Source organism: Oncorhynchus keta, chromosome 23 (genome assembly GCF_023373465.1).
Source record: "Oncorhynchus keta strain PuntledgeMale-10-30-2019 chromosome 23, Oket_V2, whole genome shotgun sequence".
Lineage (NCBI taxonomy): Eukaryota > Metazoa > Chordata > Actinopteri > Salmoniformes > Salmonidae > Oncorhynchus > Oncorhynchus keta.
The window spans coordinates 43,726,538-43,849,895 of NC_068443.1; the positions used below are offsets into that span (position 1 = coordinate 43,726,538).

Below are 123,358 nucleotides of genomic sequence, written 5' to 3' on the forward strand. Positions count from 1 at the left end.
GACCCCTTCTCCAGCTAGCCTGTTAGGACCCCTTCTCCAGCTAGCCTGTTAGGACCCCTTCTCCAGCTAGCCTGTTAGGACCCCTTCTCCAGCTACACCATAAGGACCCCTTCTCCAGCTAGCCTGTTCTCTCCGTTCCTGCACGGCAAGCGGTACCGATTCAACTTCAGAAACTTCACAGAAAATGATTTGGTTATTACTATGTAATTACCAATTACCATTTAATTTCTAAAGAAATATCAAGTATTGTGAGGTGTAGTAAAATAAATGTACTTGTTTAATATGATTAAAGACACATTTTCATTCAAGACCAGGGTCATGTTCCATTAGGCCACACAATGGAAAAGAAAGTCCAGGTAGTCCCTCTCAATCAGTCAGTTTTCTTTCGTTTGGTGACTACTGAACATGACCCAGAGAGGTTATTTGTCAGGATTACTGGACCCTTCCTGCAGACACAGAGGATTTGGGACGTTTGGGTGTCCTTGGTCCCAATACGTGGGATGGTTCAGAAGAGTGGTGCTTGCGCACATGGCGCAGCAGCAGCTGGCGGTCCGGTGTAGCGTACGGACAGAGGTGGCAGGGGAAAGACTCGCCTGTGTGGTGGCGTCGTGCGTGGAGATCTAAGCTCTTTTTCTGGATGCTACAGAAAGATTGAAAGAGAAAGAGGGACATAGTGAGAGCGAGACAGACAGGGAGGGAGAGAGAGAGCTAACTTACAATGTCGGCAGTGTGGGAGACTGGCGAGGCACACAGAGTAGGTCATTGAGGAGTAGAGATAGAGTTAGCAAACGATTAACATGAACTCTAAACAAACATTAGTGTGTGTGTGGTTACCTGCTGTAGGGACAGTACTGGCAGCAGTAGGGCCTCTCCTGTGTGTGCGTGCGGGAGTGTCGGCGCAGGGAGCTGCTGTCGATGGAGGCGTAGGGACACTGAAGGCATTTGAAGGGCTTCTCACCTACAGGTAGATAGTTGACAGCTCAGAGGTCACAAAGACAGTAAAGGCTTCAATCTGAACCTTTTATCACATATTATTGTCACACTAAAAACTCTGTACAAGATTATTGGTGGGCTCAGAACATTGTTTTTCAGTGTGAAAAGCTGTCTTTTCACTAGTCACTACAGTGGGTATTTAAAGGCAAGTACAACAATCTATTTGACTGTGGCCCTCAAGGACAGGTTGGGAACTCTGCACCCCTTGTATAGTAGAGAGACATTTTTAAACCCAAAGCCGCTGTAGATAACGGTTTTATTGGGCCAGAGTAGGTAGCTACTTAAAGGGCAATTTCACCACTTTTCAACCTCATTTTCATAATCTTCAGCAAAAAAACAGTTACTATTATGGGATTCAGTAGCTTTCCAACTATTGACAAAAAAAAAAAATGTTTTGCTCAGAATCAAACCGCAAATTATTACTCTGTTGCCCAGTGCACTCCAATTCCTAAACAAATGGCTGCATTATATAGTAAATATTGGCGTCGGCTTTCCTGCATGTTTCTCGGGGTGGCCCTATCTGGGAGAAACACTGAATTCCCCTAAACATTGTGTTTGTTATGTATATATCATGTCAGTGGAATGGAAAGTTGACCTTATATGGAATGAACATTTCAGTCTTCAACCTGACGGCATATTATGCAACTTCACTACCGTTACCATGGCCACACGGCTCTCAAAGTCATTGCTGGGAGAGAAGGTGCGGGAAAAAGTTCTAATAAAATTTGGGCTACGGCAACATCCCCCCACGCCCCTTGGTAAGAACCAATGCACAATGGGCAAATAATTGAGTTACTCCTACAGCAGTGTACTGAATTTTGCATGTCCAGCTATTCTGGACTTGTCTCTTTACAATACAAATGTAACACTCCAAAACGTACACATTTCCCACATGTACAAGTCACACACCCAGTAATATGTGCCTTTACTACCCAGGTAGAACATTGAGGTACAACAATGTAATGAATAACACAGTTATTGTGTGTGTCCTTGTGCGGACTACAGTACCAGCTAGGATGATTGAATATGGCCTAAAGACGTTACCTGTATGAACACGGAGGTGCTGTACCAGTGAGGCCTTGAGCCGGGTGCTGTAGTGGCAATGGGGACACTCAAAGGGCTTGTCCCCCTGGTGGATGCCCATGTGGCGACGCATGGTCAGCTTGGTGGAGAACTTCCTGTCATGGCAGGAAACGGGGCTCATTGAGATGCATTTACAACCTGGTCATACTTTAAATAAACAACACGCTATGAAGGCTTTATATGGCATTCAGAAAGTCTTTATAAGCACTACATCAATACTTCAGAAATTGTGTATACATTAGGCCTTAAAGGTTGCAGTTTAAAGTGGGCTTCCTCTATGCCTGTCTCTCAAACACACACTGTAGCATTTACTTGATATGTGCTGCAACTATACCACCATAAAGTGGCAATGATTCCATGAAAGTTTTTACACATAGAATTAGAACACTAGAACATGAACCTTCTTATAAAACCACGTTTCCATCCACAGCTTTTTACACAGAATTAGAACACTAGAACATGAACCTTCTTATAAACCACGTTTCCATCCACAGCTTTTTACACATAGAATTAGAACACTAGAACATGAACCAGTAATAAGTAGATGTAATAAGTTATGATGAACTGATGAACCAGTAATAAGTAGATGTAATAAGTTATGATGAACTGATGAACCAGTAATAAGTAGATGTAATAAGTTATGATGAACTGATGAACCAGTAATAAGTAGATGTAATAAGTTATGATGAACTGATGAACCAGTAATAAGTAGATGTAATAAGTTGTGATGAACTGATGAACCAGTAATAAGTAGATGTAATAAGTTATGATGAACTGATGAACCAGTAATAAGTAGATGTAATAAGTTATGATGAACTGATGAACCAGTAATAAGTAGATGTAATAAGTTATGATGAACTGATGAACCAGTAATAAGTAGATGTAATAAGTTATGATGAACTGATGAACCAGTAATAAGTAGATGTAATAAGTTATGATGAACTGATGAACCAGTAATAAGTAGATGTAATAAGTTATGATGAACTGATGAACCAGTAATAAGTAGATGTAATAAGTTATGATGAACAGATGAACCAGTAATAAGTAGATGTAATAAGTTATGATGAACTGATGAACCAGTAATAAGTAGATGTAATAAGTTATGATGAACTGATGAACCAGTAATAAGTAGATGTAATAAGTTATGATGAACTGATGAACCAGTAATAAGTAGATGTAATAAGTTATGATGAACTGATGAACCAGTAATAAGTAGATGTAATAAGTTATGATGAACTGATGAACCAGTAATAAGTAGATGTAATAAGTTATGATGAACTGATGAACCAGTAATAAGTAGATGTAATAAGTTATGATGAACTGATGAACCAGTAATAAGTAGATGTAATAAGTTATGATGAACTGATGAACCAGTAATAAGTAGATGTAATAAGTTATGATGAACTGATGAACCAGTAATAAGTAGATGTAATAAGTTATGATGAACTGATGAACCAGTAATAAGTAGATGTAATAAGTTATGATGAACTGATGAACCAGTAATAAGTAGATGTAATAAGTTATGATGAACTGATGAACCAGTAATAAGTAGATGTAATAAGTTATGATGAACTGATGAACCAGTAATAAGTAGATGTAATAAGTTATGATGAACTGATGAACCAGTAATAAGTAGATGTAATAAGTTATGATGAACTGATGAACCAGTAATAAGTAGATGTAATAAGTTATGATGAACTGATGAACCAGTAATAAGTAGATGTAATAAGTTATGATGAACTGATGAACCAGTAATAAGTAGATGTAATAAGTTATGATGAACTGATGAACCAGTAATAAGTAGATGTAATAAGTTATGATGAACTGATGAACCAGTAATAAGTAGATGTAATAAGTTATGATGAACTGATGAACCAGTAATAAGTAGATGTAATAAGTTATGATGAACTGATGAACCAGTAATAAGTAGATGTAATAAGTTATGATGAACTGATGAACCAGTAATAAGTAGATGTAATAAGTTATGATGAACTGATGAACCAGTAATAAGTAGATGTAATAAGTTACGATGAACTGATGAGCTTGATGCTCCTTTACAAAAAATATTGAGGGTCTTATTCTGGTGACATGATGATCGATGCTTGGCAAACTAAAATATTATCGCTCTTATCATAATAATCTCATCATTTAGACTAGCCTACCTGCACTGTATCCGTTATTGGCTAGGCACATTTGCTATTTAACCCAAAGGTTTTTGTGACAAAACTCAGAAAATGTGATACAAACACATTGAACTTTATATTTTTATTTTGAACATGAAAACTTAAGCGAAAAATTACTTTGTGTGCACTACGCCATCACGCACTAATTTCTATCCGCACAAAGTCCGTTTGGTGGAGACACCACTGGTGAAAAAAAAAAGTATTTTCTTAATGCAGATTTTTAAATATTCGCATTAAAATCTGTCGCCAATTGGATTGAAACCTAGATACTGATGCAGTAAGGTCAATGGAACTCGATCCAAACAATGGAAACGCACAGGGGAAAGATTTGACGAATATCCACTTTGTTAAAATCAGATTTGTTGAATGTGCACCAATCTGGCATCCTTCTTCTATCCGCCATGGTCACCGTTCAATTGACCTCTTTACCGCATCTATGATGGTATGAAAAGTCAGCCATTTTGGCAAGGGAGTTGTTCAACTTTGCCAGTGCTGTGCTAAGAATCTTAAAAAATGCATAGTGTAAAACTATCTGCACTGTATGTTTGTTAGCTAGTTAGCCATCCAGTTAGCTAGCTAGCCATCCATTTCCATAAATGTTTCTAAATAACTGCCAATATGGCAGCCACCCTAGGGTCACGTACTACTCAAAGAAAAATGTAGAACTTTTATTAATCAAAAACATAAAATACCGTCAAATAGTCATACCGTAAAATTAAAATACCATATATGATATGATATTTTGGCCATATCGCCCAGCCCTAATCACATGCCTTACTTTTATTTTCCTGCACAAGTAAAATCTGGAAAAGCATCACCTATGCCTCTACTGCCATTCATTAGACTGGTTTGGATTTCTCTCTGACCACAATGCCATTTTCAGACCATTCTGGAACTTTGAGGGGTTTAATTTAATAGGATCTCTATGGTTTTACAGCCCCGTTTTATATGGTACTGAAAACACACAGAAAAGGAAATAAACAAACAAAGCTTCTGCAATACTCTTTTCTTCCACAACAAACTCTACTGACCCATTGTGGTAAAATGTGTTACTGACACTTCTGAGTGACTGTACCTGTTGCAGAGGGCACAGCAGAACTCTTTCCTGCCTTTCTTCCTCACCGATTCCTCCGCTTTATGCCCTTGGTCTCTGCGCTCCTCTCTGCCCTCCTCTCTGCCCTCTTCTCTGCGCTCCTCTCTGCACTCCTCTCTGCCCTCTCTGCGCTCCTCTCCGTCCTTTCTTCCCCTCTGCTTCGGCATCCACTTATTCCACTTGTCTGGCTCCACTCCTTGCAGATCTTGTGGGTAATTACTTTCGTGGGTGAACTTCCTCAAAGCACACCTGTGAGTTGGAGATGGCAACGTTAAATGGACAATCTGCACTTCAAAACAACAACAAATCGGTCACGACGCCGTTGTCGTTTTGCTAAACAGCTGAGGGATGGATGGGTTGTCGAAATATAAACCAGTCTCAAATTCATAGACAGCCATTAATGCAAGGGCTGCCCATCCATGAGATCAAACTTATAGTTTGAACCATTTGAGGCTATAAAGTGTCTAAAAAAGCTTACAGTGCATTCGGGAAGTATTCAAACCCCTTTATTTTTTTCCACATGGTTACTTTACAGCCTTATTCAAAAATGGATTCAACTGTTTTTTTTCCTAAATCAATCTACACACAATACCCCATAATGACGAAGCAAAACATTTTGGACACACCTGATTCCAGGGTTTTTCTTAATTTAAAAAAAAAAATTCTACATTGTAGAATAATAGTGAAGACATCAGAACTATTAAATAAGACACACGGAATCATGTAGTAAGCATAAAAGTGTAAAATCAAAAAATATATATATATTTGAGATTCTTCAATGTATCCACCTTTTGCGTTGATGACAACTTTGCACACTCTTAGAATTCAACCAGCTTCATGAGGTAGTCACCTGGAATCCATTTCAATTAACAGGTGTGACTTGTTAAAAGTGAATTTCTCGATATTTTTTCCTTCTTAATGCATTTTAGACAATCAGTTGTGTTGTGTCAAGGTAGGGGTGGTATACACTGTGCTATCTAACCTCCAAACGAGCTTCAATGCCATACAACACTCCTTCCGTGGCCTCCAACTGCATCACCACCCTGGATGGTTCCGACCTTGAATATGTGGGCATCTATAAGAACCTAGTTGTCTGGCTAGACTGTAAACCCTCCTTCAAGACTCATATCAAACATCTCCAATCGAAAATCAAATCTAGAGTCGGCTTTCTATTCTGCAACAAAGCCTCCTTCACTCACGCTGCCAAGCTTACCCTAGTAAAACTGACTATCCTACCGATCCTCGACTTCGGCGATGTCATCTACAAAATTGCTTCCAACACTCTTCTCAGCAAACTGGATGCAGTTTATCACAGTGCCATCCGTTTTGTCACTAAAGCACCTTATACCACCCACCACTGCGACCTGTATGCTCTAGTCAGCTGGCCCTCGCTACATATTCGTCGCCAGACCCACTGGCTCCAGGTCATCTACAAGTCCATGCTAGGTAAAGCTCCGCCTTATCTCAGTTCACTGGTCACGATGGCAACACCCATCCGTAGCACGCGCTCCAGCTGGTGTATCTCACTGATCATCCCTAAAGCCAACACCTCATTTGGGCGCCTTTCGTTCCAGTTCTCTGGTGCCTGTGACTGGAACGAATGGCAAAAATCGCTGAAGTTGGAGACTTTTATCTCTCTCACCAACTTCAAACATCTGCTAAATCAAATCAAATTTTATTTGTCACATACACATGGTTAGCAGATGTTAATGCGAGTGTAGCGAAATGCTTGTGCTTCTAGTTCCGACAATGCAGTGATAACCAACAAGTAATCTAACTAACAATTCCAAAACTACTGTCTTATACACAGTGTAAGGGGATAAGGAATATGTACATAAGGATATATGAATGAGTGATGGTACAGAGCAGCATACAGTAGATCGTGGTCCTTCTGTAGCTCAGTTGGTAGAGCATGGCGCTTGTAACGCCACGGTAGTGGGTTCGATTCCCGGGACCACCCATACGTAGAATGTATGCACACATGACTGTAAGTCGCTTTGGATAAAAGCGTCTGCTAAATGGCATATATATATATGGTATCGAGTACAGTATATACATATGAGATGAGTATGTAGACAAAGTAAACAAAGTGGCATAGTTAAAGTGGCTAGTGATACATGTATTACATAAGGATGCAGTCGATGATGTAGAGTACAGTATATACGTATGCATATGAGATGAATAATGTAGGGTAAGTAACATTATATAAGGTAGCATTGTTTAAAGTGGCTAGTGATATATTTACATAATTTCCCATCAATTCCCATTATTAAAGTGGCTGGAGTTGGGTCAGTGTCAATGACAGTGTGTTGGCAGCAGCCACTCAATGTTAGTGGTGGCTGTTTAACAGTCTGATGGCCTTGAGATAGAAGCTGTTTTTCAGTCTCTCGGTCCCAGCTTTGATGCACCTGTACTGACCTCGCCTTCTGGATGATAGCGGCGTGAACAGGCAGTGGTTCGGGTGGTTGATGTCCTTGATGATCTTTATGGCCTTCCTGTAACATCGGGTGGTGTAGGTGTCCTGGAGGGCAGGTAGTTTGCCCCGGTGATGCGTTGTGCAGACCTCACTACCCTCTGGAGAGCCTTACGGTTGAGGGCAGAGCAGTTTCCGTACCAGGCGGTGATACAGCCCGCCAGGATGCTCTCGATTGTGCATCTGTAGAAGTTTGTGAGTGCTTTTGGTGACAAGCCGAATTTCTTCAGCCTCCTGAGGTTGAAGAGGCGCTGCTGCGCCTTCTTCACGACGCTGTCAGTGTGAGTGGACCAATTCAGTTTGTCTGTGATGTGTATGCCGAGGAACTTAAAACTTGCTACCCTCTCCACTACTGTTCCATCGATGTGGATAGGGGGTGTTCCCTCTGCTGTTTCCTGAAGTCCACAATCATCTCCTTAGTTTTGTTGACGTTGAGTGTGAGGTTATTTTCCTGACACCACACTCCGAGGGCCCTCACCTCCTCCCTGTAGGCCGTCTCGTCGTTGTTGGTAATCAAGCCTACCACTGTTGTGTCGTCCGCAAACTTGATGATTGAGTTGGAGGCGTGCGTGGCCACGCAGTCGTGGGTGAACAGGGAGTACAGGAGAGGGCTCAGAACGCACCCTTGTGGGGCCCCCGTGTTGAGGATCAGCGGGAGGAGATGTTGTTGCCTACCCTCACCACCTGGGGGCGGCCCGTCAGGAAGTCCAGTACCCAGTTGCACAGGGCGGGGTCGAGACCCAGGGTCTCGAGCTTGATGACGAGCTTGGAGGGTACTATGGTGTTGAATGCCGAGCTGTAGTCGATGAACAGCATTCTCACATAGGTATTCCTCTTGTCCAGGTGGGTTAGGGCAGTGTGCAGTGTGGTTGAGATTGCATCGTCTGTGGACCTATTTGGGCGGTAAGCAAATTGGAGTGGGTCTAGGGTGTCAGGTAGGGTGGAGGTGATATGGTCCTTGACTAGTCTCTCAAAGCACTTCATGATGACGGAAGTGAGTGCTACGGGGCGGTAGTCGTTTAGCTCAGTTACCTTAGCTTTCTTGGGAACAGGAACAATGGTGGCCCTCTTGAAGCATGTGGGAACAGCAGACTGGTATAGGGATTGATTGAATATGTCCGTAAACACACCGGCCAGCTGGTCTGCGCATGCTCTGAAGGCGCGGCTGGGGATGCCGTCTGGGCCTGCAGCCTTGCGAGGGTTAACACGTTTAAATGTCTTACTCACCTCGGCTGCAGTGAAGGAGAGGCCGCATGTTTTCGTTGCAGGCCGTGTCAGTGGCACTGTATTGTCCTCAAAGCGGGCAAAAAAGTTATTTAGTCTGCCTGGGAGCAAGACATCCTGGTCCGTGACTGGGCTGGGTTTCTTCTTGTAGTCCGTGATTGACTGTAGACCCTGCCACATGCCTCTTGTGTCTGAGCCATTGAATTGAGATTCCACTTTGTCTCTGTACTGATGCTTAGCTTGTTTAATAGCCTTGCAGAGGGAATAGCTGCATTGTTTATATTCGGACATGTTACCAGACACCTTGCCCTGATTAAAAGCAGTGGTTCGCGCTTTCAGTTTCACGCGAATGCTGCCATCAATCCACGGTTTCTGGTTAGGGAATGTTTTTATCGTTGCTATGGGAACGACATCTTCGACGCACGTTCTAATGAACTCGCACACCGAATCAGCTTATTCGTCAATATTTTTATCTGACGCAATACGAAACATGTCCCAGTCCACGTGATGGAAGCAGTCTTGGAGTGTGGACTCAGCTTGGTCTGACCAGCGTTGGACAGACCTCAGCGTGGGAGCCTCTTGTTTTAGTTTCTGCCTGTAGGCAGGGATCAGCAAAATGGAGTCGTGGTCAGCTTTTCCGAAAGGGGGGCGGGGCAGGGCCTTATATGCGTCGCAGAAGTTAGAATAACAATGATCCAAGGTTTTACCAGTCCTGGTTGCGCAATCGATATGCTGATAAAATTTAGGGAGTCTTGTTTTCAGATTAGCTTTGTTAAAATCCCCAGCTACAATGAATGCAGCCTCCGGATAAATGGTTTCCAGTTTGCAAAGAGTTAAATAAAGTTCGTTCAGAGCCATCGATGTGTCTGCTTTTGGGGGGGATATATACGGCTGTGATTATAATCGAAGAGAATTCTCTTGGAAGATAATGCGGTCTACATTTGATTGTGAGGAATTCTAAATCAGGTGAACAGAAGGATTTGAGTTCATGTATGTTTCCTTCATCACACCATGTCCCGTTAGTCATGAGGCATACGCCCCCGCCACTCTTCTTACCAGAAAGATGTTTGTTTCTGTCGGCGCGATACGTGGAGAAACCCCTTGGCTGCACCGCATCGGATAGCGTCTCTCCAGTGAGCCATGTTTCGGTGAAGCATAGGACGTTGCAGTCTCTGATGTCCCTCTGGAATGCCACCCTTGCTCGGATTTCGTCAACCTTGTTGTCAAGAGACTGGACATTGGCAAGAAGAATGCTAGGTAGTGGTGCGCAATGTGCCCCTGACCAGAAGACCGCCTCGTTTCCCTCTTTTTCGGAGTCATTTTCTTGGGTCGCTGCATGCGATCCATTCCGTTGTCCTGTTTGTAAGGCAGAACACAGGATCCGCGTCGCGGAAAACATATTCTTGGTCGTACTGATGGTGAGTTGACGCTGATCTTATATTCAGTAGTTCTTCTCGACTGTATGTAATGAAACCTAAGATGACCTGGGGTACTAATGTAAGAAATAACACGTAAAAAAAACAAAAAACTGCATAGTTTCCTAGGAACGCGAAGCGAGGCGGCCATCTCTGTCGGCGCCGGAAGTACAACTATCTGAGCAGCTAACCGATCGCTGCAGCTGTACATAGTCTATCGGTAAATAGCCCACCCATTTTTACCTACCTCATCCCCATACTGTTTTTATTTATTTACTTTTCTGCTCTTTTGTACACCAATCTCTACCTGTACATGACCATCTGATCATTTATCACTCCAGTGTTAATCTGCAAAATAGTAATTATTCGCCTACCTCCTCATGCCTTTTGCACACAATGTATATAGACTCCCCTTTTTTTCTACTGTGTTATTGACTTGTTAATTGTTTACTCCATGTGTAACTCTGTGTTGTCTGTTCACACTGCTATGCTTTATCTTGGCCAGGTCGCAGTTGCAAATGAGAACTTGTTCTCAACTAGCCTACCTGGTTAAATAAAGGTGAAATAAATAAAATATATATTTTTTAAATACAGAAGATAGCCCTATTTGGTAAAAGACAAAGCCCATATTATGGGAAGAAAAGCTCAAAAAACCAAAGAGAAACAGTCCATCACTACTTTAAGACAAAGGTCAGTAAATACGGAAAATTTGCAGTTGCAAAAACCATCAAACACTATGATGAAACTGGCTCTCATGAGGTCCGCCTCATGAGACATTGTGAATCAGGCCTTCATGGTCCAATTGCTGCAAAGAAACCACTACTAAAGGGACTCCCGAGTGGCGCAGCGGTCTAAGGCACTGCATCCTCAGTGCTAGAGGCGTCACTACAGACCCTGGTTCGATTCCAGGCTGTATCACAATAACGGCCATTATTGGGAGTCCCATAGGGCGGCGCACAATTGGCCCAGCGTCGTCCGGGTTACGGTTTGGCCAAGGTAGGCCGTCATTGTAAATAAGAATTTGTTCTTAACTGACTTGCCTAGCTAAATAAAGGTTAAAAAAATAAGAAGTAGAAGAGACTTGCTTGGTCCAAGAAACACGAGCAATGGACATCAGACCGGTGGAAATCTGTCCTTTGGTTTGATGAGTTCAAATTGGAGATTTCTGTTTCCAACCACTGTGTCTTTGAGAGACACAGAGCGAGGTGAACAGATGATCTCAGCATGTGTGTGTAACGTCGTTCTTCGTTTGTAGAAAGAGAGTCGGACCGAAATGCAGCGTGGTGGTTACTCATGACTTTAATGGAAAAAGTGACACATGAAATAACTATACAAAATACAAAAACAACAAACGGAACGTGAAACCTAATTACAGCCTATTTGGTGAAACTACACAGAGACAGGAACAATCACCCACGAAATACACAGTGAAACCCAGGCTACCTAAATACGGTTCCCCATCAGAGACAACAAGAATCACCTGACTCTGATTGAGAACCGCCTCAGGCAGCCAAGCCTATACTAGACACACCCCTAATCAACCACAATCCCAATGCCTACAAAAACCCCAATAAGACAATACAATAACCCCATGTCACACCCTGGCCTGAACAAATCATTAAAGAAAACACAAAATACTAAGACCAAGGCGTGACAGTGTGGTTCCCACCGTGAAGCATGGAGGAGGTATGCTGCTGCTTTGCTGGTGACACGGTCAGTGATTCTGCAGCAATACGCCATCCCATCTGTTTAGCACTTAGCGGGACTATCATTTGTTTTTCAACAGGACGTGCTGCATCAGATGACCTGGCCTCCACAATCACCCGACCTCAACCCAATTGAGATGGTTTGGGATGAGTTGGACCGCAGAGTGAAGGAAAAGCAACCAACAAGTGCTCAGCATATGTGGGAACTCCTTCAAGGCTGTTGGAAAAGCATTCCAGGTGAAGCTGGTTGAGAGAATGCCAAGAGTGTGCAAAGCTGTCATCAGCTAGTATGAAGAATTTAGATTTGTTTAACAAAAACTTGGTTACTATATGATTTGATGTCTTCACTACTATTCTACAATGTAGAAAACAGTAAAAATAAATAAAAACCATTGACTGAGTAGGTGTGTCCAAACTGACTAGTACTGTAACTATTCAGACGCTTTATTCAGTACTTTGTTGAAGGACCTTTGGCAGCGATAACAGCCTTGAGTCTTCTTGGGAATGATGCTACAAGCTTGGCACACTTGTATTTGGGGGTTTCTCCCATTCTTCTCTGCAGGTAATCCATCTCAAACTCTGTCAGGTTGGATGGGGAGCATCACTGCAGAGCTATTTTCAGGGATCTTCAGAGATGTTCGATCGTGTTCAAGTCCGGGCTCTGGCTGGGCCCCTCAAGGCTCAGGTTTCGTCAGACCAGAGAATCTTGTTTCTCATGGTCAGGGTCCTTTAGAGGCCATTTGGCAAACTCCAAGCGGGCTGTCGTGCCTTTTACTGAGGAGTGGATAGCCTCTCTACCATAAAGGCCTGACTGGTGGAGTGCTGCAGAGATGGGAGAACCTTCCAGAAGGACAACCATCTCCACAGAGGAACAGAGGAACTCTGGAGCTCTGTTATTAGTGACCATTGGCTTCTTGGGCACCTCCCTGACCAAGACCCTTCTCCCCCGATTGCTCAGTTTGGCCGGGTGCCCAGCTCTAGGAAGAGTCTTGGTGGTTCTAAACCTATTGGGGAACTTCAATGCTGCAGACATTTTTTGGTACCCTTCCCCAGGTCTGTGCCTCGACACAATCCTTTCTCGGAGCTCTATGGAAAATTCCTTCGACGTCATGGCTTGGTTTTTGCTCTGACATGCACTGTCAACTGTGGGACCTTATACAGACAGGTGTGTGCCTTTCCAAATCATGTCCAATCAATTGAATTTACCACAGGTAAATTTCTACCACCAATCAAGTGGTAGAAACATCAAGGATGATCAATGGAAACAGGATGCACCTGAGCTCAATGAGTCACAAGGGTCTGAATACTTATGTAAATAAGGTATTTATGAAATTTCATTTATAAAAAAATTTAAAAACTGTTTGAGACAAAAGTTATATTCTTCACTAATCAATGGGTATACAGTATATCTTTACCAAGTATATTATCAAGTCCAAAATGGTTGTACCAATACCAGATTGCCCCTTTAAATGGTCAAAGACGTATATGGTTGAGATAATCAACTCTCTCAACTGTGTTCAAAGACCAACTTGTGAAAATTCATCCAAATACATTTTATACAGTATTCCCATTAAAATTCTTTAAAAAGTCAATTTTTCCTGAAAGCCATTTGATTGAGCCATTTCTAATCATTGATTACTTCACAGAATAGAGGGAAGAAGGATGCATTTTTATGAAACTCAAATATGGCATATGTCCAGACCAAATGCTTTTAAAATATTTTGGGTGCACACAATGAGTAGGTTGGTTTGTTGCTCTCAGACTATGGCGCAGGAAGGGAACAGGCAAACTACTTACACAACATGGGTGCTCAGTCCATCCGGGTTTGTCAGTCTGTCCCCAAAGGCTTTGTGCTCTGAGAGAATGTGTTTGTGCAGCTTGTCCCACGACTTATCTGGAAGACAGACAGAGATGGTACAGCTGGGTAAAATTGGTATCATCTGTATTAATGTAAATGTGTTCATCGCTGAATAGAGTTGGAAAGCTGCTGGTAATTTACCAAAGTTAACAGAATCTTTGGTAACTTGGGGAATTAAAGACACACTCCTGATATTTTCCTTTTGAAAAACAATATCCCAAGAATAAATACTGTACACACATAGGGTAAAAAAAAATACATTGCGCAAATAGTGTACTTCTTAGATTGAATGTCCTTCTTGAAGCTTGCAGTTCTAGGAGTTGTTCTGATCGTGGTATTGTCGGCCCCCACCCTTTCTTGCGGGAACAATTAGCTTGAGTTATCAGGCTATGGTTTGGAGGGCTACTCCGATCCAGACGGAGAAGAAACTAATGTACGTGAGCGTGGCTTTTAGCCGGAGTAAGGAGTCGGGGTAGCCAGTCAACCCAAACCAAGCCCAACCCAATGGCCAGTATACAGTATCAGTTTGACAAGTTGTATGAAGCTGCAACACAGAGCATTGTTTATTCATACTATGTAATGTACTGCCACTGTTTTTTGTGATGTCTTTTTTCCCCTGATCAGAGAAATTAGCCATTGAAGTCGCTTGCGTTTACCCCCAAAATGAAGTGAAAGTACCAGCTACCGGGCTGTTCCTGCTTTCATCCATTTTGCTGGTCTCTTGTGTAATCAAATGTATCACAGCATTTTCTTTGCAGCTTTGGGTAGAAAACCAATAGCTTTTTGTGTGGTTATCCTCACAAGTTAAGCCAGTCCCCCATGAAAGCAATTCATTTTGTCCTTCTCTTAGCAACCCAACTCTCCTTGAATATGTCCAGAGTGTGTCAGCTCTCTGAGAGGGCTATGCCTATGGTGCAATTATCATCCCAATAATGTGATGGAGAAATGACTAAACACAACCCAATACCACTACAAAACACTATACAGTGGCAGCTCTCTGAGAGGGCTGTGCCTATGGTGCAATTATCAGCCCAATAATGTGATGGAGAAATGACTAAACACAACCCAATACCACTACAAAACACTATACAGTGGCAGCTCTCTGAGAGGGCTGTGCCTATGGTGCAATTATCAGCCCAATAATGTGATGGAGAAATGGGTTATTGACTAAACACAACCCAATACCATTACAAAACACTATACAGTGTATGTTTGGGACTTTTACCATTGAAAACCCTTAGAGACTATAACATAACTGCTGTAGCCTAACGGTTTGCTCTAGTCTAAGGGAATAAACCACACACAGGGGCAGTTTCCTGGACATAGATTAAGCCTAAAGGAAGGAAGTTGGCCGTTGGGGTGGGCGGCTTAAAAAAAAAAGTCTTACTCATTGTTAGGAGGAAGTTTTGTCCAAATCAGATGTTACGTACTATATTTATTGAATGTTATCTGAATCCTATAAATTAAAATTGCCAATTTGGGTGCAATCAATTAGATTAAATTATTCAGAGATCAAATTATATTTTAACAAAACAATATTGCAGAAATGCTTATCTTATTAGTTTCTAACTACAGAAACAATTTCAGAACAATCTTAGATGTTGGGTGTCAAAATCCTCTCACATTTTTTGAGGTGGAACTACCCCAGAGATAATTACAGACATCTGTGATAATATGTACCCAAAAAGTACCCAAAAAGGCAACCGCAAGTCACCTGACAAAATAAAAAAAAACTTGACAGATACCTAAATTTGAGTAGTTTACTGGTAAAGATTCCAGTGATAAACCCTCCCTTTGCAACTCTATCCCGGAATAAGTTCAATGTTAGGTGGAATAGTAGGGTAAAATCTGAATAAACACTGGAACAGATCCTCACCACTGTAGTCACAGTGTTGGCACGTGAAGCATTCACTCCGCCGTTGACTGTGGTGACGCCGCTCATGTGCATCCCGGGACTTAACACTCCGGAACTTCCGGAGACAAACCTGGCAACCATGGCGCCTTATCCCCCTCTCTTTCTCTTTTTTCCCTCGCCGCAACCTCTTCCCGTGGGCCCTCCAGTGGCGCTCCATCTCCCCCCACCCGGCCGACGTCCAGCCGCACTGAAGGCACTTGAAGCCCCTGTCCCCGTTGTGGCATTTAAGGTGGACCTCAAGCAAGTGTCTAGAGGTCAGGGTGGCGCGGCAGAGGACACAGAACAGTGACCTCCGCTGCTTGGAGCCATGAGGAGGAGGGGACTGCTTTCCCTGGGACTGGGGCATTTTGTCATCCATCTTGTCATCCAGGGAGGTGTCTGACTCCAAACCCTCTTGCCCGATGGGAGTTGAGGGAAGCTGGGTAACCGCTCGACCTGAGAGGCCCTTGTTGGCTGTGGAGATGCGACAGAGGCCCAGGGTCATGAGGTGAGCTGACTGGGCCATTTCATCATCCTTGGCCTCGTTTTTCACCACCGAGCCCATTGGACACGACAGGTTGACGGAGTCGGCAGCATCCAATCGGAACACGCTCTCCTCTTCGTCCTCCTCACCATGTCTCTCGTCCTCCTCAAACAAAGTGCTCACCTGTATAGGACCAGAGCAGGATAAACAAAACTGATTCTCAGCTACAAATCTGTGAATATATTGCCTACATAGAATTGGAAATTACTAGTCCACCTTTAGTGACGAATCCACTCGACTGGAATCTTCACTGCATTTGAAACACCATTTTTTCCCACTCCAGTTAAACTTCTCTCTTACCTCACAGGTCTGTGCAACGTGGAGGCTCCCGTCCGAGTTGGAACTCAGGGCCATGTCACATGACCGGGGACTGATATTGGGCAGCATGCCGTACATGGGCAGCAGGAAGGACATGCGCTCCAAGCCCATATGATCCATCTGGTCATCATCAGCATCCTTTGAGACAGAATGGAGGTCATCCTCCAGGTTGTAGCCTGGGGAGCCATTTTGGTCCAGTTCATCGTCATCATCGTCTTCTCTGTCAACTCCCACCCCTCCCTCAAGGCCATTGTCCTTCTCAAGACAGGGAAGACCAGGGCAGGAGGAGGCTCCTAAATCGTGCCTCTCCAGTACGTGTGTTTGGATACTGCCTTTTAGGCCACTGGTGAACTGACACACTCTGCAGCGGTAGACTTCAACCAGGAAGGCTTCGACTAAGGAAGCCACTTGGGCCTCCAGCCCCTTAGCAGTGACACAGTACAAGGAGGTGACCGTCTCTTCTGGAAGGTGTAGTGTAACTGGCCTGATGTCCTGGAAATCATAATTGACTGGACTCATCATCTGGGTTGAGCTAACATGGGGAGACAGAGGGATTGCATGAGATTAGCATAACTAAAATGTTGGGGATGCAACATTAGCTTCGTTTGAACTACACTTGTCCTAGCCATACTCCGATTAAGCAAGATATTCTGTATTCAAGAGACATAATGAATAGAGAAAGTCTTGCTTAGTGTCTAACCGTACACTTGTTGACCATGCATAATAGGAAGAATTTAGTCATAGCACTACAAGTCAAGCTGGCTAGCTGTGGAAAATGCATGCATGCGAAACTGAAATCTACAATAAATACAAACACATGCACGTAGGTAGATAATGAAGAACACACACTGAATTTGCTGAAATATGCAACGTTTCTATTTACCACGATAGCTAGTTAGCCGTCATTACGTTTGATAAACATGGAATCGCGCTGAATTAAACTCGCTCGTCACCACAGAGCCAAATTCCAGGTAGGTAGCTAACGTTACCTAAGATCTACAGTACACAGCAAGACGTATACGACAATAACGTCACATTTATATCAGCGATGAGTTCATGCTGTATGAAATGTAAACACGACCGAAACGAACTGGATCCCAGCTGCCAATGAGCCAACCTGCTGACTTTTTTTAGGGACCACTGACTGTTCATGGACTAGTTCGTTTCAGTGCAGTAAATTACATTTTGTCTTATGACTTATAATTATATAATAATTATATAATTATATAATATAATTATATAATAGCGTGTCACATCAAAATATAGGCCCAAGGAAGATTCATTATTTCGAAATCTCTTATATAGGGGATACAGACAAAACGCAAAATTGTCAGTATTTTACAGACAGTGCCTTGCCTTGTCTTCCTATCCATTGCGCATGTCCAAAGTTCACAATGAAAATGGCTGCTATGGGTTTCATCCCTGGCGACGGCGAGAGAAAACGAGCGTAAGGCATTTTTAAAATTGTGTTTTAGGCAAGATGTATAGTTGTCGCGATAGGGTATTCTGCGTGTGGTCGTAACTAAAGATAATGAGAAAAATAATAATATCGTATATAACAGAGAGCCTGTTTCAGTACTGTAGCTAACTAACGCGGCTAACTACAGTAGCTAACGTTAGAAGAAATTAGCCCTTTAATTGAAACTAGCTAACTTAGTTATATAGCTAGGTGTTTAACGTTATTTAGGTAGGTAGCTAACGTTATGTAGCTATCTTCCAAGTCAATGTCAGTTATACAACTCGGAGAAATACTGGACAAGTTAGGACTAATTGAATCAGGTGTGTTTGTTCAAGACTAGAACACAATTGTGAAACGACTGGGGGTCCCCAAGCAAAGGTCTGAGAAACACTTACGTTGCACCAGTAACGTTAGTAGTTGTGGAATAAACCAGCATTAGTTGTCAAATGAACCAATTACAATAGACCTTCCCAATTGACTAATCATTACCCTTTCCTATATATTTTTCGTTCGCAGGGGAGAGGATGCAGAGAGCTCAGAGAGGAGTGGCAATGAAGAGGAAAATGAGGACCTGTCATGTGAAGAGGAGGAAGAAGGAAGTGCCGGGAAGGTCGAAGCCGGTTCGTTGAAGCTCCGCGTTGTCGTGAGCTCGGCCCAGACCAAGAAGAAGAAACACAAGCACCGCAGCAAACACAAGCGACAGAAGTACGTCTCCCCAGAGGTCAAGGAGCGGCGCCACGGGCACCGGCACAAGCACAAGAGGCACAAGCGTAAAGACAACCCCTCAACCGATGTCTTCTCAAACTGTGGCGATGACGACGCTTCCCTGTACTCCTCCTCTGCCAAGCACCCAAGACTGGAAGATGATGAGATGGCACTTCTGGAGGAGCTGGAGAAACAGAGGGCCCTGATCCAAGCCGAGCTAGACGGTGAACTGACTGAGGGGGGCAGGGGGGTACAATTGGACATGGGGCTCATACTCCAGGGCTACCACTCTGAAGAGGAGGAGGATGGGGAGCTTCAGGTGGAGAGGGAGCACAATGGGCAGCACTGGTGTATAGCGGCAACAGGTCCCGGCTCAGGCTCACAGACCGCTAAGGACACCTGTAGAGGACGGCGAGAGTCGACAGATGCCGGAAAAGCTAAGCAGAGCAATCCCAATAAAAATGCCAGGAAGAGCAGGACAGACGGGAAGACCAAGGATCGGATGAGAGGACGGAGCACTTCCAGGGATAGAGACGGCAGAAGACATTACAGGAGTTCAGTGTGCTTTAGGTCTCCTCCTGGCACCAGCAAGCAGCCTTCCCCACCGGCTCAGAGCAGAGGAGCCCAAAACCAGGAGCCCAGCGACAGCAACCACAAGTCACCCGAGCACTACAAGGCCAGGTGGCCAGATAAGGAAGGGGACAAGGACAAGAAGGCGACCAAGCCCCCCGCCAAGGACGCTTCCTCTGGGAAGGAGAACCGCTCTCCAGGCCTGCGAGGGAGGCCGCCAGGCCCCGCCCTCCAGCTGCAGCACAGCACGTCCCCATCACAATGTCAGAACTCCCTGGACTCATCCTCAGGCCCCCAGGCAGCTGAGCGAAGGGCCATGTCACCGTCACCACCCAGAGGGGGTCACCCACGCTCCCCGGAGAGTCGAAGGAGAGTGATTGACCGACTGAGACTTCCATCTGGCAGGTCAGAATTTTGGGGGGCCAAATGTCAATTCCAAAACAGACACAGGTGTGTCATAAACATACACACATCCGTCATAAACGCACACATTTGTGTTAAATACAGATAAACACGTGCTATTGTTTTCGAGGAGGAGATGTGTCCCCTCGCAACCAGGTACAGAATCCACAAATGAATTTACCGGTAACATATTGTGACAACCATCAGCTCCTGGGTTATCACTCTCCTCCCGGGATAGACCATGAGCATTGGAATGGGAAGCCCTGGAGTGTATTAATTAGTGTACACTGTAACGCCTTTTTTTGCAACAGGAAAATGTTTTGAAACGAAAAGTAGCGTTTCTTATCAGGCAAGTTCAGGTGAGACCCCATTTTGTCCGGTTGCTTCCGTTTGGTTTCTAGTGAATACACCCCTAGTAATGTGAGGGGAGGAGGATACTTGCAATATCACTGTTATTGCAGGTAGACCCTTGACAGCTATCAGCGGAAACCGTGGCAATAAGAAAAAACAAGTGCAGATGTTAGTGCAAGAAAGACGAGTACTTAATTGTTATATGGGAGATGGCACTTTACATGTCGTCATGCCGCGATATCCCTAAACAAACACGGTCAATTGTACATCATCCCCACATTGAATCCTGTCCAAATAAAATCAGACCCACTTTAGGTAATGCATGGAGAATATTGAATGTTGAACACCTTATCCTTTTGTCACGTGATCTTCAGGATGTGGAGCCAGGAAGAGGCAGGGGTCCGTAGGGACACTAGCCCGGCCATGGATGCCCGGCGACGGTTCAGCCGCTCACCTTTCAGGCGGAGATCGCGCTCTCCCAGGAGATGCAGCAGGTCACCATTCAGGAGGAGGTGGGTGGAGGACGGGTTCAAAAGTGTTTTTTAGTATCCATATTGGTGCATGTCTCATTATCTGTGTAACCACTACCTGTGTTATGTATTTGAGTCTAAAACTACAGATGCAGTGCCTTTGGAAAGTATTCAGACCCCTTGAATTTTACCACATTTTGTTACGTTACAGCCTTATTCTAAAATGGATTAAATAAAGAAAAATCCTACACAATACCTCATAATGACAAAGTGAAAACAGCTTCTTAGAAATGTTTGCAAATGTATTAAAAATAAACAACAAATGCCTTATTTACACGTATTCAGACCTTCTGCTATGAGAGTTCGAAATTGAGCTCAGGTGCATCCTGTTTCCATTGATCATCCTTGATGTTTCTACAACTTGATTAGAGTCCATCTGTGGTAAATTCAATTGATTGGACATGATCACTTCTGTCTATATAAGGTCCCACAGTTGACTACATGTCAGAGCAAAGCCATGAGGTTGAAATAATTGTCCAAGACTCTTCCTAAAGCTGACCACCTGACCAAATTAAGAAATCGGAGAAGGTCCTTGGTCCGGAAGATTACCAAGAACCCGATGGTCACTCTTGACAGCGCTCCAGAGTTCCTTTGTGGGCATTGGAGAACCTTCCAGAAGGACAACCATCTGTGCAGCACTCCACCAATCAGCCCTGAATGGTAGAGTGGCTAGACAGAAGCCACTCATCAATTAAAGGCACATGGAAGCCCACTTGGAGTTTTCCAAAAGGCACCTAATGGACTCTCAGACCATGAGAAACGAGATTCTCTGGTTTGATGGAACCAAGATTGAACTCTTTGGCCTGAGTGACAAGCGTCACGTCTGGAAGAAACCTGGCACCATCCCTACGGTGAAGCATGGTGGTGGCAGCATCATACTGTGGGGATGTTTTCTGGTGCAGGGACTGGGAGACTAGTCAGGATCAAGGGAAAGGTCAACAGAGCGAAGTACAGAGATCCTTGATGAAAATATCAGACTGGGGCAAAGGTTCACCTTCAAACAGGACAACGACCATAAGCACACAGCCAAGAAAATGCAGGAGTGGCTTCGTGACAAGTCTCTGAATGTGCTAGAGTGGCCCAGCCAGAGCCCAGACTTGAACCCGATTGAACATCTCTGGAGAGACCTGAAAATGGCTGTACAGCTACGCTCCCCATCCAACCTGACAGAGCTTGAGAGGATCTGCAGAGAAGTTTGGGAGAAACTCCCCAAATACAGGTGTGCAAAGTAGAGGTCGACCGATTTTAAGATTTTTCAACGCCGATACCGATTAATCAACCAATTTTTTTATTTTTTTTTGTATTAATGACAATTACAACAATTCTTAATATAATACATCAATAAAATCAATTTAGCCTCAAATAAATAATGAAACATGTTCAATGTGGTTTAAATAATGCAAAAACAAAGTGTTGGAGAAGAAAGTAAAAGTGCAATATGTGCTATGTAACGTTTCAGTTCCTTGCTCAGAACATATGAAAGCTGGTGGTTACTTTTAACATGAATCTTCAATATTCCCAGGTAAGAAGCTTTAGGTTGTAGTTATTATAGGAATTATAGGACTATTTCTCTCTAACATTTGTATTTCATTAACCTTTGACTATTGGATTTTCTTATAGGCACTTTAGTATTGCCAGTGTAACAGTATAGCTTCCGTCCCTCTCCTCGCCCCTACCTGGGCTCGAATCAGGAACACAATGACAACAGCCACCCTCGAAGCAGTGTTACCCATGCAGAGCAAGGGAAACAACCACAGGCTCAGAGTGAGTGACGTTTGAAACGCTATTAGCCCGCTCTAACTAGCCAGCCATATCACTTCGGTTACACCAGCCTCATCTCGGGAGTTGATAGGCTTAAAGTCATAAACAGCGCAATGCTTGACCCACAACGAAGAGCTGCTGGCAAAACACACAAAAGTGCTGTTTGAATGAATGTTTACGCGCCTGCTTCTGCCTACCACCGCACAGTCAGATACTTAGATACTTGTATGCTCAGTCAGATTATATGCAATGCAGGACACGCTAGATAATATCTAGTAATATCATCAACCATGTGTAGTTGTCCTGTGATTATGATTGATTGTTTTTTTATAAGATTAGTTTAATGTTAGTTAGCAACTTACCTTAGCTTACAACATTCGCGTAACAGGCAGTCTCCTTGTGGAGTGCAACGAGAGAGCCAGGTCGTTATTGTGTTGGACTAGTACTGAGTAAAGCATCTGAATGCTTAGTGGCAAGAAAAGGTATGTAAACCCTTTGGCAATACCTGGATATCTGCATAAATTGGTCATAAAATGTGAACTGATCTTCATCTAGGTCACAACAATAGACATACAGTCTGCTTAAACTAATTACACGCAAACAATTATACGTGTTCATGTCTATTGAACTCGGCGTGTAAACATTCACAGTGCAGGTTGGAAAAAGTGTAACTGCTAGACCCTCCTTTGGCAGCAATATCCTCAACCAAATGTCTTCTGTAGTTGCGGCTCAGACCTGCACAATGGTCAGAAGGAATTTTGGACCATTTCACTTCACAAAACTGTTTCAGTTCAGTAATATTCTTGGGATGTCTGGTGTGAACTGCTCTCTTGAGGTCATGCCACAGCACCCCAATTGGGTTGAGGTCAGGACTGGGCCACTCCAGAAGGCGTTTGGGCCACTCCAGAAGCCCCAAACCACGATGCTCCCTCCACCATACTTTACAGGTGGGATGAGGTTTTGATGTTGGTGCGCTGTGCCTTTTTTTTCTCCACACATAGTGTTGTGTGTTCCTTCCAAACATCTCAACTTTAGTTTAATCTGTCCACATATTTTGCTAGTAGCGCTGTCCAGGTGCACTTTTGCAAACTTCAGGTGTGCAGCAATGTTTTTTTTGGATAGCAGTGGCTTCTTCGGTGGTGTCCTCCCATGAACACCATTCTTGTTTAGTGTTTTATGTATCGTAGACTCGTCAACAGAGATGTTTGCGTGTTCCAGAGATTTCTGTAAATCTTTAGCTGACCATCTAGGATTCTTTTTTACCTCATTGAGCATTCTGCGCTGTGCTCTTGCAGTCGTCTTTCCAGGATGGCCACTCCTAGGGAGAGTAGCAACAGTGCTGAACTTTCTACATTTAGAGACCATTTTGTCTTACCATGGACTGATGAACATCAAGGCTAGATACTTTTAGAGATACTTTTGTAACCCTTTCCAGCTTTATGCAAGTCAACAATTCTTAATCTTAGGTCTTCTGAGATCTCTTTTGTTCAAGGCGTGGCTCACATCAGAAAATGCTTCTTGTGAATAGCAAACATTTTGTGAGGTGTTTTATTTTATTGGGCAAGGCAGCTCTAACCAACATCTCCAATCTCATTGATTAGACTCCAAGTTAGCTGACTCCTGACTCCAATTAGCTTTTGAAGAAGTAATTAGCCTAGGGGTTCACATACTTTTTCTTTCCATAGTGGTTCGTCCTTTAAAAGTTGCAGTACAGCTTGCTTGATGCTGCAGAATTCTATGGCACGTTATTTAAGGGCCAACCACTGGTACCATTAATGCTAGTTAGTGCTAGTTTGACCACCAAGCATCTTTGAGAAGCATTTGATAGCCTTCAATAGTGGTTGTACTAGAAAATGTAAAACCTTTTTTTGTAAGAACACAGTATATGGGACTGATTTTAAGAAATTTAGCTTGTTTAATATTATTTAATATTATTGTTTAATATTATGGTGTTTCTCGTCCAAGAACAACTACAATTTATCTGGGTTTCCATTAGGATGGAACTGAAAATATGTCACTAGAGCGGGACGGTCGGGAGTAGGCTACAGTACTTGGCTATTTTGCTAAAGAATCCCTCTGTCTTGCGGGAGATAGGTTAAATTCTCTGACGGGGAGGAAGGAGTAGGCTGTCCTTGTAAATAAGAATTCGTTCTTAACTGACTTTCCTACCCAAATGGAGATTCAGTGAAAAATAAAAAATCTCATTGATTTATCAAGACCAGTCCCCATGCTTGTCTCAGAGCAGTGTGAAACAGTGCTAAAATAGTTGTAGGCTATTGCTTCTAACTTCAATATGCTCTTCAAATAAATAAGACCATTTTTAACAGCACATTACTCAACACTAGTGGCGGCCAGCACCGGGAGACCCATGAGGCCGCTTTTGGATTTAATTCTGAATCCTCTATATGTAATTATTGGCAAGTCACGTCATATTTTTCGATATACTGTAGGCCTACCATAGACTCAGTAGTGTTGAGTAATGTGCTGTTAAAAGTGTTGTGGGTCTTATTTGAAGAGCATATTGAAGTTGGAAGCAATAGAATTTGAAGCACAAAGTATCAAAATACAGAGTGGTGTTGGTAAAGGAATATTGTCCTGCTAATAGCCCATAATGGGCTATAATATTACTGTATGTGGTGTCCAGGTCAGGATAACCAAAGCATTTCTTCATTAAAGACTATCAGAAAGAATGTTGGTACTTATTTGTTTTGATCCAAAGCCATGAATGAGTGAGTCACTCAGATTTATGTAGGTGCCGGGCTATATTTCAAATTTTATTTATATATACATCAGCTGATATCTCAAAGTGCTGTACAGAAACCCAGCCTAAAACCCCAAACAGCAAGCAATGCAGGTGTAGAAGCACGGTGGCTAGGAAAAACTCCCTAGAAAGACCAAAACCTAGGAAGAAACCTAGAGAGGAACCAGGCTATGTGGTGTGGCCAGTCCTCTTCTGGCTGTGCCGGGTGGAGATTATAACAGAACATGGCCAAGATGTTCAAATGTTCATAAATGACCAGCATGGTCGAATAATAAGGCAGAACAGTTGAAACTGGAGCAGCAGCACAGTCAGGTGGACTGGGGACAGCAAGGAGTCATCATGTCATGACTTTGCCATCAACTTGAAAATATATAACAATATTTTGGAGGTTATTTTGTTTTGTTTTCAAACGAAAGTGAGCGATTGTAATCTGAATAAAGGCCAAAACATTTATTTCTGTTTTTAGAGGGAGAGAAATGCTGGGCCAATTGTGCGATGCCCTATGTGATTCCCACACTGGCTGTCCAGTCTGACTGTTACAGTATGTGATTCCCAATCAGGGGTCGGATGTGATCCATTATATTTTTTGTCTTTTTGTGGTGGGTTAAACTGAAATTGCAACCAATCAGGGCCAACCTAACTACCAGCTACCTGCTAATAGCCATGATGGTGCTGGACAACGTGACCATGTGTGTATTTTCCAGTGAACAACAATTTCTTTACCTTCATTAGACAACTTTGTTCCAATATTTCTGTAATTCAGTGATATTTATTCCCATAGTAATTTGTTATAGATCCATAACTAAGTAAACATCTGCATTTTGAAAGAGTATTTTTTTAACGAAAGCATAAAGACACGGATGAAGAAATACAGTACTGTAAAGATAATAAATAATTTAAAGAGTTTTGCATATAAAAGCCACCTGAATTTGTTTATTAGGCTATAGCAGAACAGCACAACGGTCCGGACCGCCCTTGCTGTGCCTGGGTAGCAGTTGATCAAGTTCTGTTGTCAGAAGAGGAATGGAAATGTCAGGATGAACTGATGAAACTGCCAGGTATGTTGACTCTGAATGTCAGAGGTGGAGTTCCAGAGCTCACTGGTGTGCCTGGCATTGTGACTCCCATCTCGTTCCTCGCCCTCTTCAACCCGTCATTCTCCGCCAATGCCACCTGGCTCTGGACCAACGCATCAGCTGTCGCCCGTATCTGCCCTCAGATGTTTATCTTTCTGCTGGTCTGCCTTCAATGGCTCGATCTCGGTCTTCAAAGTTTGAATCTGATCCATGTGCACCTTCATCAGATGAGCAGAATGGTACCGCCCTGAGCCCCCATCGATTAGTGGCCTATGAACAGGTACAGTAGGCGACAATACTGTAAAGTAGGCCTAATAATGCAAAAAAACTATGCTGAAATCGACTGCTGTTCTTTACTGTATGCTGCACATTTTTACATTGTATTCCATTTCCAGCGAGACTATTCAAGCCATCGACTCACTGATGAATGAAGATTATGAGCGATCGGCAAAGGCAATCTGTAATCTGATGGCATCACAGCACAACATCAACATTGCTCTAATCACTGTCAGAAGACAGTTGAAGAAACTGACTGATGGAAAGGCTCGGTAAGACATATAAATATATTTTTATATGTATATTTTTAAAAACATCCCTTTTTCTCCCCCTTGAACATTAACCGTGTTTGTTCGCTTGTTTTGTACTGTTCTGTAGGTTCAGCCCGATAACTTGTCTGACGAACAAAGAACTTTGCGTCCTGCGGGTCCAGGCATGGATCAAATCTGGCAAGACATTCAATGTCATCTTCACAGACGAATCAACCGTGGCCCTTGAGCAATTTGCTTAAAATTGCTACAGAAAAAAGAAAGAAGGTTAAGCAAGCAGAGTCCCAAGCATCTGCTCAAACTCGACGTGTGGGGCAATTTCTCGCCAGGGACCAGGCCCAAATTTGAATTTTGATGGTTAGCTTGGCTATTTACAAATCAAAAAGTACATCAAATATTGTAGCCTACAACGCACGGACTGCGATGTGTTCCACAATTCACTGTTGTCTCCTTTTTCAGGTGTCATGGCTCAAGATTTCTTTGAGGAAGAAATCAAGAGATATGCTGGACCATATGTCAGAGAGGTGTTTCTGGGACCACGTTGTTTCTTTCAAGGTCACTTGCTCTGAGACCTTGCAGAGCAAGGGGAACCACTACTTCAAGGGCCGCGGCTTTTGTGGAGCGATGGGTAATGATGCTTCGTGGGAGACTGTTGTTGATGTGTGCAAAGGGTCTCTGGTTCGCGCCCGGGTATGGGCGAGGGGACGGTCTAAAGTTATACTGTTACATTTAGGCCTATGTACATGTATATTTCTAGTGTTGTACCTAATGTTAGCTGTTAGGCTAAATGTTTTTTTTTTTCCAAATGCGGACAATGACCCAAAACACACTGCCGCCCGGGTTTGCATTGCAAATAAGGGCATAAACTGAGTCAAGATGCCAGCAGATTTTGTGTAGTAAAATAAATCAAATCCAATTTTATTTGTCACATACACATGGTTAGCAGATGTTAATGCGAGTTTAGCGAAATGCTTGTGCTTCTAGTTCCGACAATGCAGTAATAACCAACGAGTAATCTAGCTAACAATTCCCAAAACTACTACCTTATACACAAGTGTAAAAGGCTAAAGAATATGTACATAAAGATATATGAATGAGTGATGGTACAGAACGGCATAGGCAAGATGCAGTAGATGGTATTGAGTGCAGTATATACATATGAGTATGTAAACAAAGTGGCATAGTTTAAAGTGGCTAGTGATACATGTATTACATAAGGATGCAGTAGATGATATAGAGTACACTATATACGTATACATATGAGAAATAATGTAGGGTATGTAAATATTATATTAAGTAGCATTGTTTAAAGCGGCTAATGATATATTTTACACAAATTCCCATCAATTCCCATTATTAAAGTGGCTGGAGTTGAGTCAGTGTGTTGGCAGCAGCCACTCAATGTTAGTGGTGGCTGTTTAACAGTCTGATGGCCTTGAGATAGAAGCTGTTTTTCAGTCTCTCGGTCCCAGCTTTGATGCACCTGTACTGACCTCGCCTTCTGGACGATAGCGGGGTGAACAGGCAGTGGCTCGGGTGGTTGTTGTCCTTGATGATTTTTATGGCCTTCCTGTGACATCGGGTGGTGTAGGTGTCCTGGAGGGCAGGTAGTTTGCCCCCGGTGATGCGTTGTGCAGACCTCACTACCCTCTGGAGAGCCTTACGGTTGTGGGCGGAGCAGTTGCCGTACCAGGCGGTGATACAGCCCGACAGGATGCTCTCGATTGTGCATCTGTAGAAGTTTGTGAGTGCTTTTGGTGACAAGCCAAATTTCTTCAGCCTCCTGAGGTTGAAGAGGCGCTGCTGCGCCTTCTTCACGATGCTGTCTGTGTGGGTGGACCAATTCAGTTTGTCTGTGATGTGTATGCCGAGGAACTTAAAACTTACTACCCTCTCCACTACTGTTCCATCGATGTGGATAGGGGGGTGCTCCCTCTGCTGTTTCCTGAAGTCCACAATCATCTCCTTAGTTTTGTTGACGTTGAGTGTGAGGTTATTTTCCTGACACCACACTCCGAGGGCCCTCACCTCCTCCCTGTAGGCCGTCTCGTCGTTGTTGGTAATCAAGCCTACCACTGTGTCGTAAGCAAACTGATGATTGAGTTGGAGGCGTGCGTGGCCACGCAGTCGTGGGTGAACAGGGAGTACAGGAGAGGGCTTAGAATGCACCCTTGTGGGGCCCCAGTGTTGAGGGTCAGCGGGGTGGAGATGTTGTTACCTACCCTCACCACCTGGGGGCGGAGATACAGTCGTGGGTGAACAGGGAGTACAGGAGAGGAAAGGTTAAATAAGACAACACCTACGGTATGCCTACAGTATATCTAAAAATGTTTTTTATTAATCTCATCTTGTAGGTCTACTGATTTTAAACCCGATCGAACTTGTTTGGCATCAACTGAAAATATTAATCCATATCTCTGCCAAGCCTACAAGCAAAGATGAACTGGTGAAGGACATCAAGACGTTTTGGCAAGATAAATTGATGATACTACGATGCAGCAAATACATTGATCATCTCAGCGTGGTCGTGGAAGTGCAACTAAAATGTAGTTTCAATAACCATCTGCATTTTGAATGTCTTTTTTTTCTAGTTATTTTATTAACAAAAGCATGAAGATGTTGATGAAGAAATACTGTACTGCTGTTTTCAGTTATAAATGTAACACTTCAGAGTACTTAAGCGTTGAATACATTGCAGGTAGGGGGGTGTTCGCACTTCAGTAGCCGGTCTATATAGAGTCTATTGTCCTGCTAATCGGGCAACGAGGGTTTGAAAACCTGTTTTCATAATGCCACCGTCTGTCCATCACTACTGTAAATAAAAACACAGTATCTTGTTTACATTCTTTATTGTAACCATAATGTCACAAATCATTTGTATCTACCTTTCCAATTACTTCAATGGTCCTTCTGTAGCTCAGTTGGTAGAGCATGGCGCTTGTAACGCCAGGGTAGTGGGTTCGATTCCCAGGACCACCCATACGTAGAATGTATGCACACATGACTGTAAGTCGCTTTGGATAAAAGCGTCTGCTAAATGGCATATATTTTAGAGTTTGGGATTCATTTGATTAATAATATGGTGTTTCTAATTCCAAGAAAAACAAAAAACCCTCTAGGATGAGATGGAAAATATGGTGCTGTACAATGTGACTGTCGGGAGTAGACTACAGTATTTAGCTAAAGAATCCCGGGTACAGGGGTTCAATTTCCCGGATGGGGATGAAGGATTAGGCTGTCCTTGTAAATAATAATTTGTTCTTAACTAACTTGTCTAGTTTAAAGGTTACACTGAGAGTATAACATTTCTACACCCTTATTGTATAATTGTAGTCTAACCAATAGCCAAACGGAGATTCAGTGAAAATAAAAATGTTATTGGTTTATCAAGACCAATACTTGGCTCAGAGCAGCGTGAAACGGTGCTAAAATAGTTGTAGGCTATTGCTTCAAATCCTTTTGCTTCCAACTTCAATATGCTCTTTAAATAAGACCTACACCACTTTTAACAGAACATTACTCAACACTAGTGAGACTTATGTCACCTACAGTATTTCGGAAAATATGACCTGACTGCCAATAATCACATATAGAAGATTGGAGGATATTTCTGTAATTCAGTGATATTTATTCCCATAGTAATTTATGGATCCATAACTAAATAAACATGGCCATTTTGAAAAATTATTTTAATTGTATTAACGATAAGAAGCTATTATTAGTTACATTGTTTTAGTTTGAACGTGCAGACTAGCACTAAGAACAGCGGGAACGTTTCCCTAGTCAGCACCATTATTAGTGCGATACCCCTTAAAGTGTTCTGTACTACCCAGGGTGGGGATCCACCCCTACCCTCGTGCCTTGAACCTCGCACGCTTTCAGTGGTTACAGCTGGAGAACTGCAAGGCAATCCCATTGTGCGCCACTCGGGAGACATGATCAATATATTGTCCTGCTAATAACAGGGTTAATAATATATCTGTGAGAATATACAAGGGGATTTTATATAATTCAAAATTAATAATAATCGTTTTGTTTAAAAATATATATGATTTGGAGATTTCATTGTCAAATGAGCCAGAAAAAGGCCATTATGGAATTATGAGACAATGTTGCCAATTTGTAAATAAAGCCAGTTTGTTATTTAGAATGATTTTTTTTTCTGTTTTTAGAGGGAGAGAAACCAAAAACCTACTGTCATCTTATGGGTCTCCCAGTCGAGGTCAGCACGGGTATTGAACCAGCATCTGTAGCAGTGTCTTAGACCTGGTCTGAAGCAATGAAGTGGTGGTGCAGAGTACCGTACTAATCCACAAATTACCTCGAAGTACCACAGTATCAAACCTTTTAGTGGAGCAACCACTGTATGTAAGTGTGATATTTAGCAAACATGTATAAAAACCTGTTTTTGCTTTGTGATTATGGGGTATTGTGTGTAGATAGATTCCATTAGTTTTTTTCCTCATCGATCTTAGAATAAGGCTGTAACGTAACAATGTGGGATTGTCAAGGGGTCTGAATACTTACTGAAGGCACTGTAGGTCACTAGTCCTATTGTCTGTGCATTGAAGGTCTGCTTAGACTGAAACTTCATTCTTTATATTGATATTTAAATACAATAACGATTTTTATAATGGAGAGAATTGCAACTCACATAGGTTTTGGGTTATGAAATTTCGATTATAAGGTGTTTTGTTATTCCTGAAGATTCAATGGTAATAGCTATTAATATAAATGACCGTTGATCAGCAGGATGCCTTCCGTATTGCACCTGTAAGATGCTCAGGCTTTTTCTTCGCTCTTCTCCATAGGTCGTTGGATCGGTTGGGACGGAGGCTGCGGTGGCGTTCCAGATCCCAGGAGAGGAGATGGAGCCGGGACAGAGAGGACAAGTTCAAAGGCAGCCTCTCGGAGGGAATGAGGGTCGACAAGGAGGACTCTGAAGATGAAGTGTAGGCAGTGCACTAAGGAATTTTAGTTGCTTATACCCTATGAAAGTCATACTTCGGCATCAAATCAAATTTATTTATATAGCCCTTCGTACATCAGCTGATATCTCAAAGTGCTGTACAGAAACCCAGCCTAAAACCCCAAACAGCAAGCAATGCAGGTGTAGAAGCACGGTGGCTAGGAAAAACTCCCTAGAAAGGCCAAAACCTAGGAAGAAACCTAGAGAGGAACCAGGCTATGTGGGGTGGCCAGTCCTCTTCTGGCTGTGCCGGGTGGAGATTATAACAGAACATGGCCAAGATGTTCAAACGTTCATAAATGACCAGCATGGTCGAATAATAACAAGGCAGAACAGTTGAAACTGGAGCAGCAGCACAGTCAGGTGGACTGGGGACAGCAAGGAGTCATCATGTCAGGTCGTCCTGGGGCACGGTCCTTGGGCTCAGGTCCTCCGAGAGAGAGAAAGAAAGAGAGAATTAGAGAAAGCATATGTGGGGTGGCCAGTCCTCCCCTGGCTGCGCCAGGCGGAGATCATAACAGAACATGGCCAAGATGTTCAAATGTTCATAAATGACCAGCATGGTCAAACAATAATAAGGCAGAACAGTTGAAACTGGAGCAGCAGCACGGCCAGGCGGACTGGGGACAGCAAGGAGTCATCATGTCAGGTAGTCCTGGGGCATGGTCCCAGGGCTCAGGTCCTCTGAGAGAGAGAAAGAAAGAAGGAGAGAATTAGAGAACGCACACTTAGGTTCACACAGGATACCGAATAGGACAGGAGAAGTACTCCAGATATAACAAACTGCCCCCCTACACAAACTACTGCAGCATAAATACTGGAGGCTGAGACAGGAGGGGTCAGGAGACACTGTGGCCCCATCCGAGGACAAGTCCCCTAATCTTTTGAATGGGCATAACGATTATATCATAACATTTGTGGAAACGTAGTAATTTAAGGTGTGTATATATACAATTATATTTGTGTTTGTGGATACATTTACTTCTGCCAGATGCCTTTTATAAGTTTTGCCTTGAAAACGCTTAAAAAACCTACAAATGTTAAAAAACTGGAAAATGACAGATCACTTTAATAGGGTATTGCTTACCTCAGATGTTGTCTTAAGTGTTGACTGTATGGTTCATACACATGATTCAACATTAATCAATTTCAGTCTCATTAAACCACACCATTTTTGTTTTAGGGCAGAGGCTTTTTGTAACATAAGCTTTTGTTCATGAGTGTGGGGAGGACGACCACATTGTATGTGTTCGTCGAGAGTTGACGTGGTGTTTCCTGTCCAGGCTGGAAGATTACGATGTGGACGAGGAGGACGAGGAGGCTCTCATTGAACAGAGGAGGCTACAGCGCCTGGCCATCGTCCAGGTGGGTGATAAGACCTCGATAATATCATCCTCGATGCACTGACGTTACTTTAAACAGAGCCATAAACAGTCGTTTAATGTCATGATATGCCATTTACCCTGGATAAAGTAATCCTTCTCACCCCCCCTTAAAAGATTTAGATGCACTATTGTAAAGTGGCTGTTCCACTGGATGTCATAAGGTGAATGCACCAATTTGTAAGTCGCTCTGGATAAGAGCGTCTGCTAAATTACTTAAATGTTAAATGTTATTGGTTATTGTCATCCACTGCATGCACACATGGCACACACAGGTGTTTGATTCTTAGTTCATCATGTGTGTACATGTTGGCGTGCCTGTGCTTGGTATTCATGCTTACATTGTGTGTCTATCTGTGTTCCCATGAACAGAAGTACAAGGGAGGGAACGAGGGTAGTAGTAACATGTCGGCACCATCGGAGCCCGGCAGCCCCCAGAGCAGCCCACGCAGCCGCTCGCCGTCGCCGGACGACATCTTGGAGCGCGTGGCGGCCGATGTCAAAGAGTATGAGCGGGAAAACGTGGACACCTTCGAGGAAAACATCAAGGCAAAGCACAACCTCATCGAACAGGAAAAAGACGGTACACTGGTGTGTGTGTGTGTTCACCAAACCTGTGGAAAACTAAGACATATGAAAAACTTTCAGATACTTGAGCCACCAGGAAGTATGTATTGAAAGTATTTGACATGCATTTGACCCAGGTGCGTGTGCGTGTTTTTGTCATGCTGATAGAAGCTCATGCTGGTACATGAATCAGTAGTGGGGATAGAGACTAGAGGTCAACCGATTAATCGGAATGTCCGATTAATTAGGGGCCGAAGTTTTCATAACAATTGGTAATCAGCATTTTTGGACACCGATTATGGCCTATTACATGTTATGTGAGTGCAGCGAGGAGCCAAGGTAAGGTGCTAGCTAGCATTAAACTTATCTTATAAAGAACAATCAATCTTAACATAATCACTAGTTAACTACACATGGTTGATGATATTACTAGCTTATCTAGCTTGTCCTGCGTTGCATATAATCGATGCGGTGCCTCTATCATTGAATCACAGCCTACTTCGCCAAACGGGTGATTTAACAAGCGCATTCGCTAAAAAAGCACTGTCGTTGCACCAATGTGTACTTAACCATGAACATCAACGCCTTAATTAAAATCAATACCCAAGTGTACATTTTTAAACCTGCATATTTAGTTAAAAGAAATTCATGTTAGCAGGCAATATTAAACTAGGGAAATTGTGTCACCTCTCTTGTGTTCGTTGCATGCAGAGTCAGGGTATATGCAACAGTATGGGCCGCCTGTTTCGTTGCGAACTAATTTGCCAGAATTTTACGTAATTGTGACATAACATTGAAGGTTGTGTAATGTAACAGGAATATTTAGACTGATAGGTGCCACCCGTTAGATAAAATACAGAACGGTTCCGTATTTCACTGAAAGAATAAACGTTTTGTTTTCGAAATGATAGTTTCCGGATTTGACCATATTAATGACCTAAGGCTCGTATTTCTGTGTGTTATTATATTATAATTAAGTTTATGATTTACTAGAGCAGTCTGACTTAGCAGTGGTAGGCAGCAGCAGGCTCGTAAGCATTCATTCAAACAGCACTTTACTGTGTTTGCCAGCAGCTCTTCGCAATTCTTCAAGCATTGCGCTGTTTATGACTTCAAGCCTATAAACTCCCGAGATTAGGCTGGCAATACTAAAGTACCTATTAGAACATTCAATAGTCAAAGGTATATGAAATACAAATGGTATAGAGAGAAATAGTCCTATAATAACTACAACCTAAAACTTCTTACCTGGGAATATTGAAGACTCATGTTAAAAGGTACCACCAGCTTTCATATGTTCTGAGCAAGGAACTTAAACGTTAGCTTTTTTACATAGCACATATTGCACTTTTACTTTAATCTCCAACACTTTGTTTTTGCATGATTTAAACCAAATTGAACATGTTTCATTATTTAATTGATTTTATTGATGTATTATATTAAGTTAAAATAAGTGTTCATTGTTCATTCAATTGTCATTATATATAAAAATCGGCCGATTAATCGGTATCGGATTTTTTGGTCCTCCAATAATCGGCATTTAAAAAATCATAATAGGTCAACCTTTAATAGAAACATAATTTGTCTTATTTTGCATGGCTTCAGACTAATGATCGAGTTAATATAAATAATAATAATATATGCCATTTTATCCAAAGCGACTTACAGTCATGTGTGCATACATTCTACGTATGGGTGGTCCCGGGAATCGAACCCACTACCCTGGCGTTACAAGCGCCATGCTCTACCAACTGAGCTACAGAAGGACCACAAATGTAGTTCCAAAGTCCATTATTCATCATGTCATATCCTATTTTTACACAATGAATTCTTATTTATAAATCAAATGTATGGCCTTTTGACATCAACAGTATTCACAAAATGCTTTTACAGTTTAACAGTGCTTATAACTGTACTCCCTTTCCTTTTTAGAAGGAACCAACCAGAAAAAAACATCCGCCCCTGATATGTTCACTGAATCGGATGACATGTTCGCCGCCTACGATGTGAGTACTCCTCCTGTTGCTATGATTCCATTCCGATTCTATGATTCCATTCCTATTCTATGATTCCATTCCGATTCTATGATTCCATTCCGATTCTGACCACACAGTGTACGAGTCTTCAACTTTTAATTGAAGTTGTCTATGGAATAGGATTCTGGCAGATAGTTGCACCGTGTGGTGTCCGGGTCACCTTTGTATTACTGTCAAAACAAGCTTCTGTCAGTGGTAACTGTAAACTGGGCCACAGCATTTTCTCTGGTGACATTTCTGTGAGAACTGCTAGTTCGATTCAGAGTCTGGGTTTCACGTAAATCATTAACTGAGGTCAGTGGGGAACTTGCACATTGATCCCAAGTCAGAATACCACCTCAACTGTGTCTGAATAGGTTTTGTATTGCAGCTTGACAGTCAGACCTGGGTTCAACAAGTATTACACTGAACAAAAATATAAACGCAAGTGTTAATCCCATGTTTCATGAGCTGAAATAAAAATCAAAAAGTTGATTGCTCTCAATTTCTGTGCACAAATTCATTTACATCCCTGTGAGTGAGCATTTCTCGTTTGCCAAGATAATCCATCCACCTGGCAGGTGAGGCATATCAAGAATCTGATTAAACGGCATGATCATTACAGAGGTGCACCTCGTGCTCGGGACAATAAAAGGCCACTCTAAAATGTGCAGTTTTGTCACACAACATAATGTCACAGATGTCTCAAGTTTTGAGTGAACATGCAATTGGGATGCTGACTACAGGAATGTCCACCAGAGCTGTTGCCAGAGAATTGAATGTTAATTTCCCTAATATATAAGCTGCCTCCAACGCCGTTTTAGAGCATTTACGGTATGTCCAACCGCAGTACGTCCAACCGGCCTCAACCACAGACCATGTGTAACCACGCCAGCCCAGGACCTCCACATCCGGTTTCTTCACCTGCGGGATCGTCTGAGGCGGGGTGGTGCTGAGGACTATTTGTGTCTGTAATAAAGCCCTTTTTGTGGGGAAAAACTCATTCTGATTGGCTGGACCTAGCTCTCCAGTGGGTGGACCTGGCTCTCCAGTGGGTGGGCCTGGCTCTCCAGTGGGTGGACCTGGCTCTCCAGTGGGTGGACCTGGCTCTCCAGTGGGTGGACCTGGCTCTCCAGTGGGTGGGCCTGGCTCTCCAGTGGGTGGGCCTGGCTCTCCAGTGGGTGGGCCTGGCTGCCAAGTGGGTGGACCTGGCTCTCCAGTGTGTGGGCCTGGCTGCCAAGTGGGTGGGCCTGGCTCTCCAATGGGTGGGCCTGGCTCTCCAGTGGGTGGACCTGGCTCTCCAGTGGGTGGACCTGGCTCTCCAGTGGGTGGGCCTGGCTCTCCAGTGGGTGGGCCTCGCTCTCCAGTGGGTGGACCTGGCTCTCCAGTGGGTGGGCCTGGCTCTCCAGTGGGTGGGCCTGGCTGCCAAGTGGATGGACCTGGTTCTCCAGTGGGTGGGCCTGGCTCTCCAGTGGGTGGGCCTGGCTCTCCAGTGGGTGGGCCTATTTAACTCCAGTGGGTGGGCCTGGCTCTCCAGCCCAGTCATGTGAAATCCGTATATTTCCATGAATTAATTCATTTCAATTGACTGATATCCTTTTATGAACTGTGACTCAATAAAAATGTTGAAATTGTTGCATGTTGCGTTTATATTTTTGTTCAGTATAGATTATTTTTATTCTATGAGTGTTTGATTAAGCCTGCTTATGGCGCCAGATGGACGTGATTTACGCTTCTGGGACTATTAATTTGGTTCCATTGCGCCAGGCAAGCTCAATCAAGCTTAATAATAACTTATTACTTGAAAGGATATATTTATTTTTTGTTGTTGTTGAAAAAACATTGTTTTTTTTTACTAAGTAATTTGTGGTCACTGCAGAGTGCAAGGCTTCGAGCAGCAGGCATTGGGAAGGACTTCAAGGAGAACCCCAACCTCCGAGACAACTGGACAGACGCAGAGGGATACTACCGTAAGTCTATGTGGCACAAAGTTCCTTCCTTCCTTTGTTCCTACCTTCATTTGTTTGTTAGATTGTTAGTTCATTCATCACTCAGAGTGAAGGGTTTTGGTTAGATCTATTCTGTTGTATGTTGATATGTTTGTGCACAATTGTGTATTTTTAATCTACATTATCCGTCAGAATTGTTAGAAGCGAAAGTTCCCTATCCATAACCAGCTAATATATTCTGTGTTTTGATGTTTGACAGGACTAAATATCGGGGAGATACTGGACAAGCGGTACAGCGTGTACGGCTACACGGGCCAGGGGGTGTTCAGCAACGTCATCCGCGCCCGAGACGTGGCTCGCGCCAGCCATGAGGTGGCCATCAAGATCATTCGGAACAACGAGCTCATGTGAGTGTCAGTCTACCAATAGTTAGTCCTGGGCCCTGTTCAGCAGCTAAATGGAGGGAAACAGGGGAGATATTACTTGAACTTGCCTGTTGCAAAAAAGTTTTGCTCGGTGTGCACCACTGAACACAACTCATCAAACTCATAATGTGAACTTTCCCTCATCACTATGCCTTTGTTACATGGAAGAAGCTTGTATTTAATATTTTTACAAGGGTAGCCACCTTCCTCCTGGAGGGATGGGTGTGTAGGCTTTTGTTCTAACCAGGCTCTAACACCGGATTCCACTAACCTCTACTTCCTTAGCTGAATCTGGTCTGTCAGAGCAGGGCTGGAACAAAATACTGTGTATTCATTAGTCTGATTCCGTTGCAAAACATTTTGCAACAGAAACCGTTTACTCCAAATGGGAAATGTTTTCCAACGAAAATTAGAGTTTCTATTGGACAAATTAATATATGACCCTCCCAGTTTGGTTCCGTTTGCTTCTGTTTGGTTCTTAGAGTAAATGGTAAACGGTTTCCGTTGCTAAATGTTTTGCAACAGACGAATGAATACTCCCCAGTACACCCATTAGCTCTCCAGGTGGACCTGTCCTACTGGGACGCCAGTGTGTCCATAACTTGAGACTCATCCCAGTGATCTCTCTGCCCTAACAGGCAGAAGACTGGGCTGAAGGAGCTGGAGTTCCTTAAGAAGCTCAACAATGCTGACCTGGACGACAAGTTCCACTGTCTGCGGCTCTTCCGACACTTCTACCACAAGCAGCACCTCTGTCTGGTCTTCGAGCCTCTCAGGTACACCAACAAGGCCACTGGCTCCCCTAGATTGAGTACAGTGTTTCCCCTTTCACTGTATAGGCAGTAGGGCTTACCCCATTTAGCTGACTGGTAGATTGTTTGGTCGATTGGCTGTTGGTCGCCCGAGATTTCTTTAGTCGAGCAGTAGCATGGTAGTACAAGGCTCTATCTGATTCGTGCCTGTCTGAGTGGATTAATCCATTGTAGGGGCTGTGTGGATGGCACAGTCCACTCTAAGACATTTGCTACTCAAATTGTACATGGTTATGTAAGAACAACACTAATACAAATGATATTGTTTTATAACAAATGCCCTTTCCTCCCCGTCGGATAGCGGGTCGCTGTCCGCGGTTCTGAAACGCATCAGTGCGCTGTTGAATTGGCGCCTTTTCCTAGACCATGTTGCTATGTGCATAATGGCAAAGTTAACCAGCATATTGGTGTTGAGAACAATGCGGTGTAGGCAGCTGCGGAGTTAGGAGTTGAGAAAACAGCCCCTGCCTTAATTGTCAAAGAAAAGTGAAGGAATCCCCAACTTAATTGGGTCTGTAATCAATAGCTTAATTGTTAAATGTGCCTGGCTTTATAAATCATCCAATAATATACTGTATCTACAGAAATAAGATAGATCCTGCTTCTGTTGCCTGTTGGAGTGTTTAATTGATTCCTACTGATTCCGTTAGCCCCAAGCCTCACGCAACCACAACATGTCGGATAAACAATTTCACAAAGTCGTCTGTTTTTAATCTTTGCAACGCTGTAATAAAGGCTTTACGCTTTTTTTTGTTTTTTTTTGTTAGAACAGCCTCTCGGGTATTTATAATTTATTCACACGGTTCCATATTGTCCTGAAAAATAATATAATAACCTTTGTTTTTCTTGATCCTTATTGTTATTATTACTATTATTGTAATGTCATTAGCATTAGTAGGCATAGTATAGCGGCCTTGTATAACAACCATCGAGCTGTAGGCCTAAGGGCGTCAGCACGCTTCAGTTCGGCTGGCGGCTTGTCGAAGTCAGCTTGACTGAACACGTGTGCTCGCAAAAAAAGCGGAAACTGTTTTTCCATTTTGAGACAGAAATTTGTCATAAATTGATGTTTTTGCCGAGGAGATCTTAGATGCACAATTTTACATATAACTAAGATGTTTGGTGCAGTATTTCTAAATGAAAAAATATGCTGAATGACAACAGACTTTACTGAAGAATCCCTACTGTTGACCAATCACAGACAAAGGGGCGTAGACTTCGGCTACCGACATCGGCTTGCTGAGAATTTTTTTTGTGTGTCTGAATAACCGAAAAAACCCTTATACCAAAGTCCAAAACGAACAAAACACCACAAAAAGAAAGGATGACCAAGGCACTCTTCATATAATTAATTAAAATGGCTTTATATGTATGGCATGTTAAAACCTTTTGCTCCTACCCGACACGCAGGCGTCCCATCTAGACATCTGGAAATGCAAATGCGCTACGCTAAATGCTAATAGCACTCGTTAAAACTCAAACGTTCATTAAAATACACATGCAGGGTACTGAATTAAAGCTACACTCGTTGTGAATCCAGGCAACAAGTCAGATTTTTAAAATGCTTTTTGGCGAAAGCATGAGAAGCTATTATCTGATAGCATGTAACACCCCAAAAGACCCGCAGGGGACGTAAACAAAATAATTAGCATAGTCGGCGCTACACAAAACGCACAAATAAAATATAAAACATTCATTACCTTTGACCATCTTCTTTGTTGGCACTCCTAGATGTCTCATAAACATCACTATTGGGTCTTTTTTTCGATGAAATCGGTCCATATATAGCCTAGATATCGATCTATGAAGACTGTGATCAAGGAAAAAAATTGCGTTTTATAACGTAACGTCATTTTTTTTAATTAAAAGAGTCGACGATAAACTTTCACAAAACACTTTGAAATACTTTTGTAATGCAACTTTAGGTATTAGTAAACGTTAATAAGCGATCAAATTGATCACGAGGCGATGTATATTCTATAGCTGTACGTCTGGAAATAATTTCCGGGTAAATCTCAACCAAAATATCCGATCGGAGACCGGAAGAAAGGCGCTACCTTGTGTCCGTTTGACCAAGAAACAAATTGTAAGCAAATGACAAGACTGTTGACATCGTGTGGAAGCTGTAGGTATTGCAACCTCGGCCCCATTTAATGTGGTTCACATTCAACAATGGGTTCTAGTGGCGCATGGATATATTTTCGCATTTTCAGTGATCAGATTTTCCTGCGCTTTTCGATGAAACGCACGTTCTGTTATAGTCACAGCCGTGATTTAACCAGTTTTATAAACGTCTGAGTGTTTTCTATCCACACATACTAATCATATGCATATACTATATTCCTGGCATGAGTAGCAGGGCACTGAAATGTTGCGCGATTTTTAACAGAATGTTCGAAAAAGTAGGGGATAGGAGTAACAGGTTAAATAGAAACAAAGTTTTAAAAATCTGACGCGTTTCGGCTGCATGGCCTTCGTCAGGGAGTACAAAGAAATAATACAATGTCCTTTTTTTTAACAGCTTTTCCAATTAGCCCTAATTGGAAGAGGGAGTGGTTACAAAATTGATTGGACACGCCTAGTAAACAATACTATACACATTAAAAAGTGAAATACTGTAGCTATGTTATCAAAAAATTAAACTCCAAGCTAGAAGTATCAGAACACCTAGAAAGGTAGTTCTATCCTTAAATATGACTGGGAGAAGCGTCAAGAATAAGAAAGCAATTATATTCAATACTACACTAGAACACAGCAAAACATGAACATGAACAACAACAGTCTAAACATCGCTGACGGCAATTGAGCAAAATGTCCACTAGATGACAGCAAATGAACCTATCACGACCCTACAGGAAGGGTGAGAAATCCAGATCTAAACCAGGGTATTTAGTGGCCTGTAGTTTGTAAATCCATATCTTCATTTAAACCAGGGTATTTAGTGGCCTGTAGTTTGTAAATCCATATCTTCATTTAAACCAGGGTATTTAGTGGCCTGTAGTTTGTAAATCCATATCTTCATTTAAACCAGGGTATTTAGTGGCCTGTAGTTTGTAAATCCATATCTTCATTTAAACCAGGGTACTTAGTGGCCTGTAGTTTGTAAATCCATATCTTCATTTAAACCAGGGTATTTAGTGGCCTGTAGTTTGTAAATCCATATCTTCATTTAAACCAGGGTACTTAGTGGCCTGTAGTTTGTAAATCCATATCTTCATTTAAACCAGGGTATTTAGTGGCCTGTAGTTTGTAAATCCATATCTTCATTTAAACCAGGGTACTTAGTGGCCTGTAGTTTGTAAATCCAAAAACGTTCCCTTTGGTTTAACTGTTTAAGACGTTCCCCTTTTCTAATTGAGGTCGGAACATGATCAATACCCATAGCTTGTAGGGAGGCAGGGTTGCCATGGTGTAAGAACTTGTAGTGCCTTGCCATGGTGTAGTCTTCATTGCCTACCCATATGGCGTACTTGTGTTCAGCTAAGTGGTCTTGAAGGCGTCTCTTTGTCCGTCCAATGTAGAACACCTTGCACTGTGGACATTCCAATCTATAGATGACATGAGGGGTTTTGCAGTTAATGAAATGCTCGACGTAATACTTCATTTTAGGAGCTGTGTCAACAAAATACTTTTTCTGTTCAATATTTCTGCAATGGTTGCATTGGTTACATTTAAAAGAGCCTTTGGGTTTGTGGTCAAGCCAAGTTTTTTCAGAGTCACCCAGAAGATACCTGTGGACTAATTTGTCATTTAGGATAGGAACGGTGGGTTATCTGCCTCGTTCAGGGGCAAAACGACAGATTTTCACCTTGTCAGCTCGGGGGACCCAATCTTGTGACCTTACAGTTAACTCCAATGCAATAACGACCTGCCTCTCTCTCGTTGCACTGCCTTTTACGCGAATGCAGTAAGCCAAGGTAAGTTGCTAGCTAGCATTAAACTTATCTTATAAAAACAATCAATCATAATCACTAGATAACTACACATGGTTGATATTACTAGATATTATCTAGCGTGTCCTGCAATATGCAACATATAATCTGACTGAGCATACAAGCTTACAAGTATCTAAGTATCTGACTGAGCGGTGGTAGGCAGAAGCAGGCGCGTAAACATTCATTCCAACAGCACTTTTGTGCGTTTTGCCAGCAGCTCTCCGTTGTGCGTCAATTATTGCGCTGTTTATGACTTCAAGCCTATCAACTCCCGAGATGAGGCTGGTGTAACCGAAGTGAAATGGCTAGCTAGTTAGCGCGTGCTAATAGCGTTTCAAACGTCACTCGCTCTGAGCCTGTGGTTGTTTCCCTTGCTCTGAATGGGTAATGCTGCTTCGAGGGTGGCTGTTGTCGTTGTGTTCCTGGTTCGAGCCCAGGGAGGAGCGAGGAGAGGGACGGAAGCTATACTGTTACACTGGCAATACTAAAGTGCCTATAAGAACATCCAATATTCAAAGATTAATGAAATACAAATGGTATAGTTAGAAATAGTCCTATAATTCCAATAATAACTACAACCTAAAACTTCTTACCTGGGAATATTGAAGACTCATGTTAAAAGGAACCACCAGCTTTCATATGTTCTCATGTTCTGAGCAAGGAACTTAAACGTTAGCTTTCTTACATAGCACATATTGCACTTTTACTTTCTCCTCCAACACTTTGTTTTTCCATTATTTAAACCAAATTGAACATGTTTCATTATTTATTTGAGGCTAAATTGAATTTATTGATGTATTATATTAAGTTAAAATAAGTGTTCATTCAGTATTGTTGTAATTGTCATTATTACAAATAAAAAATATTTAAAAATCAGCCGATTAATCGGTATTGGCCTTTTTTGGTCCTCAAATAATCGGTATCGGCGTTGAAAAATCATAATCGGTCGACCTCTAAAACACACTACTGTTGCGACACCTTTGTCTGCTTTTTTAACCACAATCTGTTAATTTTTGGACAATGATTGAACTGCATCCCTCTCTGTCTTCGAAATATTATCTTGTGTTTGGTTGGAGTAAATTTGACCGATTCTCCACATGAAAATTCACCTTCTTGGCAAATGTATTTAGTGTGGCATTCTGGACGATGGGACAAAAGGCGGACTTGGGCTTACAAGGTGTTTTGAGGGCAAAGATACTGCCTGACCTGAGACACTGGTCTCTGTAGTTAGAGAGATGTTTCGCTTGTACCCGACCTTCAGATGTAGATTCCTGTAGAAACGAAATAGGTCAATCTTTGTATTAAATTCATTAGTTGAGTATGTGGTGGGCAAAGGACAGTCCTTTAGACAAGACCCTTACGCAATCATCAGAAAGGGGTTCTCCAGATATGTTGATCACAGCCTTGTTCTGGTCCGTGTGGTTGGATAGTCTTGATTTCTTCCTCCCCCTCCGTGTCGGCCTCTTCCGCGTCCTCTCCTTGTCTTGTTGAGGATCCTGCGTGACTCCTCTTCCCGACCTAAAAAATCTTGGGAGGAGCTGGCCTCTGAGTGTCTGGGGTGATCCTCATTGTCACTGCTCGTAAAGTTGAAAAATAAAGATCTACTCTTCCTCCTCTGCGGATGTGATTCTGAATTATTGCTCATTGGTTTTCTCCAGGCAAAGACCTTGCCATCTCTATAGTCTACTTCACAAATTGTTGTCATTTATATGTGCACAAACTCTTCCAAACTCTTTCGGCTTGGAAGTATGCGGACATCTTAAGAGCGCATCCTATTTAGTCTTAAAATTGTAGCTTACTTAGGCCTATATTTCAATAATTATATAGGCAACTGTATTCATTCATGTCATCACACAGCAGACGAGTCATTCATGATTTGAAATGCAATCAAGCATTTAGTTTTAAAATAAAATAACGCGAACCTTGAATAATTTGCGTAGAAAATAAATAAACAGTTCCATTTCGGGAAATTGCATTCACAAAATAATTTTTGCTGTAATAAAGGCTACACAACAGACTCTGTTACGCTAATAATTTCTTTACTGTTTACATTGTTCCAAATGGAGAGAAAAAGAAGAAGATAAATTAAATTGTAATCTAACAACACCTGTTTTGCACACATAATATGCATGCAGCATTTGCTCCTTACCTTTTTATTGATTTTCCACAACTTGTCAAATTTATTCCACACATCTGACTTCCCCATTATCTCCTGAGCAACCAGTAAACATTCCCTGTGTCTAGTTTGTCACGCCCTCTGCATCCATTTTGCATGCATACATGTCACGTAAAGAAAGCAAGGGTTGAGGGAATAGGGAATGTTTTCCCTAAACAAATTAAGGATTTCGGTAACAGAACTTTTCAGTCAGAAATGGCTGTAATTATGTTTCAACTTCAGCGACTTCACACAGTGCGATAAACACTGTTGATGTTCTGTGGTGGTCACTGCGTTGAGAGACAATGGGTGCTAGTCACTCACTGTACATTTTTTTTTAACACACTTCAGCAATTCTATGCCCGGCACAATCAAATCAAATCAAGTCATTATTTCACAAACTTAGTGCATATAGTTGATTTGATTTAAAATACATAGGATGTGGTCCTTCTGTAGCTCAGTTGGTAGAGCATGGCGCTTGTAACGCCAGGGTAGTGGGTTCGATCCCCGGGACCACCCATACGTAGAATGTATGCACACATGACTGTAAGTCGCTTTGGATAAAAGCGTCTGCTAAATGGCATATATTATTATATATTATTATATTATTATTATATTATTATTATTATTATTATTATATTATTATTATTATATATTATGTGTCTATACAGTGCATTCGGAAAGTATTCAGACCCCTTCGCTTTTTCCACATTTTGTTTTGTTACAGCCTTATTCTAAAATTGATTTTTTTTTTTAAATCATCAATCTACACCAGACCTGGGCAACTCCAGTCCTCAGGGACCTGAGTGGTGTCACACTTTTGCCCCAGCTAACACACCTGATTCCAATAATCTACTAATCATGATCTTCAGTTAAAAATGCAATTAGTTTAAATCAGGTGTGTTTGCTAGGGATGGGGAAAAGTGTGACACCAGTCAGGTCCCGAGGACTGGAATTGCCCAGACCTGATCTACACATTACTCCATAATGACAAAGGGAAAATTTCATAAATACCTTATTTACATAATTATTCAGGCCCTTTGCTATGAGACTTGAAATTGAGCTCAGGTGCATCCTGTCTCCATTGATCATCCTTGAAATGTTTCTACAAGTTGATTGGAGTCCCCCTGTGGTAAATTCAATTCATTGGATATGATTTGGAAAGGCACACACCTGTCTATAGAAGGTCCCACAGTTGACAGTGCATATCAGAGCAAAAACCAAGCCATGAGGTCAAAGGAATTTTCCGTAGAGCTCCGAGACATGATTGTGTTGAGGCACCACCAAAACTCTTCTGAGAGCTGAGCAATCGGGGGGAGAAGGGCCTTGTTCAGGGAGGTGACCAAGATGGCGCTGACAGAGGGGGTCGCCTCGCTTCTAGTCCTTAGGAAACAATGCCGAATTTTGTATTTTTATGTATTATTTCTTACATTGCTTGCCCAGACAATCTTAAGTGTTATTACATACACTTAAGGGAGAACTATTGGATATCAACGCAACGGCAACTTATCAACATTCCGACCAGGAATACGACTTTCCCGAAGCGGATCCTTTGTTTGCAAACCATCCAGGGTATTTGATCTGATTCCAGAGACCCAAAACGTCGCCACAGAAGAGAGAGATGAAGCGGCCTTCTGGTCAGACTTCGGAGGCGTGCACACCACCCACCACTTCCGAGTTTATTACTCACCAATGGGATTGTAACATACTCTGTTTAATGGAAAGATGGCTCTCTCAGGATATGTTGTCGGAGTCGGTACAGCCACCGGGATTCTTTATGCGTCGCACCGACAGAAATAAACATCTCTCTGGGAAAAGGGGTGGGGTGTATACTTCATGATTAACGACTTATGGTGTAATCGTAACAACATACAGGAACTCATGTCCTTTCCTCACAATCAAATGCCGACCATATTATCTCCCAAGAGAATACTCGTTGGTTATTGTCACCGCCGTGTATATCCCCCCTCAAGCCGATACCACAACGTCTCTAATGGAACTTCACTGTACTTTATGCAAACTGGAAACCATACATCCTGAGGCTGCATTTATTGTAGCTGGGGATTTTAACAAAGCAAATTAGAGAACAAGACTACCTATATTCTATCAGCATATTGATTGTAGCACTCGTGCGGGCAATACACTAGATCACTGCTACTCTAACTTCCGCGATGCATAAAAGAGCCTCCTCTGCCCTCCCCTCGACAAATCTGACCACAACTCCATTTTGCTCCTCCCGTCATATAGGCAGAAACTCAAATAGGATGTACCCGTGACGAGAACAATTCAACGCTGGTCTGACCAATCGGAATCCACGCTTCAAGATTGTTTTGATCAAACGGACTGGGATATGTAGCCTGAAAATAATATTGATTTATACGCTGATTCGGTGAGTAAGTTTATAAGGAAGTGCATTGAAGATGTTGTACCCACTGTGACTATTAAAACCTACCCTAACCAGGATAGATGGCGGCATTCGCGCAAAACTGAAAACGCGGACCACCGCATTTAACCATTGAAAGATGACTGGGAATATGGCAGAATATAAACAGTGTAGTTATTTCCTCTGCAAGGCAATCAAACAAGTCAAATATCGGTATAGGGACAAAGGGGCACTTCACCGGCTCAAACACGAGGCGTATGTGGCAAGATCTACAGCCAATCACGGACACCGACATCTTGCTTCCAGACAAACTAAACACCTTCTTTGCCCGCTTTAAGGATAATACAGTGCCACCGACGGAACCCGCTACCAAGGACTGGGGGCTCTCCTTCTCTGTGGCTGACGTGAGTATGACATTTAAACTTGTTAACCCTTGCAAGGCTGCCGGCCCAGACAGCATCCCTAGCCGCGTCCTAAGAGCATGCGCAGACCAGCTGGCTGGTGTGTTTACGGACATATTCAATCTCTCCCTATCTCAGTCTGCTGTCCCCACATGCTTCAAGATGGCCACCATTGTTCTTGTACCCAAGAAGGCAAAGGTAACTGAACTAAATGACTACCGCCCGTAGCACTCACTTCTGTCATCATGAAGTGCTTTGAGAGACTAGTCAAGGATCCTATCACCTGCACCTTACCTGCCACCCTAGACCCACTTCAATTTGCATACCGCCCCAATAGGTCCACAGCCGATCCAATCGCCATCACACTGCACACTGCCCTACCTTTGGAAGAATGCTGTTCATTGACTATAGCTCAGCATTCAACACCATTGTACCCTCCGAGCTCATCATTAAGCTTGAGGCCCTGGGTCTCAACCCCGCCCTGTACAATTGGGTCCTGGATTTCCTGAATGGCCGCCCCCAGGTGGTGAATGTAGGAAACAACATCTCCACTTCGCTGGGGCCCCACAAGTGTGCGTGCTCAGCCCCTCCTGTTCACCCATGACTGCGTGGCCATGCATGCCTCCAACTTAATCATCAAGTTTGCAGACGACACAACAGTAGTAGGCTTGATCACCAACAAAGCCGAGACAGCCTATAGGGAGTAGGTGAGGGTACTTGGAGTGTGGTGTCAGGAAAACAACCTCTCACACAACGTCCACAAAACAAAGGAGATGATCGTAGACTTCGGGAAACAGCAGAGGGAGCACCCTCCTATCCACATCGACGGGACAGCAGTGGAGAAGGTGGAAAGTTCCTCGGCATGAAATCGTGGACAAACTGAAATGGCCACACAGACAGTATGGGGAAGAACCTCAGCAGGTTGAAGAAATGTTGCTTGTCATCTAAAATCCTCACAAACTTTTACAGATGCACAATTGAGAGCATCCTGTCGGGCTGAATCACAGCCTGGTACGGCAACTGCACCGCCCACACCCGTTGTCACAGGAAGGCCAAAAAGATAACCAAGGACGACAACCACCACCCAAGCCACTGCTGGTTCACCCCGCTACAATCCAGAAGACAAGGTCAGTACAGGTGCATCAAAGCTGGGACAGAGAGACAGAAGCTATTTTTCAATCTCAAGGCCCTGATGGCTCTGACTGTTAAACAGCCATCACTAACACAGAGAGGCTGCTGCCTACATACAGACTTGAAATTATTGGACACTTTAATGAATAGTCACTTTCAATGATGGCACTTTAATAATATATGCATATCTTGTATTACTCATCCCATATGTATATACTGTATTTTTACACCATCTATTGCATCTTGCCTATGCCGCTCAGTCATCACTCATCCATATATTTATATGTATTCTCTTATTCCATCCCTTTACTTAGACGTGTGTGTATGAGGTAGTTATTGTGAAATTGTTTTATTATTATTACACTCGCAATAACATCTGCTAAGCATGTGTATCTGACCAATACAATTTGATTTGATTTGATCAAGAACCCGATGGTCACTCTGACAGAGTTCCTCTGTGGAGATGGGGAAAACCTTCCAGAAGGACAACCATCTCTGCAGCACTCCACCAATCAGGTCTTTATGGTAGAGTGACCAGACAGAAGCCACTCCTCAGTAAAAGGCACATGGAAGCCCACTTGGAGTTTGCCAAAAGGCACCTAAAGGACTCAGACCATGAGAAACAAGATTATCTGGTCTGATGAAACCAAGATTGAACTCTTTGCCCTCAATGCCAAACGTCACATCTGGAGGAAACCTAGCACAATCTCTATGGTGAAGCATGGTGGTGACAGCAGAGACTAGTCAGGATTAAGGGAGAGATGAACGTAGATCCTTGACAAAAACCTGCTCCAGAGCACTCAGGACCACGGACTTGGGCGAAAGTTCACCTTCCATCAGGACAACGACCCCAAGCACACAGCCAAGACAACGCTGAAGTGGCTTCGGGACAAGTCTCTGAATGTCCTTGAGTGGCCCAGCCAGAGCCCAGACTTGAACTGATCGAACATCTCTGGAGAGACCTGAAAATAGCCCAACCCAACCTGACAGAGCTTGAGAGGATCTGCAGAGAAGAATGGGAGAAACTCGTGAAAATACAGGTGTGCCAAGCTTTTCGCGTCATTCCCAAGAAGACTTGATGCTGTAATCGCTGCCAAAAGTGCTTCAACAAAGTACTTAGTAAAGGGTCTGAGTACTTATGTAAATGTGATATTTCATTTTTTTAATGTAATAAATCAGCTACAAATTCTAAACCTATTTTTGCTTTGTCATTATGGGGTATTTTGTGTAGATTGCTGAGGATTTCTTTATTTACATTTTTTTAGAATAAGGCTGTAACGTAACAAAATGCTGAATAAGTCAAAGGGTCTGAATACTTTCCGAATGCACTGTATATGGAAAATTACACATTTAAACATTTCAGCCAATCAATTGGTCGAAAGAACAGCCTCTCAGTCAGGGGCAGTCCTAATAGGCAGTGTGGGCCCCTCCGCATAGGTCTGCTCTCCCTTTCTTTGTAAAGTCATTTGGTTTCAATTGAACATTTTAGTTATAAAAGCCCCAGCTGCTGATTTTGGGAAGCCTTTGCACCCTGCCCTAAAAATAATATTGGGGAAAGTGAACATAGAGTCTGTAAAGAGATGGTCTTGTTGATGCAAAGATACTGTTTGACATCTGAGAAAGTCTGCTGGTTCATCCTTGGGAGCAATTTCCAAACGCCCGAAGGTACCACGTTCCACGTTCATCTGCACAAACAATAGTATGCAAGTACAAACACCAAGGGACCACGCAGCCGTCATACCGCTCAGGAAGGAGATGCGTTCTGTCTCCTAGAGATGAACTGCGAAAAGTGCAAATCAATCCCAGAACAACAGCAAAGGACCTTGTGAAGATGCTGGAGGAAACCGGTACCTATATCCACAGTAAAACGAGTCCTATATCAACATAACCTGAAAGGCTGCTCAGCAAGGAAGGAGCAACTGCTCCAAAACCAGCGTAAAAAAGACAGACTATGGTTTGCAACTGCATATGGGGACAAAGATCGTACGTTTTGGAGAAATGTCCTCTGGTCTGATGAAACAAAAATATAACTGTTTGGCCATAATGACCATCATTACGTTTGGAGGAAAAAGGAGGAGGCTTGCAAGCCGAAGAACACCATCCCAACCATGAAGCACGGGGATGGCAGCATCATGTTGTGGGGGTGCTTTGCTGCAGGAGGGACTGGTGCACTTCACAAAATAGATGTCATCATGAGGGAGGAAAATTGTGGATATATTGAAGCAACATCTCAAGACATCAGTCAGGAAGTTAAAGCTTGGTCACAAATGGGTCTTCCAAATGGACAATGACCCCAGGCATACTTCCAAAGTTGAAAATGGCTGAAGGACAACAAAGTCAAGGTATTGGAGTGGCCATCACAAAGCCCTGACATCAATCCTATAGAAAGTTTGTGGGCAGAACTGAAAAAGCGAGAGCATGCAAGGTGGCCTACAAAACAGTTACACCAGCTGTGTCAGGAGGAATGGGCCAAAACTCAAAAACTTATTGTGGGAAGCTTGTGGAAGGTTACCCAAACCGTTTGACCACAGTTAAGCAATTTAAAGGTAATGCTACCAAATACTAATTGAGTGTATGTAAACTTCTGACCCACTGGGAATGTGCTGAAAGAAATTAAAGCTGAAATAAATCACTACTATTATTCTGACATTTCACATTCTTAAAATAAAGTGGTGATCCTAACTGACCTAGACAGGGAATTTGTACTTGGATTAAATGTCAGGAATTGTGAAAAAAATGAGTTTAAATGTATTTGGCTAAGGTGTATGTAAACTTAATGACAAAAACACCTTTTTGTCATTAATATAACATACAATCGATCATAAGTACAGTGTAGACATTGTTGTCCAATTTGTAAGTCGCTCTGGATAAGAGCGTCTGCTAAATGACTTAAATGTAAATGTTAATGTTGTAAATGACTATTGTAGCTGGATTTTTAATGGAATATCTACATAGGCTTAGAATGACTTGTGGAATATGAATATGTGGACAACTACAAATACCTAGGTGTCTGGTTAGACTGTAAACTCTCCTTCCAGACTCACATTAAGCAGAGGGCACTGGACAGTTACTTTACAAAAACAGGAAATTAAGTGGGGTGACAGGCAAGTGGTAAAAACAGTGGGAAGGGTGGTCACAGGGATTGAACCCTGGTCTCCAGTGGGTATATGTGATATGCCAGGGAGCGTTACCACTACGCCATAGCTTTGCACAATGCACCTCTAGATTGTAAGTGTCATCTCTCTCTACTCCTCAGTATGAACCTGCGCGAGGTACTGAAGAAGTATGGCAAAGACGTGGGCCTCCACATCAAGGCGGTGCGCTCTTACAGCCAGCAGCTCTTTCTGGCCCTGAAGCTGCTGAAACGCTGCCACATCCTGCACGCCGATATCAAACCTGACAACATCCTGGTGCGTCTCCTCTCACCAACCAAAGCACCCAAAGAGAGTATTAAAGTGTCAGATTTGTTTGTTTTTAAACACATTGTGATCAAATGTAGTTTTGAGACTATAACGATCATTATGAAACATGGTAAAGGCGTCATCTATAATTCATTACGTCATCTATACGCATGTGTGCATAAACAAAAAAAACTGAGGACAGAAGATAAAAGGACAATTAAGCACGTATAAAGAAACGTCTCCACTGTGGGATAATGTGGCAGGCTTTGGTGTATTTAAATTATTATTACTTGACGATTTTTATTTTTTATTTTATTTTATTTCACCTTTATTTAACCAGGTAGGTGAGTTGAGAACAAGTTCTCATTTGCAACTGCGACCTGGCCAAGATAAAGCATAGCAGTGTGAACAGACAACACAGAGTTACACATGGAGTATACAATTAACAAGTCAATAACACAGTAGGAAAAAAAGGGGAGTCTATATACATTGTGTGCAAAAGGCATGAGGAGGTAGAATAATTGCAATTTTGCAGATTAACACTGGAGTGATAAATGATCAGATGGTCATGTACATGTAGAGATATTGGTGTGCAAAAGAGCAGAAAAGTAAATAAATAAAAACAGTATAAAAACAGTATGGGAATGAGGTAGGTGAAAATGGGTGAGCTATTTACCTATAGACTATGTACAGCTGCAGCGATCGGTTAGCTGCTCGGATAGCTGATGTTTGAAGTTGGTGAGGGAGATAAAAGTCTCCAACTTCAGCGATTTTTGCAGTTCGTCGATAAAATGTCACCCAATTTATTTGTTTAATCTAGACTGTTAATTATAATTTTGTCTGGACAGCTAACTAAAAACATCATCCCTAATGTTGTTTTATAACCCACAGTAAAGCAAGACATGAGCTTCTGTTTCAATTGAACCCTTGTTCCAAGAAGTACAAACACGTTTATGTAAGGGAATGTTTGTGTATCGACGAGTCTCAATGGCGAAAGGGGCCACTCCACATCTAAATTTAACTAAAGAGCTTTGATATCACTTCGATAAAACTGTACGTACATAGGCAGTAGGTGCACAGTTTATTATTCCTATAGTGCACTACCTACGTTTTGTCTACATTGATTGTTCACACCAGTTAAAAGCAATATAAAAAAAATCTTACCTCATCTTCAGTTTCAGAGATCAATACGATGTCATCTGTATATAAAAGAGTAGACACTCGTTCATTGTTAAGACCTTTTCCTCGAGCTTTGATGGCCAGAGTGAGATCATTAATGTACATTGAGAACAGAATAGGTGATTAAATGCAACCCTGTTTCCCTCCAATGTCAACAGGTAACCTGTCAGTTAGCCAGTTAGACAGTACATAAGGCATTTCAGGATGTTACCATTTAGACCAATTTGACTCCAGCTTGTCCCATATGTCATTGTGGTCAAAGGCTTTAGAAAAATCTATTAAAGAACAGTAAGTGGACTTGTTCATTTTTTTATTTGAATCTGATTGTGGTAAATCGGGAGGTGTATTCCAGGCAACTTTGTTTCTTTCTGAACCCATTTTGCGCATCTGCTATATTGTTGTATGATTCTGAATGATCCATTATGCTGTCTTGTTGGCGCTGATAACCGAGTGTAACGGATGTAAAACGGCTAGCTTAGTTAGCGGTGCGCGCTAAATAGCGTTTCAATCGGTTACGTCACTTGCTCTGAGACCTTGAAGTAGTAGTTCCCCTTGCTCTGCAAGGGCCGCGGCTTTTGTGGAGCGATGGGTAACGATGCTTCGTGGATGACTGTTGTTGATGTGTGCAGAGGGTCCCTGGTTCGCGCCCCGGGTATGGGTCAGGGGACGGTTTAAAATTATACTATTACACGAGGCACTCTGGCACTCTGCCCTGACCTGTTTTGCCCGGTCATGTGACCAGCCGTGGCCCAGTGCACCTCAGTTTAGCCTAATTGTGTGAACAATGTGATCTTTTGGGGGGGTTTAACACTGTTAACTAGAGATGACCGTTGTACAATGTCAATGCTCTGGCTATAAATTAGATACAGTACATTTAAAATTGTATCACTTACCTAAGAGTTTAGTTTACAGCAGGGTTGTCTCACTTGCTAACTAGCCAGTAAATAACTAGATGCTTGCTGACTAGTATTTACTGACCTGTGACTGTGGCACGCAGCACTCCTTTTCCACAGGGACGTAATAGTGAAATAGGGTTATTCACTTCTGCATCTCAGTTCTTTTGATAGCATGTGGTCCGTCATTGTGCTTTGAACTCTACAATAAATGCATTTGGTGGAAGGGGAATGCTGGGAGATTTGCCATCACCATTGACCTTTTGAAACATGCTGGCTGGAGTTTCACACATGGGTCGAGTGGCATATTTTTTTGATTAGTTTGTTTTCGACAGGTCAACGAGTCGAAAACCATCCTCAAGCTCTGTGACTTTGGTTCAGCGTCGCACGTGGCAGAGAATGACATCACGCCCTACTTGGTCAGCCGGTTCTACAGGGCGCCGGAGATTAGTGAGTCTTCGCTTTTCTTATAAACTTTTGTGTTCTTCTCCTCTGTTTTTTTTTATTTTCTTCTCTTTGGATTGGTTTAGAACGAATCCTCTCAACTTTTTATCAGCAACCCTTGACCTGAAGTACCACTATACTTAGTGTGCAGGCTTTTGCATCCCAGCACAAACTACATTAACTACATTAAACTAATCACCTCTCATCATGTCCTTGATTAGTTGAATTAGTGCATCCAGAAGCTCTCCACAACCAGTTGGTGACCACTGCTGTAGGTCTTAACTTGTAGGGAAAATGTACAACTGTCATGTTTAGTCGGCACCAAACGGAAGAAAACAGATTATTTTGAATATTTTTGAGAAGGTGTGCCCTTATGAGCACATCACTCACTGATCAAACATACTCATTTGTCATAGTCCCCTAAAGCCTACATCTTTCCTTGCAGTCATCGGGAAGCCTTACGACTATGGGATCGACATGTGGTCCGTTGGCTGCACTCTGTATGAGCTGTACACGGGCAAGATACTTTTCCCAGGGAAAACCAACAACCACATGATTAAGCTCGCCATGGACATCAAGGGCAAGATGCCCAACAAGGTGAGACCAACTGTACTGTAGGGTCCATCCAGAAACACACCCTTCCCCCTCTACTACGGGAAATGTACAGAAAGAAAAACTATTTATTCAGAAGTTAAATAAAAATTCTGAGTATCAATGAAGTTTCCTGTCAATGAGGAAACTTGAGTTTCTGGTTTCTTCCTGTGGACAGATCAATTTGAAATGGAATTGATCCCAACTGATATCTTTCTACCCCTTCACAGATGATCAGGAAAGGCGACCAGCACTTTGACCAGAACCTCAACTTCCTGTACACAGAAGTAGACAAAGTCACTGAAAGGGTAGGTTGTTGTCTCGGAGTGGGAATGTTTGCATGAAAACCCCTCTGGTATCAGTCAACTGATTTTAGACTGAACAAAAATATAAATGCAACATGAAATGATTTCAAAGAATTTACTGAGTTACAGTTTATATAAGGATATCAGTCAATTGAAATAAATTGATTAGGCCCTAATGACTGGGAATGTGCTCAGCCCTGGGTAGACTTGTGGTCTGCGGTTGTGAAGCCAGTTGGACATACTGGCAAATGATCTAAAACAACGTTGGAAGCGGCTTATGGTGGAGAAATGAACATTACATGTTCTGGCAACAGCTCTGGCGGGCATTCTTGCAGTCAGCTTGCCAATTGCACGCTCCCTCAACTTGAGACATCTATGACATTGTGTTGTGTGACAAAACGGTACATTTTAGTGGCCTTTTGTCTGTCCTTAGCATAAGGTGCACCTGTGTAATGATCATACTGTTTAATCAGCTTCTTGATATGCCACAACTGTCAGGTGAATGGATTACCTTGGCAAAGGAGAAATGCTCACTAACAGGGATATATAAAAAAAAAATGGTGCACAAAATTTGTGTGTATGGAACATTTCTGGGATCTTTTATTTCATCTCATGAAACATGGGACCAGCACTGTACATGATGCGGTCATATTTTTGTTCAGTATATTTCCATTTTGTGCAAAGTTAGCTAAGCCCATTGTTCATTCTCCTTTTCCTGCTGTTCCAATCACCCCCTCTACATCTCTATGCCAATTTTATTTTTCCTTTCTTTTCTCTCTTCTTATGAAATGGTTTGTTTTCCTCCTTGGTTCTTCCTCAACACTGGTCCCTTTCCCCACCCCACCCACACACTCATATCTGTTCTTCCTCAACACGGATCCCTTTCCCCACCCCACCCACACACTCATATCTGTTCTTCCTCAACACGGATCCCTTTCCCCACCCCACCCACACACTCATATCTGTTCTTCCTCAACACTGGTCCCTTTCCCCACCCCACCCACACACTCATATCTGTTCTTCCTCAACACTGATCCCTTTCCCCATCATATCTGTTCTTCCTCAACACTCCCTTTCCCCACCCCACCCACACACTCATATCTGTTCTTCCTCAACACTGGATCCCTTTCCCCACCCCACCCACACACTCATATCTGTTCTTCCTCAACACTGATCCCTTTCCCCACCCCACCCACACACTCATATCTGTTCTTCCTCAACACTGATCCCTTTCCCCACCCCCCTTTCCCCACCCCACCCACACACTCATATCTGTTCTTCCTCAACACTGGATCCCTTTCCCCACCCCACCCACACACTCATATCTGTTCTTCCTCAACACGGATCCCTTTCCCCACCCCACCCACCCACACACTCATATCTGTTCTTCCTCAACACGGATCCCTTTCCCCACCCCACCCACACTCATATCTGTTCTTCCTCAACACGGATCCCTTTCCCCACCCCACCCACACACTCATATCTGTTCTTCCTCAACACTGATCCCTTTCCCCCCCACCCACACACACTCATATCTGTTCTTCCTCAACACGGATCCCTTTCCCCCCCACCCACACACTCATATCTGTTCTTCCTCAACACGGATCCCTTTCCCCACCCCACCCACACACTCATATCTGTTCTTCCTCAACACGGATCCCTTTCCCCACCCCACCCACACACTCATATCTGTTCTTCCTCAACACTGATCCCTTTCCCCCCACCCACACACTCATATCTGTTCTTCCTCAACACGGATCCCTTTCCCCACCCCACCCACACACTCATATCTGTTCTTCCTCAACACTGGTCCCTTTCCCCACCCCACCCACACACTCATATCTGTTCTTCCTCAACACGGATCCCTTTCCCCACCCCACCCACACACTCATATCTGTTCTTCCTCCACACTGATCCCTTTCCCCACCCCACCCACACACTCATATCTGTTCTTCCTCAACACTGGTCCCTTTCCCCACCCCACCCACACACTCATATCTGTTCTTCCTCAACACTGATCCCTTTCCCCACCCCACCCACACACTCATATCTGTTCTTCCTCAACACGGATCCCTTTCCCCACCCCACCCACACACTCATATCTGTTCTTCCTCAACACGGATCCCTTTCCCCATCTGTTCTTCCTCAACACGGATCCCTTTCCCCACCCCACCCACACACTCATATCTGTTCTTCCTCAACACGGATCCCTTTCCCCACCCCCCACCCACACACTCATATCTGTTCTTCCTCAACACGGATCCCTTTCCCCACCCCACCCACACACTCATATCTGTTCTTCCTCACATCCCTTTCCCCACCCCACCCACACACTCATATCTGTTCTTCCTCAACACTGGTCCCTTTCCCCACCCCACCCCACCCACACACTCATATCTGTCTTCCTCAACACTGATCCCTTTCCCCCCACCCACACACTCATATCTGTTCTTCCTCAACACGGATCCCTTTCCCCACCCCACCCACACACTCATCTGTTCTTCCTCAACACGGATCCCTTTCCCCACCCCACACTCATATCTGTTCTTCCTCACCCCCTTTCCCCACACACACACTCATATCTGTTCTTCCTCAACACTGGTCCCTTTCCCTTCCTCACCCCCTTTCCCCACCCCACCCACACTCATATCTGTTCTTCCTCAACACTGATCCCTTTCCCCACCCCACCCCACACTCATATCTGTTCTTCCTCACACGGGTCCCTTTCCCCACCCCACCCACACACTCATATCTGTTCTTCCTCCAATCACTGGGTCCCTTTCCCCACCCCCACCCACACACTCATATCTGTTCTTCCTCAACACTGGTCCCTTTCCCCACCCCACCCACACACTCATATCTGTTCTTCCTCAACACGGATCCCTTTCCCCACCCCACCCACACACTGTTCTTCCTCAACACGGATCCCTTTCCCCACCCCCCACACACTCACTGTTCTTCCTCAACACTGATCCCTCCCCACCCCACCCACACACTCATATCTGTTCTTCCTCAACACGGATCCCTTTCCTGTTCTTCCTCAACCCCCCACCCCACCCACACACTCATATCTGTTCTTCCTCAACACTGGTCCCTTTCACCCCACCCACACACTCTATCTGTTCTTCCTCAACACTGATCCCTTTCCCCACCCCACCCACACACTCATATCTGTTCTTCCTCAACACGGATCCCTTTCCCCACCCCACCCACACACTCTATCTTTCTCTCTCTATCGCATGCCCTCCCTTTCTTTCATGACTCCCCTCTTTCCATCCCCACTGTACCACCTCTGTCCTTCTTCTGTCCCACCTATCCACAGGAGAAGGTGACAGTGATGAGCACCATCAACCCCACCAAGGAGCTGCTGGCTGACATGGTGGGCTGCCAGCGTCTCCCTGAAGACCAGCGCAAGAAGGTTGCCCAGCTCAAGGACCTGCTGGACCTGACCCTTATGCTGGACCCGGCCAAGAGGATCAGCATCAACCAGGCCCTGCAGCACCCCTACATCCAGGAGAAGATCTTCTGAGCATCTCTTACTGTGCCACTCACAGTCATGCATTGATTGATTGACACATCCAGAAGCTAGTACTGAGTCCCTAGTTTGACTATGGTTGGACCCCACCCCAGCCCAAGAAATGGCTTTATTTGAGCTGGCAGACTCTGCTGATGGAGAGGAAGTAGTATTATCTTTCTTCCCCTGTTTGAACAACACACACATGCTCTCCCGTTGTACATTGATCTAAGGACTTGTATTATATAACCATAGTAGGGGTGTGACCATTTATATGTTTAATCGAAATTGAATCCTTAACGTTAAGGAAAAAATGAAACTGCGTTTTTTTTTCTCTACAAAATGTAAATCCCAGTGCAGTTATCACAAAACTACCACTAACAGGTCCTGCTCATCATAAAGGGAATAGGCCTACCTAACACAACAATGCTGTAACGTTAGTAAGAGGGGATGTGCATCCGCACGTCATCGTCGTTAACAGTTTGAAAAGAAGTGCTTATTACAGTCGTTATGCATCTGTTTTCAATGGACTATTTGAGTTGTGAGGTCATTTGTTAAATGAAGAACTGCAAACGCCATTTGAGCCTCGACTCACGCTACTGAAACGGGTGCGTCTTTCTCATAAATTTCACAGTTTACTCCCCATTTCAACAGGGTGTTATTCCTTTCATAATGGTAGTTGAGACATATAGTTAACAGCATTAGAAAGCTAAAATGATTCCCTTTTTAACCAACCTGTATTTAGTGGGATTTATTTTGCCCTGTGGTTTATTTGTGAGCTTAGACTTGGTGGCAGGCTTTTGTTAATCATGAAATAAAGTAGGCCCCTAGACTATTGAATACACAATTTGCCTTCATCAAAATAATGTTTTTGTTTCATATTTTATTATGGAACCTGCCTAGGTTTAGGGGGGGTTGTAAGCTATTCTAAATGGAACACTATAGCAGTTCACAGAAAAGCCTAAAATAGCACTGCAGTTATTCCAAATCTGCAGCGCGTGGCTGGAACACATTTCCCTACGTTAATCAACCAGTCCGTTTTGAATTTGTGATAAAGCTGTCGTGATTCGGCAAGGAACGTAGTTTGTCTACAGTTTTGTTTGTGTATCCCATCAGTTCGATACATTTTTATAGACATTAATACTATGAAATTGTGAAAATGATGATAATGCCCTTTTAGTGTACGAGCTGTTTGAGAAGACAGCCTGACATTTCAACCTGTTTTGGTGAGATTAAGTTTTGGCCTGCCTGGTGACATCACTGGGCGGGAAATTAGTTAAGACCAATAAGAAAGAGTTCCAAACCTCTCTACCAATAACGGTTCGTTTTCAGTTTTCCCTTCCCCACTAAGACCACTCCCAGACAGTCCTAGCAAAATTCTTGCTTGTGAAATTGCTGTTAGCTAAGAAGCTATTTTTGTTTCTTTTTGACCATTTTAATTGAAAACATTCACGGTAAGGTACCCAGAAATGATTTGATATTGAGATAAAAATGTCTGTATTAGACTTTTAAGGCCTAATGGGAGCTTGGGTGCGCAGCGTGCATGTGTGTAGAGGGAGCGGTCGGATCGTAATTTCTCCTGCAGAAGCCTATTCCAGATGCCACCTACTGTAAACCCACGGTAGAACTTCATTGCCCCCTAGTGGTCATACCATGCAATATGATTTGACATGGAATGTTCTTATCGTTTTAACGGAGGGAAAACGCTTTTTTTTTATTTATGGCAGTTTGAACATTAAGAAATATTTTCCATTTGTCACATCCGTAAACCATAGTAGGGCTCCAAGCAGAATGCCTGCTTTACAACATATTTTCCATTTGTCACATCCGTAAACCATAGTAGGGCTCCAAGCAGAATGCCTGCTTTACAACATATTTTCCATCTCCGCCTGCCTGCAAGTCAGATAAAAAGCTTATAATGACGCATCACTATCTCATGGACAGTAAGGCACTCATAAAGAGTTTGAGATTCATCCACTTGGATTTTCAGTTTTTGATTGGCCCCTTGCAGGTGACTGAAGGTGGATGATATTGTAGCTGTAAAAACATAATTCCGATTGTTTGGGGTTTTACTGTCATTCATGAGTTGCCACGGCTGTGACGAGCAGGGAGGTTGGTCCAGATAATGATCACAGTTATTTAACTTGGGCTTTGTTTGATTGGTCGCAGCCCAATTGTTCGTAACCCAATTGGTCGTAACCCAATTGGTCGTAACCCAATTGGTCGCAACCCAATTGGTCGTAACCCAATTGTTCGTAACCCAATTGGTCGCAACCCAATTGGTCGCAACCCAATTGGACGTAACCCAATTGGTCGTAACCCAATTGTTCGCAACCCAATTGGTCGTAACCCAATTGGTCGCAACCCAATTGGTCGTAACCCAATTGTTCGTAACCCAATTGGTCGCAACCCAATTGGTCGCAACCCAATTGGTCGTAACCCAATTGGTCGTAACCCAATTGTTCGCAACCCAATTGGTCGCAACCCAATTGGTCGCAACCCAATTGGTCGCAACCCAATTGGTCGCAACCCAATTGGTCGCAACCCAATTGGTCGCAACCCAATTGGTCACAACCCAATGCCCTAAACCTTTTGAATGGGATGTTTGTACAGTCTGTAGACGGTGAAGTCTTGTAGACTTGGCAGCTCCTTTGACTTACTATTATTCTATGCGGTTTATTACCTGTCATGTCCTGTGTTGTGTTGTGGTGCAGGGCCAGTGTAAATGATATGTATATCTACGTCTCCCCCAGGTATTGAAAACCCAGAGTGCTCCCCCACCCACCCTGGTGTCTGTGCAGGCCCTGGTCCGCATGCCCGTTCTGCCGCTGCCTGTAGGTCTGTCAGTGCTGAAAACCCAAACGGTTGGGGTTCCTTGGGTCCTACTTGAGCCCACCTGCAGGGATGGCCCCTCATGTTTAAAGCAGATTGTATACCACTTTCAGTACATTGAAGGTAAGCTATCCCCCCTCTTCCAAACAACAAAACCCATCAACTTCACCTGGTTATTACCTCGTATGTTTATTTATTTTTAAAATATATTTTAATATTGTACACATTGTTTTAGCCAGATGCCCCCATAGACATGGTTCACATGTTGTTTAAAAATATGTCAAAGACAAACTGGATAAAAGTCAACTTAATCAAGTCACTTCTGTAGATGTGGTCCTTCTGTAGCTCAGTTGGTAGAGCATGGCGCTTGTAACGCCAGGGTAGTGGGTTCGATTCCCGGGACCACCCATACGTAGAATGTATGCACACATGACTGTAAGTCGCTTTGGATAAAAGCATCTGCTAAATGGCATATATATATATATTATATTATATATATAAGTCACGCACCCAAATTGTGGAGAGGAAGTTGGGGTATGGGGGGGCTGCATCCAACAAGCTATGATGGACAAGAGCACCTTCAGTGTACTTATCTTAATGGAACAGCTCAGATTGTGGAGAGGAAGTTGGGGTATGGGGGGGCTGCATCCAACAAGCTATGATGGACAAGAGCACCTTCAGTGTACTTATCTTAATGGAACAGCTCAGAATTTCTTGCTCTCCTGTAACGAATACCTTTTTGCTTTTCATGTGTTCCCTTGATACAATGTTATAAACTGCATGTGAGGATAGCAGTCTTGCTATGTATTCAAACTCATGTGTTGCAATTATTTTAGGCGTGTTCCTCTAAAAAAGAAGGATATTTAAGTGTTTTGTTTCCCTCTTATCATTGGTTTTCATGTTTTGTATGACCATGGTGTCTTTTGACACAGGGATATTTCTTCTCTGAGCTTTGAGTCTGCTTGTTATGAGCGGTAATTGCCTCTACTTTATTTTGTGTTATATATTTTAATGTTCTTATAGGAGCAAAACAGAAATAAAAGAGTCCACACGTGTAGCTGGTGGAGAATTTATGCCTTTTCCACAAATGTCTTCCCTACATACACATGCCAATGTTCAGGCCCCTTTAAGTGTCTAACAATTAACCGAAATTCTGTATTTTTAAAACTAATCCACAAACCTTAACTAGAATACTTTCGTTTTCATCATCTTTTTTGTGCAGTTTTTAGGCTGGAATCCCAACTTGATTTGTGCGCATAACTTGACGAACACAGATCTCAAGCTAGGATTTGGCACTTGTATGCTAAGTTTAGTTTCAAACCAAATAAACAAAAGACAACTTTTTTTTTACTGACACTAACTGATGTTTGATATTTTTCCCAACAATGATGTTTCCTGTGGTGGCTGAGAGCGAGACAGAGCCCAGCACCTTCTCCAGCCTGGGCTCCACTTTCAGAGAGACAAGACCTCCACAAAGCCACTTATCAAGGTCATTTTGATGGCATGGGTAGATACAAAAAGCAAACAACACTGGGGTGATAGAAAAGTGGAATCACTTTCACTTACTATTTTATTAAATGCATTTATAATAGACACTCATAATAACATACCTTAAAAGTTTGTTTCCATACGTTTTCTCTCACAATACTTTTATGGCCTCCTTCCTTTTCTCCACATGACATCTACTCTTTCTGGTTAAAAATAGAATTCCAAGCTGCTCATATACCTGACTGTGGATGTTTGGTTAATTAAATGGCTCTAAACTAGTTCCAGATTACTACAAGCAAGGCTTCAGGTATCTTGTCTTTTAACTGTGTTAAAGTTGAACCAAGATACTTTTAGTTTGTTCTCTATATATTCTAGGTGCTGCCACTTTAAGAGAAGAAACTCACAAGGAACCTCATCTGGACAAAGGTTTCTGTTCTGGAGATAGTTACTGTATTTATAAAGGTGGAGTCGTCAGTATGACAATCATACAAAACGGGGCAAATTACTGCATACATAAATCAACAACAGTATTCAAATCTTCTGAGATTGCTACTTGAGGCTTTTCCCAATCTGGGCTAGGCTCAAGGGAGGGTGCAGATTGGGAAGAGCCAATTAGTTTTGCCATATTTCTTATTCTGTTTTCTTTAAGCAGAAAGCTGTGTATGATGTCATTTTGAAGTCAACCTTTTATAGTCATGATGTCATGATCTGATTTGCTGTTATTTTTCAAACATGTTAGCAGAAACTACTGTAGTTACCATAATGAGCCAGTATTGGACACATTGGGTGATATTTTGGACCGATTATAGACATTTGAGATTTGTTCATGAACTCAATGCTTTGCTTAAGGATTCTGAGCAAAGTCAAATAGATGGCAATCGTATTAGGTCATTTAGATTGAACATATGTTACAATTTGGCTAAATCTATGCCAAAGTGACCATCAACAATAAGGTAATAAATAGCTTTTCTTGTTATTGATCAATATGGCCAGATTCATATCACTGTGTTAACGTTGCAATTTTGTGTTTATTTTTCAGGGTAAGTCAGAACTTATTTTCCCTGTCTTGGTTTCATCCGTCTCTCAAGGCCAGAGAGATGTTCAACAATATATGTTATATATATATGTAATATAATAATAATAATATATGCCATTTAGCAGACGCTTTTATCCAAAGCGACTTACAGTCATGTGTGCATACATTCTACGTATGGGTGGTCCCGGGAATCGAACCCACTACCCTGGCGTTACACGTGCCATGCTCTACCAACTGAGCTACAGAACCACAACAATGGGCCCTGTGGATATTTCTCAGAAACATTTTAAAACAGAAATGTATTAAAACATACGTAACACTTTTGTCCATGTACTTAACTTTATTCGTGTAATCCAACCCAAATAATTGGACACCACTTTTTCCAATATATGATAAAACATGATGTATATTTTGTCTGCTGTTGAGAACATAACTGTGGGAACCCCTGTACCTGTTGCTGATGTGTCTGGGTTAGAGGTGCAATGGGATGTTCCACAAAATTTTGCTACACTGCAGAAGTCTGACGCAACCTTGAAATGTTTGTTTGACAAGGCCTTAGCTGGGGACAGTCAATCTTCATGTGGGGGATTTACACAGTAGACAACCACATACTCTACCTTGGGTCAGAGGCAGATAGCAGGAAGTTGGTGGTGCCATCTACCTGTAGACCACTTGTTCTCAACCTTGCACATACAGTTCCATGGGCAGGCCATCTAGGGCAACATAAGACCTATCTTAGGCTAGGCTCCCGTTTCTTTTGGCCCTCCATGTATACTGATGTACAAAAATACTGCAAATCATGCCCCACGTGCCAGAAAACCAGTGCTGTCCGTAGGTCTGAAAGGGCTCCCTCTATGTTCACTGCCTGTTATCTCTACCCCATTCAAGAGAATTGCAATGGACATTGTTGGACCCTTGGAGAAGAGTAGTGCAGGTTACAAGTATATATTGGTGATCTGTGACTATGCCACCCGGTTCCCAGAAGCCTTCCCACTCCGTTCCATAACCACTCCAAAATAATCAGTGCTCTTGTTCAGCTCTTCTCTCGTGTAGGAATCCCAGATGAAATCCTGACGGACCAAGGGACAAACTTCACCTCGCGACTGATGGTTCAACTCCACCGACAGCTGGGCATTAAAGGTTTGAGGACTACTCCCTACCATCCCCAAACTGATGGGCTCGTGGAGAGATTCAATCAAACGCTCAAGAACATGTTGAGGAAGTTTGTGGCTGACACTGGTAAAGACTGGGATAAGTGGTTACCCTTTCTGCTTTTTGCTTACAGGGAGGTGCCTCAGGCATCGACAGGTTTCTCGCCATTCGAACTCCTCTATGGATGGCCAGTGCAAGGACCATTGGACCTGCTGAAGAAGTGCTGGGAAGGTTCCCCAGTAGCTACCTCAGGACAGGGGATTGTCCAGTATGTCCTCCAGATGCGAGACAGGTTGGAACGGTACCGAGAGGAAGCTAGAGCAAACCTTCAGCAAGCCCAGAAGGCCCAGAAGAGAGGCTATGACCATCATGCTCGCCACAGAGAGTTTGAGCCAGGACAGAAAGTCCTGCTCCTCCTTCCCTCGTCTACCAGCAAGCTCCTTGCACAATGGCAAGGACCGTACCTAATCGGGAGGAAGATGGGCCCAGTGACCTACGAGGTGCTGCACCCGGACAAGGGTAAGAAGAAGCAAACCTACCATGTGAACCTTCTCAAGGCCTGGGAGGAGAGAGAGGAACTCTCCAAAGGAAAGTCCTTTCTGGTCCGCAGAGTAGAAGAGGATGAGTCGGATGGGGTCACAGAGGCATGGAAAGAACGAGCAGAAGTCATACTGGCTCACCTGGAAGAAGACAAGCAAGATGAGCTGAAGCAGCTGTTTGGCAAGTATCCGGCCCTCTTCAGTCAGAGACCAGGAAGAACCAAAGTCCTAGAACACGTCATTCGTTTGAAACCTGGCCAGAACCCTGTCCGCCAGCATCCTTACCGTGTGCCTGAGAGGCTGGTGGTAGCCCTCAAGGTAGAGGTCCACACCATGATAGAGATGGATGTTGTCGAGCCATCTTCAAGTGAATGGAGCAGCCCTATTGTCATTGTCCCAAAGAAGGATGGCTCTTTGCGCGTCTGCATGGACTTCCGTAAGGTGAATGCCATCTCCCAGTTTGATGCCTATCCCATGCCCCGCATTGACGACTTACTGGAGAGAATAGGTAGAGCTCATTACATCACCACATTGGATCTCTGCAAAGGGTACTGGCAGGTGCCCCTGGATGAACAATCCAAGGCCTACACTGCATTCCGGACGCCAATGGGCCTGTTCCAGTTCAAGGTCATGCCGTTTGGCCTTCATGGGGCCCCTGCGACTTTCCAGAGGCTGATGGACAAGGTCCTCCAGGACTGTGACGATTACTGTGCTGCTTACTTGGACGACGTGGTGATCTACAGCCACTCCTGGGAGGAGCACATACAGCATCTTAGCAGAGTCCTGGGGAAGATCCATGAAGCAGGCCTCACGCTTAACCTCCTGAAGTGTGAGTGGGCGAAACAGGAGACAAAGTACCTGGGTTACCAGCTGGGTAAGGGTGAAGTTCGGCCTCAGGTGGAGAAAGTGGAGTCCATCAGGAATAGCCCTCAACCCAGAACCAAGAAACAGGTGAAGTCCTTCCTAGGTCTGGCAGGGTGGTACCGGAGATTCATTCCACAGTTTTCGACCATCGCTGTCCTCTGACCAACCTCACTTCGAAGGGGGCCAGCAACCCTGTGAAGTGGACTGAGGAGTGTGAGGAAGCCTTCATGACACTGAAAAAACGACTGTGCTCATTCCCTGTTCTCCAGACCCCTGATTTTCAGAAGAGATTTCTCGTGCAGGTGGACGCTTCGGCTGTAGGAATTGGAGCTGTACTGGCCCAAGGGGAGCCAAGAGAAGAGCTTCCTGTGCTGTACCTGAGTCGGAAGCTGTTGCCCAGGGAAACCAGGTATTCTACAATCGAAAAGGAGTGCCTGGCTATAAAGTGGGCCCTAGATAGCCTCCGTTACTACCTTCTTGGGAGGGAATTTGACCTGCACACGGACCACAGAGCACTGACCTGGATCCAGACCATGAAGGACCGGAATTCTCGTGTGACCAGGTGGTATCTGGAGCTCCAGCCCTTCAGGTTCTGTGTCCGTCACAAGGCAGGAAAAGAGAACGTTACTGCGGACTACCTATCAAGGCTCCCGTACATGGTCGCTTCAGGAGAGGAGGAAGGTAATGTGACGTAGAAGTCCGTCACTGGCCGCGGGCAGCATTTGGTTCTTTAACGCACACACATATTCATCACTCCTCCCTGCGCCATTATAAGATAAGTTAACAATGTGGGTCGACACACAAATTAACTTCTGTCTTGGTGCATGCATTTTATACTTATCAATGTTGTGGATGAGCGCATTGTTTGTTTGTTCTGTTTCTCTCTCTCCATCTCTGTAGCTTCCGGGTATGCTGGAAAAGGACCCGAGCTCAGGGAATTGGGTTGGCTTTATAGTGCCTGTCCCAAATGGCTCATTAATGCACATGGGCATATTGAAAGATATTGTCAGTAGTGATGTAATGTTGTAAATGTTATGTTGTGATATTGTTTAAAACCGTGTTGCAATGTATATCCTTTAGTATGTTTAGTTCATGGAAAATGTATGTTTGTATTATTAATTGATTAATTAACCAGGGTTAATTGTTCTGAGGGGAGGGGCTAGCCCTACAAAAGGAGCCTCTCTTTCAGTCATAGAGAGGTTATTTTGGATTGAGCTGTGGATGGGGCAGCATTGTTTTTAAGCTGTCCCATAAGGTAGCGGTTGATGGCAGTACTGTTTTTTGTTCCGGAATTCACTTGTAAATAAACACCTTTGCACAGAAGAACTTTTGCGGTTCCGCCATCTTTTTATTTTGATAGAGGTTAGGTTATCCAGTTTAGCCTTCTGGCCTACTCTACGTGACACCATGACTGTAGTATCAGTGGAAAAAAACTAAATTGTGGGGGTGCCCATGTTGCTTGGGATCAGAAGTGCCCGGTGCGAGACAGACCGGTCGAGGTTACCAGGGTTCGAGTAGATGTTGTAGTAGTACATCTGCATTGAGGTGTCATATGCTAAGGCAGTGAAGAGAGTGGAAGGATGATGGGTCAAGAGTGAGTAGTATGCCTAGGCCAAAACAGAGTGATATACAAATTTGTGCTTGAAAAAAGGTTGGCTTCTTACCATTCATTGACATTGTTATCAACTCTAATGCAGAAATGGAACGTAAATCACAAAGTTACACGGTGTGTTGAATGAAAGAGTCCTGTCCTCCCAGGCTGTCGACATGGTGTAGGATCAGTTAGGGTCAAGTAGTGGGATCGGGTGGTGATTTTTATTTTGTATGAAATAGTGGAATGTAGGTCACTGGCGTACCGGACACCCCCGCAAGGAGGGAGGAGCCCATGAGCTCTGGGGGCCCATGCACCTGTCATCGATGTCTATTTTCTCCATTAACAAGTCATTTTGACGGTAATCCTCAAACTCATTCAATAAAACGTTTTAATTACCATATGTACTAGGAAGCTAAGTGTTTGTTCTTTCTTTGGGATGGATGTGGGAGGGGTCTCAAATGGTCGAGGGACAGCTATTGGGTAACTGTGGGGGAATCTTGGAGGGTTCGGGTTCACGTTTTTTTTGGCCTGGTGATAGATTTGTCAACGTGCCATTGAGTAGGGCATTGACCCTGGCTGCTTCTGTGTGGGAGAACTTGCACAATTGGTGGCTGACTAAATACTTTTTTGCCCCACTGTACATATCTACCTCAATTACCTCATACCCCTGCACAACGACTCAGTACTGGTACGCCTTGTATATAGCAGAGTTATCCGTCTCATTGTGTATTTATTATTACTTTTATTATTACTCGTTTGACTTTTCTATTATTTCTCTATTTTCTATTTTCTTTCTCTCTGCATTGTTGGGAAAGGACCTGTAAGCATTTCACTGTTAGTCCAAATAAATCAAATCACCTTACAGTGTAACAGGAGCTTACAGTGAAATGCTTACTTGCGAGCCCTTAACCAACAATGCAGTTTAAGGAAAATACCCCCCCCCCAAAAAAAAGAAAGTAACAAATAATTAAAGATTAGCAGTAAAATAATAATAGCAAGGCTATATACAGGGGGTACCGGTACAGAGTCAATGTGCAGTGGCACTGGTTAGTCGAGGTAATTGAGGTAATATATACATGTGGGTAGAGTGGGGGGAAATGCAAGTAGTCTGGGTAATCATTTGATTAGATGTTCTGGAGTCTTATGGCTTGGGGGTAGAAGCTGTTTAGAAGCCTCTTGGACCTAGACTTGGCGCTCCAGTACCACTTGCCGTGCCTGTTGCTTACGAATTATGTGACAATACAATTTTATTTTATCAGACTACATCACACTGCTCAATGTCTGACAAGATTTTTGAAACTCTGAAGGTTTTTAAATGGAAAATGGCTTCTTGTTCTCTTTCATGAGACACCAATGTGAAGTATAAGCCATATTTTTTATTAAAAAGCTAAATGAGGCCTTTACATGTTAAGTAGTTTGTTATTTCAAATGAATGAATGAGTACATTCACAACTATTTTAAAATACATCCAAATAATTCAAATATTCATTTGAAAATACTATCTTTCAAATACTTCCAACAATATGTATTTGAAGTAATTGTAAATACATGCCAATACTTTCTAAATGGCATTAAGAAATAGATTCCAATAGGGCCCCACAGTGGAGGTGTCATAATACCCATAAAACTGCGTTCAAACAGGGAAATGGTTCCAATCATTTTTCCTCCATTCATTTTTTCCCATAGTAAATTTTAGAAACACTGAAAATAAGGGCTGTGTTTCCTGTAGGCCTACCCTGGCGTGACGTTTTGATAACCAAGGGCTGTGTTTCCTGTAGGCTTACCCTGGCGTGACGTTTTGATAACCAAGGGCTGTTTTCCTGATAACCAAGGGCTGTGTTTCCTGTACGTTTTGATAACCAAGGGCTGTGTTTCCTGTACTTACCCTGGCGTGACGTTTTGATAACCAAGGGCTGTGTTTCCTGTAGGCTTACCCTGGCGTGACGTTTTGATAACCGTGTAAATCTCTCACCGGACAAGGTGACTAGAAGTCTAATCATGCAACGCAACACTCAAGGTCACACCGACAAGTCCATTCATAGACATAGTTGCCACCATAATTAAGTGGGAATACGCAAGAGGTCGACAATGAAAAGTATCAAGTCAAAGAGCACAATAAAAGTTGAAAAACAAAAAATAAAACACTCAGTGAGTCAAAAAGCTCAAAGGTCTTAATAATTCGGTAATATCCCGATGATTTAAATAATGTCCCCCCTTCTTTCAGTAACTATTAACAGTTGAACTATTACGAGATTAAGGCATTCACAAAATATGTGGTCATTGTTACTCCAACACTCCGTTCTATAACACTTTTCTGCAGTGATAAAGAAGCGCATAATGTTTTCCTTCCAAATTCCCTCAGTCAATGAGCTTGTTGATTTCCATTGTGATTGGCGCAAGGTTTCCCACTCCACAAAAATGACCATGATACCCTCCCATTCCCATTTGTCCTTTTAGTATAGTGTATTTTTAGATGTGGACTTTAAGAAGCCATTGTATAGTCTGGATAATTGTTCTGCATGTTTCTGACATGCAGATATTAATATTGTACTATAGTCTCCGAATCATCCTCCTTTATGACTTAATTAAAGGGGTGACATATTTTTGAGATACTGTATCTATGGAAATCTTGACCTTTTAATCTTTGTCTGTCTTAGTACTTGGAAGCTTTGGAGTGCCCCCCTTGTGTACAAAAGTACAGCAGGCTGAGAGAATGGGATTGATTCTTGATAGGTCACTCCTTTAGATGGAAAACCAAGCACAGATTTGGGTATGAAATCATTTTTGATAATTTGATCAATTATCCAAAAGACATTTGGCTCAATCAAGCTATGACTTATTGACTCATTTTGAGCAACATTGTGTTTTTCTTAATCTCATAGGAAATAAATCCTGGGGAGGGAAAAGTTTGCGCATACATGTATTAGACAAGTCTGTTGGGGACCCAGGTTGCTGCTTCCCTATTTGGCCACTAGATGGAGCCAATGAACTACCACATGAGTATGCCTCCAGCACCAGCCCCTTCTGCTATGTATAAAAATTTGTGTAATACTTTTTTGACAGCAACAAAACAATCTGTTGTTGGGAATTGTGTCTGTGCATGACTCCATGTATTTGTGCATTTGCGAGGGACTGTAGATGTTTATTTCTTAATGCACATTTGAGACACAATAACAGTGACCTAAATTGTTTTGAAGACATGGGTATATTTACAATGATTATGTTGAGAATTGTCATTGTGAACATCATAGGCATTTTATACAACTTTTTGTTAATGACAATTTCACTCTCACTGTGAATGCTAAACATACTCATCACAAATATGGTATTTCCTACTTAGAAAGTATTTCAAAGAATATACAAGTTTATTGATATGCTCCTGACAAAGAAATTGATACAAATAATATCCATAACATAGAGATGGATAGAGGGTACACTTGCCAAAAAAGCGGCAGAGCTTTACACGTTTTCAGACTATACACAATCCAGCACAGTATGGACCTTTTCTGTTTGTTTACAAACTGCTAATAAACTTTAAAATGGAGATAGTCCACAATGGCGCTGCCCATGCTGTCACAAAATCCATCATTGCAAAGAAAATAGGTGTCTTCTCTTTCCCATCTCTCTGCTTTCTAAACTAATGCAAAAAAAACCCACAAAAACAACATGGCTGAATTGACAGAACATTATAGACCACTGCAAATGCATTAGACCAGTACAGGACCAATGTTGTCATGGTTAGCTCTTTCCAATCCCTGGCATCGTGAAACACAAAACCCCAACCAGACTGTGAATGTCCATCCAGCAATAATTGAGAAGTCACTAGGAAAAATGAGAAGGTCTTTGGACCAGCCAAAGAAGAGTCTCATCATAACCGACGCTTCTAGCAATGTACCCAAGAGGTCTTTGTCGACATTCCCCCAGCTCTCAGAAAGGGACCTCTTCCTTCCCCATGTCACTGCCTCAGCCTCAGCAATGGTCGGATAATCAAAGAAGATAAAAGTCTAATGCAAGAGTGGGCAACCGGGAGGGAAAAAACATTACAACCTCTGCATCATGGAATAGAGAGCATGTATGCAAACAAGTTTGTACAGACCTCAATTATTATGAGGGACTTCTGGTCGCAAGTGAAAGGTTGTACTATGAGCGTGCCTTCAAAGCGAGAGTGCTTGTGTGGTGTCCGTGTCGGACATAACTGAGGAGCGCCCGGGGCCTCCCTGGATCTTGCGGAGTTTCCCCTTGGCCGGCCAGCAGTGGTAGATGCGGAGAAGCTTGAGGATGTCTCTGCGGAAGCGTACGCCCACAAACACATACAGGAAGGGATTGAGGCAGGCGTGCGTGTAGGCCAGGCTCTTCAGCACTTGGCCGACCACATTGAACCGCTTTGCCGCACTGCAGTCTGTCTCAGTGCTGTTGGCCGCCTGGGTGGCTTCCATCACCAGCACGCTGTTGTACGGCAACTGGGAGAGGACAAACACAGCCACCACCACCAGGATCACGCGCAACGCCTTGTGTTTCTGGAAGCTGCGGGTTTTGAGCAGGGTGCGGATGATGCCGGAGTAGCAGAACACCATCACCAGGAGGGGCAGGCAGAAGCCCATGCAGATCTGAAGCCCCAGGACCAGGATCTTGGTGCGGTTGTCCTGGTTACTCCAGTAGACCATGGTGCAGTAGCCCCGGCCCTCCAGCTTCTTGACGTTGGCGAACATGAACTCGGGCAGGGCCAACAACACGGCCAGTAGCCAGACGCAGGCGCACACCAACTTGCTGCAGGTCAGGCGCTGTCTCTTGGAGTTCTGGGCCATGGTGGTCTGGACGATGACCACGTAGCGATCAACGCTGATGCAGGTGAGCAGCAGCATGCTGCTGAAGAAGTTGATCTTGTAGAGGGCCGAGGTGACCTTGCAGAGACCCGAGCTGAAGTTCCATCCCTGGGTGGCCTCCACGGCCCAGAGGGGCAGAGTGCCCAGGAAGAAGAGGTCGGCCACAGCTAGGTTCAACAGGTAGACGTCGGTCATGGTCTTGAGACGCTGGCGGAAGTGCAGGTAGATCCAAACCACGGTCAGGTTGCCCAGGCCGCCCAGGATGATGATGGTCCAGTAGAGAGGCGGTTCGTACAGGCCTCGGAACGCCCTGACGGGAGATTTGTCGCACATAAAGTCTTCCAGATCGTCCTCACCAGCCGTGGGGGTGACGCTGGAGTCATAGTCATACACCTGTGAATGAGACAGGAAAGCATACTGTAGCTTGTTGGACATGTGGACCAATTGTGCAAGTAAATGATACGAGCTGAAAACACAGTATAGACCAGGGGTCTCCAATATTTTATTTCATAAGAGCGACAAAAAAAAAATTGTATGTAATTGATCACTTGAAACAGTTGTGAATTTAAATAATACAAATTTGATGTAAAAAAAAAAAAAAAAAAAAAAAAAAAAAGCTTTTTCATACAAATATAACACACACAATCTTTTACATAGTAGTAACAAATATATAAGTTGTTTACCTCTGAAGCCATTGGTGCCATCACCAAGTCACCTATAATTGGCATCTGAAAAGAGCAGGAAGAGCAAAACAACAGTCGTCAGGAAAATAATGCACAGCTCTTCGTCATGGTGTAATATTGGCAGGCCTATATAGTAATGTATGCTCCATTTCTCACAGTCTCCTGCTTGTCGATAGTCAATGCTTCACAAGTTCTATATTTTCTCTAGACTTGCATATCATTGCAAAGAACACATCCTCCTTGTTTTATCTTGTCACTTTGCAGTCAATCTGACGGAAACGTCACAAAACAATGGACATTTAGAAATGTCCTCGCTTAGCGTTTTGATTGCACATCATTTAGAAATAAGTGAAGGACGGTGAAGTATCTAAATATCAAACACACATCCTGTCTGTGGCTAATCTATTTCTGAGCATGATGTAAAGAAACAAAGTCAGACAGAAATACTACAACACCATTAAAGTGCTTACTTTATAGTAATACGTGGCGTTATTGATAGAACACAACATGAGACCAGCTTTTCAGACAATTTGACTTACTGTCGTTCTCTGCTATTGTGAGTGAGATGTCAATCAGGCGCTTGAATTCAAAATGCTTGTTGGTCGCTTCCTTATCGCTAAGTTGCTTTAGGGAACTGTCTGGTAACAGTCTGTTGTTCTGCAGAGGCTTTTGAAGAATTTAGTTGAACCACAAGTGACGTGCGTGAAATCAGTATGCAAAACAGAGTGATATTCTATCGTATTCATTTGGGTGTTTTGCCCCTCTTGCCAGTGCAAACCTGCAGCATGCATAAAGACTTTTTTTAAACTTCTCAGGGATATTAGTCATTTATGAAGTTGTGAATGTACCTGTCCTGTATACAATGGATGAGTCAAAGGAAATTACTTTTTCTATTCTCAGCAGAATTGTCTTCCAAGACACGTTTGTTCACATACCGATTTACAGTAAATTGTTCCGTACTTATATTTCGATTTTGGTTCAGAGATTTCGCTTTTGAAATCTCCAATGTGTTTTAGACTTCTTGACTGTAGATTAAGCATATGCATTATGATTTTTGCTGAGGGTACCATTTCCTAATATTACTGTAATTGATTGAGGAGATGGTCCACTAACCTGGTGTCGCGGGGGCTGAATCGGTCCCTGATTAGAGGGAAGGATGAAAACCAACACTGTAACATAAGGCTGCAACAGAAACCTATTGTTCTATTGCTTAAATCCTAATTATATACAGTATGTTATTATATATTATATTCATGTAGACTTTAGTCTGTCTCCACTTGTCAAACGTCGGCTTGGTAAGTAGAGGCGCCGGGTTGACACTGGAGCAGATAAGTAAGGTGATACACTCAAAACAAATGAAGTTAAAAACAGCTCAAAGTGTTATTGTACCTCTGCATTACACCCACTGTTCAAGAGTGACACAGTGTCATATGAAGATTGAGTCATAAGCAATCAGATGAACTGAAGACAAGACAACATTTGCATTGTATGCATGGTCCAAAACCGTTATGACATGTGGTTTTGAAAACGTTTCAAATGTTGTAATGTAGATAAAAAATTAAAAAATTAAATGTAATGTAAAATGTAGATAGATGGGGTTTACACTCTTAGAAAAAAGGGTTCCAAAATGTTTTTGGTTCCATGTGGAAAGGTTCTACATCAAATCAAATATGTCACTTTTTTATTTGATTTTATTTGATTTATTTACCTATATTTAACTAGGCAAGTGAGTTAAGAACAAATTCTTATTTTCAATGACGGCCTAGGGACAGTGGGTTAACTGCCTGTTCAGGGGCAGAACAACAGATTTGTACCTTGTCAGCTCGGGGGTTTGAACTTGCAACCTTCCGGTTACTAGTCCAACGCCCTAACCACTAGGCTACCCTGTGCCAAATACAACCTTACTGTGAAATGCTGAATACAACAGGTATAGACCCTACCATGAAATGCTTACTTACAAGCCCTTAACCAACAGTGAAGATTTTAGAAAATAGAGTTAAAGAACATTTATACAATTTTTACTAAATTATCTAAAGTTTAAAAAAAGAAAAGAGGTAATATACAGGGAGGATCGCTACCGAGTCTATGTGCGGGCACAGATTAGTCAAGGTCATTTGTAAATGACTATGCATAGATACAGTGCCTTGTGAAAGTATGGGATGGTTAAAAAATAAACATATCCAGGTGTTAGAATGGCCAAGTCAAAGTCCCGACCTGAATCCAATCGAGAATCTGTGGAAAGAACTGAAAACTGCCGTTCACAAATGCTCTCCATCCAACCTCACTGAGCTCGAGCTGTTTTGCAAGGAGGAATGGGGAAAAAATGTCAGTCTCTCGATGTGCAAAACTGATAGAGACATACCCCAAGCGACTTACAGCTGTAATCGCAGCAAAAGGTGGCGCTACAAAGTATTAACTTAAAGGGGGCTGAATAATTTTGCACGCCCAATTTTTCAGTTTTTGATTTGTTAAAAAAGTTTGAAATATCCAATAAATGTGGTTCCACTTCATGATTGTGTCCCACTTGTTGTTGATTCTTCACAAAAAAATACAGTTTTATATCTTTATGTTTGAAGCCTGAAATGTGGCAAAAGGTCGCAAAGTTCAAGGGGGCCGAATACTTTCGCAAGGCACTGTAATAACAGTGAGTAACAGCAGTTTTTTTTAAAGGGCGGGGGGACAATGCGGGGGGACAGTGGTATATTCCTCAATGCCATTGGATGAATCCCAGAACATATTCCAGTTTGTGCTACCAAAACAGTCCTGTAGTGTAGCATCATCTGATGCGGACACCAGTGAGAGAGTCACTGGTACTTCCTGCTGTAGTTTTAGCTTATAAGCAGGATTCAGGAGGATAGAATTATGGTCAGATTTGCCAAATGGAGGGCGAGGAAGAGCTTGGTATGCATCTCTGTGTGGAGTAAAGGTGGTCTAGAGTTTTTTTCCCCCTCTGGTTGTACATGTGACATAAATCCTATAACATGATGGTAGAAATTAGATCAAAAGGATTTCAGTTTGCCTGCATTAAAGTCCCAGGCCACTAGGAGCGCTGCTTCTGGATGAGCATTTTCTTGTTTGCTTATGACCTTATACAGCTTGAGTGCAGTCTTAGTGTCAGCATCAGTTTGTGGTGGTAAATAGATGGCTACGAAAAATATAGATAAACTCTCTTGGTAGATAGTGTGGTCTACATCTTATCATGAGGTACTCAGGCAAGCAATACCTCAAACTTACCTTAATATTAGATATTGAGCACCAGCTATTATTGACAAATAGAGACACACCCCCAACCCTCGTCTTACCAGACGTAGCTGTTCCTTCCTGCGATGCACGGAAAACCCAGCCAACTGTATATTATCCATGTTGTCATTCAGCCACGACTCGGTGAAGCATGAGATATTACAGTTTTAATGTCCCGTTGGTAGGATAGTCTCGAACGGAGCTCATCCAGTTTATTCTCCAGCGATTGCGCATTGGCCAGTAGAACGGATGGCAGAGGCGGGTTACCCACTCGCCGACTAATTCCCACAAGGCAACCTGATCTGCGCCTTCTGTATCTCCTTCTTTTCTTCAAGCAAATGATGGGGATTTGGGCCTTGTCCGGGAGCAACATTATATCCTTTGCGTCAGACTCATTAAAGAAAAAAATCTTCATCCAGTTCGGGGTGAGTAATCGCTGTTCGGATATCCAGAAATTATTTTGGGTCATATTAGCATCAACATTATGTACAAAATGTTACAAACAATGTGGGGGAAAACACACACAAAATAGCACAATTGGTTAGGAGCCAGTAAAACAAACAGCAGCCATCCCCTCCAGTGCCATTCTACACGGAACCCAAAATGGTTCTTCAAAAGGGTTCTCCTATGGGGACAGCCGAATAACCCATTTAGGTTGTAGATAGGAGGTTCTAAGAGTTCAGGTTATTTTAGGTTCTAAAAGTGTATGAACAGTAATTTCAAAATGTCTGGTCTCGTAATAACATCCCATCCCTGGATGCCCCCGGCAGAATATGGAAAGTCGAACACTTTCATGCTTGCCTTGACTCGACTTTTAGGCCGCTGTACTGTGTTAATTAACAACTAGTGATATTTCACCTGTCATATCAAGTGCATCTGCACATCATTTGAGAGAAGACATATTGAGAAACACAAACGTGGGCGGGAAAAGCACTATAACTGAATAATTAGACAGAAGTGTGTGTGTGTCACTGTAATAAGATACATTTTAAAACTTTGCTTGAACTCTTCATCATAAGGGACTGCTTATAATGATAATAAAGCCTATAACCACTGTAATGACACAAATCAGTGTTTGGGGGGGGGTGAGAAGCCAGACTGAGGCAGACTGTGTCCCTCTGTCCTCTCTGGAGGGGTTAGTGTGAGGGTTCTAACCTGCTCCCTTTTAGGAAGAATGTCCTGGAAACATAACCTTCTAGATCCTTTGACCAGGACACACACATCTCAACCTCCACAAATGTGAGTGTGTCTGTGTGTGGTTGCATGTGTATGTCAGTTGTTTAAGTCTATGCTGTGTGGTTTATGTGCGGTCTATCTGTAGTCAAGAGGAGCTGGGGTGCAGACAGCAGAGTGGAGTGGAGGCGTTTAGGGTGAAGAGGACGGTGTACTCAGTGGAGGACACCCCAGCCACGGCGACTTCCTACCTGATGGTTAAGAGGACATCACTTCTACTTATACACTCAATCAAATTAATAAGGCCTCTTTTACACCAGCAGTAGTCACAACGTGCTTTTACAGTAACCAGAGAAACCAGGGACATACAGGGCACCACTACTCCTGCCATCTCTTTCTCCCTGTGTGATGTCATATCCTGTTCCTGTTTAGGCACCTTGCCAGCCGAGTGCAGGTGGGCTCCCCCATCAACATGAGGCTCTTGTTGCTCCGGCACCCAAACAAACACAGATACACACACACACTTTTAGGATTGTTCCCCTATTTACATGTTTGTGTGGGATGATATGTCAGTGTATGAGAAGAAGTGTCTGGTGTGGGAGGAGGACATGCAGATGTACTAGTTCCTGGACAGAAAGGTGACATATTAGTATTACCCTACACTCTACCCATTACCACCTACTCTCACCCTAGCCCCCTTACTCTTAAACCAATAACCCCCAAGTTTCCAACATGACCTGACAGGAGGAGTTGAAGGCGGAGCAGGCCTCATACCTGCGGCAGCACCCGGAGCCCCACGCCATCATGGCTGACATTTTGCTGTTCCTGTTACTACGAAAACCGAGCAACATGTTCATGTTCACTGCCGAAGTCGTTGCCTCTCCTTGTTCGGGCGGTGCTCGGCGTTCGACGTCACCGGTCTTCTAGCCATCATTGATCCTTTTTTCATTTTCCATTGGTTTTGTCTTGTCTTCCCACACAACTGTTTTCTATCCCATTCATTACCTGTTGTGTATTTAACCCTCTGTTTCCCCTCATGTCTTTGTCAGAGATTGTTTTGTTGTCAGTGTAGTGTGATTGTTTGTATAGGTGCGCGTTGGGTCTTCGTACCCATGTTTGTTTGTTTATGTACATTTATTGTTATGGAGCATACTCGTTGGACTTTATTAAAAGAGTCCATTTTACACTCCATTTGACTTCCCTGCCACCGAATTACACCTATGCATGACATCACCCGAGAGTACTTCCCCTTCGCCTCCCCTTGACCCCCAGGGGACACCTTCAACTAGTATGTACCTTATCCAATATGAATGTTTTTATGTATGTATGTTTTGTATTTTATTTTGTGATACAAACAAAAACAGTAGACAGTAAAAACAGTTACACTAACAAATCCCAGTCAACTCTGTTGATATGGCTCACAAGAGTTACAGTTAAAGTCGGAAGTTTTTACATACACCTAGACAACTACATTTAAACTCAGGTTTTCACAATTCCTGACATTTAATCCAAGTAAAAATTCCCCGTCTTAGGTTAGTTAGGATCACCACTTTATTTTAAAACCTCTCGGGGATAGGTGGGATGCAATGCGAGAAAATGCAGAGCGCCAAATTCAAATAAAATACTATAACAATGTCATTAAATGTAATGTAAGATGCCAAATTAAAGCTACACCCGTGAATCCAGCCAACATGTCAGATTTCTAAAAGTTTTTTTTGGCGAAAGCATAAGATGCTATTATCTGATGATAGCACAAAAGTAAACAAAGAGAGAAGCATATTTCAACCCTGCAGGTGCTACACAAAACACAGAAATAAAAATATAATTCATGCCTTACCTTTGATGAGCTTCTTTTGTTGGCACTCCAATATGTCCCATAAACATCACAAATGGTCCTTTTGTTCGATTAATTCAGTCCATATATATCCAAAATGTCAATTTAATTGGTGCGTTTGATCCAGAAAAACACCGCTTCCAACTTGCGCAACGTCACTACAAAATATCTCAAAAGTTGCCTGTAAACTTTGCCAAAACATTTCAAACTACTTTTGTAATCCAACTTTAGGTATATTTAAACATTAATAATTGATCAAATTGAAGACGGGTTTCTGACGCAACTTTTCTGGTCATGCGCCTCTCTCAAACAGTCCACTTCAAGTGACTCTCATTCAAGATGTCCGTACTTCTTCATTACACAAAGGAAAAACCTCAACCATTTTCTAAAGATTGGTGACATCCAGTGGAAGCTGTAGAAACTGCAAACAAGTCCCTTAAAAATCTGGTTTCCCAATGAAATCTCATTGAAAAGACAGACCCCTCAAAAATATATATCTGAATGGTTTGTCCTCTGGTTTTTGCTTGCTACATAAGTTCTGTTATACTCACATACATGATTCAAACAGTTTTAGATACTTCAGAGTGTTTTCTATCCAAATATAATAATAATATGCATATCTTATATTCTGGGGATAAGTAGCAGGCAGTTGAATTTGGACACGCTATTTATCCAAAAGTGAAAATGCTGCCCCCTATCCCGAAGATGTTTTAAGAATGTGAAATGTCAGAATAATAGTTAGATTTTATTTCTTTCATCACATTCCCAGTTCTTTAACCTGTCTCTCCCCTTCATCTACACGGATTGAAGTGGATTTAACAAGTGACATCAATAAGGGATCATCACTTTTACCTGGATTGCAACTGGATCCTAGACCTCCTGACGGGACGTCCCTAGGTGGTAAGGGTAGGCAGCAACACATCTGCCACGCTGATCCTCAACACTGGGGCCCCAAAAAAGTTATATAGCTGCACCATCGAGAGCATCCTGACCAGTTGTATCACTGCCTCGGCATCTGACCATAAGGCGCTACAGAGGGTAGTGCGTACGGCCCAGTCCATCACTGGGTCTAAGCTTCCTGCCATCTTGGACCTATATACTAGACGGTGTCAGAGGAAGGCCACAAAAATAGTCAAAAACAGTCACCCAAGTCTCTCTGCTACCGCACGACAAGTCCAAAAGGCTCCTTAACAGCTTCTACCCCCAAGCTATACAAGTGCTTAACAATTAATCAAATGGCAACCCAGACAATGTACATTGACCCCCCCCTTGTTTTTACACTGCTGCTGCTCGCTGTTTATTATCTATGCGTATTCTCTTTACCCCTACCTACATGTACAAATGACCTCGACTAACCTGTACCCCTGCACGTTGACTCGATGCCAGTACCCCTCTGTATATAGCCTTGTTATTATTATTTTATTGTGTTACTTATTTGATTTTTTACTTAATTAAATAAATAGAGTCAAGAAAATATTTAACTGCATTGTTGGTTAAGGGCTGGTAAGTAAGCATTTCACAGTTAGGTCTACACCTAACATTTGATTTGATTTGATTCGCCTGGTCATGGGGCGGCAGCGTAGCCTAGTGGTTAGAGCGTTGGACTAGTAACTGGAAGGTTGCGAGTTCAAACCCCCGAGCTGACAAGGTACAAATCTGTCGTTCTGCCCCTGAACAGACCCACTGTTCCCAGGCCGTCATTGAAAATAAGAATGTGTTCTTAACTGACTTGCCTGGTTAAATAAAGTTAAAATTCCAGGAAATGGTCCTTAATGTTTTTTTTTTTTTTTAGTTCAAAGATTTATGGGTGAAATTATCATTATTACACTAGTTGGAAGTTATTCATTTCAGAAGATATTTCTAATGGAGAAAAATATATACACAATAACATTAAAAAATTCATCTTGAATATGCAGGTTAATATTTTTATTTTCTGTTGTACATCAAGAGAATTCAGGTGTATCTTAATGAAACGTTTGGTAGATCTCTATGGAATCCTCTTTATCTATGACTGAACCGGTGTTACGGGTGTGTGGAGACCACGCTTCATGAGTTATGACGACTGGACTGATAAGGAAAATGTGTTTGTGTAACGGATGTGAAACGGCTAGCTTAGTTAGCGGTGCGCGCTAAATAGCGTTTCAATCGGTTACGTCACTTGCTCTGAGACCTTGAAGTAGTAGTTCCCCTTGCTCTGCAAGGGCCGCGGCTTTTGTGGAGCGATGGGTAACGATGCTTCGTGGGTGACTGTTGTTGATGTGTGCAGAAGGTCCCTGGTTCGCGCCCGGGTATGGGCGAGGGACGGTTTAAAATTATACTGTTACATTTGAACCAACTGACATTGTGTTGATAAACGTCAATACTTGGTGGTATGAGCACTGGGGCCTGTTCAGAGGGATGCAACGTCAATAAATGTTCACATTAGAAATGTAACATAGATATGTGTAGAACAGAAATGGGAATATCTGTCATGTAGAATAGGGAATCGAGTTGCCTCTATTAATTTAATTTCTGTGCAAGTTTTCCCGAAAGCTTCATAACACCAAGATCATTTTACAACCATCGCCTACAATGGACTTGTAAAACGAATAGTTTAACGCTATACTGGGAAACTCACCCCTGAACGTTTCACCTCCCTGAAAACACCCCAGGAGACGAGGAAATGTGTGAAGCACCCATGTAGGCTTAGTGAGGATTCTCCCAGGTCTAACAGTTTTCCTTAATCTGACACCAATTAAATAGCTTTGACCTTTTTGTAGCTGACCTTAGACCTACTGAACGTCCTCTCACTGTCAAATTAGTTTATTTACAGCAATCTGTAAATATTTGTACGAACATAAGATTCAACAACTGAGACATAAACTAAACAAGTTCCACAGACATGTGACTAACAGAAATGGAATAATGTGTCCCTGAACAAAGGGGAGGGGGGTCAAAAAGTAACGGTCAATACAGCTGGTGGCCCCACCAGATACTAAGTATTGCAGTGCATCTCCTCCACATGGACTGCACCAGTTCTTGCTGTGAGATGTTACCCCACTCTTCCACCAAGGCACCTGCTAGTTCCCGTACATTTCTGGGGAGGAAATGGCCCTAGCCCTCACCCTCCGATACAACAGGTCCCAGACGTGCTCAATGGGATTGAGATCCGGGCTCTTCGCTGGCCATGGCAGAACACTGACATCCCTGTCTTGTGTGTCAGGAAATCACACACAGAACTAGTAGTATGGCTGGTTGCATTGTCATGCTTGAGGGTCATGTCAAGATTTTTGTATATTTTTATTTCACCTTTATTTAACCAGGTAAGCTAGTTGAGAACAAGTTCTCATTTACAACTGCGACCTGGCCAAGATAAAGCATAGCAGTGTGAACAGACAACACAGAGTTACACATGGAGTAAACAATTAACAAGTCAATAACACAGTAGAAAAAATAGAAAAAAGGGGCAGTCTATATACAATGTGTGCAAAAGGCATGAGGAGGTAGGCAAATAATACAATTTTGCAGATTAACACTGGAGTGATAAATGATCAGATGGTCATGTACAGGTATAGATACTGGTGTGCAAAAGAGCAGAAAAGTAAATAAATATAAACAGTATGGGGATAAGGTAGGTAAATTGAGCCTGCAGGAAGGGTACCACATGAGGGAGGAAGATGTCTTTCCTGTAACGCACAGCGTTGAGATTGCCTGCAATGACAACAAGCTCAGTCCGATGATGCTGTGACACACCGCCCCAGACCATGACAGACCCTCCTCCTCGGTGTTCGACGATCAACGCGAATCAGACCATCACCCCTGGCGAGACAAAACTGAGACTCATCAGTGAAGAGCACTTTTTGCCAGTTCTGTCTGGTCCAGCAACAGTGGGTTTGTGCCCATAGGCGATGTTGTTGCCTGTGATGTCTGGTGAGGACCCACCTTACAACAGGCCTACAAGCCCTCAGTCCAGCCTCTCTCAGCCTATTGCGGACAGTCTGAGCACTGATGAAAGGATTGTGCGTTCCTGGTGTAACTCAGGCAAATGTTGTACCTGTCCCGTAGGTGATGTTCAAATGTACCGATCCTGTGCAGGTGTTGTTACACGTGGTCTGGCTCTGCGAGGACAATCAGCTGTCCGTCCTGTCTCCCTGTAGCACTGCCTTAGGCGTCTCACAGTACAGACATTGCAATTTATTGCCCTGGCCACATCTGCAGTTGTCATGCCTCCTTGCAGTATGCCTAAGGCATGCCTAAGGCACGTTCACGCAGATGAGCGGGGACCCTGGGCATCTTTCTTTGTGTTTTTCAGAGTCAGTAGAAAGGCCTCTTTAGTGTCCTACGTTTTTGTAACTGTGACCTTAATTCCCTACCTTCTGTAAGCTGTTAGTGTCTTAACGACCGTTCCACAGGTGCATGTTCATTAATTATTTATGGTTCATTGAACAAGCATGGGAAGCATGACCGTCATCTTGAACTTCTTCCATTTTCTAATAATAGCGCCAACAGTTATTGCCTTCTCACCAAGCTGCTTGCCTATTGTTCTGTAGCCCTTCCCAGCCTTGTGCAGGTCGACAATTTTATCCCTGATGTCCTTACACAGGTCCCTGGTCTTGGCCATTGTGAAGAGGTTGGAGTCTGTTTGATTGAGTGTGTGGACAGGTGTCTTTTATACAGGTTACGAGTTCAAACAGGTGCAGTTAATACAGGTAATGAGTGGAGAACAGGAGGGCTTCTTAAAGAAAAACTAACAGGTCTGTGAGAGATGGAATTCTTACTGGTTGGTAGGTGATCAAATACTTATGTCAGGAACTAAAATGCTAATTATTTACTTAAAAATCATAGTGTGATTTTCTGGAATTTTGTTTTAGATTCTGTCTCTCACAGTTCAAGTGTACCTATGATAAAACATTACAACCTCTACATGCTTTGTAAGTAGGAAAACCTGCAAAAATTGGCAGTGTATCAAATACTTGTTCTCCCCACTGTATCTACTGTGTATTGAGGGACGTGGAAGGGCGAAAAAGCAGCTAACAATGCACTTAGCTTTTCTGATTTTCAAATACAACTTTAATAATGAAGGTTTTGGGAAACCGGGCCCTGTGGTGCTGAGAGAACACCCCTTTTTAAAGAGTGCAGCACAACTGTTAGACACAGCAGTTAGCAATCAACTCAATTAGGACCAATTCCATTTCAAACATGAAACTCATTCTAATTCTTACACAACTCCACAGCAGCCTTTTCCACACTGCTACACATGCAGCAAAACAGACATTTATTTCTGGCAACAAGTAAGATTGTAAACCCCACACAGATTGTAATTCAGAAAGTTTGAATTAACAGAAACAAATATATACATTTTCAATCTGTTTAATTTGTACAAACTCTACTGGTGCTGCCATTGGTGCTCCCACTGTAGTTTTTTAAAACCCACCACTCTTACACGCCATTGCGTTAAAATCGGGTTATTCCGTTACAAGGGCTTCACCTTTAGACCAACTTTAGACCTCAATCATAGACAACATTTTGGAACATAAATAGACAGACGTCTGTGTGGTATGAGAATTGCAGATTGTGTGACGCACGATGGTAATGTGGGTTACTACTTCCCTATTTTTTGTGTCTAAGGCCTGACCGCATGGAGATATCATTTTACAATAATAATTGTAAATTATTATAATAATATTATTCATTTTAATCTAAGAGTATAGCTTACAAATGTGTACCGTGATCCGTGAACAAAACACAACGAACACAAAACACCTCGACTTGTATTTGTAAAACATTTTCATAAATCCAACATTTCTAAATATGGATAAAGATAAAGAGTAAATGATCTCTCGTTTTCAAACAAACATCACAAAGATAAAAACAAAAGCACTGAAACATCTTTCCAAAGCTATAAATAAAAGCTGTGTGCGATGTGTTGGTCACCAATCATTTCAACACAACACTTTCGCATTAGAACCAGTCAAATCTGCATTTGCAAGTCAAATGATGTCTGTGGATTAGTTTTCATTTGTTAACAAAACTAATAATTCCACATGGGCTTCTCTCAGTTGGATATCTCCATAGAGCTCACCAGAAATTAGCTACCTCTCGTTCATTCAGCAATTACTATGGGTGAAATGAGTGGGGAAAGAATGGGGTTTTAGGATAAACGCCAAAAATAAGGTCAGAGGTTAACACAGGCTTGGGAGATATTATTAAAACAATTATACGCAATAATATCAGTCAATTAATATGAACTTTTGAATAATGAAGCTTTTATGTGCTTGTTTTGATTACAGAAATGCTTCAAAATTCACAAAAAGTGACGTTAGCTGATGGAGATATTTCATAGATCAAAATGTATAAGATCTCCTAACCAAATAAAATTAAAATGTATTTTTCAAATACACATGGTTTGCAGATGTTAATGTGAGTGTAGCAAAATGCCTGTGCTTCTAGTTCTGACAGTGCAGTAATATCTAATGGTCCTTCTGTAGCACAGTTGGTAGAGCATGGCGCTTGTAACGCCAGGGTAGTGGGTTCGATTCCCGGGACCACCCATACGTAGAATGTATGCACACATGACTGTAAGTCACTTTGGATAAAAGCGTCTATATTATTTATATATTATATTATATTATAACAAGTAATCGAACAATTCCCCAACAGCTACCTATAATACAAACAAATCTAAATGGGTGAATGAGAATATGAACATGTCAGTATATGGATGAACGATGGCCGAGCGGCATAGGCAAGGTGCTGTAGATGGTATAAAATACAGTATATACATGTGATCTGAGTAATGTAAGATATGTTAACATTATTAAAGTGTGCATTATTTAGAGTGCATTGTATGAAGTGACTAGTGATCGATTTATTAAAGTGGCCAGTGATTGGGTCTCAATGTATGCAGCAGCCTCTCTGAGTTAGTGTTTGCTGTTTAGCAGTCTGACTGCCTTGAGATCAAAAGCCAAGCCATGAGCTCAAAGGAATTGTCCGTAGAGCTCCGAGACATGATTGTGTTGTGGCACAGATCTGGGGAAGGGTACCAAAAAAATGCCTGCAGCATTGAGGGTCCCAAGAACACACTGGCCTCCATCATTCTTAAATGGAAGAAGTTTGGAACCACCAAGACTCTACCTAGAGCTGGCCGCCCGGCCAAAATGAGCATTCGAGGGAGAAGGGTCTTGGTCAAGGAGGTGACCAAGAACCCAGTGGTCACTCTGACAGAGCTCTAGAGCTCCTCTGTGGAGATGGGAGAACCTTCCAGAAAGACAACCATCTCTGCAGCCCTCCACCAAATCATGCCTTTATGGTAGAGTGGCCAGACTGAAGCCACTCTTCAGTAAAAGACACGATAGCTCGCTTGGAGTTTGCCAAAAGGCACGTAGAGATTCTCTGGTCTCTGGTCTGATGAAACCAAAATGTATATATTTGACCTGAATCAAATGTATTTATAAAGCCCATCGTACATCAGCTGATGTCAAAGTGCTGTACAGAAACCCAGCCTAAAACCCCAAACAGCAAGCAATGCAGGTGTAGAAGCACAGTGGCTAAGAAAAACTCCCTAGAAAGGCAGGAACCTAGGAAGAAACCTAGAGAGGAACCAGGCTATGAGGGGTGGCCAGTCCTCTTCTGGCTGTGCCGGGTGGAGGTTATAACAGAACATGGCCAAGATGTTCAAATGTTCATAGATGACCAGCAAGGGTTAAATAATAATAATCACAGTGGTTGTCGAGGGTGCAACAGGTAAATGTCAGTTGGCTTTTCATAGCCGATCATTCAGAGTCTCTCTACCGCTCCTGCTGTCTCTAGAGAGTTGAAAACAGCAGGTCTGGGACAGGTCAGAGTTCCATAGCCGCAGGTAGAACAGTTGAAACTGGAGCCAGGTGGACTGGGGACAGCAAGGAGTCATCAGGCCAGGTAGTCCTAAGTCATGGTCCTAGGGCTCAGGTCTGGTGACTACAAGGTCAGTGAAGGGCAGCAGGCAATTGCAGCAGAATGGCAAGCGTCACCTCTGGTGGAAACCTGGCACCATCCCCTCGGTGAAGCGTGGTGGTGGCAGCATCATGCTGTGGGGATGTTTTTCAGAGGCAGGGACTGGGAGACTAGTCAGGATCGAGGCAAAGCTGAATGGAGCAAAGTACAGAGATCCTTGATTGAAACCTGCTCCAGAGCGCTCAGGACCTCAGACTGGGGCAAAGGTTCACCTTCCAACAGGACAACGACCATAAGCACACAGCCAAGACAACGCAGAATTGGCTTTGGGACAAGTCTCTGAATGTCCTTGAGTGGCCCAGCCAGAGCTGAACTTGAACCCGATCAAACATCTCTGGAGAGACCTGAAAATAGCTGTGCAGCGTCGCTCCCCATTCAACCTGAGAGCTTGAGAGGATCTGCAGAGAGGAATGGGTGAAACTCCCCGATTACAGATGTGCCAAACCCAAGGAGACTCAATGCTGTAAACGCTGCCAAAGGTGCTTCAACAAAGTACTGAGTAAAAGGTCTGAATACTTATGGTAATGTGGTATTTCAGTTTTTTATGTTTAATACATTTGCAAACATTTCTAAAAACCTGTTTTCACTTTTTTCATAATGGGGCATTGTGTGTAGATTGACGAGGAAATGTTTTTATTTAATCCATCTTCGAATAAGGCTGTAACCTAACAAAATGTTTTGCTTCCTGAATGCACAGCAAAAGTATTGGGACAGTGGATGTGTTTGTTGTTGTATGAAGTTAAAGTGCAGACTGTCAGCTTTAATTTTAGTGTATGTTCATCCATATCAGGTGAACTGTGTAGAAATTACTGCACTTTTTGTACATAGTAGTTCCCCCCTCCCCTCCCCTTTTAGGTGACCAAAAATATTAGTTAGGAAATTCACGTGTGTGTATCTAAAGTTGTGTATTTGGTCCCATATTCCTAGCATGAAGCTTGTGACTCTTAACTGTTTGTTTTGGTTGTGTTTCAGATTATTTTGTGCCCAATCAAAATGGTAAATAATGTATTGAGGCACTTTTATTGCAAAAAAAGAATAGAAGAATAGTGTTTCTAAACACTTCTGTATTAGTGTCGATGCTACCATGATTACGGATAATCCTGAATTAATCGTGAATAATGACGAATGAGAAAGTTACAGAGGCATAAATATGCTAACCTTCCCTGTTATTGTAATGGTGAGAGGTTAGCATGTCTTGGGGGTATGATATTTGTCCGCCTGGATTGTGAAATATTTTCCCATTATTCTTTTCAGAATGACTTAACTAGCTGGCGTGGTGCATCATTGCCCATGAAAGGAAGTTAGATTAGCGAGTAAGCATTTTAGCCAGGTAGTCTATGACAACAAAAACAAAAAGTGTACTGTATGAAGGAGTCAACATGAAAGAGAGGAGGATGGCTTTGGCGTTTCTCTACAAGTAAAATACCTACGCACACACAAAATCAGAACCATGGACAGCCAAATCATATTTATCTCATGTTGATTGGACTAAATTGTTTTTGGTATAATTTAGTTGTCACTGTATTAGACGAAGCATAGGTGATTTGATGATGTTGAAATGTTGAAGGTGAAATGGTTCTGGAATAGTGGAGAGGCAGCTCCTGTTTTCTTTGTGACTTGTCGTAACTCTCCGTGGTTCTAAATCAATAGTTGTTTAGTAGTCTGAAAAATTATCTTGCTTGACCATATGCTGTAGGTCATGTATACTCAGCTGGCCCTTCCCTGACGCTCTACAACAAAGCTTTCTTAGTGTCCAACAAGCTTTCTCCGCCCTTAACCTTGTTCTGAACACCTCCAAAACAAAAGTCATGTGGTTTGGTAAGAAGAATGCCCTCTCTTCAGCGGTGTGATTACTACCTTTGAGGGTTTAGATCTTGAGGTCGTCACCTCATACAAGTACTTGGGAGCATGACTAGACGGTACACTGTCCTTCTCTCAGCACATATTAAAGCTGCAGGCTAAATCTAGACTTGGTTTCCTCTATTGTAATCGCTCCTCTTTCACCCCAGCTGCCAAACTAACCCTGATTCAGATGACCATCCTACCCATGCTAGATTATGGAGACGTAATGTATAGATCGGAAGGTAAAGGGTGCTCTTGAGCGGCTAGATGTTTTTTACCATTCGGCCATCAGATTTTCCACCAATGCTCCTTATAGGACACATCACCGCACTCTATACTCCTCTGTAAACTGGTCATCTCTGTATACCTGTCGCAAGACCCATTGGTTGATGCTTATTTATAAAACCCTCTTAGGCCTCACTCCCCCCTTATCGAAGATACCTACTGCAGACCTCATCCTTCACATACAACACCCGTTCTGCCAGTAACATTCTGTTAAAGGTCCCCAAAGCACGTCACATCCCTCCTCTTCAGTTAGCTGCAGCTAGCGACTGGAACAAGCCGCAAAAAAATACACTCAAACTGGACAGTTTTATCTCTTCATTCAAAGACTCAATCATGGACACTTACTGACAGTTGTGGCTGCTTCGCATGATGTATTGTTGTCTCTACCTTCTTGCCTTTGTGCTGTTGTCTGTGCAGAATAATGTACTGTGTTGCTGCCATGTTGTTGTCACGTGGTGTCGCGACCATACTGTGTTGTTGTCCTGTTGTTGTCACGTGGTGTCGCGACCATACTGTGTTGTTGTCATGTTGTTGTCAGGTGGTGTCGCGACCATACTGTGTTGTTGTCATGTTGTTGTCACGTGGTGTCGCGACCATACTGTGTTGTTGTCATGTTGTTGTCACGTGGTGTCGCGACCATACTGTGTTGTTGTCATGTTGTTGCCACACGTGGTGTCGCGACCATACTGTGTTGTTGTCATGTTGTTGTCACGTGGTGTCGCCATACTGTGTTGTTGTCATGTTGTTGTCACGTGTGTCGCGACCATACTGTGTTGTTGTCCTGTTGTTGTCACGTGGTGTCGCGACCATACTGTGTTGTTGTCATGTTGTTGTCAGGTGGTGTCGCGACCATACTGTGTTGTTGTCATGTTATGTTGTCAGGTGTTGTAAAGTGGCTGTTCCACTGGATGTCATAAGGTGAATGCACCAATTTGTAAGTCGCTCTGGATAAGAGCGTCTGCTAAATGACTTAAATGTAATGTAAATGTGTCGCGACCATACTGTGTTGTTGTCATGTTATGTTGTCAGGTGGTGTCGCGACCATACTGTGTTGTTGTCATGTTATGTTGTCAGGTGGTGTCGCGACCATACTGTGTTGTTGTCATGTTATGTTGTCAGGTGGTGTCGCGACCATACTGTGTTGTTGTCATGTTATGTTGTCAGGTGGTGTCGCGACCATACTGTGTTGTTGTCATGTTATGTTGTCACGTGGTGTCGCGACCATACTGTGTTTTTGTCATGTTGTTGTCACGTGGTGTCGCGACCATACTGTATTGTTGTCATGTTATGTTGTCACGTGGTGTCGCGACCATACTGTGTTGTTGTCATGTTGTTGTCACGTGGTGTGTACTGTGTTGTTGTCATGTTATGTTGTCACGTGGTGTCGCGACCATACTGTGTTTTTGTCATGTTGTTGTCACGTGGTGTCGCGACCATACTGTATTGTTGTCATGCTATGTTGTCACGTGGTGTCGCGACCATACTGTGTTGTTGTCATGCTATGCTGTTGTCTTAGGTCTCTCTTTATGTAGTGTTGTGGTGTTGCGGGTTTTGTCCTAGATGTTTAATCCCAGGTCCCCGTCCCCGCAGGAGGCCTTTTGCCTTTTGGTAGGCCGTCATTGTAAATAAGTATTTGTTCTTAACTGACTTACCTTAAAGGTTAAATCAATTTTTTAAAGTAACTATTTGTTACATGCAATATGTTTTGTGGACTTCATCGGACAGTGGGTATTTAGAACAGTGAACCATAGCTATAGTTAGGCATCTGTTTACATTCAGAGAATAATAGAGCACAAAAGAGGAAGTGGGCCAGTGTGGGTACGTCTTTTCTCTCTGTTTACATTCACAGAGGACATGGCACATGTGGCCACATCTGGTGTGGTTAGAGATAGCAGGAGTGTACCAATCCTACATCATGTTGTTGATTTAGCTTAATTCAACTGATACAGTGCCTTCAGAATGTATTCACACCCCTTGACTTTTTTTTCACGTTTTGTTGTGTTACAGCCTGCATTTAAAATGGATTCAACTTAGATTTTTGTCACTGGCCTACATACAATGTCCCATAATGTAAAAGTGGAATTATGCTTTTAGAAATGTTTACAAATTAATAAAAAAGAAAAAGCTGAAATGTCATCAGTAAGTATTCAACCCCTATGTTATGGCAAGACTAAATAAGTTCAGCAGTAAAAATGTTCTTCACAAGTCACAAAATAACTTGCATGGACTAACTGTGCGTGCAATAATAGTGTTTAACGTGATCCCACACATACAATTATCTGGAAGTTCCCTCAGTCAAACAGTGAATGCCATGCGAAGAAGGGCACCTCTTGGTGGATGGGTTAAAAAATATAAAAAACAGACATTGACTATCCCTTTGAGCATGTGAGCATGGTGAAGTTAATAATTACACACCTGGTCACTACAAAGATACAGGCGTCCTTCCTAACTCAGTTGCCAGAGATGAAGGAAACCGCTCAGGGATTTCACCATGAGACCAATGGTGCCTTTAAACAGTTACAGAGTTTAATGGTTGTGATAGGCGAAAACTGAGGATGGATCAACAACATTGTAGTCACTCCACAATACTGATGTAATTGACAGAGTGAAAAGGAAGCCTGTACAGAAATAAAATATTCCAAAACATGCAACAAGGCACTAAAGTAATAATGCAAAAAATGTGGCAAAGCTATGAACTTTTTTTTCCTGGATACTAAGTGGCAATTCTAGTACAACACAGTAATGAGCACCACTCTCCATATTTTTAAGCATAGTGGTGGCTGCATCATGTTATTGGTATGCTTGTAATCGTTAAGGACTGGGGAGATTTTCAGGATAAAAAATAAATGGAACAGAGCTAAGCGTAGGTCAAATCCTAGAGGAAAACCTGGTTCAGTCTGCTTTCCACCAGACACTGGGAGGTTGATTCACCTTTCAGCAGGACAATAACCTAAAATTCAAGGCTAAATATACACTGGAGTTACTTGCCAAGAATACATTGAATGTTCCTGAGTTATAATTGACTTAAATCTGCTTGAAAATCTATGGCAAGACCTGAAAATGTTTGGAAAGCACTTTGAGACTTACCAAGAAAGACTCACAGCTGTAATCGCATCCATAGGTGATTCTAACATGTAATGACTCAGGAGTGTGAATACTTACAGTGGGGAAAAAAAGTATTTAGTCAGCCACCAATTGTGCAAGTCTCCCACTTAAAAAGATGAGCTGGCCTGTAATTTTCATCATAGGTACACTTCAACTAGGACAGACAAAATGAGGGGAAAAAATCCAGAAAATCACATTCAAAGGAATGCAATGTACTCAACACCCACCTCAGAAACCAATGTCACAAAAGGTTATTCACCTGATCATCCACAGAAAGTGAACACCTCATTTGTGGCCTTCGCTCCAGTACTCTGCTAAGCCTGGTTAGCACCTAGCAGCATGTAGGGCAATGTGCGGCTTGCAGGCTCTACACGTGTCTTTAGAATTATATTGGCAGCTCTAAGCCTACGGAGGACATACAGTAGCTGCCTATATTTAGCAAGCCATAGCCCAATTTGTTTAATTCCTCACTTTTTCAATAATTAGTTTAGCTTTCCTAATACCTCCGTGCAGTACTCAAACATATTTTGAAGTTTGCAATTTTGGTAGCACTACTAAAACTTAAGTGTTCTTATTACTATAACTTAATACAAATGTAAGTATATACTGAAAATCATGTACCTGTAAACCCAATAATTACCCAATACGCTACGTTAGCTAATTGTTTGCTAAAACATCCAGTACAGCTACAGGTTCTCAACTGATACTTCATAAATAAACATGATTTGATTCAGTGCAACAACAAAAAAGATCTAAACCTCATATAAATGGAAACCCCACATACAAACAGGGTTGTCGTGGCAACAGTCAGTCCTGCATAGCGTGACAGCAGTTGCGGTGACGTTCTCTCTCTCAACCTGTTTACCAGTGGCTGTACTGTCTAGAACATTGTGTGGTGTACTTTCTCTGGGGCCTTGCATGCCAAGAGCAGACCACAAAAGCTACGATATTTGAGGAACAGCGTAGAGATGACAGAGAGGAGCACACCCTAACATTCTTACATGCTCCTCCCCTATCCTTTTTCTACTCACAAACAACAATTATGCAACTCAAATTTCAAATCGAAACACAGTAAATTGAGGAGGGCACTGACACTCACTCACACATCCAAATATGAAATGATGAGTTTAAAAAAAAAATGTAGTTTAGCTTAATAACATCTGCAAAACCTTATAATGTAACAGCATTAAACATATTTTTGACATAAATGAACAGAGGGCCAGATCTAAATGCAATGTTTATTGGGTAGTCTAAAATTGGGCAAAAATTGACAGTATATACTTGAAAATCACTTTAGTAAACTGAATATCCCAATACGCCAGAGGTAATTGTTTGCTAAAATCATCTACAGATTCACAGTGTTCTAACTGGAAGGACTTAATAAGTAGACATGATTTAATAAAGTACAAGAAGGAAAACCTTATAAATGGAAACCCCTCTAGAACACTGTCTTTTACAGCCAGGTGACACAAGTCAGTAGTCGATTGTCCATCCATGTTTGAGGACGTGGGGACGGTGTAACCCGTTACCTTTAAGTGGTTTCGGTTTTGCTAGGGCGTTGTGGACAGTGATGGCGGAAACCTGGGTGTACAGCATTTGCCTCTGATTACAAAGTGTTGCACTTTCTCTGGGGCCTTGCAAAAACAACTTTCTATTTGAGGAACAGGGTAGAGATGACAAACCTTCAGCCTTACCCTAACATTTGGAGTTACATGCCTACTCCCCTATCCTTTAATGTCTGAACTTAATCCAAACAAAATTATGCAACTAATGCCTCAAATCTTAAATACAGTCTAAATTGATGGAGGGCACATGGATGACTCACTCACACATCCAAATATGAAATGATGAGTTTAAAAAAAAAATGTATTGAAAATAATAACATCTGCAAAACCTTATAATGTAACAGCATTAACACATAAGCAAACATAAATGAACAGAGGGCCAGATCTAAGATGCAATGTTTATTGGGTAGTCTAAAAATTGGGCAAAAATTGACAGAGAAGTTGACTCACTTTAGTAACTGAATATCCACCGGTCCAGAGGTACCCTGGTGGAATCCTCTAGATTCAGATTCACTGTGTTCTAAGTGGAAGGATTAATAAGTAGAGGGTTTAATAAAGTACAAGAAGGGAAATTATAGGGAAGCACTGCTCTAGAACACTGTCTTTTACAGCCAGGTGACACAAGTCAGTAGTCGATTGTCCATCCATGTTTGAGGACGTCGGGAGACGACATGTAACCCGTTACCTTTAAGTAGGTTTCGGTTTTGCTAGGGCGTTGTGGACAGTGATGGCGGATGGGTGTAAGCATTTGCCTCTGATTACAAAGGTTGCAAGTTCAAAAACAACTTTCTATCGCTGGATTGGATGTTTTAAGCCTGTCCCAAACCTTCAGCCTTACCTTAACCATTTGGAGTTAATGCCTACTCTTAAGAATTTGGATTAATGTCTGAACTTAATCCTAACCTTAAAAATTAAGAGTTAATGCCTCAACTTGACCTTAAATAATTCTAAATGTGATGTTTGAGAAACATGGATGAACATCTAATTCTGACATGAGACTGAGAGCTGGTAGGTCTTTGAGCTGCATGTGTATTCACTTCACATTATATACATGCATATCTATGCATTTATTTTATATTAACTAATAGCCTGACATGATAACGTGCAGTAGGATTGTATATGTTTAATGGTGTCAAAATTGCATAACATGTTATGACACATTGAAGTCAAGATACCATATCAAAATGACTGACTGACCTGATATCTTTAACTTGAAAACCCCTTCCTCCTACTCGAGAAAGAGAGATATGAAAGGAAAATGGGGTGTGGGGATAACGAAAGATCACAGAAGAGATAGCAAGGAGATATCCCTAAAAGGAAGAAACCTTGAGAGGAGCCAGACTCAAAAGGGGAGGCTGATGCTCCGTCTACGTGTGGAAACCTGCCCAGGCTAGATACAAAGGCACAAGGTAAGGGGGAGTCCCAGCCTGCAGGATGGAAATGTGAAGGTGAGTGAGGGCTAAGTCTACCCTACACACCCCAGGACTCCTGCCCCCTACGGGTGAAAACAGGTCAGTTCATGTGGCCACGGCACGACTGATAAACCATCTGTCAGGTGGTGGTCTGACTGGACCATCTCCCCAGTATGAAAATATGAGCGTTATATGAGCGTTAACAGCTTCCTTACAGTCTTTTTAAATTACATTATCTTATGTTTGACTACATGAGTACACATGCGTTCACCTTACACCACAGTCGTGTAAAGCCTATAGGCGTTAGCTGAGCTGGCTGACATAGACTTGGATTGCACTGATAAACCAGCTTTAATACTGTATGTAGTGCTTATACCTACTTGAGATCGTCTCCTTCCAGCAGGTTGTTGGTTGAGACCTCCACGTCCAGAGCCAGCTTAACGTCCAGAAGCTCATGGTAGTCCAGGATCTGGTTGTGGAGGTCAGTTTTGGACACCTCAATGGCCAACGTCAAGCTGGAGATCTGAGCGTGGTACCCTGCCACACCCATGTTGAACTAGGACTGAGCTTCCGCAAAGTTCTGCTCCGGGGACATGTTCTGGAGAGTAGGGTAGAGAGAGAGCAGAGGAATGGAGGAGTGTGAGGGTGGGGATTCAGGACAGAGTAGCTTAGGAGGATAAAGGAGTGAGAAAGATTAAGGGAGACAGGGAAAAGGAGAGGAAAAGAGGGTAATGAAAGGGGACAGGAATTGAAAGAGGAGGGAGAGGAAAGAAGAACAGGAAAGCAATGGAAAGAAGGGAGATTATGAACACTACACCACAATATTTAGCTATATTAATCTGAAGAAACTGTGAATACAGCTTGCAAGTAACACGTCACCGAATCATTAACTAATTGCTCGCACCTGTGTGTGCTTGCCAACTGCAGGAAGACTCTGGAAATCTCGTTTCAGAGCTGAGAGAGCAGGCAAGGGGATGTGTGGGGGGGGAGCTGGTTCTCTGACGGACATGGGGTTTCGTAGCCCTCGCAATTAACCGGTTTGCACTCACAAACGGTGGGAGGTTGTCATTCGCTGCTGTGTAGGGTGGCTGCTGACGAAGCGAGGTATTGAGGTGGAATTTGGGGAACCAGGAAAGATAGTCGGGGTTTTAGGAGTGATGGCCCTCTCCCCTGCGTTAGTAAGTTGCTGCGATTTGCAGCGCACCCTTCTTTCAATGTACTGAATCAGGCTAAACCCGAGGTAACGAGGTTACGGCATTTCTCTACCTATGTATTGAATCAGGCTAAACCCCAGTTTACGAGGTTACGGCATTTCTCTACCAATGTATTGAGTCAGGCTAAACCCGAGCTTACGAGGTTACGGCATTTCTCTACCAATGTATTGAATCAGGCTAAACCCGAGGTAACGAGGTGAAGGCATTTCTCTACCTATGTATTGAATCAGGCTAAACCCGAGCTTACGAGGTTACGGCATTTCTCTACCAATGTATTGAGTCAGGCTAAACCCCAGCTTACGAGGTTACGGCATTTCTCTACCAATGTATTGAATCAGGCTAAACCCCAGTTTACGAGGTTACGGCATTTCTCTACCAATGTATTGAATCAGGCTAAACCCGAGGTAACGAGGTTACGGCATTTCTCTACCAATGTACTGAATCAGGCTAAACCCCAGTTTACGAGGTTACGGCATTTCTCTACCTATGTATTGAATCAGGCTAAACCCCAGTTTACGAGGTTACGGCATTTCTCTACCAATGTATTGAATCAGGCTAAACCCGAGGTAACGAGGTTACGGCATTTCTCTACCAATGTATTGAGTCAGGCTAAACCCCAGCTTACGAGGTTACGGCATTTCTCTACCAATGTATTGAGTCAGGCTAAACCCCAGCTTACGAGGTTACGGCATTTCTCTACCTATGTATTGAATCAGGCTAAACCCCAGTTTACGAGGTTACGGCATTTCTCTACCCTATTGTTGTTTTCTGCATTCAGTGATTAACCTGAATCCTAGTGTAGCCTGTATGTTGATCCTGTTTAGTCCATTTGTAGATAATTCAGTGCCCCATGGATGCAGTCTGCAGCTTGCCATGCTGGCCGGCTCAATAGGGATGCACATATTCAGACCTCATCAGCTGGAGTAGTGAAGTGTTTTTAAAATGTGACATTTTCAATGTACAATGTAATGTCTGTGTCCCATTTGGTTCCTTTTTAAAATGCAGCGTAGGTCGTGAGGGGCAGGCAGAATGCTGACTGCAGACTTTGTAGCTTAGTGGGTTGGACTCACGTGTGTCTTTTGACCATGTGTATTTGGTTCCTGTTTGCGTGACTGCACTGCAAATCAGGGCTTAGCCCTATCTTAGTATAACCTTTTGATGTCCAGGTTACCGCATGTTCACACTATTGTATGCAGTGTCACCTAGTGTGTAATTATGCCCATAGCCTGTGTGCCTTACACCACAGTTTGTTTATTCTTATAGGCCTGTTCAGGTTGAGTTGCATAGACTTCGTAGGGAGCCTATCTCATGTACTCCATGCTGTCCTATGAATTTGTGTCTAATAAAGATCCTTGTTTGCTATATCTGTAGTAAGTTTGTGTGTCGAAGCCTCTGACACCAGACCATACTGTTATGCCCCAAAATAAATTTGCCTGTTATTAGTGCACAAAGATGTAGGCAAATTTATTGATTGAACAAAACATTTAAAAATAAAATATCTTGTTCTCAATCCACAATTCCTGACAATCACTGGATTAGGTTGCACATCAAAATATATTTGAATCATGTATTCCTGCTTGGACATGTTAGATGAAACAACTGATTTCTTGACTAGCGCATCCATCTCAGTAGTCTAAAGCACTGTGAATTGCTAAGGTGAATTAAGTACACTGCTCAAAAAAATAAAGGGAACACTAAAATAACACATCCTTGATCTGAATGAATTAAATATTCTTATTATTTACATAGTTGAATGTGCTGACAACAAAATCACACACAAATTATCAATGGAAATCAAATTTATCAACCCATGGAGGTCTGGATTTGGAGTCACACTCAAAATTAAAGTGGAAAACCACACTACAGGCTGATTCAACTTTGATGTAATGTCCTTAAAACAAGTCAAAATGAGGCTCAGTAGTGTGTGTGGCCTGCAATTACCTGTATGACCTCCCTACAACGCCTGGGCATGCTCCTGATGAGGTGGTGGATGGTCTCCTGAGGGATCTCCTCCCAGACCTGGACTAAAGCATCCGCCAACTCCTGGACAGTCTGTGGCGTTGGTGGATGGAGTGAGACATGATGTCCCAGATGTGCTCAATTGGATTCAGGTCTGGGGAACGGGCGGGCCAGTCCATAGCATCAATGCCTTCCTCTTGCAGGAACTGCTGACACACTCCAGCCACATGAGGTCTAGCAATGTTTTGCATTAGGAAGAACCCAGGGCCAACCGCACCAGCATATGGTCTCATAAGGGGTCTGAGGATCTCATCTCGGTACCTAATGGCAGTCAGGTTACCTCTGGCGAGCACATGGAGGGCTGACGGCCCCCCAAAGAAATGCCACCCCACACCATGACTGACCCACCGCCAAACCTGTCATGCTGGAGGATGTTGCAGGTAGCAGAACGTTCTCCACGGCGTCTCCAGACTGTCACATGTGCTCAGTGTGAACCTCCTTTCATCTGTGAAGAGCACAGGGCGCCAATGGTGAATTTGCCAATCTTGGTGTTCTCTGGCAAATGAAAAACGTCCTGCACGGTGTTGGGCTGTAAAGCACAACCCACCTGTGGACGTCGGGCCCTCATACCACCCTCATGGAGTCTGTTTCTGAGCGTTTGAGCAGACACATGCACATTTGTGGCCTGCTGGAGGTCATTTTGCAGGGCTCTGGCAGTGCTCATCCTTGCACAAAGGCGGAGGTAGCGGTCCTGCTGCTGGGTTGTTGCCCTCCTACGGCCTCCTCCACGTCTCCTGATGTACTGGCCTGTCTCCTAGTAGCGCCTCCATGCTCTGGACGCTGACAGACACAGCAAACCTTGCCACAGCTCGCATTGATGTGCCATCCTGGATGAGCTGCACTACCTGAGCCACTTGTGTGGGTTGTAGACTCTGTCTCATGCTACCACTAGAGTGAAAGCACCGCCAGCATTCAAAAGTGACCAAAACATCAGCCAGGAAGCATAGGAACTTAGAAGTGGTCTGTGGTCCCCACCTGCAGAACCACTCCTTTATTGGGGATGTCTTGCTAATTGCCTATAATTTCCACCTGTTGTCTATTCCATTTGCACAACAGAATGTGAAATTTATTGTCAATCAGTGTTGCTTCCTAAGTGGACAGTTTGATTTCACAGAAGTGTGATTGACTTGGAGTTATATTGTGTTGTTTAAGTGTTCCCTTTATTTTTTTGAGCAGTGCATATTGTGTGAAGCTGCAGAAAACAAATGGTGCGACAATCATGGGCACTGAAAGTTGGTGACACTGGGGAAACTGTTAGTCTGGAGCCCTGTCAAGGTGTGTTTTTTTTATATCTGTTGCAGAGTAATGTGTTCCTCTGCCAATTTAGCTGTGGGGAAGAAAATCATGCGATAGGATGTTACGCAGAAATTTTTTAGGACCAGGTATAACGGATACGCTGGGAGTTGAGAAGTAGGGGCAGTTGGTGAGTTTAATGCATTAAACGATGCAAAACAAGCGTAGTGTCTCGACATGAAACACAACCAATACTGCCTGGGGAATGAACTTGAGGGGGTGACAGATATAGGGGAGGTAATCAGTGAAGAGATGGAGTCCAGGTGAGTCTCATGAGGCGCAGGTGCGCGTATTGATGGTGCCAGGTGTGCGTAATGATAGTTGTCAGAGCCAGTGATTAGTAAACTGGCGACGTCAACCTCCGGGGAGCAGGAGTAGACGTGATGTAAGGTTATGTATGTTTGCACATGGATGTCAGAGATTCATATTTACTATAGGTTTATAAGTAAACAAAAATGTGACATGACTAAAGGGAATTTAGTTGACTAAAATGGCCCACTTTTTGTCCTTTTGACAAGAACTAAACAATTTGTATTCAATTGACAAATGTGACTTTGTTATATTTTAGTCAAAATAGACAGAATAGACTAAATCTAAAAAAAGAGTGCCAAAATGAACACTTCTCTCGGTTGGTCTGCAAGCTTTATTACAGTAACTATTTGTATTATCAACTTGGTTGGTGTTGTAATGTCTTGGACCAGCAAAAATCATCTGTTTCATGAAGGAACAATTTTTTTTTTCAACAGGAAATAACATTGACAGCAATTGACTTGGTGCCCGTTTCCTCTTTGAAAGTCTGCTTAGTACGTTCACAGCTGTGCAATCTGTGGCAGTAGGGACTTTCATACAGACAACCACTTCCTTTGTCTTTGCATACTCCTTCCTGACGTGATTTATCGTAAAGTCTGATCTGCTGCTTTTTTACATTAAATGCATTATGAAATAATGACATTAAAATGATTTGACCTTTTTAATGGAAATTCATTAGCCAAAAATAGTGAGCATTCAATTGCCAAAACATTGGAAATATTTGATTGTCTCTGTCCAGTCCAGTTTGGGTAGACATCAATAGGAAATGACTATGAAATATATTTTAGGTGTGCATATTACTTAGTTGCTGTTTGATTACTTTATTTTTCATTCCTTTCAACTCATTATCTCATCTCTGCTCAGGCAGACAGACAACATTATCTGTCCATACTCTACTGTCTTTAGTCATCCTATTTAGCAAGGCTAGCCTGCTGCAGAGCAGTCTGACAATTTTACTAGTTCTTCAAAGTAGATGAGGCACACTTTCACAAACTGTCTCTATCCCTCTCCGTCACCGTTGTGTAATTTCCTCTCTCATGCAGTCTGTGTGTATCTAACCTAACGTAGCAGGGTCAAAGTGCATCCATCTCTGTCTGAGCCAGAAAAAAACAGGGTATTAGATTATGGTCATTGTAGTTAATTACTACGTTTCTGCGCTGAACTAGGTTGAATATTTGCTTAATGAAAACTACAATATCCTTCAGCCCAGCGTACCACATAGTTCTTGACATGATTTCTCTCATCAAAGATTTTATTTCGCTCTAGAGAAATGGCACATTGGGCTCAAAAAAAGAGAACTGAATGGAATTCATGTAATTCAACCGATGTCAGCCAATTAGTTTAGTAAACCCCCCAAAAATGAAATCTTGGTTAATCTCTCAGCACTACAGTGTACTGAAGAAAGTACATTGTGATCTTACTCTGGTAGGGATTCTCCGTGTGGTAACAGTTCTACTGTGTCACTGTGTGGTGTTAGTGGCTGTTGTAGTCCACGATAGACTTTTGAAATCAAAATGTTAGGTGTCCCCTCCCACCCCCACATCTCCCATGACTTTAATGTATAGAGATTACACCAGAGGTAGCCAATAATACATTATAGACAGGCCTCTACATTAATCATGCATTGATGTCAGAGACGTGTGTGAAAAAATTTAATGACAACTTCCTAACATGGATGCCATATTCAGATCTCAAGTTGTGATCTTGGCCCATTGTACATTTTTTGTGTGAGTTGAAGTAGCTAGATGGAGGGTCAACTCACTGAAGTGACCAGGCATTGGAACTCTAGACTGAGCGCCTGCAGCTCCTTCCAGGCCCCTGAGATTTCCATCTTGGCCTCTGAGACAGCCTCTGAACTCTTGGCGGTAGCTGTCTGTATCTATTCTGTCTGCAAGAGGAGAGAGAAGCTCCTTGTTAAAACAGTGTGTGACATGTATTGACATGAACTTGATAGTACTCTAGATTTCAAATATTTTCTGAAAGTGAAATTAGTTATAAGAAACGGACACTCACTTGACTTTGAATTCGTGGGCCTTCCGCGAATGTTGTCCAGCTCGATCTCCAGTTTGATGGTGTCCAAGGTGAGCGTCTCCAGGGCACTGCGATTACTCGCCAAGCTGAGCCTCGTACTCCGCTGCGGTGGTGCTTCACTAGCTAATCAATCATACTCCAAAGATTGCTCCGGTGGCAAATAGTATTGCTCTCATATATTGGAAGGTCGAATCCCACCTCATCAGTTAGCCTACATGTGCTCTTTGATACAAACATCTGGAAAGCATACATGCTGCATACATTTCTGGTAAATGTTTTCATGACGTGACCTGCTTTGACCTTGCTATTCTCAAATGTGTTGATGGTTAATCCACTTATTTTGTATCTAACAAAGTTCAGAGTCCCCAGATGCTGATTAAAAAAAATCTCACCTATTGGTGTGAGCAGTCAATTTCAATTTCAACCCTCTTCGTTAGAGAAGTGAAACATTCTGTATTTTTCTCCATCTTGATGAGACACATGACCTGCTCCTGCTGAACTCAATCTCTTGAACCAAGATCACCTGCTCCTGCTGAACTCAATCTCTTGAACCAAGATCACCCGCTGTCCAATTATTGTTTGTGCATGTGGCAAAAACATTTTTTTTTGCTAAACCTGTATACATTTTATGAGCTGAGTTGTATGTCTTTTGTTAGTAGTTAATGTTAGATTGCTATCGTGAGCATTTCTCTATCAGGATTCGCTTGCATTTGGTTAGCATTGATTAGGTTAGCATTGATTTGGTTAGCATTGATTTGGTTAGCATTGATTTGGTTAGCATTGAGTTTGTCATGCTGCTCGGCTAGCTATTTTCCTATTCATGTAAATTGCTCATGTTGATGGTATTCATGTTGTTTAACCATTATTCCGTAGCTGGTGTGACCACCATTTTCCTCATGCAGTGAGGAAAAAAATGTTTTTACATTTTACCTTTATTTAACCAGGCAAGTCAGCAAGTCATTCTTATTTTCAATGACAGCCTAGGAACAGTGGGTTAACTGCCTGTTCAGGGGCAGAACGACAGACCTTGTCAGCTCGGGGGTTTGAACTCGCAACCTTCCGGTTACTAGTCCAACACTCTAACCACTAGGCTACGCTGCCGCCCCGCATAGAGTTGATCAGGCTGTTGATTGTGGTCAGTGGGATGTTGACCCACTCCCCTTCAATGGTTGTGCGACGTTGCTGGATATTGAGCAATGACATGCTTTCGTACACATCGATCCAGAGCATCCCAAACTTTGTCAATGGGTAACATGTCTGGTGCATTATCATGCTGAAACAATGGGCCTCAGGATCTTGTCACTGTATCTCTGTGCATTCAAATTGCTATCGATAAAATGCAATTGTGTTCGTTGTCCAAAACGTATGCCTGCCCATACTATAACCCCACTGCCACCATTGGGCACTCTGTTCACAAAGTTGACATCAGAAAACGCCTTACATGTGGTCTGCAGTTGTGAGGTCAGTTGGGGCGTACTGCCAAATTCTCTAAGGCTAGAGAAATTAATATTACATTCTCTGGCAACAGCTCTGGTGGACATTCCTGCAATCAGCATGCAAATTGCACACTCCCTCAACTTGAGACATCTGTGGCATTGTGTTGTGTGACACAACTGCACATTTTAGAGGGGCCTTTTATTGTCCCACAATAAAGTTTCCCAAGCACAAGTTTTTTTTCTCTTTTTTTTTCTTTTCATCTTTATTTAACCAGGTAGGCTGGTTGAGAACACCTTTATTTAACCAGGTAGGCTGGTTGAGAACACCTTTATTTAACCAGGTAGGCTGATTGAGAACAAGTTCTCATTTACAACCGCGACCTGGACAATATAAAGCAAAACATTGCGACACAAACAACAACACCGAGTTACACATGGAATAAACAAACAGACAGTCAATAATACAATAGAAAAAGTCTACATACAGTGTGTGAAAATGAGGTAGGATAAGGGAGGTAAGGCAATAAATAGGCCGTAGTGGCGAAATAATTACAATTTAGCAATTAAACACTGGAGTGATAGATCTGCAGAAGATGAGTGTGCAAGCAGAGATACTGGGGTGCAAAGGAGCTAAATAAATAACAGTATGGGGATGAGGTAGTTGGATGGGCTATTTACAGATGGGCTATGTACAGGTACTGTGATCTGTGAGCTGCTCTGACAGCTGGTGCTTAAAACCAGTTGAAGCTAGGGGGGCGCTATTTCATTATTGGATTAAAAAAAACGTGCCCGTTTTAAGCGCAATATTTCGTCACAAAAAGATGCTCGACTATGCATATAATTGCCAGCTTTGGAAAGCAAACTCTGATGTTTTCAAAACTGCAAAGATATTATCTGTGGGTGCCCCAGAACTGATGCTACAGGCGAAACCAAGATGAAACCTCAAACAGGAAATGAGCTGGATTTTTGAGGCTCTGTTTTCCATTGTCTCCTTATATGGCTGTGAAAGCGCCATGAATTAGCCTACCCTTTCTATCGTTTCTCCAAGTTGTCTGCAGCATTGTGACGTATTTGTAGGCATATCATTGGAAGATTGGCCATAAGAGACTACATTTACCAGGGGTCCGCCCCGTGTCCTTTGTTGAAATTGTTGCGTAATCTCCAAGCTGCTCGCATTCATCCATGTGATTGAGACAGAGAGGAGACTTCCAGGAATGATATATCATGAAGAGATATGTGAAGAACACCTTGAGGATTGATTCTAAACAACGTTTACCATGTTTCAGTCGATATTATGGAGTTAATGTGGAAGAAAGTTTGCCGTTTGGATGAATGAATTTTCGTTTTTTTTTGGTAGCCAAACATGACGCAGAAAACGGACCGATTTCTCCTGCACAAATAATCTTTCAGGAAAACTGAACATTTGCTATCTAACTGAGTCTCCTCATTGAAAACATCCAAAGTTCTTCAAAGGTAAATGATTTATTGAATGTTTTTGCGAAAATGTTGCCTGCTAATGCTAACGCTAAATGCTAATGCTAAATGCTAACGCTAAATGCGAAATGCTAGTTTGCTATGGTTGAGAAGCATATTTTTAAAATCTGAGATGACAGTTTGTTAACAAAAGGCTAAGCTTGAGAGCAAATAGATTAATTTAATTTCATTTGCGATTTTCATGAATAGTTAACGTTGCGTTATGGTAATGAGCTTGAGGCTGTATTCACGATCCCGGATGGCTCGACGCAAGAAGTTAAACATAGTGAGGGAGATTTGAGTCTCCAGCTTCAGGGATTTTTTTGCAGTTTGTTCAAGTCATTGGCAGCAGAGAACTGGAAGGAAAGGCGGACGAATGAGGAATTGACTTTAGGGGTGACCAGTGAAATTTACCTGCTGGAGAGCGTGCTACGAGTGAGTGCTGCTATGGTGACCAGTGAGCTGAGATAAGGCGGGCTTTACCTAGCAAAGACTTATAGATGACCTGGAGCCAGTGGGTTTGGTAACGAATATGAAGCAAGGGCCAGCCAACGAGAGCGTACAGGTCGCAGTGGTGGGTAGTATATAGGGCTTTGGTGACAAAACGGATGGAACTGTGATAGACTGCATCCAATTTGCTGAGTAGAGGAGTGTTAGAGGCTATTTTGTAAATGACATCGCCAAAGTCAAGGATCAGAAGAATGGTCAGTTGTAGGAACGTATGTATGGCAACATGAGAGAAGGATGCTTTGTTGTGAAATAGGAAGCCGATTCTAGATTTAATTTTGGATTGGAGATGCTTAATGTGAGTCTTGAAGGAGAGTTTACAGTCTAACCAGACACCTAGGTATTTGTTGTTGTCCACATATTCTAAGTCAGAACCATCCAGAGTAGTGATGCTGGACGGGCGGGCAGGTGTGGGCAGCGATTGGTTGAAGAGCATGCATTTAATTTTACTTGATTTTAAGAGCTGATGGAGGCCACGGAAGGAGAGTTGTATGGCATTGAAGCTTGTCTGGAGGTTGGTTAACACAGTGTCCAAAGATGGGCCAGGAGTATACAGAATGGTATTGTCTGCGTAGAGGTGGATCAGAGAATCACCAGCAGCAAGAGCGACATCATTAATGTATACAGAGAAGATTCGGCCCGAGGATGGAACCCTGTGGCACCCCCAAAGACTGCCAGAGGTCTGGACAACAGGCCCTCCAATTTGACACACTGAACTCTATCTGACAAGTAGTTGGTGAACCAGGAGAGGCAGTCAATTGAGAAACAAAGGCTATTGAGTCTGTCGATAAGAATGCAGTGATTGACAGAGTCGAAAGCCTTGGGCAGGTCGATGAATTCAGCTGCACAGTATTGTCTCTTATCGATGGCGGTTATGATATCGTTTAGGACCTTGAGCGTGGCTGAGGTGCACCCATGGCCAGCTCGGAAACCAGATTGCATAGCGGAGAAGGTACGGTGGGATTCGAAATGATTGGTGATCTGTTTGTTAACTTGACTTTCAACGACCTTAGAAAGGCCGGGTAGAATAGATATAGGTCTGTAGCAGTTTGGATCTAGAGTGTCTCCCCCTTTTGAAGAGGGGGATGACCGCGGCAGCCTTCCAATCTTTGCGGATCTCAGACGATACGAAAGAGAGGTTGAACAAGATAGTAATAGGGGTTGTAACAATTTTGGCAGATAATTTTAGAAAGAGAGGGTCCAGATTGTCTAGCCTGGCTGATTTGTAGGGGTCCAGATTTTGCAGCTCTTTTAGAACATCATCTATCTGGATTTGGGTGAAGGAGAAACAGGGGAGGCTTGGGCAAGTTGCTGTGGGGGCGCAGGACTGTTGACCGGGGTAGGGGTAGCCAGGTGGAAAGCATGGCCAGCCATAGAAAAATGCTTATTGAAATTCTCAATTATAGTGGATTTATCGGTGGTGACAGTATTTCCTCGCCTCAGTGCAGTGGGCACCTGGGAGGAGGTGCTCAAACTCTCCATGGATTTTACAGTGTCCCAGAACTTTTGGGAGTTTGTGCTACAGGATGCAAATTTCTGTTAGGCAGTTTTTTCACTTTTTCTGTGTATATTGGTTTCTAACTTCCCTGAAAAGTTGCATATAGCGGGGGCTATTCGATGTTAATGCAGTACGCCACAGGATGTTTTTGTGATGGTCAACGGCAGTCAGGTCTGGTGTGATCCAAGGGCTATATCTGTTCATGGTTATAAATGTTTTTGAATGGGGCATGCTTATTTAAGATGGTGAGGAAAGCACTTTTAAAGAATAACCAGGCATCCTCTACTGACGGAATAAGGTCAATATCCTTCCAGGATACCCGGGCCAGGTTGATTAGAAAGGCCTGACCGCTGAAGTGTTTTATAGATTTTTTGACAGAGATGAGGGGTGGTTGTTTGACCGCAGACCCAGGCAATGAGGCAGTGATTGCTGAAATCCTGGTTGAAGACAGCAGAGGTGTATTTGGAGGGCAGGTTGGTTAGGATGATATCTATGAGGGTGCCCGTATTTACGGATTTGGTGTTGTACCTGATAGGTTCATTGATCATTTGTGTGAGATTGAGGGCATCAAGCTGAGATTGTAGGATGGCCGGGGTGTTAAGCATGTCCCAGTTTAGGTCACCTAACAAAATGAACTCTGAAGATAGATGGGGGGCAACCAATTCACATATGGTGTCCAGGGCACAGCTGGGGGCAGAAGGTGGTCTATAGCAAGCAGCAACGGTGAGAGACTTGTTTCTGAAAAGGTGGATTTTTAAAAGTAGATGCTCAAATTGTTTGGGCACAGACCTGGATAGTAAGACAGAACTCTGTAGGCTATCTCTGCAGTAGATTGCAACTATGCCCCCTTGGGCAGTTCTATTTTGTCTGAAAATGTTATAGTTAAGGATGGAAATATCAGGGTTTTGGTGGTCTTCATAAGCCAGGATTCAGACACTGCTAGGACATCCAGGTTAGCAGAGTGTGCTAAAGCAGTGAATAAAACAAACTTAGGGAGGAGGCTTCTAATGTTAACATGCATGAAACCAAGGCTTTTACGGTTACAGAAGTCAACAAATGAGAGCGCCTGGGGAATGGAGTGGAGCTAGGCATTGCAGGGCCTGGATTAACCTCTACATCACCTGAGGAACAGAGGAGGAGTAGGATAAGTGTACGGCTAAAGGCTATAAGAACTGGTCGTCTAGTACGTTCGGAACAGAGAGTAAAAGGAGCAGGTTTCTGAGCACGGTATAATAGATTCAAGGCATAATGTACAGACAAATGTATGGTAGGATGTGAATACAGTGGATGTAAACCTATGCATTGAGGGATGGTGAGAAAGATATTGTCTCTAGGCACATCATTTAAACCAGGTGAGGTCACCGCATGTGTGGGAGGTGGAACTAAAGGGTTATCTAAGGCATATTGAGCAGGGCTGGAGTCTCTACAGTGAAAAAAGGCAATAATTACTAACCAAAACAGCAATGGACAAGGCATATTGACATTAGGGAGGCATGCGTAGCCGAGTGATCATAGGGGTCCAGTGATTAGCTCGGTGGGCCGGAGACACGGCGATTCAGACAGCTGGCGGGCCGGGTCTAGCAGAAGGGCCTTAGAGGGACGTCGCGACGGAATAAGTCTGTTGTAGCCCCCTCGTGCTGCTACGTTTGTAGACCAGTCATCATGGATCAGCAGGGCTCCGTGTGGTAAAAGGGCCAATTGGCAAAATAGGTATAGTGGCCAAAGAACTTGTCCGATGGGCCTCTTCAGCTAACAGTCCAAAATGCTCTAGACAGCTAGCTAGCCACAGCTACCAGGTTAGCAGATGGGCATTCAGGGGACGTCACGATGGAGGAGCCAGTTGAAAAAAAACCTCGAGCGAATTACGTCGGTAGTCCAGTCGTGATGGGTCAGCGGGGCTCCTTGTCGGCAGTAAAAGGGGTCCAGGCCAATTGGCAAAATAGGTATTGTAGCACAAGGAGTGGCTGATGGACCTCTTTGGCTAGCTGGGAGATGGGCCTAGCAAAGGCTACCTCCAGGCTAATTGGTTCTTGCTTCGGGACAGAGACGTTAGCCAGGAGTGGCCACTCGGATAGCAGCTAGCTAGCTCAAATCAAATCAAATTTATTTATATAGCCCTTCATACATCAGCTGATATCTCAAAGTGCTGTACAGAAACCCAGCCTAAAACCCCAAACAGCAAGCAATGCAGGTGTAGAAGTAGGGTGGCTAGGAAAAACTCCCTAGAAAGGCCAAAACCTAGGAAGAAACCTAGAGAGGAACCAGGCTATGTCAGGTCGTCCTGGGGCACGGTCCTTGGGCTCAGGTCCTCTGAGAGAGAGAAAGAAAGAGAGAATTAGAGAGAGCATATGTGGGGTGGCCAGTCCTCTTCTGGCTGTGCCGGGTGGAGATTATAACAGAACATGGCCAAGATGTTCAAATGTTCATAAATGACCAGCATGGTCAAATAATAGTAAGGCAGAACAGTTGAAACTGGAGCAGCAGCATGGCCAGGTGGACTAGGGACAGCAAGGAGTCATCATGTCAGGTAGTCCTGGGGCATGGTCCTAGGGCTCAGGTCCTCCGAGAGAGAGAAAGAAAGAAGGAGAGAATTAGAGAACGCACACTTAAATTCACACAGGACACCGAATAGGACAGGAGAAGTACTCCAGATATAACAAACTGACCCTAGCCCCCCGACACAAACTACTGCAGCATAAATACTGGAGGCTGAGACAGGAGGGGTTAGGAGACACTGTGGCCCCATCCGAGGACACCCCCGGACAGGGCCAAACAGGAAGGATATAACCCCACCCACATTGCCAAAGCACAGCCCCCACACTACTAGAGAGATATATTCAACCACTATGCCATCTTGGAATTCACAAGGTGCACCTGTGTAATTATCATGCCGTTTCATCAGCTTCTTGATATGCCACACCTAGACAGTAGACGGATTATCTTGGCAAAGGAAAAGTGCTCAAAAACAGGGATCTAAACTAATTTGTGAACAGGTTTTTTGAAAAAAAATTGCTTTTTGTGGTTATGGAAATTATCTGGAAACTTTTCTTTCAGCTCATGAAACATGGGACCAACACTTTACAGGTTGTGTTCATATTTTTGTTTAGTGTACAGTTGAAGTCAGAAGTTCACATACAATTTAGCCAAATACATTTAAGCTCAGTTTTTCTCAAATCCTGACATTTAATCCTAGTAATCCTTTATTTTAAGAATGTGAAATGTCAGAATAATATTAGATAGAATTATTTATTTCAGGTTTTATTTCTTTCATCAAAATCCCAGTGGGGCAGAAGTTTACATGCACTCAATTAGTATTTGGTAGCATTGCCTTTAAATCATTTAACTTTGGTCAAATGTTTCGGGTAGCCTTCCACAAGATTCTCACAACAAGTTGGGTGAATTTTGGCCCATTCCTCCTGACAGCTGGTGTAACTGAGTCAGGTTTGTAGGCCTCCTTGCTCGCACACGCTTTTTCAGGTCTGCCAACAAATTTTCTATAGGATTTGAGGTCAGGGCTTTGTGATGGCCACTCCAATACCTTGACTTTGCTGTCCTTAAGCCATTTTGCCACAACTTTATGAGCTTGGGGTCATTGTCCATTTGGAAGACTCATTTGCGACCAAGCTTTAACTTCCTGACTGATGTCTTGAGATGTTGCTTCTAAAGCCATGACATCATTTTCTGGAATTTTCCAAGCTGTTTAATTAAAGGGTCAGTCAACTTAAACTTCTGACCCACTGTAATTGTGATATAGTGAATTATAAGTGAAATAATCTGTAAACAATTGTTGGAAAAATTACTTGTGTCATGCACACAGTGATGTCCTAACCGACTTGCCAAAACTATAGTTTGTTAACAAGAAATGTGTTGACTAGTTGAAAAACAAGTTTTAATGACTCCAACCTAAGTGTATGTAAACTTGTTTTAAATAAAAAAATGATGGTAAATTAGTTATTGTTTACAGAACTTATTTTGGTATTTTATTAGGATCCCCATTAGCTGTTACAAAAGCAGCAGCTACTATTCCTGAGGTCCACACAAAACACGACATAATACAGACATTAATAGACAAGAACAGCTCAGTTGACATATCAATACAAACTAGATCAAATAGGGGAGAGATGTTATGCCGTGAGGTGTTTTTTTTTTAACCAGATTTGCTGTTCATTTGAGCAATATGAGATGGAACGGAGTTCCATGCAATAATGTCTCTCTATAATATGGTACACTTTCTTGAATTTGTTCTGGATTTGGGGACTGTGAAAAGACCCCTGGTGGCATGTCTGCTGCGGTAAGTGTGTGTGTCAGAGCTACATGTAAGTTGACTATGCAAACAATTTTGGGGATTTTCAACACATTGTTTCTTATGAAAAGAAGAAGGGATGCAGTCAGTCTCTCCTTAAACCTTAACCAAGAGAGACTGCATGCATAGTATTTATGTCAGCCCTCTGATTGCAAGACATGCCAGCTGCAGCTTAACTAGGTCTTTCCTTGCAGCACTCAACCACACGACTGGACAATAATCAAGATAAAACAAAACTATAGCCTGCAGGACTTGCTTTTAGGAGTGTAGTGTTAAAAAAGCAGAGCATCTCTTTATTACGGACAGACCTCTCCCCATCTTTACAACCATTGAATCTATATGTTTTGACCAGGAAAGTTTACAATCTAAGGTAACACCAAGTAATTTAGTCTCCTCAACTTGTTCAACAGCCACACCATTCATTACCAGATTCAGCTGAGGTCCAGAACTTAGGGAATGATTTGTACCAAATACAATGCTCTTAGTTTTAGAGATGCTCAGGGTCAGTTTATTACTGGCCACCAATTCCAACACGGACTGGTTTCAGGGACTTGATTAGCTATGGTTGCCAATGCATATATGGTTGAATAATCAGCATACATGGACACACATGCTGTGCTTAATGCCAGTCACTGGTAAAAATAGAAAAGAGTAGATGGCCTTGAGAGCTGCCCAGCGGTACACCACACTTTCCATGTTTGACACTAGAGAAGCTTCCATTAAAGAAAACCGTTTCAGTTCTATTAGATAGATAGTTCTGAATCCACGATAAGAGGTTGAAAAGCCATAAAACATTGTTTTTTTCAACAACAGGTTATGTATGGTCAGTAATATCAAAGGATGCACTGAAATCTAACAGTACAGCTCCCATAATCTTCTTATTGTCAATTTCTTTCAACCAGTCATCAGTCATTTGTGCCCTTCTCTATAAGCATGCTGAAAGTCTGTTGTTAATTTGTTTACCGAGAAGTAGCATTGAATTTGGTCCCCCAAAAAATTCCAGCAGTTTGCTAAGAGCTGGCAGAAAGCTGATAGGTCTGCTGTTAGAACCAGTAACTTCCCACTCTTGGGTAGTAAAATGACTTTGGCTTCCCTCCAGGCCTGAGGACAAAGACTTTCCTCTAGGCTCAGATTAAATATACTACAGATAGGAGTGGCTATAGAGTCAGCTACTATCCTCAGCGCAGATGCAAAAATGTAATATCCAATGTTTTGACAGGCAGGCTGTCTTCATCAGGTTATAATCAAACACTGCAGGGTGACTCGTTTATATAGTGTCAAAAGACACAGGTGTCATAATCATGGCCAAGTGTGGCCTAATATCATTGGTTAATTCTCAAATATTAAAATGGCATACAAAGAACATACAAAAAACAAATGGATATCTTACGATCATAGATTAATTTTAGACTACGCAAGCTTACAAACAATTACAAAAGTCACAATAATCACAAGAATGTCTTCGGATCAAAGTCTACGTTGAGACCGAAGGGAGAAAGATTCAGGCAGCCTCTCGTTTTAACAATAAATGATCAAGGTCACCCCCTCTCCTAGGGAGGGTGACATGTTCGATGCCAATATAAACGCAGAGACGAAATCGAGTGGTTTGCTTCCAAAAAGTGGGGCGCAACTGGGTAAGTCGAGTTTTTGCACCTAATGGTGCTACGATGCTCTGAGAGACGTACTTTTAATTTACGCTTTCTTTTACCCACAAGGACAAGTTATAAGATAAATAACTGCCTTAGTGGAGCACGTAATAACACCTTTGATTGGGATCTGTTTCCCTGTTTGTGGGTGTTTGAAGGATCTACATGTATAAGTGCCATTGCATTGAGCACAGCCGTTACACTTGTAATTTCCATCCAGTAGGGGTGCAAATAGACTTTGTTCAGGAATATCTTGGGGTGGTAAATCAGAGTGTACCGATTGGTCTCTGAGATTTCTGCCCCGCGAGAACACAACCAAGGGAAGGTCCGAAAACACATTACTGGGATTTTCATTGGATTTTGGAATGTGTCAATGTTTGAATGTGTGTTGGAATTGGAATGTGTCAATGTTGGAATGTGTGTTGGAATTGGAATGTGTCGATGTTTGAACGATTCCCTTAATTTTTTCAGAGCACTTTGAATAGCGGGTAGTTAGAATGCGAGACTGACCTTGAAACAGGTCATGTTTTGTTTTGGATTTTCTCAATGGCATTATTAATCTGATCATTTTTGTACCCCTTCGCCTTGAATTTTCTTTGCGTCTCAGCCAAATTTCTGTCGAGTTCTGATTTGTTTTTTTGGTAATTATTTTGATTCTACAGAATTGTCTGTAGTGCAAACAATTTTTCAAGGGAAGTGGGTGACAACTGTCAGCCCTCAACAAACTGTTACGATCAGTAGGTTTCCTGTAAAGGTCACTGTATAGAACATTATTTTCACATAAGATCAGAAGATCAAGAAAACTGATTTGACGTGTATCAGATTGCATAGTAAACCTCAAATGTTCAGAACAGGAGTTAAGAAAAGCATAAAACGCCTGGAGCTGTTTTGCGTCACCCCTCCATAGAACAAAAATATAATCAATATGCCGTTTCCAAATAATGTTAGGCAAGAAAACATTTTTGAGAGGATTGAAAATAGACTTTCTCCATGTAACCCATGTACAAATTAGCATAGTCAGGAGCCATGGGGGATCTCATAGCAGTACCCTTCATCTGAATAAAGAAATCATTTAGAAACATGAAGTAGTTGTGTGTGAGTACTATTTCAGCCAATGTCATAATGCAGGCAATGGAAGGTAGTTCATTAGGGTCACGTTGCAGAAGAAAATGTTCCATAGCTTCACAATACCGCCCTCGCGTGGAATATTTGTGTATAACAATTCAACATCAAAAGTAACTAGCAAGGTATTCTCAGGGAGAGGATCAAGAGATTCAACGATAGAGATCATACTGCTGGTGTCCTTTACAAAGGAGGGGAGCTGTTCAGCGAGTGGTCTAATTAAAAAGTCAACAAAAGTAGATAGAGGGGCTGTTACAGCATCAATGCCCGCTACAATAGGGCGCCCTGGAGGTTTTGTAACATTCTTGTGTCATTTCGGCAAAGTATAGAAAGTGGCATTTTTAGGGTGTTGAATAGCCAAAAAGTTGTTATTTTTTGGTTATCTGACCAGAACTTAAATAACCATCTAGGGTATTTAAGATGGTATTCTGAAACTGGGAAGTTTTTTTTAATTTTTTTTTTATTTCACCTTTATTTAACCAGGTAGGCTAGTTGAGAACAAGTTCTCATTTGCAACTGCGACCTGGCCAAGATAAAGCATAGCAGTGTGAACAGACAACACAGAGTTACACATGGAGTAAACAATTAGCAAGTCAATAACACAGTAGAAAAAATGGGCAGTCTATATACAATGTGTGCAAAAGGCATGAGGAGGTAGGCGAATAATACAATTTTGCAGATTAACACTGGAGTGATAAATGATCAGATGGGCATGTACAGGTAGAGATATTGGTGTGCAAAAGAGCAGAAAAGTAAATAAATAAAAACAGTATAAAAACAGTATGGGAATGAGGTAGGTGAAAAAGGGTGAGCTATTTACCTATAGACTATGTACAGCTGCAGCGATCGGTTAGCTGCTCGGATAGCTGATGTTTGAAGTTGGTGAGGGAGATAAAGTCTCCAACTTCAGCGATTTTTGCAATTCGTTCCAGTCACAGGCAGCAGAGTACTGGAACGAAAGGCGGCCAAATGAGGTGTTGGCTTTAGGGATGATCAGTGAGATACACCTGCTGGAGCGCGTGCTACGGATGGGTGTTGCCATCGTGACCAGTGAACTGAGATAAGGCGGAGCTTTACCTAGCATGGACTTGTAAATGACCTGGAGCCAGTGGGTCTGGCGACGAATATGTAGTGAGGGCCAGCCGACTAGAGCATACAAGTCGCAGTGGTGGGTGGTATAAGGTGCTTTAGTGACAAAACGGATGGCACTGTGATAGACTGCATCCAGTTTGCTGAGTAGAGTGTTGGAAGCCATTTTGTAGATGACATCGCCGAAGTCGAGGATCGGTAGGATAGTCAGTTTTACTAGGTAAGCTTGGCAGCGTGAGTGAAGGAGGCTTTGTTGCGGAATAGAAAGCCGACTCTGGATTTGATTTTTGATTGGAGATGTTTGATGTGAGTCTGGAAGGAGAGTTTGCAGTCTAGCCAGACACCTAGGTACTTATAGATGTCCACATATTCAAGGTTGGAACCATCCAGGGTGGTGATGCTAGTCGGGCATGCGGGTGCAGGCAGCGATCGGTTGAAAAGCATGCATTTGGTTTTACTCGCGTTTAAGAGCAGTTGGAGGCCACGGAAGGAGTGCTGTATGGCATTGAAGCTCGTTTGGAGGTTTGATAGCACAGTGTCCAATGACGGGCCGAAAGTATATAGAATGGTGTCGTCTGCGTAGAGGTGGATCAGGGAATCGCCCGCAGCAAGAGCAACATCATTGATATATACAGAGAAAGAGTCGGCCCGAGAATTGAACCCTGTGGCACCCCCATAGAGACTGCCAGAGGACCGGACAGCATGCCCTCTGATTTGACACACTGAACTCTGTCTGCAAAGTAATTGGTGAACCAGGCAAGGCAGTCATCCGAAAACCGAGGCTGTTGAGTCTGCCGATAAGAATTTGGTGATTGACAGAGTCGAAAGCCTTGGCGAGGTCGATGAAGACGGCTGCACAGTACTGTCTTTATCGATGGCGGTTATGATATCATTTAGTACCTTGAGTGTGGCTGAGGTGCACCCGTGACCGGCTCGGAAACCAGATTGCACAGCGGAGAAGGTACGGTGGGATTCGAGATGGTCAGTGACCTGTTTGTTGACTTGGCTTTCGAAGACCTTAGATAGGCAGGGCAGGATGGATATAGGTCTATAGCAGTTTGGGTCCAGGGTGTCTCCTCCTTTGAAGAGGGGGATGACTGCGGCAGCTTTCAATCCTTGGGGATCTCAGACGATATGAAAGAGAGGTTGAACAGGCTGGTAATAGGGGTTGCGACAATGGCGGCAGATAGTTTCAGAAATAGCGGGTCCAGATTGTCAAGCCCAGCTGATTTGTACGGGTCCAGGTTTTGCAGCTCTTTCAGAACATCTGCTATCTGGATTTGGGTAAAGGAGAACCTGGAGAGGCTTGGGTGAGGAACTACGGGGGGCGGAGCTGTTGGCCGAGGTTGGAGTAGCCAGGCGGAAGGCATGGCCAGCCGTTGAGAAGTGCTTATTGAAGTTTTCGATAATCATGGATTTATCGGTGGAGACCGTGTTTCCTAGCCTCAGTGCAGTGGGCAGCTGGGAGGAGGTGCTCTTGTTCTCCATGGACTTCACAGTGTCCCAGAACTTTTGGAGTTGGAGCTACAGGATGCAAACTTTTGCCTGAAGAAGCTGGCCTTAGCTTTCCTGACTGACTGCGTGTATTGGTTCCTGACTTCCCTGAACAGTTGCATATCACGGGGCTATTCGATGCTATTGCAGTCCGCCACAGGATGTTTTTGTGCTGGTCGAGGGCAGTCAGGTCTGGAGTGAACCAAGGGCTGTATCTGTTCTTGGTTCTGCATTTTTTGAACGGAGCATGCTTATCCAAAATGGTGAGGAAGTTACTTTTAAAGAATGACCAGGCATCCTCAACTGACGGGATGAGGTCAATGTCCTTCCAGGATACACGGGCCAGGTCGATTAGAAAGGCCTGCTCACAGAAGTGTTTTAGGGAGCGTTTGACAGTGATGAGGGGTGGTCGTTTGACTGCGGCTCCGTGGCGGATACAGGCGATGAGGCAGTGATCGCTGAGATCCTGGTTGAAGACAGCGGAGGTATATTTGGAGGGCCAGTTGGTCAGGATGACGTCTATGAGGGTGCCCTTGTTTACAGAGTTAGGGTTGTACCTGGTGGGTTCCTTGATGATTTGCGTGAGATTGAGGGCATCTAGCTTAGATTGTAGGACTGCCGGGGTGTTAAGCATATCCCAGTTTAGGTCACCTAACAGGACAAACTCTGAAGCTAGATGGGGGCGATCAATTCACAAATGGTGTCCAGGGCACAGCTGGGAGCTGACGGGGTCGGTAGCAGGCGGCAACAGTGAGAGACTTGTTTCTGGAGAGAGTAATTTTCAAAATTAGTAGTTCAAACTGTTTGGGTATGGACCTGGAAAGTATGACATTACTTTGCAGGCTATCTCTGCAGTAGACTGCGACTCCGCCCCCTTTGGCAGTTCTATCTTGACGGAAGATGTTATAGTTGGGTATGGAAATCTCTGAATTTTTGGTGGCCTTCCTGAGCCAGGATTCAGACACGGCAAGGACATCAGGGTTAGCAGAGTGTGCTAAAGCAGTGAGTAAAACAAACTTAGGGAGGAGGCTTCTGATGTTGACATGCATAACACCAAGACTTTTCGATCACAGAAGTCAACAAATGAGGGTACCTGGGGACATGCAGGGCCTGGGTTTACCTCCACATCACCCGCGGAACAGAGAAGGAGTAGTATGAGGGTGCGGCTAAAGGCTATCAAAACTGGTCGCCTAGAGCGTTGGGGGCAGAGGATAAGAGGAGCAGGTTTCTGGGCATGGTAGAATATATTCAGGGCATAATGCGCAGACAGGGGTATGGTGGGGTGCGGGTACAGCGGAGGTAAGCCCAGGCACTGGGTGATGATGAGAGAGGTTGTATCTCTGGACATGCTGGTTGTAATGGGTGAGGTCACCGCATGTGTGGGGGGTGGGACAAAGGAGGTAACAGGGGTATGCAGAGTGGGGTCACTTCTGAGTTGTCAAGTAGTTGTCTATGACACTCATTTACATAAGCTGTCCTATCGATGAGTACAACCAGTAAGGACTGACGTATCGGATTGTAAATCAAGCAAAGCCTGTTTTTCATCCTTCGGTAAATTATGAAAAGATTTGGACTCCTGTTTGTTCTTAAGGTTAGGGGGGCCTGACGAGGCATTTGGCTACCTTAATCGAGTCATAGTGAATCCCACCCTTTACCTGCCCTTCATTGAGTTCCTTCACTTTGGCATCAGGAATTGGATTCCTTCGCCTCCGCATCAGGACCACAGCCGACAAGTCGGCGCAACAAAGGGGTGAGTGCACGCTGCAGTCGGCTATCCTCACGTGGACACCCAGTCAAGTCACGTGAGCGGTGTACAGTTCCCGCTCAGCCCAGTCAAAACTGTTCGCTGCTCTGGCCCCCCAATGATGGAACAAACTCCCTCACAACGCCAGGACAGCGGAGTCAATCACCACCTTCCGGAGACACCTGAAACCCCACCTCTTTAAGGAATACCTAGGATAGGATAAGTAATCCTTCTCACCCCTCCCCCCCTAAAAGATTTAGATGCACTATTGTAAAGTGGCTGTTCCACTGGATGTCATAAGGTGAATGCACCAAGTTGTAAGTCGCTCTGGATAAGAGCGTCTGCTAAATGACTTAAATGTAAATGTAAATGTAATTACAAAACAACAAACGTGGCAAAACCCGAAACAGTGCAGAGAACACAAAGACAGGAAACAACCACCCACAAAACCCAACACAAAACAGGCTACCTAAATATGGTTCCCAATCAGAGACAACGATAGACAGCTGCCTCTAATTGAGAACCAATCTAGGCAACCATAGACATACAAAACTACCTAGAAAGGAAACAGCCCCATAAACATACAAAACCCCTAGACCCGACAAAACACATAAATCCCCCATGTCACACCCTGACTTAACTAAGGCCAGGGCGTGACACAAATGGAATGAATATACAGTGAAAAGTTTGGACACACCTACTCACAAAAGTTTGTTTATTTTTTCACTATTTTCTACATTGTATAATAATAGTGAAGATATCAACACTTAAATAACCCATATGGAATCATGTCACCACAAAAGTGTTAAATATATTTTTATTTTAGATTATTCAAAGTAGCCACCCTTTGCCTTGAGGACAGTTTGTACACGTTTGGCATTCTCTCAACCAGCTTCACTTGGAATGCTTTTCCAACCGTCTTGAAGGAATTCCCACACTGGCAGCTTTTCCTTCACTCTGTGGTCCAACTCATCACAGAACCATCTCAATTGGGTTGAGGTCGGGTTATTGTGGGAGCCAGGTAATCTGATGCAGCACTCCATCACTCTCCTTCTTGGACAAATAGCCCTTACACCGCCTGAAGGTATATTAGGTCATTGTCCTGTTGAAAAACAAATGATAGTCCCACTAAGCGCAAATCAGATGGGATGGCGTATCGCTGCAGAATGCAGGACTCACAGACCAAAGGACAGATTTCCAGCGGTCTAATGTCCATTGCTTGTGTTTCTAGGCCCAAGCAAGTCTCTTCTTCTTATTGGTGTCCTCTAGTAGTGGTTTCTTTGCAGTAAATCAACCATGAAGGCCTGATTAACGGAGTCTCCTCTGAACAGTTGATGTTGAGATGTGTCTGTTACTTTAACTCTGTCAAGCATTTATTTGGGCTGCAACTTTTTTGGTTACAACATGATTCCATTTCATAGTTTTGATGTCTTCACTATTATTATACAATGTAGAAAATAGTAAACAATAAAGAAAAACCCTTTTATGAGCCTTTTATGAGTAGGTGTGTCCAACCTCACCTCCCCTGTCTGATATCTTGACTTTTTCTATTCCGCAATATCTAAAAGGTAGAAATGTAATGTTTTGGTCATTTAAATGCACTGCGACTGGAAAATCAGCGTAGTTTCTCCTGATTGTATCTTTTATGTTCACTAATTCTCTGTTTGAGAGAACAAGAGGTTTTATATACATAGCACAGCCCACATGGACATTTAATCATGTAGATAACATGGGTGGTGGAGCACCTAATAATGTAATTCATTTGGAACCGTTTTCCTGTATATCAGTGGTAGAAAAAGTCACATCATATTGTTGCACTATAAGCAGCCTCTGCATTTATAGCTACCATTCGGAAAAGGGCGATAAAGAGGGCAATTTTCTTTTGTTGCTGACAGTTGGCATGGGCCAATTGTTTGTGTAAATTGCAACCTCTCCTATATACAATAAGTGGTGGGTTCTTAAACTCAGCTGGCAGAGCTGGGTCCGATGATTAAAACATGCCAGTGTTTCTTGACAGCATCTCCCACTTTGCGTGTGGTGGTGAACATTACAGAGTGTTCTTTAGCTCTAGTGAGTCTTTTTTTGTAGCAGCTCATCTCGTGTTTTTCCCTAATGTCAAATTAAGAGCTTCCTCCACACATCGAGGAAAGTAGCCTCCTTTGAAGCATATTATGCGTCTGTTGTTTTTTCTAGATAGTCCCCTGTGGAGTGGCAATATAAAGCGCAGTCTGACAAAAGTTCTTAACTTTAAAACCGATGCACCTGGCACCTACTACTATACCCCGTTCAACTTAAATCTTTTGTCTTGTCCAAATATCTTCTGAATGGCACACATATACAATCCATGTCTCAATTGTCTCAAGGCTTAAAAATCCTTCTTTGACACGTCTTCTCCCCTTCATCTACACTGATTGAAGTGGATGTAATAGGCGACATCAATAAGGGTTTGATGGGAATTCACCTGGTTATGTCATGGAAAGAACAGACGTTAATGTTATGTACACTGTGTATAACACAAGAATGTCATGTTTTTGACTGCACTGGGCCTTTAATAGGCACGTACTATAGTCATCTTTCCCTCTTGAGATGGGAAAACATCATGTTTATTTAATTAGGTTGAACATGTGCTCGTCATGTTAGGTGAAATAAAACTATTTTTTCCCACCAAGTTACACTACCCAAAAGGGACTCATTTTGTGGAACTACCCAACAGCTTTTGGTCCTGAAAAGCTTTTGTAGAGGTGATGTACGGGTTGAATAGTGTAGGTCTTTGTAGAAGAATCCAGGTCGCTATAGACCTCTTCCTTTGTGTACAAATACTGGCACGATATGTGGATGTGCACGTGTTGATGGCAGTAGCTACGTTCAGTGAAGAAGTTGTCTCGTAGCAACCACTTGGTCTATATGTAGTAGGCTTCATGGCCTAGGATTTTAAAAAAAATAAACAATTCTAAAGAATAGATAAAACATGGCAGAGCTGAAATTCCTTACACTAAAATCAACTGTACTCACCGGGATCGTGAAGGACCACAGTGATGTAGATACTGCATCAGGAGACTCAAACACCAACACAGAAGACCTGCCAGAGCCACTCACAGCTCTGTATGATGCCAATCTAAGGGACCTCTCACCACCTGAAATAAAGGAGAAAAGTGAAGAAGCTTTCCAGAGATTGAAACAGAAACTGACCCGTGATCAGTGTGAATCCCTTGAGCTTACCTCCAAGGAGCAGTCCAAATGCCAGGCCTGGCACACCAACCGAATTGGACGGATAACAAGCACCGCCTTCCATCGTGTGTGCACGGCAGGCAGAAACACGGACAAAATCAACTTGGTGAAAAAGACAA

At 42.9% G+C, this 123,358-nt stretch overlaps 3 protein-coding genes across 6 annotated transcripts; 1 reads left to right on the plus strand and 2 right to left on the minus strand.

Moving 5' to 3' along the window:
* Positions 1 to 254: 254 nt before the first annotated feature.
* Positions 255 to 17,912, minus strand: si:dkey-154p10.3 (zinc finger protein 454). Of its 3 annotated transcripts, XM_052477291.1 has the most exons (9): positions 17,668 to 17,907; positions 16,767 to 17,316; positions 15,905 to 16,589; positions 13,968 to 14,064; positions 5,474 to 5,601; positions 5,335 to 5,440; positions 2,038 to 2,171; positions 835 to 958; positions 255 to 640 (listed from the first exon to the last, which is right to left on the minus strand). In XM_052477291.1, exons 2-9 carry the CDS (start codon positions 17,304 to 17,306, stop codon positions 433 to 435), a joined length of 2,022 nt encoding a protein of 673 aa, XP_052333251.1. In that variant the 5' UTR covers positions 17,307 to 17,316; positions 17,668 to 17,907; the 3' UTR covers positions 255 to 432. The 3 variants fall into 3 exon arrangements, with proteins under 3 accessions (XP_052333251.1, XP_035656567.1, XP_035656564.1); XM_035800674.2 differs by having other exon boundaries at positions 5,335 to 5,601; positions 17,774 to 17,912; XM_035800671.2 differs by having other exon boundaries at positions 5,335 to 5,601.
* Positions 17,913 to 18,126: 214 nt separating this feature from the next.
* Positions 18,127 to 62,589, plus strand: LOC118402457 (serine/threonine-protein kinase PRP4 homolog). Of its 2 annotated transcripts, XR_008077518.1 has the most exons (16): positions 18,127 to 18,231; positions 18,760 to 19,923; positions 20,646 to 20,783; positions 31,756 to 31,896; positions 33,197 to 33,278; positions 33,668 to 33,878; positions 35,795 to 35,868; positions 37,757 to 37,847; positions 38,086 to 38,233; positions 38,890 to 39,027; positions 52,325 to 52,478; positions 54,877 to 54,991; positions 55,431 to 55,582; positions 55,807 to 55,884; positions 59,204 to 60,003; positions 62,149 to 62,589. XR_008077518.1 is itself a non-coding variant. In XM_052477290.1 (15 exons), exons 1-15 carry the CDS (start codon positions 18,179 to 18,181, stop codon positions 59,408 to 59,410), a joined length of 2,946 nt encoding a protein of 981 aa, XP_052333250.1. In that variant the 5' UTR covers positions 18,127 to 18,178; the 3' UTR covers positions 59,411 to 60,235. The 2 variants fall into 2 exon arrangements, 1 of the variants encoding a protein (XP_052333250.1); XM_052477290.1 differs by lacking the exon at positions 62,149 to 62,589 and having other exon boundaries at positions 59,204 to 60,235.
* A 9,432-nt stretch (positions 62,590 to 72,021) lies between these two features.
* ccr9a (chemokine (C-C motif) receptor 9a) lies at positions 72,022 to 75,101 on the minus strand. The gene is made up of 3 exons (XM_035800670.2): positions 74,946 to 75,101; positions 74,407 to 74,451; positions 72,022 to 74,116 (listed from the first exon to the last, which is right to left on the minus strand). The coding sequence occupies exons 2-3, from the start codon at positions 74,449 to 74,451 to the stop codon at positions 73,055 to 73,057; spliced, it is 1,107 nt and encodes a 368-aa protein (XP_035656563.1). The 5' UTR covers positions 74,946 to 75,101; the 3' UTR covers positions 72,022 to 73,054.
* Between the last annotated feature and the right edge of the window lie 48,257 nt (positions 75,102 to 123,358).

What these genes read in the sequence shown, in the direction of transcription:
- si:dkey-154p10.3 (XM_035800674.2), bottom strand. Translation starts at nt 17,306, where the DNA reads ATGATGAGTCCAGTCAATTATGATTTCCAGGACATCAGGCCAGTTACA. An exon ending in ACGTTGCACAGACCTGTGAG is followed by an intron (nt 16,590 to 16,766) that starts GTAAGAGAGAAG and finishes GGTCCTATACAG; the next exon opens with GTGAGCACTTTGTTTGAGGA. An exon ending in CAGTACTGTCCCTACAGCAG is followed by an intron (nt 641 to 834) that starts GTAACCACACAC and finishes ATCTTTCTGTAG; the next exon opens with CATCCAGAAAAAGAGCTTAG.
- LOC118402457 (XM_052477290.1), top strand. Translation starts at nt 18,179, where the DNA reads ATGAAAATGGCTGCTATGGGTTTCATCCCTGGCGACGGCGAGAGAAAA. An exon ending in TCAAACCTGACAACATCCTG is followed by an intron (nt 52,479 to 54,876) that starts GTGCGTCTCCTC and finishes TGTTTTCGACAG; the next exon opens with GTCAACGAGTCGAAAACCAT. An exon ending in AGGGCAAGATGCCCAACAAG is followed by an intron (nt 55,583 to 55,806) that starts GTGAGACCAACT and finishes ACCCCTTCACAG; the next exon opens with ATGATCAGGAAAGGCGACCA.
- ccr9a (XM_035800670.2), bottom strand. Translation starts at nt 74,451, where the DNA reads ATGCCAATTATAGGTGACTTGGTGATGGCACCAATGGCTTCAGAG. An exon ending in TGGCACCAATGGCTTCAGAG is followed by an intron (nt 74,117 to 74,406) that starts GTAAACAACTTA and finishes TCTCATTCACAG; the next exon opens with GTGTATGACTATGACTCCAG.